This window comes from Schistocerca gregaria, chromosome 8 (genome assembly GCF_023897955.1).
Source record: "Schistocerca gregaria isolate iqSchGreg1 chromosome 8, iqSchGreg1.2, whole genome shotgun sequence".
Classification (NCBI taxonomy): Eukaryota; Metazoa; Arthropoda; class Insecta; order Orthoptera; family Acrididae; genus Schistocerca; species Schistocerca gregaria.
The window spans coordinates 93,578,764-93,700,659 of record NC_064927.1 but is presented as its reverse complement, the minus strand read 5'-3'; the positions used below and the strand labels follow the sequence as shown (position 1 = coordinate 93,700,659).

At 40.0% G+C, this 121,896-nt stretch overlaps 1 protein-coding gene across 1 annotated transcript; it reads left to right on the top strand.

The window, feature by feature from the left end:
- Nucleotides 1-4,068: 4,068 nt before the first annotated feature.
- On the top strand, nucleotides 4,069-116,288 carry LOC126284121 (glycogen [starch] synthase). The gene is made up of 13 exons (XM_049982811.1): nucleotides 4,069-4,406; nucleotides 5,132-5,290; nucleotides 19,059-19,243; nucleotides 29,026-29,217; nucleotides 41,621-41,818; nucleotides 59,922-60,184; nucleotides 74,623-74,743; nucleotides 74,839-75,005; nucleotides 85,925-86,117; nucleotides 93,625-93,799; nucleotides 100,508-100,719; nucleotides 109,023-109,223; nucleotides 114,321-116,288. The coding sequence occupies exons 2-13, from the start codon at nucleotides 5,152-5,154 to the stop codon at nucleotides 114,357-114,359; spliced, it is 2,085 nt and encodes a 694-aa protein (XP_049838768.1). The 5' UTR covers nucleotides 4,069-4,406; nucleotides 5,132-5,151; the 3' UTR covers nucleotides 114,360-116,288.
- Nucleotides 116,289-121,896: the final 5,608 nt, after the last annotated feature.

Here is a 121,896-nt window from a genome sequence, read left to right as displayed (position 1 = left end):
ATCGTCATTCAGACCTTGCTTAATACAATGTAGCATATGTACAGTAAGACACATTTTCAAATGGCTATGCAAATGACCGCTTCTCCGGGCTAATCCAAAAACATTTTATCCCATATTCCTAGCTCAAATAGGAAGCGAACACTAAGATACTCCTCTCCCAAAACCCCAATTCTATGGGCAGCCTGATCAGATATTTACACACATCCAAAAAGGTTTTGCATCACCCCCGTTCCCAGAACTCCTGAAGACAGATGTTGACTGTGGATATTATATCACAGACACAATCCATTTGACTGTTCAGAGATGTAAACAGCCATGCATGAGCAGCGCCTATTAGACGGAGGGGGTCCGAAAGCCGATCAGTTACAGTCATTTCACCAGGAAGGAGGTATACGGCTCGGGGTTACATCGCTTACGCATTGTTACTTTGTGCCAGGAAGGGCTCTCAACAATGGAAGTGTTGAGGCGTCTCAGAGTGAACGAAATCGATGTTGTTCGGACATGGAGGAGATACAGAGAGACAGGAACTGTCGATGAAATGCCTCGCTCAGGTCGCCCAAGGGCTGCTACTGCAGTGGATGACTGCTACCTAAGGGTTATGGTTTGGAGGAATCCTGACAGCAACACCACCATGTTGAATAATGTTTTTCATGCAGCGAAAGGACGTCGTGTTACGACTCGTGTCGCTGTATGGCGGTACAACATGCAATGTGTGGTTTTCATGAGCAGTAAAAAGGGCGGAAATGATGTTTATGTTGATCTCTATTCCAATTTTCTGTACAGGTTCCGGAACTCTCGGAACCGACGTGATGCAAAACTTTATTTGATGTGTTTATTTGTTACTGCGCTTCCGTGTGGTAACGCTAATGCCCGTGATCAGTCAAGATGGTCCGGAGTTACTGTACGTAAAAATACGAAAGAAAAATTTTAAATTTTTCATTAATCACTATTTTCTTCCTTTTTGTGAAAACAAATCCCATGAATTACTAAATTTTGGACCGGTCACAAAACTTCCATAAAATTGTTAGTTGCATTTCGACGCCTATTTCGAAAATTTTCACTGCCTGTGTTTGGTCCAGGCTAGGGGTGAGAAGTAGTGGCATAAAGTTCCTGATCACGAGACTTTGAGCCAGTAACATGGGGTAGGGATATACACAAATACAGACGGTGGTAGATCTCGCCCGCAGGGTATAAAAGGGGAGTGCGTTGGCGGAGCAATCATTTGTACACAGATAATTCATGTCGAAAGGGTTCCAACGCGGTTATGACCGCACAAAGGGGTTTCAAAGATAGTTCAAATGGCTCTGAGCACTATGCGACTTAACTTCTGAGATCATCAGTCACCTAGAACTTAGAACTAATTAAACCTAACTAACCTAAGGACATCACACACATCCATGCCCGAGGCAGGATTAGAACCAGCGACCGTAGCGGTCGCTCGGTTCCAGGCTGTAGCGCCTAGAACCGCACGGCCACTCCGGCCGGCACAACGGGGTTTAACAGACTTTCAACGTGAAATAGTACTTTGAGGTAGAAGAGTGAGACATTTCGTTTCAGAAACCGTTAGGGAATTCAATATTCTAAGATACACACTGTCAAGTGTGTGCCGAGAATACCAAAGATCAGCCATTACCTCTCACTACGGACAACGCGATGCGGACTGACTTCACTTAACGCCTTAGTGCGGCGGCGTTTGTGTAGACTTGTCAGTGCAACTCTGCATGAAATATAACCTCAGAAATAAACGTGGCACGTGCGGTGAACGTATCCGTTAGGACAGTGCGGTGAATTTTGGCGTTAATGGACTACGGCAGCAGACGAGCGACATCGCTTGCGGCGCCTCTTCTGAAGTCTCGACCCTCTCGGTTGGACCGTAGACTACTGTAAAACCGTGGCTTTGTCAGATGAGTCCCGATTTCAGTTGGCAATAGCTGATGATGGCGTCCAAGTGTGACGCAGACCCAACAGAGCCCTGAGCCCAACCTGTCTACAAGGCACTGTGCGAGCTGGTGATGGCTCAGTAATGGTGTGGGATGTGTTTACATGGAATGAACTGCTTCCTCTGGTCCCAGCTGAGCCAATCATTGACTGGAAATGGTTATGTTCCGTTACTTTGTGATCAACAACGATGGTATTTTTATGGATGACAATGCATCATCTCATCGAGAGACAGGTGCTTGTGACTGATTTGAAGAACATTCTGGACAGTTCGAGCAAATGGTTTGGCCACCCAGATCGCCCGACATGAATCCCATCGAACATTCATGGAACCTGTCTACAAGGCACTATGCGAGCTGGTGATGGCTCAATAATGGTGTGGGATGTGTTTACATGGAATGAACTGCTTCCTCTGGTCCCAGCTGAACCAATCATTGACTGGAAATGGTTATGTTCCGTTACTTTGTGATCAACAACGATGGTATTTTTATAGATGACAATGCATCATCTCATCGAGAGACAGCTGTTTGTGACTGGTTTGAAGAACATTCTGGACAGTTCGAGCAAATGGTTTGGCCACCCAGATCGCCCGACATGAATCCCATCGAACATTCATGGAACCTGTCTACAAGGCACTGTGCGAGCTGGTGATGGCTCAATAATGGTGTGGGATGTGTTTACATGGAATGAACTGCTTCCTCTGGTCCCAGCTGAACCAATCATTGACTGGAAATGGTTATGTTCCGTTACTTTGTGATCAACAACGATGGTATTTTTATGGATGACAATGCATCATCTCATCGAGAGACAGCTGTTTGTGACTGATTTGAAGAACATTCTGGACAGTTCGAGCAAATGGTTTGGCCACTCAGATCGCCCGACATGAATCCCATCGAACATTCATGGAGCATAATGGATAGGTCAGTTAGTGTACAAAATCCTGCACCGACAACGCTTCCGCAACTACTGACTGCTATAAGACAGCCCGCGGCTCAGTGTTCTTGCAGGGGCTTCCGACGACTTGTTGACTGCATGCCACATGGAGCTGCTGCATTACGCCGGGGAAGACGAGGTCTGGCACGACATCGAGGCATCCCATGACCTTCGCCACCTGAGGATATATGCCAAAACTTTCCATAGTGTCTCGAGAAGTCATGTTATATGACTCTATTGGTGATGGTGATATGTCTCTATTGGTGATGGTGATCTATCTCTCGGTCGGATGGGGAGGTTAAGCTCGACAACCCTCACTGCTAATAGAGAGGACTAGGCTTTGTGTCACTTCCAGGCTTCACCCTCTCCCTTCCCATCATCGATGACAACATGCACCCAAACACTACACCGTACAAATACTCACCACAGTCATCCATACGACACACCTGCGGTACATGCTCCACACTTCGTAACAGGTCAGAGGAATGCAACCTTAGACCCATCTCCTCGAGGAACTTGCCTAAAGTGGCGATGTAGGATTACTGTATCCGCTGTCCACCTGCTTAGCTGCAGGTTATGTGCTTGCCTCCCAAGCACTGGGCTGGGGCTCCATTCCCAGCAGGATTGCTCCGCTCGGGGACTGGTTGTTGTATTGTCATCATCATCATTTCACCCTCATCACCGGTTGCAAATCGACCAATGTGGCTCCGACTGAAATAAGACTTGCACTTGGCGGACGAACCCGTCTGGAACATCCCGGCCAACAATGCCACACGATCACTTCACACTGCATCCGCTCCCCTGCACTTACTCTTTGACTATGGAACTAGTTTTGCATATAGAATTTCTTCTGTGTTGACTAACAACAGGAAAAAAATCAACACGATTCGACATAACAAGTCTGGGCTATTCGACTGTGACGCAAAAGAATCGTTATCTGCTGATGGAGCAAAACCTCCGAAACGCATTGTAATTGGTAAGTTAATATTTAGTGATTACGCTATTTTTATTAATTTATAATTTAAACATACTGTCACGGAAACAGCCTAAAAAAATAAGTTTACGTCACGCTATGTGTAACAAATCAAGTGAAAATAAGATTATACTCAAACACTCACACACAAGCTAGTGAGCAACTGAGCGAAAGGAAAACCTAACATTTGGTCCAATGAAAAGTACCCAATGCCACGACTATGTAGCACTGATAATAGCGATCCGTCCCGAAATGCGGTTTGAGGCCACCTCTTTGCCGCTGTCCCGATATTAGCGAGTAGCAGAGTCCTCTGCAGGGGTATGGGAGAACCAAGATCTGTCTAACTCATACGACGACCGGAGCGGGTTTGTTGTTGTGGCCCATGTGACCTTCAGACGAACTCTGTGGTGCGGTAACCTCATGGTACTGTGCGTCGGCGTAGAAATTTAATTTGCGTGATCATTTGCGAATCATTTCGGTAAAGGCCCAGCAGCCACATAATTTATGACTGTTCAAGCGCACGCCGACGTACAGTTGGGCTGAAATACGACTTGTTTTGCAGGTAAGGTAAATAGAAAAGCCGTGGTAGTGAAAACGTGTTGTTACTTCTTCTGTGAGATTGTTGTATTTCACGAATCTGCGCGTGTTGTTTAAGGAAGGTCTGCCCATTACTCTGGGCTTCGTGCCCAAAGCCGGTTGGTTTTACTACACTTTGGCAAGCGTGTATTCGTGCAACACTGATCGCACATATTAAACGTGTTGTATTAAAAACATTTTGTCAGCTGTATGCTGATACGTATTGCCGCCGCCCCCCCCCCCCCCCCCCCTTTCAGGATCCATACGTGCAGTAATTTGACCATGTTCCACCAACTTGCAACTTGCACCCGCCGGTATTTTACACAGCTGGAAGATGTGATGTGTTGATGTCAAGATCGTGAACGAATGCATTTCAAATGGTTACTCTGCATCAGACAAATGTTATTTGCCGACTGAAGAGAGTTGAAACATCCATAGATGAACAATTTTCTGATTTTCGTGCACAGTTGTTTGCAACACGTATGATGGAGAGGAAGGCGGCGAAGGGAGTTGTACGGTAAACTGAAATTGTTTGCAAGCAATGTGCACGGTAGCTTTGGGTACAGTGTTAACAGCATGTGGTGACTAGAATGTTTACTGGTTGACATTGTATGCTTGACATTGTATGCTTGACCAAAAATGGTATCCTGGTACAGTTTTTTTTTTTTTTTTTTTTTTTTTTTTTTTTTTTTTTTTTTTTTTTTTTCACAGGCGGGGTATAACAGATCACCATGTCGAAGGAACGGGCCTCTCGACGGTTTTATCGTATAGAAAGTCAAAACCAACTTCTGTCTTTCCTGGACAGAGGCCACACCGCAGCACTCGAGAATCGGTGGACATTTGAAACAGCATGGGAAGTTGCAAACAAAGGTACATATTCAATTTCTAAAATGTATTGTTTCTATTACGAAGTGTGTTTTTTATTCATATGAAATAGAATTCTAATGCCAAACAAGTGAATATGTAAGCCTCCTCGACTGTCACCATTCCTCTATTAAAATCCCTAACTTAAAATGTACTATGATACTACATAACGGAACACCCTTACACAGGGTCTCTCAAACTTATATTGTACATGGTTTAAATTGTGGCTTTAGTTTCTATTTTCTCACTAGAACATGAGCTTAGAATGTGAAATGGTTATGTAGTAGAAAAGTATGTGAAATGTAGGCCTGTTGTTAAAACTTTAGTGTTTTGCCCATAGCCCAGATTCACATCAGTTGTACTCATTGTCTTGTTCACACACATTTCCTGTTACTTATCATACTGTTGCCATTAACCATAATGTTTAATTCCTAATTGCTGGTCTAATTGTTGTTACATTTCTGTTAAGAAACTGCCATCACTGTTAAATGGAAGGTGTTTTCTGTTCACATCATTGCACTATGTGCAACTGATGAACACCACCAACTATTTTCTATTTTTGTTGGTCTTGTTTTTCTCTGGCAGTGTCTGAGTGACCTTGTTTTTAATATGGCATGACCAGTGGGCTAAATGCCAAGGCCATATTTTGCTGGTTATGTAACTTTTTGTTCTTGACTCCTTTGCACGAAAATTTAAAGCGTTAATGACATCTGCCCCCGTTATAACTGCCTTGGGAATTATTTCATTGTGTGTAATTTTTGCTGGCATGCTAGGGGAGAGGGTGTGAGTAGTCACCCTAACCCTTCCGAAATGCCATTACATTGATGGGTGTCTTTTGTAGTATTCTGTCCAAATGCTACTTCTGAAGATATTTTTTTAACCTCCCAGAAGAATAAGTAGTTCTGTCTGAGTGACTGGAGGACTCAGAATATTTTTAATTTTCTTAGTTTAAAAGTTTAGGAACCAACTTGCAGAATGCAACAAAGTTAAGAAATAAATAAATAAATAAAGACTGCAAGTAAATTTTAAATAGCCATTCATGGAATTTACATTACTCAATGATGCAGTAAGTGCTGCCCAGGCCTAAAATAAATGAGTACAAACATTTAGTTATGAGAGGAGAAACAGAATTTGGGGAGTCTTTTCTTGGAATTTACTGCAGGGGAAGTTAGTTAAATAATTACATTCAAGAATACTGTACAGAAGTCAGTGCTTGCCAGACCCCATCAATTACATACTACCCTCCTACCTCTGTTAGAATACAGTTTTTCATAATAGTTATTTAGTAGTTTTAATATACACATAAGCCTTCTAATACTAATGAAAGAATAACAGTTGCCTACATGATCTAAGAATACAGGCTCATTAACAATAAATGTAATGACTTTTGTCATGGGTTCTTGTCGCACAATTGTACAGGGAACTGCCGCCAAACTATTCACATCTTAGAAAATTTTGCACTGCAGAAAGATTTTAAACTCACTCATCTGCCTCTGTGACAAGTAATTGCCTATGAAGTTTTCATACAGTGCCTGAACATTTGCATTTTCACTTACAGAAGAATATAAAGTTAAAGTGTAAATTATGTTTTCTTTGTATTGGAGGTGACCTTTTGCAGTTATGATAAATGTCATCATTGGTTTATTCAGACCATGTTAGGGGCTGATGCTCAATCAAGCAGTGGATGAAGGCTATTACAGTTTAGACAGTTACTATTTGTTCTCAGATAATTATTTAGTGTTGTACAGGACTACCTTGTTAGTGTCCATACATTCTTGTTAAATCAGTTTCAGAAATATACTTCGTTTCTGATAAAATTGATGTTACAAATATAAACACAGGACTCACAAATACAAGCCACAGATAATTTTTATGAAGACTTGTTCACAATACAGACTGAAGTTATGTACTGTAGTGGTAACTTATTTGATGTCTGTCTGGCATGTAACAAGAAACCACAATCACATCAGTTCTGGCACTTTTATTTTGGCATTTGAGGGGGTGGGGGAGGTGACCTACCAATGAAGGTGAAGGTTTTGGTTTATCAGTGTGACATGAGACTGTATGTGTATTGGTGATAGAAGTCTCAAGTCATTTTTGTTTCCCCCTGCTTGTTGTTCCAATCCCATCTCCCCCTGCTGTGGTTTCCATGCCCTCCCCTCTGGGTGCCACTTCCCCTACCTGGCTGGGGAAGTGTCTGCTTGCCGGTGATGGTGCGCTGTCCTGGGTCCCCTCCCCCTGGCGTCCCCCAGCCCAGAGGCCTGTTGCCACAAGTCACAGCAGGATCCATAGTCCATGTGCCCCAAAGTCTCCTACTCTCTTTCGGTCTCAGATATATCTGAAGACTGCTCCCTCCCTGGGTCCTATCCTGCTCGACCTATGTAAGAGGAGTAGGAGAAAAAACATAATTCTTGCGACAGTCTCTCTTTGATCCCCCTGGAGATGCTGACTTGAGATGCTGACTTCACCCTCTCAACATTACCCTGAGCTCTCATTTGTCGACATCGCCCTGTCCTTGATGATGGGTAGTTACTCAGCGGTGTGTCCAGCTTTGGCCTGTTTTCCTCCAATGTGGTTCCTCATTCTGAGCTTATTCGATGGAATTATAGGGAACACTACCATCACCTTCTGGAGTTGCAAGACCTTATTTCCTTTCACTCCACAGCTTGTGTCATTCTGCAGGAATCATATTTTACTGATACTCACTCACTGACCCTTTGTGGATTCTGTGCTTTGTTGGAATCATGTGAGGTGGAGATTGTGGCGTGTGGTAACAGCAGGTGGCCCTGAGGTGTAGACTACCTCATTATTTCGTGGCTTCCCAGTCTCACGCTCGTGTAATCCTCCAGTGGAATTGCGGCAGTTTTTTCCACCACCTGGCTGAGCTACAGCAGCTGTTATGCCTTACACCTTGCTTTTTACATTGCCCTCCAGGAAACCTGGTTCCCGGCAGTGTGGACCCCTGTCATCCATGGCTATAAGGGATATTACTGGAACTGTAGCGACTATATTTTAATGCCCGTAACACCTTGTGGGGTGGTGCCATGCTTACTGGCTGAGGTGGGGATGTCAAAAATTTACTGTCACAATTCGACCTCTGCCTCTTAAATACAGGTGCCCCCATACATTTTAGTGTGGCACATGGCACATGTTCAGCCATTTATATCGTGGTTTGCAGTCTTGTCCTTCTCCCATCTATCGAATGGAGAGCACATGACGATCTGTGTGGTAGTCACCACTTTCCCATCTTCCTGTCACTCCCCCGGCATCATTTCCACAGATGCCTACCCAGATGGGCTTTAAAGAAGGCAGACTAGGAAGCCTTCACCTCTGCTGTTGCTTCAGAATCTCCCCCTTATGGTGCCACCGATGTTGTCGTTGAGCAGATCACTTCAACAATCATTTCTGTGTCAGAAAACCAGATCTTTTGGGTGCTCAGGCAAAAGACGGTCCCTTGGTGGTCACCGGGAGTCACTGAGGCAATTAAAGAGTGTTGGTGAGCTCTACAGTGACATAAGTCGCACCCTTCCTTGGAGCACCTAATAGCCTTTAAGCGGCTCTGTGGCCAGCTTGTAGAAAGACTGAAACAGAAGTGTTGGGAGGGCTGTGTCGACCGTTGGGTGCCATACGTCACCTTCCCAAGTCTGGATGAAGATCAGACGTGTTTTTGGGTACCAGACCCCAACAGGTGTGCCTGGCATTAACATCAATGGCGTATTATGTACCAACGCGAACACGATTGCCGAGCACTTTGCTGAGCACTATGCTCGAGTCTCGGTGTCCAAGGCTACACGCCAGCCTTTTGCACCCTCAAATGTTAGATGGAAAGGGAAGTCCTCTCATTCACCACATGGCACAGTGAACCCTATAACACCCCATTTACAGAGTGGGAGCTCCTCAGCACCCTTGCACATTGCCCTGTCACAGATCCTGGGCCAGATTGGATCCACAGTCACACGATTAAACATCTCTCATCTGACTACAAGTGACATCTCATCTTCAGCTGGATCTGGTGCGATGGTGTCTTTCCATCACAATGGCGGGAGAGCACCATCATTCTGGTGCTCAAACCCAGTCATAACCCGCTTGATGTGGTTAGCTACCAGCCCATCAGCCTCACCTACTTTCTTTGTACGGTGCTGGAATGTATGATGTGTCGGCAGTTGTGTTGGGTCCTGGATTCGTGTGTCCTACTGGCTACATGTCAGGGTAGATTCTGCCAGGGTCGCTCTACCACTGATAATCTTGTGTCCCATGAGTTTGCCATCTGAACAGCTTTTTCCAGATGCCAACATCTCGTTGCCATCTTTTTTGACTTACGTAAGGCATGTGACACCACCTGGTGACATCATATCATTGCCGCATTGTATGAGTTGGGTCTCCATGGCCCAATCCTGATTTTTATCCAGCACTATGTCACTCCATACTTCCCGTGTCTAAGTTGGTGCCTCCCATACTTCCCCCCTTATTCAGGAGAATGATGTTCCACAGGGCTCCATATTGAGTGTGTCTATATTTTTAGTGGCTATTAACGGTCTAGCAGCAGCTGTAGGGCCTTCGGCCTCACCTTCTCTGAATGCGGATGACTTCTGCATTTCGTACTGCTCTACCAGTACTGGTGTTGCTGAGTGGCAACTGCAGGGAGCCATTCACAAGGTGCAGTTATGGGCTCTAGCCCACGGCTTCTAGTTTTCAGCTGTGAAGTCGTGTGTCACGTATTTCTGTGAACATAGCACCGTTCATCCAGAACCAGAACTTTACCTTAATGATGATCCACTCACTGTAGTGGAGACAAATTGATTCTTAGGACTGGTTTTCTATGCTACCTCACCTTCATCAGCTTAAGCGGAAGTGCTGGCAGCATCTCGGTGCCCTCTGCTGCCTGAGCAACGCCAACTGGCGTGCAGATTGCTCTACACTGCTGCAGGTCTACAGAGCTGTTGTTCAATCCTGCCTTGACAATGGGAGTCTGGTTTATGGTTCAGCGGTGCCCTTAGTGTTGGGTTTACTTGACCCAGTGCACCACTGTGGCATTTATGTAGTGACGGGAGCTTTTAGAACAAGTCCGGTGACCAGCGGCCCTCCATTGAACATTAGGTGTGCACAATTGCTGGCCAGTTATGTTGCACAAGTTAGTAGTTCTCCTGTACATCCGAATTACAGTCTCCTTTTCCCAAACATGGCAGTTCATTTCCTGTATTGGTTGCATGGGTCAGGGCTTCCGATTGTGGTTCGCATTCAGTCCCTTCTGTCTGAGCTGGAATCACCACCCCCTCCTCGAGGTCCATTCATGTATATCTCCATGGTGTATGCATAGGCTGCAGATTCTTCTGGATCTTTCGCATGGCCCTAAGGACTCCGTTAACACTGCTGCTCTCCACCATGACTTTCTCTCGATTCTCGACATGTACCTGGGTGATGGAGTGTTTTACACTGACAAGTTGATGGCTGATGGTCACGAAGGTTTTGTGGATTTTCATGGAGGACATATTGAACAGCACTCCTTGCCAGATGGCTGCAGTGTTTTCACTTCAGTGCTGGCAGCCATATCTCATGGTCTTCAGCACATCCACTTATGCCATGGTGAGTCATTTCTTCTGTGTACTGACTCCTTGAGCAACCTACAAGCTATCGACCAGTGCTACCCTCGCCATCCTTTGATAGTGTCCATTCAGGAGTCCATCTGTGTCCTGGAATGGTCCCATCATTCGGTGGTGTTTGTGTGGACCCCAGGATGCGTCGGAATCCCAGGCAACAAACTGGCCGTCAGGCTGGCCAAACAGGCTACACAGAAACCACTTTTGGAGATTGGAATCTCCGAAACTGACCTGCGTCCTGTCTTATGCCACATGGATTTTCGGCCTTGGGAGACAGAATGGCATAACAGTACGCACAATGAACTGCATGTTGTTTCAGAGACTACAAATGTGTGGAAGTCTTCCATGTGGTCCTCTCTCAGGGAATCAGTTGCCCTCCGCTAGGTTTGCATTGGCCATATGTGGCTAATGCATGGTTACCTCCTCCATCGTGAGGACCCACTTCGGTGTCGCTGTGGCTCACAAATGATGGTTGTCCACCTCTTGTTGGACTGCCCACTTTTAGCCTATCTTCGGCGGACTTTTAACTTTCCCAGCACCCTACCTTTAGTGTTGGGTGACAATGCCTCAACAGCAGCTTTAGTTTTATGTTTCATTTCTGAGGGTGGGTTTTATCATTTGATTTAAGTTTTAGCGCATGTCTTTCGTCCTTTTGTGTCTTCCACCCTAGTGCATTTAGTGTGAAGGTTTTAATGTGTTGCAGAGTGGCTGGTTTTTCCTTTTTATTCTCATGGTCAGCCAGCCATGGTAATCTGCTCTCGTTTTGATCTTTTCTACATGTTTATTGGGTCTCTCTCTGGTTTTCTTGTCTGAATTTGTCAATTTTTAGTGTTTGTTGCCCTTATGTCATTCTTGTGGTTTTCTCCTTTCTTCCAGCTGTGTTTTGTATGTCTCAGTTATTGTACTCCCACCCTCATTGAATTATTTTAATTGGCATGACGGACCGATGACATAGCAGTTTAGTCTCACCCCCTCTTCGAGCTAGATGGGGCAGTGGTTAGCACACTGGACTCTCATTTGGGAGGATGATGGTTCAACCCGCATCCGGCCATCCTGATTTAGGTTTTCCATGATTTCCATAAATCACTCCAGGCAAATGCTGGGAAGGTTCCTTTGAAAGGACACGGCCGACTTCCTTCCCTGATCCCATGAGACTGATGACCTCATTGTCTTGTCCCCTCCCCCAAATAACACAACCCACCTCCCCCTCTTTGAAACAAACAAACAAACCAACCAACCAGCCAACTAATTTGACCTTCATGACCAGATAAACTGCTTATTATGGAGCTGACATCTTTTTCATTAAAGACATGTGGATCTGGGAAGAAATTATCAATCACTGTTGTGCTATGCTTTTCCATTTTTGTTGTGAAGGTTAGTGTTGGGGTGAACCAAAAGATGGACATCATTAACTCCAGGTGCTCTCGATCAGAGCTATCTGAGATGACATCTATATTGAAATCTTCACACGCGTTCACTTACGAGGGGCGTTTGAAAAGTCCGTACAAAAATAAAAGCTACTTATGTGTTTGGGGTAAATCTTTTGTATTTTTTGACATAGTCTCCTTTTAGACTTATACACTTCGTCCAATGCTGTTCTAATTTGTTGATCCCTTCTGAATAATAGGAATTGTCCAAGTCTGCAAAATAGCTATTAGTTGCTGCAATCACCTCCTTGTTTGAATAAAATCTTTGTCCTGCCAGACATTTCTTCAAATTTGGGAACAAATAGTTGTCTGAGGGAGCAAAGTCTGGAGAATATGGGGGATGTGAAATGAGTTGGAATCCTGTTTCAATTAATGTTGTGACCACAACTGCTGAGGTGTGTGCTGGTGCATTGTCGTGATGGAAAATAACATTTTTACGATCCAGTTGCCGGTGTTTTTCTTGCAGCTCGGTTTTCAAACAGTCCAGTAATGATGAATAATATGCACTTGTAATAGTTTTACCCTATTCCAGGTAGTCGATGAAGGTTATCCCTTCTGAATCCCAAAAGACTGCCATAACCTTTTCAGCCGACGGAATGGTCTTTGTCCTTTTTGGTGCAGATTCTCCTTTGGTACCTCATTGTTTAGATTGTCCTTTGGTCTCAGGAGTATAGTAATGTATCCATGTTTCATCCTCAGTGACAAAATGACACTTAGTCCTGTGGATTCATCCTGAACAGCTGCAAACAATCCTTGCAACAATTCCGTTTTTGGCCAGGCGTGAGTAATCTAGGAACCCATCTTGCAGATAGCTTTCTCACGTTGAAATGTTTATGCAAAATGCTATGTACCAATTCATTCAAGATGCCCACAGCACTAGCAATCTCATGTCCATTAACTCTTCTGTCATCCATCACCATATCATGGATTTTATCAATGATTTCTACTTTCAAACTGTTCTAATTGAAGGTGCAGAGTCATCGTAATGTTAGCATTCTTCTCTTTAGTCTCCTGAGGCATTTTGCCTTTCATAAAGTAATATTTAATAACCACACGAAATTGTTTTTGTCCATTTTTTGACAATCACTCAACTTCCTTGATTCACATGAATGCCAAACACAAAAAAATAGACCAATATGGCTGAAACTTCTTTCCAAAGATGCTACTAACCAAACATGACCTTGATACGCACTGGAGGTGCCAGCTCTTGGACTTTGCATGGACTTTTCAAACGCCCCTCATAAGTTATTTACACTAAATATCTGCTCTAACTGGTTAGTGGAATTAAGAATATTTCTGTGGTGGTGGGGCCATGAACTATCAGAACTGCTATTTGTGGCATCACAGTATCTGAATACTGTCACGTGCCTTGAAATCAATTAGCTTTTGATCACTAGTATATACCAGGAAAGTCTGTATTCACACATGCTACGTCGCATGTTTCCAAGTTTGTTACTGAAATTCAGCATTCAAACAGATGTTCAGTGCAATATCCACCGAGTTATATTGTCAGGGACTTTATTTTACATGTTTTGTTGAGCCCCCCCCCCCCTTTCCTCTTATTACGCCTACACCACTATGATACTAACTTAATTCCATCTACCTGCACATGTTCAATTTCTGTGACTTCCAGATTCTGTTACGTATAACACATTTGTAGAAATACCTTTGTTTCTCAGTATCCTGCAGTGTTATGTGTAGTTATTCTTAGGGTTTTGAACCTCAATCTATAAAAATGGATTACACGTAGAATCACTTTGTCTGTCTGTCTGACTGTTAACTCATTTTATCCTCAGAAATGGGTAGACATATCAAGTTGAAATTTAAGTTACATACTGAAGTCGATGTTTCTTGGCGGAGTTAAAAATGTAAGCTTGTATCTCAATGCAATCAAAAGACAGTCATTTAGATCACATATTTGGCACTCTCAAACACTCATGAAAACCTGTAAATCAACCATCTATATACAGGGTGTACATAAAGTCCAGGAACACTTCCAATTATTTATTACACAAGAGAAACACTGAATTCCCCCCCCCCCCCCCCCCCCACACCCAGACCCCCCCCCCCCCCCTTGTATACCACCACAGCGTAGTTTGGTAATTCGGCGATAGTCAGCGCTAGTCGCAAACGTGCTGAGTTCAGGTGCGGAGTGAGCTTTGTGTGTGTTGGAGCTTGACAAAAAGAAGTGTGCTACAGCTGTTCAGTGGATGTTTAGAACCAAGTTCCATAAGAAGCAACTAACAAGGAAGGCCATTTACCACTGGGACAACAAATTTGTTACAATGGTTCGCTTCTGCATGCAAAGAGAAGCACATTCCAGTGTGAGTGAAGTGAACGTGAAGTGCATACAAGAGACATTCATAAGGAGTCTGCCAGGTCACTCATGGTTCGCATATCGGAGGAAAAAAACAAAACAACAAAAGAAACTTTGAATTTCTCTTCAAAATGCAATATTTATGACATCTTTACAGTGTTTAGTTCTTGTGCAATAAATAATTGACAGTGTTCCCGGACTTTATGTACATTCTGTGTATGTTGGACATGGTCATCTAGTGGAGAAGTGTGTGTCTGGAAACAGATGTGGGTGGACCACAAATTTTAGTTGTTGTCTTAACCTAGTTGTCACCTCTCAACAACATAAAGAATTGCCAGAAACATGTGGTTCAGATTCCCCATTAAACTGTAGATCCCCCTTTTCTGGTCTGGATAACTAGAGTAGATTAGGAGAATGTGTGTCACTGAAGCGACGTGCAGTAGAAAGACTTGCCCTCAGCCATTGAACCAAGCAAAATTATTATTATATTAATTATTGTTATTAGTATTATTATATAATCTATGAATATAATTAAGTTTGCCTGTTTTTTCTTTTTGTTGAACATGTTTCTAATATCTTAATGGATAAATCTAAAAGTATTATTGTTAACCTCTGTGCTTTCGAAGCTGCCAGTTTTTTCTTCTCCATTTATTGTTACAGCAGAGTTCATACTCACTCTGCCATTCTTTCCTATGGAATCATGCAAAAAAGACCTAGTGGGAAATATTTGGAATTACAGGGAGTGGGCAAATGCGCTATGATTACACTGAATGCTGGTGGAAATTAGTTGAGGAAGTAACTTCCTTTTGGGTACATTAAGATGTAGACCATGCCACGTGAAGAGTGATATGCCAATCACACCTGTGGGTGATCACCACAGTCTATTGACTCGTGAATCTTTGTGTACATTAAATTAATCCTTGTTCCATTGATTATGAATACGACATTTCGTAATGATGTGAAATGTGTCACTTTAACATAAGTTTTCTTTACACAAAATAATTATTTCCCCCCCCCCCCCCCCCCCTTCATCCAAGGCTTATTGTATTGCTCACAGTGGAGAAACATTCATATTTGTGAGAGGAGCAATCCCACAGATGTGCTCAGTGTCCTCTTTGTGTGGTTGAGGTTACAGTGCAAAACTGTACCAGGCATCCCCAAAAACTACTAAATTATATTATTTACCAAAATCTTTTCCCAGAGAGCCTAAACCACAAGTGACATAACTGAGCCACTGCACTTGACTTAAAAGTATCAGTTACCTTGTATTCACTGCCTATGGAGCTCTGAACTAATTCAGACATTCTCTTTCTGTGACTACATCCCAGCAGAAGGACCTTGTAGGTCTGTCCGAAAGAACAGATACCATCTTCATATAGTTAAGACTAACCAGCCATTGACTTCCTCCTCCTGTGCAGGATGCACACACATTGCCCGAACTCTTATGCCACGAGTAATGAGTGTAATGTGCAGGAGCACTATGAATGTGGGAATGTGGGTCTCATGGGGAGCGTGCAAGGGATAAATCCCAACAGTCGCACTATCCTCTGTGCCCTCCATGGCTCAGATGGATAAAGCATCTGCCATGTAAGCAGGAGATCCCAGGTTTGAGTCCTGGTCGGGCACACATTTTCAACTGTCCCTGTTGATGTATATCAACACCTGTGGACAGCTTAGGGTCTTGATTTAACTATCATTTCAACATAAAAATTGGTTTTTACTGTGCTATAGAAAATACTGGCTATTGTTGCAGCAGTGTTAAAGTACTGTATGGGAACTATAACTTGGCACACAGGTTCTTCAATTCTGATCAATTGCAGTAAGCTGTGGGCCTATGGGGTATCATCTCAGTTGTGCGACTGGATTCGTGATTTCCTGTCAGGAAGGTCGCAGTTCGTAGTAATAGATGGCAAATCATCAAGTAAAACTGAAGTGATATCAGGTGTTACCCAGGGAAGCGTCCTGGGACTTCTGCTGTTCCTGATCTATATAAATGACCTGTGTGACAATCTGAGCAGTTCTTAGGTTTTTCGCAGATGATGCTGTAATTTACCGTCTAGTAAGGTCGTCCGAAGACCAGTATCAGTTGCAAAGCGATTTAGAAAAGATTGCTGTATGGTGTGGCAGGTGGCAGTTGTGAGGTGATCCACAAGAGTTCCAAATTCGATTACTCGATAAATAGTAAAATTCTCAAGGCTGTAAATTCAACTAAGTACCTGGGTGTTAAAATTACGATCAATTTCAGTTAGAAAGACCACATAGATAATATTGTGGGGAAGGCGAGCCAAAGGTTGCGTTTCATTGGCAGAACACTTAGAAGATGCAACAAGTCCACTAAAGAGAAAGCTTACACTACACTCTTTCGTTCTCTGTTAGAATATTGCTGCGCGGTGTGGGATCCTCACCAGGTGGGATTGATGGAGGACATCAAAAGGGTGCAAAAAAGGGCAGCTCATTTTGTATTATCATCTAATAGGGGAGAGAGTGTGGCAAATATGATACGCGAGTTGGGATGGAAGTCATTAACGCAAAGAAGTTTTTCGTCGCGACGAGATCTATTTACGAAATTTCAGTTACCAACTTTCTCTTCCGAATGCGAAAATATTTTTTTGAGCCCAACCTACATAGGTAGGAATGATCATCAAAATAAAATAACAGAAATCAGAGCTTAAACAGAAAGGTTTAGGTGTTCATTTTTCCCGCGCGCTGTTCGGGAGTGGAATGGTAGAGAGATCGAATGATAGTGGTTTGATGAACCCTCTGCCAAGCACTTAAATGTGAATTACAGAGTAGTCATGAAGATGTAGATGTAGATGTGCCGTAGTGAAGGATCTCTTCATTTCTGCCTTTCCTTACTCAGCTCAACTTTGTTGGTTCTACCTGTAGACTGTGCCAGATTTGTCATTGGCAGCATATGTATATAAAATTGTAAATGAATTTACTAAAATATTTACATTTGGTGGATCATAGTTACCCCCACCCCTGTCCTCCCCTGTAGGTGAGTACCTTCACTTCAGACCACACAAATATCAGTCGGCACCCTGAGGGGCGAAGCGAAGTGCTTACCAATGACTCCCACGTCAACCAATCGTACAGGGGGCGGCATGTATATGTCAGATACTGCTTTGTGACCCCAGTGCTGTCAATTGTGATGCAGTGGGTGGGGCTCCTTGTGGTGCTGGGGGCCGGGCCGTGTGATCTCGACTCCCGCCTTTCAGACAAAATGAGGACGGTACCGTTACAGTGAGGAGACAGTGTGCCCTTCCTTTGAGCACATGATATATCTACTATTTTAAGAGTAGTCCTTCACGAAACGTGGTTAGGCGTTTTTATCAAGAACAAGTAACCCAAGTAACCCAAAAGTTGCAGTGTAGATTTAATAGTCTGAAACCTGTCACATAAGCAAGCTACATAATCACATGTGGAAGCTAAAAGTGGTAACCATTCATCATACATAGTTACAGCTACAATAGAAAATAGAAAATAGAAAAAAATGCATAATGCTAGTAAAGATATATCTTGTTTGTCCTTGGGTAAATATATCATTTTACTGGTTTCATTTACTATTGTAACAAGATCTGTAATACAAAAAAAGTTGATAATATTGCCAAAATAGCCACAGAAATTTAAAATTTGGTGCCCAAAACACGAGGGTCAAAATGCAGAAACCTTTGTGTTTATATATGGGTTCACTTATTAGAAATAACAACAAAAACAATCAATTATTAACAAAATTATTTAATTGGATAAAAAATCTAAACACAAAAGTGGCAGCACAACACACACATAATACTGTTGAGGCAGTCCCCAACAATCAGTTTTTCCTTCTCATCCCATATGGTAAGTCTCTCCTGATCCGTGGTTCTGGGAGAGTTTCCCGAAATCTACCCCTTTTCCTAGACCTCTCCAGTCCTTTTCCGTCACTCTTCTTTGCTCCCGTTTAACCTTTCTGCCTGAAGGAGCCACTGGCTCTGAAAGCTTGCCAATTACAACAGTCTTTCATGTGTGTGTTCTGACACCACTTGATAAGTACATTTTTATCTATACACTTATCAGAAATGTTATACATTGTCAGGCTGTAATTTGTAGGAATTTGCACATGAATTGCCTCATAGGGAAAGAATGCTTCAAAATATTTATTAAACAGACAGCTGCCAGAATACTTCTAAGTATTTTATATTGCTGTTGGATCTGCTTTATTCCAGCTCTTATTGGTAGTTAATCATGGTAGGACATATTGTTTGTAAATGACATTTTCTTGGTTACAACTTTAGACCTCTAGTATTTCAATTACATATTGAAATGTTGGAGACACATAATTTAGATAAGTGTATATATTTTAAACTATGTAGTTCACATAACTATTGATTGCTATTGTGTTCAGCATTGAGGAGTTTGATAAAAGAGCAAACATCTGTTGTTTTGTTTTTCAGTGGGTGGCATTTACACTGTTTTGCGATCAAAAGCATATGTCTCAACGGAGGAGATGGGTGACCAGTATGTTATGTTAGGTCCCTATAAAGAGCACTGTGCCCGCACAGAAGTGGAGGAGGCAGAATTCCCAGTCACCAGCCCACTCAGTATTGCTGTCAACAAAATGCGTGATATGGGATTCAAGGTACTAATACTCTGATAAACTATCTTTTTAAGCTCTTACTGTATAACCTGAAGAGCTGTACTTCATTGTGTCAGTGCAATTATATTGTTTGGATGCAAAGTTTTCGGACGTGTCAGTATCATAATTTAGTAACTTTTCCTTTTGTTTTGGACTGTAAAAAGTTTATACTTGACATTCTGGATGCATGTAATATTTGGCAGTTAAATGGTATTATTGTAAGCAGCACAATTACTAGGGTAGAACTAAAGATACACACTTAATTATTTTACAGAATTTTCATTTTGTTATTCAGAACAAAAGTATGTATTGTAAAATGTGTTCACTACTACCATAAGCACATTTTTATAGTATTAATTTAAAACTTAAGCACTTGTCAGCTGTATAAATGGAAATACTAATTTTGTGCTTTAATTTATTTACAAAGTGACAGCTTTTTTTAACATCATAAAATGCATGTTTTACTTAGCTGATTCAGTTACTTAGATTCCAGGAGCTTGGTGCACAAAAGCAAATAATTCTGTTTCAGTTGAAGTAAAAGTTGTTATTAAATTTGCTCAAAAATTCATTGTCGCAATATAGGAGTAACTGCTGAGGCATAGTAAGAGATACTCAACCAGAGGCATACAAATGCTGAGCCATGTGGGTATGGCTGTTATGTTTATGAAGTTTCAGCAATTAATAAATTTCCTTCCATATTAAAAATTGTTTTTATAATTAGTTTCATTTTTAAATAATTTCATAACAAAATTCTCGTGAAAAATCATTTAATGTTTTTGTCTAAATACATTAACATTAGATGCTGTTAGAAATTGGCTTCTCTAAGAGAAATATGAACTTTTTCACATGATTAACATATTGTTTTACTTTTGTGGAATTTCTTGCTTGTGATTTGTTAAATTTCTTCATATATGTAGTAATTATTTGTGAACAATATTAGGAAAATAGTAGTAGCTATTAGGAAAAGGGTAGTTTGCTACTCAGTCTAAAGATGACATGTTAATTTATACACACACACAGACACACACGGCTTTTAACAATGAATATTGTCAGACGTTATTACTTTTGTCAGTTATGATATTTAATTTCAGAATGAAACAAAATACTCAACTATTAACAAAAATGTTAATTTTTATTCAAAATTAGGTTACTGCCAAAACCAGGAATTGACAAGCTACAGAATTAAAATTTAAAATTTATTAAGTTCTCCACTAAACATTTAAATCATTTAATACTTTAGAAACTGTCAATTGCAGTTCCAGTCCAGTATGAATTCTTCATGCCTGTAGCTATTTTTCAATACAGCATGTCATCTTCCAGTACATTCCTTCCATTGAAGCCCAACGTTAAAATTTTCTTGTTTGTAGAATTCCACCACCTGCTCACAACGGCTGTCAGTCCTGTCAGCCTGAGGCTCTTTCAAAGGTCCAGACATGTGCAAATCAATCGCATGTTTGCAGATGCTGAAGCAGTTCTCTCAAGAACTGTATAATCTTGGCAGTATGGTAGCCGCAAAGGCAAATGCACATTTCTGTTGACCTGCCTGATGTTTGTAGTTACCCGTTTTGACACTCATTGCAGAGAGCACGATACAATTTGATGAATGTTGAGATATATTTCAGCATTGATAGTCACCCTTCCTGCATGACATTCCTCAAACGGATGGCCATGTATGTCTCTCTGAGGAGGGGGTAGTGCAAATTGCCTTTGTGGGTGTTGTCACCCTGAATGTCTCCAGTGGCAGAGGACATAGAAGCTCCCAACTCGAGGCGGAACTCCTTTGATTTGGTCATACATGCACCATCACTACCCTTTCTATCACTGCTGCCTGTGTAAGGCTCTAAGTGGTTGAGAAGTGCCTTCCTCTGACATTTTGAGTCATTAGGCTCTCAGAACACCCAGTGGGAACTGATTTTTACCGAGTTATTTTTACCACTTATTGGTGCACAGTACTGTATACTGTTCTACATAAAATAGTCTCCCTATGACGATGACTGGTAGGAAGCCTGCACACACTCAGTGGAATCTTTTTGCTTATCAATGGAACTTGACTACTTCCTCAAACACATTTTTCAGAATATTAAACTTCACATCTGAGCCTTTCAGCTATATTATTATAGTACTGCTACGTAGTGCTTAAATTGATGTGCAGAGTGGTGCATTGATAAACAGAAAACAAGTACTGCAGATGACTTACTTCAGTTAGGACATGGTTTGGATTCTAGGAATTGGTGAAAAACTAAAGGTGCAGATAAAATTTTGTTTTGTGTCACTTCAAAAATTTTTTATGTCTGGAATATTTCCTAACAGCTCATCATCACTCTGAGATATACTGAGCCAAGTGGCCACAGCCACAATCACATCTATAATCTTTCAACAATCAATAAATTCATTACTTATAGGATATGTAATTAGTTCCCTTTTCATTACAGACTTCTTGTGACAAACATGTCTACATCCATAGCTGAGTGGCCAGCACAGCTGACTCCTGTGCAGAGGGCCTGCATTAGTTTCCACACTGTTTCGGAAATTTTATCCTTACGGGGCATGGATGTTGCCACTGTCCTCATTGTTATTTAATCATCATTGACACCCAAGTCACTGAAGTTACATCCACAACAAAAAGACTGTTGGAAAGTTATCTTTTGGTTACAAGGCCAGCGTTAAAAGTAAATGCACACGCACATATGTGCAGCTCACATGTACAGGACCACAGTCCCTGGCAGCTGGAGCCAGAATGAGATCAGCAGTGGATTATGGGAGAGGCAACTGGTTGGGGGTAAGAGTAGGCTGGGGATTATACGGGAAGGGATAGCAGGATAGGGGTGGGGGATGGTAAAGTGCTGCTGGGAGTGTGCAGGGATGTGGTGGAGAGTAGGGCAAGTAGGTACAATTGAGAGGTTAGATGGAGGGCGGGGGAGAGAGGGGGTAGCAGAAAAGGAGAGAAGTAAAAGATGTGGGTGCGTTAGTGGAATGAGGGTTGTGTAGTGCTGAAATGGGGAGAGGGGAGGAGCTAGACAAGAACAATGACTAACGAAGGTTGAGGCCAGGAGGGCTATGGGGACATAGTATAGGGATAGTTCCCACCTGTGCAGTTCAGAGGGGCTGATGTTGATGGGAAGGATCCAAATGACACAGGCTGCAAAGCAATCACTGAAATGAAGTACGTCGTGTTGGGTGGCATGCCCAGCAATAGTCATTAGTTTGTAGGTGGGAATTCATGAGAATAGAAAGCTTGTTTGTTGTCATGCCCATGTACAATGCAGCGCAGTGGTTGCAGCCTAGCTTTTAGATCACTATATAACTGTTCGTTCATGAAGTTTCTTCAGTATCTTCAGATTTGTTAATTTTCTTCAGTAATTATTCTTAAATATAATCACACATACTTCATTTTGTATCATTTGCATTATTTCTATATGAGAAATCGTGGATTTACATCGTTTAAAACAGTGAAGTAGGTGGCATTTGCATGTTTTTATCAGAAATTATTAGCTTCACCAATTATAATACTTAATTTCAGAATGAAAAATAAATAAATAAATAATAAAAAAAAAACGGTCATCAACATTCAGGGATATGACAGGAGTGACTGGTGCAAGCAAAGAAGTCTAGTAAACACGATGTCTAAAATGCATACATAACAGCTATGAACACTTCATCTATGATACTGGGGAACAAATCCATTCTGCTGCAAGCTCTTTGCTTTCCATGTTTTTGGTGGAGGTACTGTGGACGAAAACAATGGAAAAATTGTGAAGTAAACCTAATAATGAGACAGGAATGCGGGTAAGCTACTATGAACAATGTAGTGACTGCATTACCACCGAGTGAAGTGGCGCAGTGACTGCACACTGGACTCTCATTCGGGAGGATGGCGGTTCAACCCGTGTCCAGCCATCCTGATTTAGGTTTTCCGTAGTTTCTCTAAATCACTTCAGGCAAATGCTGGGATGGTTTCTTTCAAGGGGTACGGCTGACTTCCTTCCCCATCTTTCCCTAATCCGATGGAACTGATAACCTCGCTATTTGCCCCCTCCCAAATCAACCAACCAACTGCAGTATCGTAGCAAAGATTTATATGGAGGCCACACCCACCACTGTAAGAGATGAACATTTGTGGTAGGGGACTGGAATTGATAGCAGGAAAAGGAAGAGAAGGAAAAATAGGTGAATGTAGACTGGGGGATGGGAACAAAAGAGAAATCCACCTGGTAGAATTCTGCTCAGAACATAATTTTAGTCATCACTAATACTTGGTTTATGAATCATGAGAGCAGGCTGTACACATCAAAGAGATCTCAAGATAATAAGAGAGATTTTAAACCAGGTTTTAAAATGTAAGTAGTTTTCAGGGGCAGATGTGGAGTCTGATCACAATTTATTGATTATGAACTGTAGATTAAAACTGAAGATATTGCAGAAAGGTAGTAAATGATGGAGATGGGACCTGGACAAGTTGTTGAGAGTTTCAGAGGAAGCATTATGCAATGAGCTACTAGAACAAGGGAAAGGAATACAGGAGAGGGACTGATGACCTCACCTCAGATGTTAAGTCCCATAGTGCTCAGAGCCAAAACAGGAGAGGATCAGTGGGTAGCTTTGACAGATGAAAACTGAAGGCTGCAGTTTATGAAATACATAATCCATAAGAACCCAATTTAACGGTCTCCGTGTTTCTATAAGAGCAGGCATTGTGTGAAGCATAAATTGCAGAACTCAGTCTCTTCCACACACCTGGGATGTGGTTTCACCAGTTTAGTTTGCTATTATTATTATGTAAACCCAGATATTTTTAACTATGCACCAATGCTATTTGCTGTTCATTTAGTTTTTCTCCTATTTCTTCATATTTAGAGGCAATGTGAATATAGTTTGTTTTACTGTAATTAACAGGAGGATTGTTATGTTCAATAAGTTCAGGTCCTTAAAAGCATTATTAGCTGACACATAAAGTTTGTCTTTTGGATTATCAATAAGTAACATACTGTCATCAGCAAAAATGGTGAATTTCCAATATTTTGTACACAGAAGTAGATCATTCATTAAAAAAGGGGCCCCTGAAAGGATCCCTGAGGCACTCCACATGTGGTGGTACTTCACTCCGATGATCCTGTGACACCTTCTTGACTGTTCAGTACAACTTTGCTTTTTGTCTGAAAGATAACAATCAAGCAACTTATCTGCTTCACCACTTATACCTAGATATGTAGCTTTGTGTAAAAGTATTTGATGACTGATGCAGATAAATGCTTTTGATAGATCACAAAATATTCGTCTTCATCTCTTTGTAGATGGACTCTGACATTGGCTGGAAATACAAATATTGCATCTTCTATTGATAATCCCCTTCTGAAATCCAAACAGACTTTTGCCATTGCAGATATTGTGCTGACTGAGGTGCTGTGGGAAAACTTTTCAGCAATGAGACTGGCTGATAGTTCGCAATATCTGCCTTCTCTCTCTTTTTATACAGAGTTTCATAGCTGCATACTTCAGCTTTTCAGGAACTATTCCTTGCTTAAGTGATACATCAGAAATGTGACAAAGGATTTTACTTACTTGGCGGCTGCGGCGGCGGCAGCAGCAGCAGCAGTATTATTTTAATAATTCGCTATACATATTGTCAATTTCAGGATGTTGTTACTTTTCAGGGATTAATGATTTTTCAATTTCCAGAGTAGTGACTGTTATTACTTAGATCTGTTGTGTTGTGCTGGGTACACTGGCTTGAAGGAATTCATCACTTGATTTATGGAGCCTTGAGATCCTATTTGTTCTGTTAAAAATTGTTTGTTGAATATATCAGCATCTGTTTTTTGATCACTAACAGTGCAACCCTCATTTTTATTTGGTTATTTGCATTGCAAACTGGGCTTTTTGCTGTTTCCTTGTTTACAGAATTCCAGACAGTTTTACTGTATTGTTTGAGTGATTAATTTCTGCCTTAAAGAACGCGTTCTTTGGTGCCTATATCATTTTGTTAAGAATCTGCAATGCCTAATCGTATTCAGATCATTTTATCTCTTGGTTGCTACGCAATACTCCCTTTTCGTTCTAAAAGAGATTTTGATGTCGATTAATCCAAGGCCTTCGACCTGATATAACAATTTCCCCTCACTAACTCTGTAGGTAATATTTTTTCAGACAGGTATGTAATTTCATTGATAATTATATTAAATTTGTATTTGACACCAGCGATTGCGTATAAAGGAGTTCAATCTGCAGGCTGTAGTTGATGTTTAAAGTTTCCCATGGTGTGTGTGTTTGTAACATTAGTGATTCAACAAAAGAAATTTATTTTCTTTGTATGTTCATTTGATTTAAGATGGAGAATTGTCCATGATCAGACAGGCAATTTATATTGTTTTTCACAGTTACATGCATCCTTACCTAAAAATATGTTACCAAAGTAATACTATAACTGCCTGTTACTCTAGTTGGACTGTCTACCACTCTAGTTGGACTGGCTCTAAGTTTTAAGAGGACATCAGGTGTTGAAGATCTGTTCTGTTTTCTATTCTGTGTTAAAAAGTCCATGTTAAAGTCACCAATTACAATGAACGGTTTAATTTTTCTAGACAGATAGGACAAGTGATTCAATGTGTGTCAGAAAAGAACATCCAGATATCCAGCAGGTGCCCTGTAAATTGATGAATAATAATTGATAAATTGATAAAATATTTATAAATAATAATTGATAAATAAATGTTGCGCTATCTGCTGTTATCTTGATTGACCATTCCTTCTGGGACACCTTGTATATTATTACAGTCACAGGATCAAAAAATGTGAGAGTATTGGGATCTTCATCAAATTTTCAGATCTTGTAATACATTATAAGCTATGTGTGAAGACTGTTTCTTCAATCATCTGGAATGTTGTTCAGTGGCAAATCAAACATGGGTTGTGGTAAAGAATGTGCACTGTCTGGACAAATTGCTGTTGTTTTACCACCTCCATCCACAGCCTCTAAACATACTACTGTGCATTCCACTTGCGATGAATTCTCAGAGTTAATTGTATCTTCCAAGATTTCATCCATCACCACTGTAAATAATAATGGTGACACCACACTTCCTTGTCTCAACCTTGTAACACCCTTAACCAATCAGTTCTTCTGCTTTAAGTCTGGACGCAGCTGAAACTTTTGTCATACATTTCTCTCTGTAGTTTCCCGTACCAGCCTCCCTTTGTGTCCCATCGTCTGACATTAGTGGGGTTGTTTGTAAGAGGTTTGTGTCATTATGGTGGGATACTTGGTCGTCACATCAAGAAAATAAGCTCCGGGCCATAAAGCTGTTCCCAACAGCTTGGAAAACCACGTCCCGAACATCTTGGTGAGAGGAGGTCATTTTGGTCAGGTTGCGGATTGGGCATTGCCGGTTTAGCCACCGTTACCTGCTGTCTGGTGACCTCGCCCCACAGTGCCCTTGTGGTCATGTGTTGACAGTGCGCCATGTTTTATTGCCATGTCCCCATTTTAATCAATCTCGAGTTGTCCTGTCTCTGCCATCTACCTTACAGGAAATTTTAGCTGATGACGCTCAAGCAGCTGCTCGTGTTCTTTGTTTTATTACTTTGACGGACTTGTCCAAAGACATCTAACTCTTTTAATTATTTTATGTGTCTTTGTAAGAACTTTCTGGTTCCCCCCCCCCCCCCCTCCCCCCTTGAGTTTTACCAGATTATATGTGCACTTACATTTGTGACTGGGTGCTAATGACCTTAGTAGTTGAGCGCTCTAACCACCCCCCCCCCCCCCCCCACCCAAAAAAAAAGAAAAAAAAGGCATGCCAATGGCCATCTCATGGTTGTGAAATGCTACAAGTGCCGCAAACCCCGTTTTTTTCCATCTAGTGAAAGAGCTGCTAAAGGATAGCACTGATGATCTGCTCTCACATGTACACACTGTAATTATGGAAATCCTGATCATATTGCGGGGTCCTGGGAAGTAAGTTTGGTTAGCCACAAAGAAAAAGAAGAGCTGCAATAACTTTAAAATGTGTTTGAGAAGCACTTCGTCCTCTAGTAAACAGCAGTTAAAATAGCAAGGGATTGACAGTTGTTTGGCACCTATTAAGACAAGAGCATGTGAAAGGCGGCCAAACATCTTCCCTTATGTGCCTTATATCATGCTTCCATCCATATATTAAATATGGTTCTTCTCTCTAATAAAAAAATCACTATTGAAGAAAGCTGTACTTACGTTACCCATTTTAAGGACTCGAGAAATGTCTCTAGCACTGTACGTTAACACAGTAACAACACAGAAAAATTATATGTAAAGAAACTTTCACTTGTGTTAATCAGTTTTACACTGCTGTGTGGGTCTTTTGATAATGATTCTAAACTTTACTCTTTCTCATCTGAATAAAGGATCAAGATTCAATACTACCACCATGCAGCCACTTGATCATCTGTGTATTTAAACTTTTGAGGACACAACCATCAGAAATCTCACAAGCACCAAGCTGTGGGCTGAAATCACTTACCCATCATGTTGAGACAGCATGACAGGAGATTGTGATTCTGCCATCATTGTAATAATCGACGTAGTTGGAAATGATACTTGTACACACATTCAAGGTCACTTCATACTCGTACATGTTACTGCATATATTATTTGTAGAATAACCTGTTGCAACTTAGATCCTTTTTCAGACATTTGGAGCAGTGTCCAAAAATGATAGTACTCCTAAAGTATTGTATTACAGCAGGAATGAACATTATTGCTGAGCATTCATCTTTGCAACCTGCCTCTCTGGAAGGCCAAATGGCAACTTCATCTTAAGATTGTGCCAACACCTTACCTGGTGCTCTCGGTACTGAACATATGCTTCTGTGCCATTGAGTTGCAGTAGATGTATCCACTTTTGAAAGTTAATGAAAACGTATGAACTGAAACAGAGGAATCTTATCTATTAGGTATTGTCCTCTATGATGTTCCTTAGAGCACAGTTAAAATAAATATTTCTTAATGTGAAGGGCTAAGAGCTCTTGGGACTATGTTATGTCTTTGTGCTACATGTCGATCTATTGCATAACAGACGAGTATGGGAATTCCCCTTTGGCTTAACTTTTCTGTGTGCTTTTAAGCTGATAAAAAGGTGTACCTATGCATAAGTCCTTCTATAACAATTGAGATGTATTGTGTGCTCTAGTTCAGACGCCACACACACATACAATTCCAGCTACTTCACTCTCGCCTTCCTGCTCTAAGCAACTCACTGCCTTCCATACATAATGTTCAGTTGTCTGCCTGCCTGGTGTTCCTTCAAGTGCTCCCTCTTATGTTAACTGAAATACAAAGTAAATAGATTATTTCATGTTCCCTTATGGGTGGCATGTAAGCCTTCTATTTAAATTTTGTTGAAGCCTTTAGTTATTGGTATTATTATCAGAAGTAAGTAAAAATAAAAATGGAGGAGGCTACATCGATACATTACTATGTAAAGTAGTTGCTAAATTATGTGCTTGGAATCATTATTCTTTTTCCTCATTCTTCAGACTTGTATTTCTGTGTGCTTCTTAGCGATCCATATAACCATTGTAGACCAGTAGATTAAGCCACCTTTATAATCTCCACTCTTATTTCATCTATTCCAGCTGCTTATTCTGTTTTTATCCTGACAGTGTAATACCTATTGTGAGTATATTGTAATAATTTTTAGATACATTTACATAATTCCTTTTGTATATCTCAAATGTAGAGCTATAATGTCAGGCCTTGCTCATGCATCTCATTGTCTTCCAGCAAGGATACAGATTGTTGCTATTGTTTCTAGATACACACGGGAACATGGTTAGTAGACGGAAACCCGCAGCTGATTTTGTTCGACATCGGGTCGGCTGCCTGGAAGATGGACGAGTACAAGCAGGAGCTGTGGGAAAAATGCCACCTCGGTGCACCACACCCCGATGTTGAGTGCAACGATGCCATCATACTCGGTTATCAAGTTGCACAGTTCATTGAAGAGGTTAGTATGGAATTTGCGCATGACAGCTGCATACTGGAACAGTATTTTTGGTAGTTATTGTGTACTTATTTGCTACAAGTAACAGTTACTGCTTTAGTTCAAAATTTATGCACAAATAATTTCAGCAATTTACAACAGGCCTATGTGATAATGAACAAAGCTGTAGTTGTAACACAGTTTCCAGATGAAACATGTAGGTCTATGTATTGTTGGTGAAAGAAAACTGTCAATATTCTTATTTTGTACTTCATTGTTTCTATACCTTTTAGAGATAAGCTTTAGTATTAGTTAATTGCCTGTTCCTGACCTCCTTTTGCAGAGATGACTCACATTCATTGAAGTGGTATGATAGACTGCTGTAACAGAGACATGAAATGTCATTGAGAACACAGCAGGTGGCATAAAGAACATTTTCAAACAATGTATTACAAATGTATAATTTCTGGATAATTGTTTTAAATCTTCTTCTTAATTTACACAGTTGACAAAAGCTCTCCCCCCCGAGTGGCAGTAGTGTCTGAAGCACGTGGGATAATTACTGAAGGCATTTAGCTGAAAGGGCACTTGCTCTTCTACTGGGGCATAACTGTTGCTTCATACATGATTCTCACTGTGGCTTCTTGGCCAGAGTATAAATTCTGTATGATGTAAATGAGGTGACCTGGTGCTCCTATGTTTTTGAGTACCTTCTATAATTTGTGGTAGACATACTTGAAAGTTTTTACATAGTCAGTAAAGCAGAGATACACATCTTTTCAGAATTCTCTTCCCTATAATACATCAAATGGTGGCAGTCTTATGTCTGGTCCCACTTCCTTTACCGCTTGGTCTTTGTGTAGCAAAAATCCATTTTGTAAGAATTTAACATGACTTTGCTATCATGTGAACACTCATTGAACACTCTAGGTTTGTCCACTAGCCTTGTTTTCAGCAATATTTTGTTGGCCCATTTGACTTCATTCTCAAAACTATCTGGCTCTGGTTCTAAAATCACATTAACTTCATTACCAGTATCCAGCACTGTACTATTTAGATCTTTTACATATTCTCCCCTTCTTTTCTTAATGTCCCCTGCTTCCATCAAATCTTTACCATTTCTGTCTTTTATCAGTCCAATTTTTGCCTGGAATTTTCCTTTGATATCTAATTTTCTTGTAAAGCTCCCTCATCTTCCTCATTCTGTTAGTCTCTTAAACTGCTTTGCACTGTTCATTTAAGAAGAATGTCTTTTTTGTCTAGCTAATTTTGAAACTCTCCACTTAAGTTAAACATTGCTCATCCATCCCATCTGATTTCTGTTTTCCATTGTTGTTCTGCAATTTGCAATTGCTTGCTAATAGTCATTTGACCTTCTTGTTAATCTGTCTCTTGGCAATGTGTTTTTTAGCTGCCTCCTTGACAGCTTTTGGTACTTCTACTCACAGCTGTGTGGGTTTTTGTATTGTAACTCGTACACCTTAAATCTGTTCCTGACTTCTATTGTATAATCCAAAGGGATATTTCTAGGTCTGTATCTGCAAAGAGGCACGGCTTTGGCTACTTGTCACTTTCAGCCGGAACTTCACAATATAGAGCTTGTGATCTGATCCACAGTTACACGTCCAGTCAGTTTTGAAGCCACTTTGAAATCTTTTTCTGCCTTTAACTGACTGTCACAAAATGTGCTCTGATTCGTTTTCTGATATACCTGCAGAACAAACATTCATAAAAGTGCAAATCATGAAAATACTAGAAACTTGTGCCACAATTATACTTCAAACAAATCTAGACTTGCCACCATTTCCAGACTGCATGCAGTCTGAATGGTCATAAAGTATATTGTTGTTATTATGTGAACATTTGCAGGGTCTTTAATTTTCTCTAAATGTTTCTTCTCTTAACTGAACATTTTGAACTCAAAATCTACATGAAAGAACACTGATTTGATTTGATTAATGCAGGGAGACAGAAACAGTGTTTTAGCCCACTGTTGTCTACACTGTGAGAGTGTTGTGTGGTTTCACTCCGTCATTGTGGTAAGCCAATCTGTACCTGTAAGGAGGAGTAGGAGACCCTTTATGAGTTCATCACTGTTCAGGCTCTACCAAGTGGAATATTCCATTCATTTTGCACTCCAAAGCTTCGCATGAGAAAATCTGATGTGGTGCAGTTTCAACCTTCTCACCACAATGGTTACACTTGGGGGATTCTTCCACTACAGCCACCGTGTGTCGGTGTTTCTTACAGTTCTCATGGCTAGTTGAGAGTCATGAGTTTAATCTGTCTCCTGTTCAAGTTCTCTCTCAAAACATTGCTTTGACATCATTTGCTTGCCATATTTTTGTTTTTGGATTGTAGTCCAATATTCTATGTTCTGCCTGCTGATCCAGCTATGTAGTTTTGATTTAACCATTGCCTTAGTGATGGTTGGACAGGTTCCGGTCCAATAAATGGAATCATTGTGCTTGCTGTGGCCAGGCTATCAGCTTTTTCATTGGTACTAATTCCTGAGTGATCAGGGATCCACAGCAGGTTTTCCTGTCCCCCCACCCCACACCACCCCCCATTTCCTAAAAAGCTACTGGGTTCTGTATCAAAGTTTTGTCTTCAGATAAGTGTGAGATTGTCTTTCCTACATTACCCCCATCTGTTTCCCAGGGATTACTTATAGGCCGTGGCATATTTAACACTCATTTCAACCTCAAACTTAATATACATCTGAAAGATAAGGATGGTTCCTTCACCACATGCCAGTAATATAACTACCCATTAGAGTGGATCCAAAACTTGTCAATTGCTTCTTCCCTTCTTCAATTCCTGTAAGTAGGTTCCTTACCACTATTAAAGATTTTCAGATTATGTTCTAGTACAAATTCAAGGAGGCACTCACCTTTGTTGCTTGTCACTAGTCATTCTGCAGTCATGAGCTGTGTACTAATCTCGTTGCTTCTTGTAAAGGTGTGCTGTCCTCACAAGGAAGGTAAGCTGAGGCCAAAACCATTTCCATTGTGCTTCCTTCTTCACACTGTTTCATCCTGATTGTCACTAAGTCCCTGGAACAGAAGTCTGCCGTTGGCATAAATGAAATTCCATTCTCAACAAAAATACATGTTCTGGAGATTTTTAGATTTCTGGCATAATTAAACTTTCCTACAGCTTCTCAGAGCCCTGAAACACCGCCTATTGTATCAAGAGGGTTCCTGGATCAAGGCCATGCCCACCTCCTGTCTTCTATAACAAATTAAATTTTGTCATTAATCGTCGAGTGGCACATAGATTTTTGTAGCTAAAGTAGGTATGTGGTTAACTTTGTACACATGTAAAGAACTGCAGTCTTTGTTACCAAGTACTCACACATGAGCACAATCACAGTTTAGTCTCAGTTATTTAAACAACAATAAAATAAACTTAAATTTTCTGAAGCAAATCACTGTTTAAACAATAAAAAAATTTCCATTGTATCACATTGTTGCCACAAGTGTTACCCCAGAGTTATGAAACCCTCAGAGCATAAAACAGTGAAGCTGCATCAGATACCAACAAACTGATTATCTCTTAGACAACTGTCTCATTGTAGGATTGTGCTGCTAGCTCAAAATCTGGGTAATTTTCTTGCACAGGTCATATTTTTTTTCCCTTTAGCTTGCTGTTTATTTAATATTACTGCTTCTCACATGGATGTATAACAGTAAAACTTATCGCTGTGTTAGCTAAATCAGTGGAGAATGAATAAGCACGGGTTCAAAATTGGAAAAAATTAATGGAATGGTACAAGACAATGTTATTTGTGATTAAAGCTCTTTATACCTCAGAGCCCCAGATTGAGAGAAGTAGTATGCTGAGAGATGTGTGTATCATTGAATTTGGTGTGTTAGTCACTGATACAATTGCATTATTCTTTTAAACAAAACAAAGGACGTTCTGTAGAGTGCAACCTGCAATAACCCTAAGTACAGTTTCATGTCCTATTCTCACATTGCCTTCTTCCACTGCAAAGGTTTGGCCATCTGGTACAATCTTGTAATTGATGTCTTGGGGTAGCGTCTTTGATTCATAATCAAAACGTCTTCGGTCACGGGTTCGATCCCCGCTACTGCCTAAATTTTGATAATCAGCATTGGCGGCCGAAGACTTCCAGCATAAGAAGTCAGCCTCATTCTGCCAACGGCCTTGTCAAAGAGGGCGGAGGAGTGGATAGAGGTTCAGGGCACTCTCTTCTCCTAGGGGTGGGAAATTGCCCCTAAAGGCGGAAGAATCAGCAATGATCAACGACATGAGGATGCAGAAGGCAATGGAAACCACTACATTAAAGACACGTAACGTGTATCCACAGGACATGTGGCCTGTAGTTGAAGTGTCATGATGATCTCTCCATTGGCAAAAGATTCTGGAATAGTCCCCCATTCGGATCTCCAGGAGGGGACTGCCAAGGTGGAGGTTACCATGAGAAAAAGATTGAATAATCAACAAAAGGATAATGTTCTACGAGTCGGGGCATGGAATGTCAGAAGCTTGAACGTGGTAGGAAAACTAGAAAATCTGGAAAGGGAAATGCAAAGGCTCAATCTAGATATAATAGGGGTCAGTGAAGTGAAGTGGAAGGAAGACAAGGATTTCTGGTCAGAGGAGTATCGGGTAATATCAACAGCAGCAGAAAATGGTATAACAGGTGTAGGATTCCTTATGAATAGGAAAGTAAGGCAGAGGGTGTGTTACTGTGAACAGTTCAGTGACCACGTTGTTCTAATCAGAATTGACAGCAGACCATCACCGACAATGATAGTTCAGGTATACATGCCGACGTCGCAAGCTGAAGATGAACAGGTAGAGAAAGTGTATGAGGATATTGAAAGGGTAATGCAATACGTAAAGGGGGATGAAAATCTAATAGTCATGGGCGACTGAAATGCAGTTGTAGGGGAAGGAGTAGAAGAAAAGGTTACAAGAGAATATGGGCTTGGGACAAGGAATGAAAGAGGAGAAAGACTAATTGAGTTCTGTAACACGTTTCAGCTACTAATAGCGAATACCCTGTTCAAGAATCACAAGAGGAGGAGGTACACTTGGAAAAGGCCGGGAGATACGGGAAGATTTCAATTAGATTACATCATGGTCAGACAGAGATTCCGAAATCAGATACTGGATTGTAAGGCGTACCCAGGAGCAGATATAGACTCAGATCACAATGTAGTAGTGATGAAGAGTAGGCTGAAGTTCAAGACATTAGTCAGGAAGAATCAATACGCAAAGAAGTGAGATACGGAAGTTCTAAGGAATGACGAGATACGTTTGAAGTTCTCTAACGCTATAGATACAGCAATAAGGAATAGCGCAGTAGGCAGCACAGTTGAAGAGGAATGGACATCTCTGAAAAGGGCCATCACAGAAGTTGGGAAGGAAAACATAGGTACAAAGAAGGTAGCTGCGAAGAAACCATGGGTAACAGAAGAAATACTTCAGTTGATTGATGAAAGGAGGAAGTACAAACATGTTCCAGGAAAATCAGGAATACAGAAATAAAAGTCGCTGTGGAATGAAATAAATAGGAAGTGCAGGGAAGCTAAGACGAAATGGCTGCAGGAAAAATGTGAAGACATCGAAAAAGATATGATTGTCGGAAGGACAGACTCAGCATACAGGAAAGTCAAAACAACCTTTGGTGACTTTAAAAGCAACGGTGGTAACATTAACAGTGCAACGGGAGTTCCACTGTTAAATGCAGAGGAGAGAGCAGATAGGTGGAAAGAATACATTGAAAGCCTCTATGAGGGTGAAGATTTGTCTGATGTGATAGAAGAAAGAACATGAGTCGATTTATAAGAGATAGGGGATCCAGTATTAGAATCGGAATTTAAAAGAGCTTTGGAGGACTTACGCTCAAATAAGGCAGAAGGGATAGATAACATTCCATCAGAATTTCTAAAATCATTAGGGGAAGTGGCAACAAAACGACTATTCACGTTGGTGTGTAGAATATATGAGTCTGGCGACATAATATCCGACTTTCGGAAAAGCATCATCCACACAATTCCGAAGACGGCAAGAGCTGACAAGTGCAAGAATTATCGCACAATCAGCTTAACAGCTCATGCATTGAAGCTGCTTAAAGAATAATATACAGAAGAATGGAAAAGAAAATTGAGAATGCACTAGGTGACAATCAGTTTGGCTTTAGGAAAAGTAAAGGCACGAGAGAGGCAATTCTGACGTTACGGCTAATAATGGAAGCAAGGCTGAAGAAAAATAAAGACACATTCATAGGATTTGTTGATCTGGAAAAAGTGTTTGACAATATAAAATTGTGCAAGCTGTTTGAGATTCTGAAAAAAGTAGGGGTAAGCTATAGGGAGAGACATGTCATATACAATATGTACAACAACCAAGAGGGAATAATAAGAGTGGACGATCAAGAACGAAGTGCTCGTATTAAGAAGGGTGTAAGACAAGGCTGTAGCCTTTCGCCCCTACTCTTCAATCTGTACATCGAGGAAGCAATGATGGAAATAAAAGAAAGGTTCAGGAGTGGACTTAAAATACAAGGTGAAAAGATATCAATGATACGATTCGCAGATGACATTGCTATCCTGAGTGAAAGTGAAGAAGAATTAAATGATCTGCTGAACGGAATGAACAGTCTAATGAGTACACAGTATGGTTTGAGAGTAAATCGGAGAAAGACTAAGGTAATGAGAAGTAGTAGAAATGAGAACAGTGAGAAACTTAACATCAGGATCGATGGTCACGAAGTCAATGAAGTTAAGGAATTCTGCTTTCTAGGCAGTAAAATAACCAATGACGGACGGTGCAAGGAGGACATCAAAAGCAGACTCGTTATGGCAAAAAAGGCATTTCTGGACAAGAGAAGTCTACTAATATCAAATATCGGCCTTAATTTGAGGAAGAAATTTCTGAGGATGTACGTCTGGAGTACAGCATTGTATGGTAGTGAAACATGGACTGTGGGAAAACCAGAACAGAAGAGAATCAAAGCATTTGAGATGTGGTGCTATAGACGAATGTTGAAAATTAGGTGGACTGATAAGGTAAGGAATGAGGATGTTCTACGCAGAATCGGAGAGGAAAGGAATATGTGAAAAACACTGATAAGAAGAAGGGACAGGATGATAGGACATCTGCTAAGACATGAGGGAATGACTTCCATGATACTAGAGGGAGCTGTAGAGGGCAAAAACTGTAGAGGAAGACAGAGATTGGAATACGTCAAGAAAATAATTGAGGATGTAGGTTGCAAGTGCTGCTCTGAAGTGAAGAAGTTAGCACAGGGGAGGAATTCGTGGCAGGCCGCATCAAACCAGTCTGTAGACTGATGACCCCCCCCCCCCCCCCCCCCCAAAAAAAAAAAAAAATAAAATAAATAAATAAATAAATAAATAAATAAATAAATTGATGACCATCCAATCCTCTGTTGAGATCTTCTGGTTGTGCACCATTATTTCTTGAACAGTGTTTTTGAAAAGCTCAGTCACTGTCTTGACCAACAGCTTCACCTCCTCCTATGGAGATATCTTGGGCACCATCTCTTCAAACCCCTTCACTTTTTCCATCCCTTGGAAGACAAAGAGCATCTGTCTATATAGACCCTCCTGAATTTGGGTCCTGCATTTGTGTCCCCCTCCAATGTTCTCAGAGAGCCATCAGGAGAGGCTCCTTCTGCTGTGAAGTGATGTTGACTTGTGGGTGTCCCAGTTGGGTAACCACCATCCTGAAAACAGAGACTGCAGTACTATAGGCCTCTTTCCCTATTACCTGCCTCGGCTTTTTCTGATAAGTGGGACTATTAACACTCTTCCCTTGTTATGTTGTTCTTTGTCTTGGAGACAGCCCATTGACTCTGTGACATTTTTTTTTTTTCGAGTGCTTAGGTTTGAGACCTTTTATTTCATTCCATTTATATTAAGGAAGCCATTCTTTACCTTCTTTTTATTAACTGGGAAGTTTCCTCCTCCGAGACCCAGACAAGGATTTTATCTTGATCTGGCCCAACTTCTCAGTAACAGTTTCCACTTCTTGGACTGGTCTATAGCCAGATTCAATTGTAGAAACAGCTTCCATCAGTCCCAGTTCAGTCTCAATGGTTGGTTGGTTGGTTTGAGGTCTCATCAAGTCCCTGGATATTTTTTCCTTTTTCTCCATTTAGGGCCCACAAGAATTTTAATCTAGTTTCTTGACACACTGGAACTTCACACAGCTTGAAGCTAATTAATCATGGAGGTTGCCCAGTATCCCAGAAGCTCTGTTAGTGACACATCTTCCCATGTACTGTGCACCCCTTGGCAGGATTGTATCACAGCTTGAGTTGGGTATCTGGGGAATTGAAAGGAGTATGAGAGTAGATATGGGAGAGATGTGGCATTATGGGGACAATCTTCATCTGGTTCATCCTCAGAGCCTTGTCTGGAATGGAAGACCCTGCCAGTAGCTGCGCTACAGCCAGCATAGCCTGCAGCTTCATGCGAACATGTGATCCTTTCTGCCTTCACAGAATGTGCTTCTGCTTCTTCAGTAACATTTAATAGCTAGAATTTATCTCCTGTTGCTACCTCAATATTTGTTTTCATGAAGAACAGCAGACAGCTATTTATTATATGGTTATCAAAATTTGCAACAAAGTTTTATTTACAATGAACTTTCCTTCCTTCCTTCCTTCCTTGAATTTATATAAGCAGGTAATATGTGTTTAATATTTCTTTCAGTTGCTTGGATACTCAGTTTTTTGCTTTGTCTTTCTGTTCTGAACTCCAGACAAAGAGAAAAGTCCACTAGAAAATTAATTTCTATCTTGTATTTTGGTTGCCTCTCTCTTCTCAACAAAATAAATCAGAAATACAGGTAATCATGAAAATAGCGCCATTCTGAAAGTCCTGCCAGACGAGATGTGTAAATCAGTTTGGCATATGAAAAAATGGAAAGGCCATCGAGCTGATTATGGTCTTTCAGTAGAAATGGATAAAGCTGAAGGCAAAGTAATGCAAAAGTAACTTGCAAAATTACTTAGCCAAAGTATTTGGTGGGAGATTGTCCCCCAAAACCGAAACACTGCTGTAATTATTCTACAGCACGAGGAAGGGGACAAGAAATTATTGTGCAACTAAAATTGTCGATGATATAAGAGAGGATGAACTGTAATTGCTTTTGAATCGGGCAATGGAGTGAGCTGCTGTAGTGGTAGATATAGAGCAGTAAATCACTGGCAAGTCTTCAGCAGAATTTTAGAACAGTGTGAAGAGTAGCAATTTCTAGTGTACTTGGAATTCATAGATTTTCAGAAGCTTTTGAAGTAATTTTGACAAAATCTGTGCTAACAGCTCTTCAGAAATAAGGCACTGGGTTCAGACTTCGTTAGTATACTGCAGAATGTATGTATATGTTCCTAGATTGGGTTTTAATGATTAGCCTTGGTGGAAGTTTACAATGGTTTTTATTCCTTCAGGGAGATACACCAAGAAAAAAACTATGCAGAAGCTATATTCCTCTCCTTCTGCAGGATGACACATACATTAACAACCTGGACTCTGGCTAGTGCCCAAGAGCCAGACAGAAAATAATCTATACAGATAGCACTATAAACAGAGCTTCACTACAGGTTGTCATCCACTTCGTTGGCACACCGATGAGAGCTATTGAAGGTCTACAGTGCAGCCAGCACATGAGGTGCCAGCTCTGACCGATGGGAACTGCGTGCTGTGGTCACTGCATCTTCTTAAATATTCGTTCTTCCAGAAGAGATGTGCTGCCCTCTCTGCACATGTCACTGGTAGGAGCTGAGTAGGTGGTACTGCAGTGGCCCGTGGCTACAGTTGGTGAGGCTCCTCTCTCTTCGAGTAACTTGCCAGCAACTCAGGCATCTGCTGATGTTGCAGCCATGTCTACGAGCAGTGCTGTCCCTCACTCGTGTGGCATAGTTGTCGTGCGTGTTTCAGACGGTGCTCCCTGGGCACTGTAGCAGGATGTGTCAGTGATACAGCTTCCATCAAGTTTGAGATGAATTGTAGAATCAAAAGAGGAGTTTGTCAAGAAAATTTCAGTAAAACTTAGTCTCAGGAATACCAGAGGGGGATTTCAGATCTTTAAACTGATAAAAATAAGAGGAATACATGTAGATTTTTATAGTTCATACAATCAAAGTCCTTGACAGTCACGGAATAGACTGCTATGGTTCAGCATCATGCAGGTTGAACATGAAATGTAATGTTGGGAACCAACTCTATTCACCCTTAGTGTAGCTACATAGGGGACACTGCTGTAACAATACGGATAAGACTGCAGGCTGGAGCCTAAGGACCAACAAAGAAAAGACAACAATCTACCATAGCCTTAGTTATTAATTTTGAGCCATCACATAGCCATTTGTATCCTGAGATGTCGGTCCATTTCAGGGTATTCCACTGATAACGGAAAATATATGTTGTGATCATTTAGCAGCTGCACCACTAGGCTTCTCCAACATTTAGGGGTAATCAGCTGCGAGGTTTGAAGCAGGTGATTAAGCACAGTTAGACTATATGCAATTACTAGGTCAATTATTCCCAGATGTACCAGTTTATTGTTCCATGTTTAAAAGTATGCTGGGCTTATCGTAGCTGAATTTGTTATTGGAGTTTCCTCTCTTTCCTTTGATCCACGAAATTTATTAATTCCCTCCTATGCTTCATCAGTCAGGAGCTGTTGCTGAGTGTTTTCTGCACTCACCCTTTAGGATTAAGGCTTGCCTGAGAGAAGCCTGTGCAAGAGATTGTACAAAGGACAAAATTGAGGTTGTGTGAGCATGTTAAAAGAATGGGTGGATGCCCATGTTAAAAGAATGGGAGTTGTTAGGATACTGAGGCTGGCTGATAGCTTGATAATAGTTGGCAAATGGTGCTACAATTTTTCATAGATATTCGAAGCTTATCTTATTCAGTCCACTCAGAATAATTTTTGTGAAAATAAATTAACCGAAACAACTACATCAAACCTTTGCATTAGGTATAAGCACAAATTCTTTTGCAAGTGACTTCTTGTATTATAATTCCATGTCATACTTGCCACATTAATTCTCAAATGAACATGACAACTTCACTGAGAATGTTTGATGCTACTTCACATAGTGTTTTAACCCCATATCTCAGACTAGTTCATAGAATGACCAGTTTATAATAGTGTTCCTTTTAGCTCTTTGTTACTATTTAACATCAGTTGACATCTCAGCCGCAAAATTGTTGTTTAGAGAAATTCTTGTGAATGATGATTAAATTTTAGAGTTGAAGATCGGGAGAAATGTTTACAGTTTTGTAACACTGCAGAAAGTAACTCACTGCTGATTAAAAGTTTCTAAGATTGCTACGATAGACATTAAACATGGAAACCCTTCAAGGTACTAGGACATTGTTGTTTAATGTCAACATTTTAACTAATTCTATGACAACATTTAAGTAGGATGCTTATGACGGAATAAGTAAAGACAGCAAAACAACCACCACTTTTCACAGTATAGTTTAGGAATTCATTGTATGTATATTGTCTTTGAAATAATAATAGGTTACGTAATGCCATCTTGGGGAGAGCATTTTCTTAAATATATGTCAACTTTGTGGAATGCCAGAATGCTTCGACTATATACAAATGTCGGTGGTGAAACTGCATAGACAGGATGCATACAGTATAATTGTAGAGTCTTCATGGATGAAATGTATTTTTTACCATTAAATTAATGTTGCTCAAAAGTACTTCACTGTGTCTTGCAAATTTATCACACAATTCTTTGTGATTTGCAGAATATTCATATCACTTCATAAAACCAGTTCTAAACAGTCTTAAACAGAAAAACTGCCTTCAGAATCAGTGGGTTTATTCATTACTGGCGCCTCCAAAATTGTCAATTATGTGACAATGTCGAAGCCATGCATAGGTGTCTTTTGTAGCAACGTAACTGGATAAACACCTCTTATTTTGTAGGGTTGCATGCAGTCGAAAAATTGAGAGGACATCCTTCTTCATCTATAATGTCATTAGAACAACTTCGTATGTAACTACAAATGTATTTCTGATGCCAATCAACCTGGAACTTTGCTCAGCTTATGAATGTGTCTGTCTGCCTCCTACCCCCCCCCCCCCCCCCACCCCCCCCCCCCACCGTGCGCGCACACACACACACACACACACACACACACACACACACACACACACACACACACACACACACACACAGAGAGAGAGAGAGAGAGAGAGAGAGAGAGAGAGAGAGAGAGAGAGAGAGAGGTGTTCATAAGCTGGTATTCCATGCTGCAGTTCTTTTATTTGCGAACCCACTGCACTGCATTTAAACTCTGTTGCTGCCTCTACACAGTCCGCCATGTATCACCAAGGATCTTCTAGCACCATATTAACCTGAATACTGTATGCCTAATTTGTCTTCTCTCCACAGTTCAGGCAAGTTGCTGAGGAGTGTTCAAATACTCCGCCACACATTGTGGCACACTTCCACGAGTGGCAAGCAGGAGTGGGGCTGATAGCTTTGCGAACTCGTCATGTGGACGTGGCCACAGTCTTCACAACACACGCTACATTGTTGGGACGGTTTCTGTGTGCCGGGAACACAGACTTCTACAATAACCTGGAAAAGGTAAGCAGCTCTGAAAGTTTTGGTAGGAACTTCGAGTTTGGATTCCACACCTCTATTTCTTGGCAAGTAAAGTGATTTTGTATATATTGTACTGATTTTATTTTGTCAAAGACAAATGTATTGTCTTATGTCCACTAAAAGTCAGTTTGACAGAAAAGTATGGTTATCTCACAATTAAATTTCCTTAGGACTAGCACTTGAAACAAAACACAGTGGGCCAGAAATATTTATTGAAGTGAATTGTATATAGCAATTTTTGAGGTACTTATCAATATGTTAACCATCTAACGAGGCATATTGTCGTCCGTGGTCTCGGGTACAAATATGACTTGTCTGCATTTATTGCTGTACTGTTGTTCACTAGAGTGTAACTTCAAGGACAAGGCGGGCTCCCAACCACTGGGATTGTGATGAGTACTATTGGATCAGTGTTTTAACACATTGGAGCTTAATGACTTCAAAAATCAATTAAATAAATAAATATAAATTGATGAATGAGGATTATATAAAAACAAAGATGATGTGACTTACCAAACAAAAGTGCTGGCAGGTCAATAGACACACAAAATTCAAGCTTTCACAACCCCAACGGTTGCTTCATCAGGAAAGAGGAAAGGAGAGGGAAAGACGAAAGAACGTGGGTTTTAAGGGAGAGGGTAAGGAGTCATTCCAATCCCATGAGCGGAAAGGCTTACCTTAGGGGGAAAAAGGGACAGGTACACACACACACACACACACACACACACACATATATATATATATATATATATATATATATATATATATATATATATATATATATATATATATCCGCACATACACGGACACAAGCAGACATTTGTAAAGGCTACCATTCAATTTTATCCCGCCTATATACTCTTTGCCTTTACAAATGTCTGCTTGTGTATGTGTGCGTGTGCGTGTGTGTGTGTGTGTGTGTGTGTGTGTGTGTGTGTGTGTGTGTGTACCTGTCATTTTTTTCCCCCTAAGGTAAGTCTTTCCGCTCCCGGGATTGGAATGACTCCTTACCCTCTCCCTTAAAACCCACATCCTTTCGTCTTTCCCTCTTTCCTGATGAAGCAACCGTTGGTTGCGAAAGCTTGAATCTTGTGTTTGTTTGTTTGTGTGTGTCTGTCGACCTGCCAGCACTTTCGTTTGGTAAGTCACATCATCTTTGTTTTTAGATATATTTTTCCCACGTGGAATGTTTCCCTCTATTTTAATCATTTTATTCACTTTAAAAACTCATCAGTCTGTAATATGATATGCTTACATTTTGTTTTTGGGTCTGGATAAAAAAACAGTTTGTACTGTATGCTAGTATGCATATTTCCCAGGCATTCTTGCATTTGGTGCTGTTATTTCTGGCCTAGTTTGTAGCACTGTATCTTTTTTGACGTAAAACACAATTAAATATTGCACCCCTGTTTACATTCATTTGATTAAACTGGGGGTGGTCAACATTCTGTGCCTACTGCCCCCTCTTGTATCTCTGTTACGGGAAAAAAATTCTTGTTAATCACAGGCTCCACAGTAATAATGGTTTTATAAAAGAGAGAAGTAACTTTTCTTCAATAAATTCACAAAGCAGTTGTACTGCTAACTAAAGCATATAATAATAGTTGATGAATTCTTTGTCAAAAATTTATGGAAACATTAGGAAAAAGTTTTTAAAACCATTACAACTTAACACTCACCATGAATGCTGGAACACGCATTAGTGAAAGTCAGGGACTAGGTTGCTGACCACTGGACTAAACGGTGTGTGTGTGTGTGTGTGTGTGTGTGTGTGTGTGTCTGTGTGTGTGTGTAAAAAAGAACATTATTTTGGTTTGTGGTTTCTTGTGTATGTATTGTTTATGTTCATGTGTATTTTAGTAATGAAGTTGTTGGCAGGACATGTAACTCTAAATTAGTGAAGGGATTCAGTTGTAAATCACTAAAAAGAAGGTATATTGATAGTATCTGCAGGTACAATAATTACCCCCCCCCCCCCAAAAAAAAAAATTAAGCAATAGATTTAAAAAAAACTAAGCTCGTATATAGTAAAGTTAATTGCTTTTAAATAATAAGTGATTGCATTAGAAAAGTGAATGCTCTATATATTGACCACTAATTATCTAACAGTAAAGTAAGATATACTTCTGCTTATTTGCTCACAATATGCTAAGTTTATTTTATGAGTCAACTGCCAGTCTGTGCACCAAATTTCAATGCTTGACGGGTTTTCCTGTATTTCACTACAATTTCTGGGATTTCAAATTCCCTAAACACAACAGCACTTCCTTGCCTACTACCGTACAGAGCTTCCAATACTATCTACCAAAATAAGCATTGTAAATACTTCAGAGGTGCTGCAAAGAATTTGCCAAAACTAGTGTCAGTAATTTTCAGTAACTTGTGAGAGAAGTAATGAAAGAATTGAATGATAAAATTATTTTTGAAATAGAGGAATTCACATTTTTCTGCTAGTATAAATAACTGACAACCATTTCTCCAGCAGGTTGATGCTGGAAAGGACTGACTGAACAGAAGACATATTGCTCCAAGTCCTTGCACAGCTCCAGGAAACCTTGTTGAAGGTGACTACTCCTCTTCAATATCCTCACCATCACTGTGACTGCAACCACCACCACCACCACCACCATTTAATTTAGCTTGTTCCTTCACAAGAGCATGTAACAGCTTGTTTACAGCCATTCACACTGTGATAGCGAGGATGCCATGACTTCCAGTCTTCTTCGAGAAAGCATCTTCTGCAATGATGAGAACTGTCCTACAGTGCATTTGAAAGACAGCTCAAGGCACACTGTTGAGCCAAAGCATTCCAGGCAACTACATACTTTCTTCATCTTCTTCTATTCCACTTCAAGGAATAGGCATCACACCCATTGAGCTCTCAGTTTAGCCCTTTTTCCTGTGGTTTTCCAGTATCTCATTTTCATTACATCTGCTTAGCCTGTAAAAAAATATTTATTTTCTTTACTCCCTTTCTCTACAGAAATGTAATACCCCTCCTGCACAATGGGCACTCCTCATTTCGCTTTCAGAGTGAACTTTCGCAGTTCCAGAGGTGCTGGTGGTGCATGTTTAATGTATGGGTGAGGGGGGATGGGGGAGACCATTCTTGCCAAGAAATGAAGTCAGTACTCAGTCTATTCACCATTGACCACTTACAGCAGAATAGGTCTGAACATTAAATATACAATTAACAATAACTTTACAGTAAAGTTTTTACAATTTAATTCCTTTTCTTTTGGGAATATTCTTATATACTAATGTCAATGATTATGTCAAAATATTCTGTTATCTTATAAAATGGGTGTTTGAGTAACCAGTCATAAACCTTATGTTTGAAAATATTACTGGTCAGTGACCGAGCAGATGCTGGAAGTTTATTGAAGAGTTTTAAACTCATTATTTTGTGTGAGTTTGCAGTCTTTGAGAGTCTGTGTCTTGGTATGTCGAAGTCCAGTTTGCCTCTGGTGTTGTGGGGCTGTATGTTCTTTCCGGTCTCGAACTCATTTAAGTTGCTTTTGACATAAAGCAGTGCTGTGTAGATGTATAGATTCACAACAGTTAATATCATGTGCTTGATAAAGAGGGGGCGGCAGTGTTCCTTGGGCTTAGCTTTGCTTATTATTCTGATTACTTTTTTTTTTTGAATTTTCAGGATTTCACTGACAAAGCAAGAATGTCCCCATAACAATATGCCATAGGAAATGCGTGACTGAAAGAGGCCAAAATATACCACCTTTAGATACTCATCAGTGACTACATCTGTCAGTCTCCAGATGAGATAACACACTCTTGCTATTCTCTTGCAGATATGGCTAATGTGTTCCTCCCAGTTTAATTTTGAATCAATGTGTAATCCTAACAATTTTATTGATTTCCTTTCAACAGCTGTAGTTAAACCCAGAATTAGTTCTTGTGTTTTATCAGGATTACACAGGAGTTCATTAGGAGAAAACCAATCTATTACTAGTTACAGTTTTTCCTATGTTGCCTGATGCATTTCTGTTGTCATGGTGTGTATTGAGCAATGTTGTATCATCTGCATAACACACAATTGAATTTGCTCCTACATGGTAAGGTAAGTCATTAATTGCAGTGATGAACAGGAAAGGACCTAGGACCGAACCCTGAGGCACTTCAGTCTGAACTTCCTTCAGTGAGGAGCATCTATTTTTAATTGATACAAACTGTCTCCTTTTACTTAAGTATGATTCGATTACATCCAAAGATGGTTTGTGCATGCCATAAAATTCCAGTTTTGCAAGTAGGGTGTTTGATGGTATGCAGTCGAAGGCCGTGCTAAGATCACAAAGTACGACTGATACTAGATCCTTATTTTCGAATGCAGTTAACATCTGGTTAACAACTTCAGTGACAGCAGTAGTGGTGTTTTTATCATGTTGGTGTGCAAACTGACTGACTGGAGAGGAGATCATGCTTATCAAAATAGTTATTTAGTTGAATGTGCATTACATATTCTAAAACTTAAGAGAAAATTGGGATAATAGAAACTGGTAGATAGTTTTGGGGCAGATGCTTATCTCCCTTTTTAAAGACTGGTATCACTTTAGCAGTTTTGAGTGCATCTGGGAATACTCCAGATTCTAAACACACATTAAAAATGAAAGAAAGAGGTTGACAGATAAGGTGTATTATTTGTTTCATTACATAGTTAGAAAACCAATAACAGTCCATACTTTTGGAGTTGGTGAACCTTGCCACAGCTTTAACAATATCCTCTGGGGTGACAACATTCCAGTGGAAAGTATATATGCTATGAGGCGCAGCACCAAGATGATCTAGTGCACAAGTGCCATTTTGCTTGATTTTGTTTTTCAGTTTGCTCACTGAGATTAGGAAGTAATTTACTTCTTCTGGGACCAGCATTGCATCTTGTGTATGGGTTTGTGAATTATATTGGTTGATGATATCCCATGCTGCTTTCCATTTGTTGGGAGCCCTTTCAATGTAATGTTCACATGCTTGTTTTTTTGGCCAAGGATAGTTTGTGTTTGTAGATTTTTTTTTTTACATTTTAGATAAGCTCTATAAGAAGTATTATCTAGCTCAGGTCCTTGTTTACAAGAATTTTTATATATTCTGTACAGTCTGAGCATCTCCTCCCTAGTGAGAGCTAGCTCATCTGTATACCCACTCCATGGCTATGGTGCAGCAATGTAGGTGATATATTTTCGGTAATAGTGCCTAGGTTGCAAAGAACATCAGAAACTTTATTTTTGCATTTAGCCTTTTTGAGGCATCTTATTTATTTCTACATGGGAAAAATAAATAGAAATAGATTAGAGGTGTTGTCATATCTAGCATGAGAAAGTGGTAAAATACTGTACAAAAATCCAGTAAGAAGGGGTACTGAAGTTTGGAAAAGTGGGTAATTCTTCTTCTTCTTCTTCTTCTTCTTCTAGATTATCTATATCTGGCACCACTTCCCTGCCCCCAGTGGGTAAAGCAGTAGTCTAAATAGACAAAATTTTGGCGTGCACCTGAAATGCAAAAGTAAAATTTTTTTAAAGTGTTGCTCAGAACTAGCAGAGGAAACATAGTAGTCATCATGGAACTGTATGAATGATGACGATATTTAGACATGAAACATAAATAAGGTAACACAAATTACAGTATTTGTGAATGCGTAACAACATTTGTGTGTGCTACATAAGACAGACAGAAAGCTGCTGATACAGTAGATGGAAGTTCAGTGTTTGTGTTTGGAAGTACAATAAATAATAATAAAGTAAAACATATACTGGTAAGTAAAGGCAATCAAAATTAAAACCACATTTCAAATAGGTGATAGAAGTGAAATAGATGAATAAGTTACAAAAGGAATAAAATATCTAGTACATGGTGCCATCTGTCAGCATCGAGAGTGAAGACAAGATGTATGCAAGAAACGTGTAAACATTAAAATTCTTATACAAAATAGGCATAAATTATGTAAGACTTTCAAAAAGTAAAGTTCAAAATGTAAGATGCATATGTGAATTATCATCTTGAAATGGAGAGTTCTGTCAGTGCTCAGCTATGCTTTGAAAAACTGTCATCATTGAACCATAAAACATCTGAGTATTAACAGTTAGCTGGTTGGTTAAGTCTTCAATCTTTAGCTATGTGAGAGCAAGCTGGTAAGAAATGCTTCACAAGAACAGTAGGACAACAAACTTCTCTTTTGGAATTACAGTATTAGCTTCTGTTAGACTACTACTTTTCTCCAGTTTTTGTTTGTACAGTTTATTGACAACCTTAGAGTTTTTACATTACTAGTAGCAGCAAACTCTAAGTTGGCTAGTTCAAAGTCAACAGCAGCTGGGGTTAAAGTAATTTCACATACACGGTCTATCGTATCTCTGAAAAAAACTTGTTTTATATTGGTATGTGTGGAACTGTATGGATGATGATGATGATGATGATGATGATGATGATGATGATACTTACCTTTGGTGAAGACAGGCATCAATGCTAAACAGAGCCACACTTATAATGTTGAAACATACATATGGTAACACAAATGACAGTAGTTGTGAATGCATATGGATTACTGAGTCGCTAGTAACTGGTATGCAAAAAATGTCAAAATTAATTTTGTTTTTGCAAGCTGGAGTTCTACATCCACATTATCCAGACCTTAGTCTGGACCCATTACTTCATAAGTGGAAAACATTTTTGAAAACAAAATGTTAAATTCATCTTTCACTAAAGATATATCGCCCAAAGGGCCATAAATACAATGAATATGTCATTGAAATGTGGCAGTAAAATTTGCCTGTAGAAAGCATTTACATTCTAAGCCGTTCACAGAAGTGTCTGCCAGGCACCAGCAGGACAGTTGCCTATAGCCCATCCATCAGCTTGCTCCTAGCAACAATTATTATTATTATTTTTTTTTAAAAAAAAGTAGTGATAGGAAGTTACCAATTTAAGAAGTGAAGATAATTCTCTAATCTCATCAATACTGAACTGATCACTGGAAGACAGATTTTCTTGGATAATACTGATTGTTTCGTCAATAGGAATGTTAGTGTACAAATTCTTTGTATTGAGAAAAACTAGGCAATAGACTGATGTAAAGACCTTTCCATGCAGTTTTTGAATTGTTTCTTTCCTGTTTGAAACAGAAAAGTTTGTTCTGTATCCAAATGCTTTGCATATTATTTGCAGCAAAAACTTCAGTCAGTTCATGTGGATTTCCTGTTCCATTCACGAATGGGTGGATCAAAAATCCTGTTTGTGCATCTTAACTTGTCCACAATGTGCTGGCACTCTTTGGTTCATTACTTTCATTCTGAACAAATTCCCAGGACTAATAATATTGCTACACTCAAGAAGAGGTGTCCTAAGTTTGGTACTGTATGCATAAGTTGGGCTATTGAACAACCAGGATAACTGGGGAGGAATTAGCAAGCACAGAAATAACTGCAGCATTTAAAGGATGATTAATCTGGATGATGACGATCTCTTAAAAAATTTTCATAGGAAGATAATCTTTTCTATAGATGACAACAACAGTGTTACCTTTGTCTGCTGTAACATTCAGAGCTTTGTTATATTTAAGTTTTTCTATTAGCTGAATTCATCACAGACACATATCTGTTCGACGATGTATTATAAGGTCACTAGCTTTAAAACCCAATTTAAGTCATGTTGTCAAACACAGTATCAGGTGCTGTTTTAAAAGTCAGTTACAAGAAATGAGATTACTTTCTTATGTGGAGGGCATCTGCCCATAAAAAAATGAATCTTTCTTTCTCTGTTCCACACTTGTCATATAAACAACCTTTTAAAATAATTCTGCAGCTGTCCATACATGAAGTTGTAAATGTAGGGTAGTGTTTTTATCATCTTAAATATGTAGTTGAAAGTTTCAAATTATAGCTCGTAGCAACCTTGCATTTCTATTAGCCATCATGGTTTCTTCTCTCTCTCTCTCTCTCTCTCTCTCTCTCTCTCTCTCTCTCTCTCTCTCTCTCTATCTCTATCATTCCTGTTCATTTATTTTTTCCTTTTTAACACAGTACTTTTGTTACAAAAATAAACAGCAAAAGAGAGCAAAAATGTTTTTGGGCATGTGTCCTGGTCTCAGCTATGGAAAAATATTGTTCTCCCAGTATTCTACTGGGTCACTTCTTCCATGTCTGACTTTTTGAGCCAATATAAGCTAACAAGCAATGTTCTGAACCTTCAGTCCCATTTATGTCTTCTATCACAGTACATTTCTGTCCAAACACATGTTCCCAGTCTTCAAACATCTTCCTTAAAACAGCTCCAAGGACTAATAAGCCACTGAATGATGAGGTATGATGGTTTATATTTTGACATGCATCCACCTTTTATGTCAGTATTTGGATATTCCTCTTACATAAAAAAACTCTATGTAAAAAGACTGCACCAAATCGTATTTCTCTGCAGTGCCAGACAGTCCAACATTATTATAGTATTAGACATCACAAATAATCATTGGATTCTTCTTCTTCTTCTTCTTCTTCTTTTTCTTTCCTATGGATCATCTAAGGACTACAGTATTCAACTTTTCAGCCTGGAGAGGGACTTGATGTTTGTCCAGTAATGCCACATTCTCTGGCTATGTTTCTCCTTTCTCTCCTTTGTCCAAAGGGTACAAAGGATGCCAGTCATTTTACCGGGTGATCTGTCCTTAAACCTCTTTTCTCTTATCCTTCTGGGAAGTGCTCGGTTTCTAATGTCTCTGTTATGTCCAGCTCCTGGATGTCCTCCTTGACATCTGTCAGCCATGGTGTCATGGTCTTTCTGCTCTTCCAGTAGCTGAAAAATCAATTGATCAGTCTTGTTTCGCCCAACCTTGTGAAATGTCCATAGAATGTGAGACATCTCTTCCTGTATACATCTGTGATTTTCTGAGTAAGATCCTATATCACCGGGTTTGATTATCTCCTGTATTCACCATTTGTTTTGACTGGTCCCAGAATTTCTCAGGATCTTCCTCTCCCGAATCTCTAATTTATCTGTCAAGCCTTTCCTGGTCAGAATCAAACATTCTGAGGCATATAGGGCTTCAGGGTGGACAACAGTTTGGTAGTGTTTTAGTTTAGAATTATGAGATAGGCATTTATTATTATAGATGTTCTTGGTTAATCACTATGCTAATTGTAACTTATTAATCCAAGTTGTTTTGCTGTTCCTTCTGATAGATTGGGTTCCAACCACTCTCCTAGGTATTTGAATCTGTCAACTTTCTCAATTTGACCTTGTTCCAGCTGTAGTTCACTGGTAGTATCACTGATGTTGGTGAGTGTTTTTTTTTTTTTTTTTAGTGGCAGTTGAAGTCTTACCTTATCAGCCTGGAGTTTGAGCATATTGAGCTACTTTACTGATGCTTCTACTGAGCCTGCTATAAGTGCCAGATCACTTGTGAAAGCTAAACCGTCTAATACTAGTCCCTTCCATTTGTGTCCCAGGTAAATACCGCTAGGTATATTTTGCACTTTCATTTCTTTTCTCCACTCTCTGATCACCTTGTCCAGAGCACAGTTAAAGAGAGGTGAAATTTCATCTCCTTGTCTAGCTCTTGTCTTTATCTCAAAGCTTTCTGAAAGTGTCTCCCTGAACTTTACTCTAGTGTTGCTCAGGGTCTGGATTCTGTTTTAAATAATACGTTCTTTTTGTGTGTATGCTGACCATAATGGCATGAAACACACTCACCTGCACAGCTCAACAATTTGATAAATAATAGGATGTGCTGATGGCTTCATTTTTATCATCAGAATGTTTGCTATGATCAGTTATGATCTTTCTTTAATTAATCTTGTACAAATGCATTTTAGGAGCACATACCCACTGCGAAGTGATTTTTTTAAATTACACTGTGGTGTGTTATGCTGCTGCATTATTCTACAGGCACATGTAAATTTGGTTGCTACTATCACTTAGTGTTCTACAGATCCTCAGAGGTATGAATGAAACTATCGCTCTTTTGACTAAGGAGCACCAGTGACGATGACTTTTGGCATGTTTGCATTACAGTGAAGTTTCCAGAAACGTTGTAATTCACACAAAGTGGGCATGATATTAACTCTTCTGGTATAGTAAAATACACTTTTCTGAGGAGTAAGAATACTTATAGGGATAAGTGCATAGAATTTGATGTGGATTGTAAGAAAAAATTATATTGATTTAAAACCAGTTTTGTTATGCAGCTATTTGTCTCTAAGTATTGAAGGACTTCTGTAAATGTCACTACCACTTTCCTGATCAGGTACATGTTTTTGTAAGAGCTTATTGTATGCAAAGGAAGTCCAATGTCATTTTCACATCCTTTCATAAATTTCACACTCCTCACAGGCCAGGAAATTATTTCAGATCTCAGTGAACTGGTGATGGTCTTTGGAATAGCAAAGTTCAGGAGATGGAGATTACTAGTTTGAAATAAATGAATGTGATGTAGATGCCAATGCAGTTACTTCAAGCGAGTAATCTGAATACACAGGGTTACGCACAATGTGGAGTATATGACAAAAAAAGGACTCCCTCTCAAATGTTAATCTAACTACAAATGACTTCGCCCATGTAATAAAAGTGGAGGAATCCTAATGTGTCTCCCTTGATACCCCACGTGTCTCTCAGTTTGGAGGTACTTTAAACCAAGAATATTTACCATTTCTCAGGATTAAAGTACTTCACTATTGGGATCACACTGGCTGTTTGTCATTGGCTGCTGCTTGCTTGTTTAGTGACGGACCGTGCACATCATGTGTATTTTCCCAATATATGATGACAATCCACATGAAATTCAGAAAATAACTCACAAAACAACATAAATATTTATTCATAGGCAATAAGGTGAATAAACAGTAAAGTATGATGGCTTTGGTATGACAAATAATACACTCTCCAGTCACATTATTGTGACAACCTGTCAAAATCCTGAATAACATCATTTTGCAGCACAGGAAGGGTGTCGGTGAGATTTTGGAAGGGACAGATAGGGATGTGGAGCTGTACCGACTCAAGTGCCATGACCAGCTGCACTAGCTTTCTCGGTTGACGTTCCATGGCACGAACAGTCAGATTGAGGTGGTCCCATAGATTTTCAATTGGGTTTAGATCAGAGGAGTTTATTGGTCAGGGGAGTGTGGTAAACTCATGCCTTTGCTCTTTGAGCTATGCATGTATACTGTGAGTTGTGACACTTTCCTTATGTTGCTGGTAGGTGCCATTGTCTCAAGAAAAACAAACTGCATATCAAGGTGGACATGGTCCCTAGATGTAGATGCATACTTGTATTGATCCATTGTGCCTTCCAGAATGACACGATCACCCAGGGAGTGCCATGAAAAAACATTTCCCCCATCATAACACTCCCTACTCTGGAATGGACCTTTCTGATGATTGTTGCAAACTGTTTGCTTAGAGCCATTTCGTGCAGATGCAGTATAAAACATGAATAATCTGAAAAGGCCACCTGTTGTCCCTGTAGATATTTGGTTGTGGTATTGGCATGCAAATTCCAGCCTTAATTGCCAGTGAATGGCAGTCGGCACGGGTGCACGAACCAGGTGCCTGCTGCGGAGACTAGTACGTAGCAATATTCGCTAAACTGTTGGTAGCCCCGTGCTTCAACTGGATGGTTAGTTACTCAACAGTTGCATGTATCATTGTACACATCTCCCCAGCTGTTGTTCAGTCCTGTCATATAAGGCCGATTTCGGATAGCGCCATTTTTGCCGCGCCCTGTATGCTTTAACTGTGGTGGCACACGAATAGTTTACACACTTGGAAGTTTTGGAAATGATTCTGCCTGTGGCCCAAAAATCACTGATCAAGGCCTTTTGGCAGCAGATAAATTGCACCATTTTGGCATTATGACAACCACTGTACTGTTTCCTGTGTTTCTCATACACACTTGATGTATATCCTATACTCCTAGTGCTACCAGCTGCTGTATGTGAGTGGTTATGGGATGTTGATGTTGAACATAAGTGGTGCTCACATTAGTGTGACTGGACCATACTTTACTAATCTGCAAATATAATGGTGGTGTTAAAAGGTAATGGTGTTAGAAACAGTCAGTTTGATGGGGACTTCAGTTACTAGGAAGATGGTGTCAATGAGATTAATAAAGCTTAGAAAAAACAACTTTATTACCAAATGTTTTCCAGTAATAGCTCATGAGTGCTGAGCCTTTTTAACATTTGCAAGCTCTACACTTAGCTGGTGCCTCATACTAATTCTCTTGATCATATCCTCCCATTTGTGGATATAGTGGTAACACATGATATTTGTAGAACCCTCTCAATTAGTGTGCCCACAAGTGGCGACACGAGTAAATTGTACTTCATTTGATCGACAAATTACGTATCCTGATGTCGTAACATTTCTTAGCCATTTGTAATCTGCTTCAGAATTTATTGTTCCTCATTTGATTGTGACTTGGAACATTTCAAAATACCACAATCCCCAATAGTAATATGCATTAATATATCTGTAATTTGATTTAACAGTTGCGATATCCGCAAAACAGTGCATACTGTTCACAATAGTTACTATATGCTTACTAGAGATGGGCAAAACTGTTCATCGATCAGATGAGGAGTAATCATTCACTGGAAAGAACTAGCTCTTTTTGTGACTGAGCACTCACCATTCACTCACAAAAATAAGTAAAAGAAAGGTACATTGCCTTTTTAATTCAGATTACTAAACCTGTATTTTTATCTGATTTGGTCCTATTTTGAAGGAAGGAGAAATAATTGTGTGTTATGTCACTAGTAATTTTCGGATACAAAAGCCTTAAATTTTGTCTGCTGTAAAAATGATAAATATTAAAACAAAGTCCTAAATATTTTTATCAAGTAAAAAAAATTTAAGAATGAAGACAGATTCTTTTATATCTTGATACTTTCATTGGAAAAGGAATATAAAAATTATAACCACTGTAATTGAAGTGTATTTGCAGTTGGTGTTACCATATACGTTCCCAACAAGGAAAAATTAATCAGTTTGTCATTTATAAATAAAACTTGACACAATTTAGTCGATGCGCATCTCGTTAGTTTCTTAGTGTCCATTTGTCCTGCTTTTGAAAATATTCGTTCACACACCACTGATTTTGCTGTGATACACAATACTTTTAGAACCGAATGATACAGCACTGGTCACAACAATTTTCTTGTTTTCCACCAGTTTAAGAGATTGCTGTCTCTGGGCAAACATCCCTCCACTAAATTTTTGTCCACTTCGACAACCACCACACTATACGGGTCGTGACTTGGTTGAAGCTGACTAATAGTTTCATTGAACTCCTCTGAGACTGAAGGAATCTCTTGTCACAGTGAGAAATGAGTTCTGTTTTTTCTTGATGGACAATCAATGCTTTCATGTTTGTAGTAGCCATCATGTAGCTGTTCTGAAATGGTTTGTCATCTGAAAATACTTGCCTTTGAGTTGGGGGTCCAGTAATGTTGTCTGTTGAATCAGTTTGTATTCTTCTAAATGAAGGCAATGTGTAAGATATATTTTTGTACAGCACTGAAAAGTACACTGCTAAAATTCAAATATATACAACTAAACATAGTGATTTCAAATTGTAAAAGCTTAAAGCGAGAAAAAATATATATGCAACATTTTCTGTTATCAGAAGTTACCTGAAATCCACAGTCGTGAAATTTGTATCTTATATGAAAAGGTCTGAAACAATCATAATGATTGTGAATTTCTCAAAGACAAGCCAGATAATATGTGAGGATTACACTGCTGAAAGATAAAATTTTTGAATAATGTTACATCTGAATTTGGGCTACATGGCATTGATCAAGAAATAATGGTACAGATAAAGGCTGGAAAAAATGAACTCTAAAGACTGTGCTTTAGGAGCTATGGCAACTCTTGCATCGAATAGTTCCAGTGTTTCTGTATTGGTACTATAGAACATAGTTGGCCATCACTTTCAACTCATTTCAATGAACTCTGCAATATATTTCAGAATATTGACATACAGGTCTTCTGGCTCAAGCCAAGCATGCTCTCCAGTTTGCTAATACAGATTCCACTGACCTAAGACACCACAGAAGCAACCGATGAACACGTATAGTAGTGACTTACAAACACTCTGACTTATTACTGACTGTGTTACTCACACCCATTAGTAATTAAAACAAACAAGTCAGGTCAAATATATGTTCATAAATATCAAAGAAAACTTGCCTAATGTGTGTCCTCCACAGACCTCCAAAAGTAGGTGGAATAGCCTTTTTCAAAACTGATTTTTGACTTGGAACACTTACATAAATATCTGTGATTCTCTCCCCTGTTTCTTGATAATAAAAAACGTGCTGCTTCTGTTTAAATTTTCTCAATGTACTCCATTAATCCTACCTGATAAGGATCCCAGATTGCACAGCAGTACTCCAAAAGAGGATGCACAAGTATAGTGTAAGCAGTCTCTTTAGTAGACCCGTTAAATTTTCTAAGTGTTCTGCTAATAAACTGCAGTCTCTGATTTGCCTGCCTCACAATGTTTTCTATGTATTCTTTCCAACTTAAGTTGTTTGTAATTGTAATTTGTAGGTGATTAGCTGAATTTATTAGCTTTACATTTGACTTATATATTGTGTAACTGAAGTTTGATTCCTTTTAGTACTCGTGTGGATGACCTCACACTTTCTGTTGTTTAGAGTCAATTGCCAAATTTTGCACCATTCATATGTATTTCCTAAATCATTTTGCAATTTATTTATATCTTTTGTGACTTTACTAGACAATAAATGATAGCATCATCTGCAAACAACCTGAGACAACTGCTCAGATTCTCCTAAATTGTTTATGTAATTAAGAAATACCTTATAGCGTTATTCATCAACTTCATGATAAACTGGTTATTATTTCAATAATTGTTATAGTTATTGTTGTATATCAAAATTAAGTACTGCAAGGAAGTTGAATGATTTGCATGCTGCATACCAAATTTGACTAACATGTTGAACTACTCTATAAATTTAGGATGGGCTGTATAACTGACTCCATTCTTTATATCATGGATTGTGTATAGTGCACTCTGTTCCACTCATCCACCCAGACGATAAATTGAGTATGAAATATTCATAACATTCTTGTACCTTGTAAACGGTTTGAGTTGTTGAAATGAGATTTTGGGAACTGATAGCAGACAAAAGAGTAGTATGCTGTCATGTTGTTACTGTGCATAGCTTCCTTATCTAGCATGATATGCTAGTAAATACAATTTTTTTCAATGGAATAATGTAACTTTTTATGGATTATTCAACAGCTGGTGAGAAGAGAATTGTTACAGCATCCTAGAAACCAGATGTAGTTTTCAAGATTTGGCTTTTGATGTTAACAAAGGGATTCAAAACCACTTTGAGTTCTGGAGTCAACTATCAATGTGTGTTGTGGGATTGCCTCCAGCCAGTCTGATTCAGTGTGCCTTTGGAATATGATTTCATAAATGCTGTAAATCACATGTAACATACAGAACATTCCAAATGCAGTCAGTGATGTTGAGGGGAAAAAGAGATTCATCTAAAATGCACAGAAAATCTGGTACAGTATTTTCTAGTTATAAACATTTTCAACCAGTCATACTACAAGCAGCAGCAGACGCTCGTGGAAGTTCATTATAATTGATGTTGGGGGGATTTGGGGAGGAAATCAAAGCATGGTAGATTTCATTCTTCTAGTGTAATTCAATTGCTGCTAGAAGGGGAGCTTAATGTACTGCCAGACTCTCCACTAACAAACACATCAGCTGTATTGACTTTTTATTCATTGGCGGTGAGATGTATCCATTGTTAATGTTTTATCTTGCATTCAATGAGTTTTAGATCTAGGGAAAGAATATTTAAACAAACACAAAGTAAAACAGTTGCAATCAAGGTTTCCACTCGTGCCATTTTCTGAACAGTACAACTACTGAAACAGAAGCACTGGCAACAGCAGTGACTCCGCTTCCTGCAGCAGCAACAGCTGCCAGCATTGCCCAAATGAAGCTCTGGTAACCACACTGTGAAACACACATGCTTCATTCACAAGGCACTGCTCTGCTTGCAACAGCACTGTAATCACACACACTGGGGAGCACTGGTTTGTTCCACCAGTGTTGCTCCGGTCGTGTCATGCTGCTGCGCTATAACTGCAACCTCATTAATTTTATGGTGGTGCTAAGTGCTAATCTTACTACCGTTTGCTGTCTTTTGGATTTAATTTGCAGTTGGGTAGATGTGAATGGAATCCTTGGAATAAATGCTTTTTTCACTTTATATTTTCCTAATGTTTTTGCTTCAGTTTTATTACAAACAATCCTGTTGACAGAACATCTGCAACTCAGCATTATAGCAGAGGTTGAAAATACCGCTTCAGTTGTAAATTGCTTTATTTTCACATAACTGGTTTCGGACTGTTATAAGCCCATCCTCAGATGTCATACTGGATATAGCAAAAGACAGAAGATAATTTCCACACATCGCAACACACACAAAAAATAAATGTTTTCTAAAAAGTTTTAAAAGCTTTTAAAAAACATTTTGAATCTGCCGGTCGGGCTAGGTGCTATAAAACCTATGTCAATGCGAAAGTGGCACCAGACGGTACTACGGATGACTGTCCGGGTGGGGAATATATACAAGTATCACGACACTTAGGTTGTGCTGTGGTCCCTGAGTGCCGTGTGTACCAGGCGCTGTGTGCTGCCTGTGAACACAGAACGGGGAGTAGTGGATGTGAACAAGGAAGCAAATTTGTGATTTGTTTTTTGTGTGTGTTGTGGTGTGTGAAAATTCTCCCATCTTTTCTATTTCCAGTACGACACCTGAGGATGGGCTTATAACAGTCCAAAACCGGTATGTGATAATAAAGTAATTTACAACTGAAGCGGTATTTTCAACCTCTGCTTCAGTTTTATTGTTTGATAACTGTTACTTGTTTTGAATTTTTAAATTAATATTGTCAGCTACTGTCTTACTGCAAAAATAGCTCTTTCAAATAACTAGCTTAAGTAATTTTGGGCAATGTTTGAGTAAACTTTGTGAATTCATTTTCGTCATTACATTAGACATTTCGATATTCATTTTGACCAGTTACACAATTAGTGAGTGCCTTCACTAAGACAGAATGGTTTGCTGTTTCATCATCGGAAAGTTAAGCTTTTGTATTTATTCTTAATTGTACTTTCCTCACTCAAAACCAAAGAAATGGTTTCTTCAAACATGCATTAATTTCATCTGCTGGTGGTGTTTTTGAAATAACTGGAAGTATTTGCCAAAAGTGTCCAGAATGTGCAAGCAACGCACTTCCCATTAATTCGGGATTACATTGGAGATCTAGAACAGTCTAGAATCTTCTGGAAGATTCTATAAAACTTTGGAACATTCTAAAACATTCTCCAACATCTTGGAAGGAACATTTTAGTCAGTCTTGGCTCCTTCAGCTCCCGATTCCAAGCTACTTGACTGTCTTCCCATAAGAAGTCCATTGGTGTAATGCCCTCTTTTGACACCCATATCTTAGAACCCAATCCCTCCAGTTCCAAACCACCCACGTGGACGGGAGAGGGGTGGAGGGCTGTCATAGCACGCAACATCCTTGTGGCTGCAGGACTGTGTGGCAGAGTTATAACGACATGCACAGACAAAGCACACTTACATTTATGATGTCGACATATACAAATGTCCTCTTTAGACAGCCACATCTTCATAACTAATTCCTAAAGTTGCAAAACGAAACCTTTATGGATGGGGGATGGAGGGTTGTCACAATATAGCCACCATGATGCTGAAAAATTCACTTGCAAAGTTTTGACAGGGATTTATCACTTTGAAAGTATCAGTGTTTCTTCCATGTTTTGTTTTAATTTTTAGTATTTTTTCTTTCTGACATTATGTACACAACAAATTGTTTATTTTGAATTTTATTTAAGCTCTGTACACAATTTTAATGCTATCTTACACATCTTAGCTTAAAATTTTTTACAGAAAAACCATTTAGCAGCTTAATATTGAAAGATATAGACTCTGAGAGAGAGAACTTAGATACTGTATCTGTTGTTTCTTATAGCGGACAATAATAGGTTGTTTGCTTTGAATAGTTCAACATTGATGAAGAAGCTGGGAAGCGAAATATTTATCACCGGTACTGTTTGGAACGAGCAGCTACTCACCTTGCGCATGTCTTTACTACTGTGTCCGAAATCACGGGACTTGAAGCTGAGCACCTCTTAAAGCGAAAACCTGATGTAATTACTCCAAATGGTCTTAATGTCAAAAAGTTCCTCGCTCTCCATGAATTCCAGAACTTGCATGCTCTGTCAAAAGAGAAAATACACGAGTTCGTAAGAGGACACTTTTATGGGTGAGTTGAACTTCTTCATTCTCTCACATGTTGTGTGTGTGTGTGTGTGTGTGTGTGTGTGTGTGTGTGTGTGTGTGGTGTGTTGTGACATTGTCCTTATTTATTAATTGTATATATTTTCCAGAATATTTCCTTCTTTATTCATTGTGTGTGTTTTCCTACACATTTCAGTGGTTTGATGTAGTGAAAAATGACATTTTGGAGATGAAAGCTGATATCCCGTGTCCGTAGTTTCTTGTATCGTGCATAGTTCCTTTTCAAGTAGCTTTGCTACAGATCCATAACACTAGATAAAAATGTTTGTGCATGTAGCTTGCAGTCTGTACATTCTCTTAATGCCTTGTGCATATGTATAAACTGGCTGTTTTCTTATAACTTTTCATAAGCATGCTATGCTAAAATTAACCATTTATCTGTCTAAATCATTTTAGTGAAATAATCCAAACAAATTGATAATGGCACACAATCCAATATTGTACATTAGTTCTTAAAAAAAATCATGCTTCAAGATGTTAGCTGTATTTCATTTTTAATAACTTGGTCACATACCTAACATTTTTTATAACTAAAAAATATGACTACGGTGGACATAATTTCATACCAAACAAGTGCCCTTTTTTCTTGTTTGATGGTTATTTGTTCAAAGTGTAATGTAAATATAGTCATTATCTTGTCTTTTGATCATACAGATTATTCATATTTCATGTGAAGTTGGAGTGATTCTTCGTCTTAATACATACTCCATGGAAAGGATGTATTTGTGCCCTCATCAAACACCACTCTCAGATCACTAACAAAGAGATAGAGGGACTGGCCAGTACTTACCTCAGCTCAGTACAGCCGATAGAAACACAAAAAAACAACAGAAAATTTAAGTTCCTAGCTTTTGGAATAAATGTTCTTTCATCAGGGAGGAGAGAGGGGAAAGAAAGGGAAGAAGGGAAAGTGGATTTAGTTACTCACAACCCAGGTTATGAAGCAACAGGGAAAGGCTTCATAACCTGGGTTGTGAGTAACTAAATCCACTTTCCCTTCTTCCCTTTCTTTCCCCTCTCTCCTCCCTGATGAAGGAACATTTATTCCGAAAGCTAGAAACTTAAATTTTCGGTTGTTTTTTGTGTTTTTATCGGCTGTACTGAGCTGAGGTAAGTACTGGCCAGCCCCTCTATCTCTTTGTTAGTAATTGTTTCACATCTTTATATGAGATTTTCCATTAATTAGTTACAAATCTCAGATCCTCAGATGAAGACCAGCATGCACTCATATTCTCATCTGCACAGCCAATCAGTCCATCTGTGTCATCCATTCATTATTTGCAAAGATTGTACTTCACTGGATGAGGTGGAAGCCTGAGGATCATTGTGGTACACTGTATGGAAACCACAGACCAGCCTAATTCACTTCTGTTGCCAAAAAGGTGTACAGTTGCCTCAAGGTCCTTGGTTACTCCTTGTCCTAACGGTTGCCTGAAGTGTCCCAATGTACAGATTGCTGTGTAATGAGTTTAGCATGTCAGAAAATAACGGACAATGACATTCTTAAGAAAAAGTTACCATAATAGTATGTGCTGCTAATGAGATTTTAAAGATGATAGGACTGGAGGCAGTGTGACATCCTTTCAAGGAGCTATTCATTGAAGCATGCAATTTGTGATATAATTAAGAGGTGTGTGTGAAAATTCTCGCCATGTTAAAGAGGGAGGTGAAAATGAAGTCAAAGGAATTGTTTTACATAGGTTTGTGTTTTTGAATCGTGCAAATGCATCATCAAATAATGAAAAATCCTAAACGGAGTGATGACAAAACTACTGACCATACGGAGGACGCATTGAGTCGCAGATAGGCACAACAAAAACAGTACTACACATTTAAGCTTTTGGCCATAAGGCCTTTTTCTAAAGTAGAAAACACTCACACTCTGTCTCTGGCTGCTGTAACCAGGCTGTGCACAGCAACTGCACCTCATGGGAGAAGCAGTCTATGAATGGTGGGGGTATGGAGGAGGCTGGGGTGGGAAGGAGAAGAGAGAGAGAGAGAGAGAGAGAGAGAGAGAGAGAGAGAGAGAGAGAGGGATAGCAGGGTAGGGGTGGGAGAAGGTGCAGTGCTGCTTGTGCAAGCATGTAGGGATGCAGTGGAGACAGGGTAAGGCAGCTAGTTTGATTCGGAGTGGGGGGGGGGGGGGGGGAGGGTAGAAGTAGAGGAGAGGAAAAATACTAAAGAGTGTGGTGATGAAATAGAGGGGGCAGGAAATGTCACAGGTGGATGAAAGGCAGGGACATACGGTTGAGGCCAGGGGCCTGTGGGAATGTAGGATACATTGCTGGAAGAGTTCCCAACATCTCCTGTGTATGGTAAGTAGCATTCTATTCCTTTCATAATATTGTTGTTACTCCAGCCTGAATTTGTCATTGTTTGATTTTGCTTAGTGGCTTTTCTTCCATCCCACAACTCAGTGCTGTCTTCCTTTATACGCTCTCTAATGCATTGCTTTACTCAGTGTCTGTGATTTTCCTTCTCTTCTTTCCTGTGTCTTATTTGTCACCTTCCAAACCACACACACTGTGTATCAACCTTCTTGTTTGTGCACAACACAGTTATGTGACTGCTCTGATTACTGATCCAGCATTGTGTGTTCCACATGATTAGTGCCAATATAATTAATCCTAGACCTTCAAATTGATCACTATTCTTGCCTCACCCTCTCATATTTTCATATGGTACTTTCTGTACCTTCCTGTGCTGCATGAATCTGTTGACCTTGACCAACCAACCCCATCCCCTTCATACATTTCTACCCGTCTCTCCCATTTTAGATTCATTGATGTCTTTGTGATCTGGACAGTGAGTGAGGACATCCTATCTACTTATCTCCAGATCCTCAACACCACCTCTCCATTTCACTTTGCCTGGTTCTTGTCAACCCAACAAGCCACTTTCCTCGGTGGTGACCTCCACTCCAAAGATGGCTACGTAAGTACCTCCATCCGTATCAAACCTACCAACCATCAGCAATACCTCCAATTTGACAGCTGCCAACCTTTCCATCCCAAGAAGTCCCTTCCATACAGCTTAGAGGCCTGTGGCCATCACATCTGTAGTGATGAGCAGTCCTTCCCCATATCTTCTGCCTTGTCTCTTCTAATGACTCAGTATGATCCAGGACTATAGCATCTGAATCACATTCTTTGCCTGGGTTTTGACTGTCTTGTCATGCCCTGAATGAGGAATATCCTTTCAAATCATCCCACGATGGCATTCTTAGGCCCATCACACCTATGCAATATCATTGTCCATTCCTACTCCAACCCGGCTCCCATCCACTAGCCTCATGGCTCATATCACTGTAATAGACATAGATGGAAGACCTGTCCAATACATCCTACCACCACCCTGTACTCCGTTCCGGTCAAGGGCATTATCTATCCCATGAAAGGCCAGACCACCTGTGAAATTAGTCATGCGATATAAAAATTAAGCTCCAACCAATGTGCTGCTTTCTACATGGAGATGACAACCAACAAGCTGTCTGTCTGCAGGAATGATCAATGACAATCTGTGGCAGGCACGCAACTGGTCCATTCAGTTGCTGAACATGATGTTCAGTGTGCTAAACTTCAATCAGTGCTTCATAACCTGCTCCATCTGGATCCTTTATATAAACGCCATGTACCAATACCAACTTTTCCGAATTGCACAGTGAAGGAGGCGGGGGGGGGGGGGGAGGGGGGGGGGCAGAACTCTGCGCAATATAGCCAAAGTTTCTGAAACACCCTGGCCTCAACCTTCATTAGTCCCTGTCCTTCACCCATGTATCCCCTTCCCTGTTCCCGCCCCACTACTACACAGCCATCTATTCCACCATCACACCCACAATCTTACACTTTCCCTCATCCGTGCCCTGCTATCCCTCCCCTTCCCTATCACAATCTTCTTCTTACCCCACACCACCCATGGATTGCTTCTGCCAAGAAGTGCAGTTGCTGTGCACGTCTGGCCTCAGTGGCACGAGACAGTGGTTGTTTTGTGTGTGTGTGTGTGTGTGTGTGTGTGTGTGTGTGTGTGTTTTATATACTTTAAATGTTAGCTGTGCAGAATAGTTTTGTTTATGACTTTTTAAAGTGGTAATGTTGCATGAATTTCTGCTGCCAATTAGCAGTCCAAAACAGACATAATAAAGAAATAATGTAGGGGAGGGGGGAGTGGGGCCGCAGTCAGAAGGAGCACACCATCGGAGACTCTATCAGACATTGGGGATTTTCTCACGATGAGCCAATCACCATCTCAGTCTATGTCTAATAAACATAAACAGAATGAGGCTAAAAATTCAAACAATCTCCCAACTGCACTTCGCTTCCTCTTGGTATCGTATACTGCAGGGTGTCAGGCCTTTGCTGCAGTTAATCCACTTATTATTCACAAAGGTGTTGCAATCCTTGTGAAATCCTGCTCTTGTTTATGTAATGGAACTTTACCCTTGGAGACCAATTGTGATTTTCAGGCCGAACAATTGCTTGCAACTTTTCTCGTCCATAGTTATGCTGTTCGTGTAGAGGCCATCGAATGCTGAGTTTGTTGTGCGGTGTTGTTTACACTGGGCTCCTCAATGGTCTTACTGGAGGAGAAATCCAAACTTCTCTCTCTGGTCAGGGTGTCTGCAGTCCGTCGGGTAATGAAAAAGGTTGATGCAGGCTCAGTGCCTACACGTATCTTCCTCTAGTTTGATAGAGCAGTGCTTCCACCAAAGATCAAAGCACGCTATAAAGTCATCTCAGTCTGACTATACATTCCAAACAGATTCTTTGCTACCATTGTCAGTGTTACAATTATATTCATGTGTCCCGCAAAACGTGGCTAAGTGTGTAACCTATGGTAGAGATGCCCACTAGGGTGATTGGTCACCACCTCCTCTCTGCTGTCTCAATTGCAGTGGTGACCATGCAGCTTCATCATTAGTATGTCCTATGTATCTTTATGAGCAGGCTATCCAGGAGATCTGGGTGGAGGAAAAAGTATGTTACCCTGTCACTCACAAGTTGTTGGTTAGTCAAAAGACCTGCATTTTACCACCTGGCACTTACATTAATGTTCTTGCTATGCCTCACTCCATGGAGGACATGGGCACATGGATTTGTAACCCCAAATTCAGCACTGCAATTGTAAAATCGCCCAGAGTCACAGTAGCATTCTTATCTTGTCCTCCAGCTGTGCAACAAGCCATAAAATCTTTGCCCCCAGCAGCAAAATCACCTGCTTCACACCTGCAGGCCAGAAAGGGCAGAAAGAACACTCCCTCACACTAACAGATATCAGTCATCATCTGCCAAATGCAAAGATTCTAAGAAATCAAATGAATGGTCTTCTCCTTCCTGACTCGAAGAGCTCTTCAGTGTTGTTGCCGCATGATACCGTCACCTGGCCGGCCTCCATTTCACTGGTGCATACCGCCTACCATTTTTTTGTTCTGGTCTCCACAGGTCGACCCAGAGAGAATGCTGACACCTGTAGATCTCAAGAAACAGGATCCTCCAGCCTCTACGCTCTGTAGCAGTGAGTCTTCAATGGTTGGCACTCAGCAGCTGCTGAGGTGACAATTTTTCATTGGTTCCGTCATAGTCAGCTTTCCCTGTCAACACTATCATCCGGTGGAACATTCGTGGCATTAGATCCAACAGGGAAGAATTAAGACTACTGGTGGAATCACAGTGTTGTTTTCTGGCTCCAAGAAACAAAATTGCATCCTCACGACTGCTTTGACCCCGCTGTGCATGGCATTCTATATCACAGGGGATTCGTGCTGCTCATTTGGGAGGACATCCACAGCCAAACCATCTCACTAAGCACCCAGCTGCAAGCTGTTGCAGTCCACATTTTCCTTCCTCGCTTCGGCTTTTGTCTTTGTAACATCTACATCCTTCCTTCATTTGGTGTCACCAGGGTAGATGTCCTCCAGCTTACTGGTCAACTCCCTCACCCCACTTTGCTGCTTGGTATCTTTAATGCACACAGTCGTCTTTGGGACTCTTCCAGCTATCTGTCTTAGAGGTTACCTCCTAGCTGACCTTCTCAGTCAATTCAACCTCATTTGTCCTAACACTGGAGCACCCAAGTTGTTTTCAGACTCCACTCACACCTATTCACGTTTGGACTTCTTGTTCTGCAATGTCCAACTTGGCCATCATCTTCAAGTGGTTGATTCTGCGACACATACTTGTGTGACCATTTCCCTTGTGCTATCCGTTTGCCGACTACCTGTTACATCCTGGAGTTCACTTCCATTCTTGCTCCGGCAGCTGAACTTCACGCTACCTGCAACTTTCCCAGTGGGTGTGAACCCTTCACCACCTTGGCGGGTGGTGGCCTGTGTTCACCTTGGCCTTCATTCGCTTTCCAAGGATGCTACTCCAGCCTTGCACTATCGCTTTCAGTTTCATGACCTTTGCACAAAACTTTGCAATAGTCCTTTGTGTACATGGCTGTTTGTCTGTTTGACAACAGTGTTGGGTGTACCTTCACCATTGACAAAAATTTTTCAGTATTGGCTTCCAGAACGCTGCTCATTATTTACAGCAGAGCTCTTCACCCTGTATCAGGCCTTGCAGTACATCTGGCAACACAGGCTTTCCAATTGCTTCATCTGCTCTGACTCTCACAGTGCTCTTTAAAGCCTCTGCGTGCTGTACACTGTCCCTGCCTTAGTGCAGTGCGTCCAGGCTCACTTGCTCCCTCTTGATGGAGCCACTGTTATGTTTCTGTGGGTCCCTGGTCATGTCAACCTGCCAGGAAATGAGGCTGCTGACACTGCTACCAAGCCTGCAGTCCTCATACCTCAGCACAATATCTCTTACATTCCCTCCGATGATCTGTGTTGTCTGTCAGCATGTGGTGTCACTTTGGCATCATCACTGGTCATCTCTTCATGAGAACAAGCTCCAGATTATTAAGCCTCTCCCAGCAGGTTGAAAAACCCCCTCTCGGCCCTCTCACCATGAGATCATTTTAGGTAGGGTGTATATCACGCACTGTCTTTTTAGCCATCGCCATTTAAGTACTGCTCCCCCACCACGTTGTGCTCATTGCACTCAACCTTTGACAGTCTGCCAGTTCCTGATAGAATGCCCTTTTTTTTAACCACCTACGTTCTCGTTTGTTTTTGCCGTCTGAGTTATAGGCCATTTTAATGAAAGACACGTGGACTGTTGACCATGTTTTACTTTTTATCTGTCATAGCAGTATGGCAAACACCATTTAATTTTTGGTTCAGGACCTCCATTTCTGTATGGAATATTTTCTAGACGTTTCTCCACATCCCTGTTTTTTAGCCGTCTTCTCTTCCATCAATTGGGATTAATGTGTAGTCATTTTTAACTCCTTTCCTTGGCTTCATGTTCTACACTTCTGACATGGGTGTGTATGATCCTAGTTGTATTTGTGCTATATATATAATATATATCCCTCGGATGATGCAGCACCTTCCTATTGCAGGCAAGCACTTTCTCCTTGATATATACAATCAAATTTGGGCAGATGACACATTTCTCAGACACTAACGTGAAGCTACTGTCATACCCCTACCTAAGTCTGTTAAGTACAAACACTTCCCTTCTATCTAGCACCCCTTTTCTCTCACCAGCTGTGTTTGCAGTGTGATGGAACGTATGATTCATGGCCGGTTGGTATGGTGGCGTGAATCTTGCAGTCTACTAACAACTGCAGAATGTGCATTTCGAGTGCCATTCTGCAGTTGACCATCTTGTCACTTTGTCAATCCATGTTAAGAATGGTTTTCTACAGAAATATGAGACTGTGGCCACGTTTTCTTATTTGGAGAAAGCCTACAACACCTGCTGGAGGACTGATATCCTCAAACTCTATACACAGGGGGCTTCTGACGCCGCCTGCACTTTTTCCTTCAGGAATTTTTAAAAAACTGTTTTTGGGGTATGTGTTGGTTCAGCCTTGTTGGACACCTTTATCCAGGAAAACGGGGTGCCTCAGGACTTTGTCCTGAGTGACGTCCTCTTTGCTATAAGCGTTAACCCCATTATGACCTGTCTCCCTTTTTGTCGATGACTTTGCTGTGTATTGCAGACTCCACAGACTTGTCTTCTTCAGCAGTGTCTTCCGTGATGTCTAGATCATTTTTACTTGTGGAGCATTGACAGTGGCTTTTGCTGTTCCACTGTCAAACTCCTTTACATTTTGGGCCTGTTGCTCTTCCATTTGCTGAAACTAGGAAATTCCTGGAGCTCATGCTTGATAGAAAACTGTCTTATCTGGCCACATGCTGTACACAGATTCTCAATGTCTTATATGTCCTAAGCAGTACTTCCTGGGTAGCCAATTGGATAGCCCTCCCCTATTTGAACCCATCATAGTCCATTCAAAACTACACAATGAATGTTTTGCTTACGTGTCTGCATGTCCATCCATCTTACGCCATGTTAATACCATCCACCACCATGGAATCTGTTTGGCCACTGGCAGCTTCTACACTAATGTGGTTGTGAGGGTCTCTGTACAGAAACAGATGAACAACTGCTGTCATACTGCTGTGATGTTCTTCTCAGTGGATACTCATGCCATTTGTCTGCCATGCCCGGTCATCCATCCTATGCCGCTTCCTTCGATGACTCCCTTGACTGGCAGTGTGGAGCGTGTCCCCTATTACCTCCCAGAGTTCGCTTTTGGCTATTGCTCTGGCAGCTTAACTCCACACTACCTGCCATGTAAAATAAATTAATTTACATCTGCTAGTCATGTGAGTGAGAAAAGATATGGGCTAAAATGTCTTTCTGGTTATTTGAGAAAATATTCTGCTATAAATTCTATTAAAAGCTAATGCATAATATTTTGTGATAGCCAGAACATTTCATTATTATTGCATGCTAACAAAACTTTATTTTTATATTTTTACAACTTGATATATATTATTATATACACTAGTTTGCAATAGGCATGTGATATTTTGTTCATAAAAAGTTAATTACCATAGAGCCTAAAAAATGATTGAAATATACCACAAGAACACTATATAACAAGAGTAAAGACTTCTATAGTCTATGAAGCCTTAATAATGGCTATACTTCACAAAAAGGTCTCAGAATGTCTGCAATTATTTTGTGCAGTTATGTTCGTAAGCAGACATTAGATATGTAACAAACTACTTAACACGTATTGTACCCAGAAAAATTCAACAGCAAGGCCAGTATTGTCAGCCAGAACACATTCATCTGGGACATCAGGCCATTCAAAGATGACACCTCAATTTTGTTTTCTTTTAAATTTCTTGTGTGTGTGTGTGTGTGTGTGTGTGTGTGTGTGTGTGTGTGTGTGTAAATCATTGATGTTGGTGATCTGACAAATATTATTTTTTGTGCAGAAATTGACTACAACCCAAGTACCAGTTTTCATAGAAAATTAGTATCCTCTATTTCATCCACATTTGGAATAACAACTTATATATTAGGTAGACCTCTATTAAATTCAAATTTGATATTTCCATACATACAGTGATATACATATGTGGTGCTGTCTCGTGTAGCTGGTGAATTTGAACTAATGCACATGTGCTATGGTACTTCACTGTGCTTCATGTACTGCAAGGATAACATTCTTTGCACTTTCTGAACCTTTTTCCATTTTTCCTCAAGACCAAAAAGTAAGGCAAGCAATTTATTCTGTAGGAACATACGAAATGCATGGTTTCCTCCCAACCCTTCATACAACTGCTGCAGATGTTTGTGCACTAGTAACATGTTCCTTCCTGTGCAATGCACTCAGCCATACGATCCTTACCATCCTCTTGACATCACCTCCAACTCCATCAACGGCACCCTTTCTGTGAGCTGTTGCAAAGAAGCTTGAGTCAGTGGGAAATCCAAAGCCTCCTTAATGGTGCAAAATATTATCAAAAATTTATCTATTTTTGAACTGAGGTCCTGCTCCACCCATCCAATAATGATAGAAAGTGACTTCATGGCCCTGTTGTTGTAAATCTGTTAAAATAGCATTATGAAAGGCAACAACAGTGTACTTGTCTCAGTTTATAGAGTCAGAAACAGCACTATGATAGAACGAGGGTCGTCCACGAAGTAAGTTCCATTTCTGTTTCTATCTCCGGCAGCACTACGATCGCAGTTCTGAGCTTGCGCAGCAGTTACTCTGACTCAAGGAGAAGGCATGTACGCCATTTTCAGATATCTGCTGCCAACGTGCCATTTGTAGTGCCTCTTTATAATGTCAGCCACAATGGAAAATGCCACCACATGTGAAATCAGATCTGTGATTCGTTTTCTAAATGCAAAGAAAGTTAAATCGAAAGTAATTCACCAGCAAATCTGCGAGGTTTATGGACAAAATGCTATGAGTGATTCGGTGGTTAGAAGATGGATCAGACTGTTAAATGAAGGACGTGATCAAGTGAACGATGAAGAATGAAGTGGACACCCTTCTGTGGTTACTGATGAACTGGTTCACAAACTTGAAGAGAAGATTAATGAAAAGAAGTCGTAGTGACTTTCATCTCATCTTACACCAAAAATCTGCCATTGATGGTTAACACTTCAACGATGACTACGAAGAAAGAACATGTTACAACATGATTGAATACACATGTGACAAGCTTCTATGAAGAAGGTCTTATGTTGTGCATGTTGCTGGACATTGGGTACACTGGAGCAGGTGGAAGGTCGTCTGCATTGCTCCACACTCACAGAGTGGCGGCTCCTCTAGGAAACCCCATTTGGTCAGATTGCTCTTACATTTCGTGACACCCGAGCGTAGTCTGTTGAGGGATCTCCATGTACTCCAACTCTCTGTGTAGCCGGGTGGTAGTCTTTCGCTTGGTGTAATCCATCCCACAGTACTGGTAAGCCTTGCACGCCATAGTTCGATTCGGCATTGCTGTGGTGCCCCAACTAGAGCCTCGGTAGATCTGAGGAAGCTCTTTCTGGATTTTAGTCGTGGGTTTGCTGGCTGATAGCCATATAGGGGGTGAGCTGCAGAAGTTTCTGATTTTTCCTTCTCGCTTTTTGCTGCTACCTCCCGACGGATGTCAGGGGGTGCAATTCCCGCGAGGCTGTACAGTTTATCCAGAGGAGTAGGCTTCAGGCACCTGGTGATGATACGACAAGTATCATTAAGAGCAACATATACTGTTTTGGCATGGCAAGAATTGAACGACACTGGGCTTGCGTATTTTCCGGCAGAGTAACACAACGCAAGGGAAGAGGTTCTCACAGTGTTGGCATGTGCTCCCCACGTTGTGCCTGTTAGCTTTCTGATGATATTGTTCCTGGCTGCCACTTTTTGCTTGGTATTTAGGCAGTGCCTCTTGTATGTTAATGCACTGTCAAGGGTGACCCCTAGGTATTTGGGATACGTACAGTGTTCTAGTGATGTTTTTTCCCAGGTGATTTTGAGGGGTCTAGCTGCCTGTCGGTTTTTAAGATGGAAAGCGCAAGTCTGTGTTTTTCCAGGATTTGGTCTCAGCTAGTTTTCCCTGTAGTAAGCTGACAGTTCTCTCAATGCATTGGACAGATTCTCTTCAACAGTTTCAAGGCAGCGTGCTTGGGCGGTGATAGCACAATCATCTGCATAGATGAAGCTCTATGTTCCTTCAGGTAGTGGTTGATCATTTATGTAGATGTTAAAAAAGCTGGAGCAAGCACACTTCCCTGGGGTAATCCGTTTTTCTGTGATCTCCATCTGCTTCTCTTGCCCTGGAATTCAACAAAAAATCTTCTATTTTCAAGGAGATTCCTTATGAAACAGGTTAGCTGGTAGTCTCTAATGGCATTGTTCAGCTTCATTAGAAGTCTTCTATGATTAACTGTGTCATAAGCTGCTCTTAGATCTATAAATACAGCTCCTGTGATCTCTTCCCTTTCAAAACCATCTTCGATGTGCTGTGTTAGTTTCAACACTTGAGATGTGTAGCTTTTTCCTGTCTAAATCCAGCCTGCTGTGGGATGTATATTGTCTCTAGCTTCTCCGTTAGTCGGTGTAGTAAGAGTCTTTCAAGGAGTTTATACAGATGATATAGGAGAGATACAGGGCGGTAGCTTTTAGGATCATTTTGGTCCTTGCCTGGCTTGCGGATAGCTACAACTTTGGCTTTCCTCCAGATTTTAGGAATCTTGCAGGATTTGACACAGTTGTTCATTAGGTCTCTCAGCCATGCTTTTGTTATTGGCCCAAAGTTCTTTATCTGCTCAACTCTTATATCAACGAGGCCTGCCGCTCTCCCATTTTTGCACTTACTCAGAGCGAGATCCACCTCAGTCTGGGTAAATGGTTGAAGCAGAGTACTGGTTTCTTGGTCAGGTCATCTCTCACACGTCTTCTTACCAGGCCTGGCTGAATAAGGTGGATTCCCATTTTGTACGAGTTGGTGTGCAATTTGATCAGCTCGGACATTCACATGCATATTCGCCAGTGAAAGGTCATTATTCAAGCATTTTAGAAGCCTCCAGGCCTCTTGACTATTTCTACTCATATCACAGTCTTCCATCAGTTTCTCCCACTGTCTTCTCTGCCTCGGAGATTGAGGAGAGGACAGATCTAGCTATTTGGGAGGTTTCCTCACTGAATGGGTTTTCATAGTATTGGGTATAATACTCCTCGAGCAGTGTAGCTGTTTCTGAAGTTACGCCCTGCAGGTAGTTTGTCTTGCAGCCTCTTGCGATACATGCTCGCAATCAGAATTTAACAAGCTCAACAAAGTGTTCATACTCTTCAGGCACAGGCTTAATTGTTTGAACTTTATTGTCCAGCATTTTAGAAAGTTTTGGCCAATCTGCCTTCTTAATATTATACCTTCGTCTAAAACCAATTTCTCGGGGTCTTACGATGGAAAGAAATCGGCACATTATTGGTCTATGTTGTGTGTTAGGTATGGGATGACACACTGATTTGTGGCACTGTTGCACTGCATTTTCACTCACAAATAAGAGGTCAGGGTTGTACCCTTGTTGCCACCTTCCACTGTCAAAGGAAGGAGGAAGTTTACTATCATGAATGAGGGAGAGGGAGTTAGTTTCCGCCCAAGAAATAACGGCTACTCCATTTTCATCTTCTCGGGTGTATCCCCAGGTATGGCTGTGGCTATTAAAATTCCCTATTACCACAGATATCTTTATCTGGAGGAACAAAGGAGAACTTTTTGGAAGGAGGCTTGTATACTGACGTTATCACACAGTTGCTGAGTTCCAAGGTGATGATCTCGATGTTATTGTCATGTGTACAATAGGCACTCAAGACTTAGATTTCAGGCTTGACGAAAATAGCACTTCCATATTTAGCATGAGGTGTTTCTGCAGCTAGCTGCAAACCAGGTATTTTCGGTCGTCTTTGCTGGGTATCTGTGAGTTTCTTGTATGCACAGTACATCACACTTCTGTTCACGGCACAGTTCTTGAAGCAGCTGTTGCTTAGGTCATGACATTTTGAAAGTAAGAACAGGCCAGTCACACGTGTAACATAGTGAAACTTACAGATTGGTACTCCTCATATTTCAGAAATAAACATAATTAAATGAGAACTGAATCTTCAGTTAGGCTTACTAGATGACAGAAATTACAGCATAAAAGGTTTCAGTCCGGAAGGCACTATTTATGGCGTTAACACAGAAAAATTACCTCTGATTGTTGGGCATGTGATTAGAGTCGCATGTTCAAATAGATTGTTGGCAGCCAGTTTGAATAATTTGAGTATACTACATATGATTGACAGATGCTGGATACAACTATCAGACACCAGCTTTCAAAAATATTTTCCTCTAGATCTGAAAAGAAACAAATTTGTCACAAACCTTACAGAAATCTTACAATTTTCATGTCTATCGTTGCACGAGTGGGAGTTGATTTGTGTGTGTGTGTGTGTGTGTGTGTGTGTGTGTGTGTGTGTGTGTGTGTGTGTGTTGCGTCTAATGCAGGTGGTGACCTTTTGATCAGTAGCAATCTATCCTTTTTGTAATATAGACATAAAAAAATAATTTTGTGGGTGAAGGGCGTGTGACTGAACATAAAGCACAATCACTGTTTTATAAAAATTTCTTAAGCAAAGGAGTTGAAAATGATCAGACTGAACCATGTCATGAAAATGATAAAATGAAATTATACATACTGCGTTGTGGCAATGAATGATAAGACTTGATACTCAATGGCATGAAATCCCATACTCCTGTAACTGGTAAAAGTCATGGTTGCTTTGTATAAAAAATTTCAGAATTAATCCTATTTTTGTTAATATGTATTACTCTCTTTACTGGACATGAGTGCAGATTATATTGAAAACTTAAAAAAAATCTTTCACATTTTGTTTGATCTATTGATATTCTAGAGCGTTGTTGTCTAGTAATTAATGTTTTTCCTACATAGCGTTTTTTCTCTGTTGTTTCCAGTATTGGTCTCAACTGTAAAATATTTCGTTCTGTTTCAGACACTATGACTTTGATTTGGATAAAACATTGTATTTTTTCATAGCTGGAAGATATGAATTTGGAAACAAAGGTGCTGATGTATTCATTGAGGCATTAGCACGGTTAAATCATTTTTTAAAGGTAACATTAATCATTGTTTTATTTAACTAAAAGTGAGTTAAATTTATAGAAGTGTTATACATTTCTGTAGTTTCTCATAAAGTTTTTATTTTCAGACATCTTACCCAGAAATCACAGTAGTTGCATTCCTGATATTCCCTACCAAAACGAACAACTTCAACGTAGAGAGCTTACGTGGCCATGCCGTGACAAAGAGCTTGCGCGACACAATCAGTGACATTCAGCAAAAAATTGGAAAGAGGATGTATGAGGTTTGTCTGAGGTATGGATTATACACAGAGTTTTACTGAGATATTTCCTTGATGTTCATTGAAAACATCAGGCAGTTGTTTACTTTTTTGTTTGCAACAGTCTGATATGTTGAAGTAATTTGTTAGCATGTCTTCACTAAGTTAAAGTTGGACCAGTGTTAACATCTATGTGCCCAAAATAGAAACAATAGAAAATTTAAATTCCACATCACCAATTTATACAAGTTGGTATGGTGAGTTGTTTTTTGTAAATTTGTACTAAGAGCTCTTCATTAGAACTTCCTGTTGGAAGTGTCTTGTACAGACACCTGTTTTGGCTCTGGTGGTGCCACAACAAAGCAAGTGAATGAATTCAATGAAAAGTTTAACTCTGAAATTGATCAACAAGATTTATCAATTTTCAGTACCACAATGCTGTTGTTTTGTAACAAAATGTTTACTATCAACTACTTTTTTGTCCCTTACACTACGATTCATTAATTTTGTTTTTTGTTGCTATATTTTGACTAACTACATAATTGTAATGGCTTCCATCACTATTTTTCATTTTGATTTTCAGTATATGTAATAATTACAAAATCCCTCAGGTAACATTTTACTCTACAAAACAATTATACCATTCCTTTCATTGCCAGATAACAAAACTAATATTTCAAATGCTTTTTTAGGCTTTCACTTAAGAAATAGTAATGTAATTTGTATTTACAGTAAATAAATTATAACTAAACAAAAGTCAATTTGCAGTACAGGTCTCAATCATTGTGTATAGATTACATTTTTACCTCATGCGATCCCTACAACGAGTGTCAGAACACTTGACACTTCTAGTTCTATACCTGATGCACTGTGGCATGGCATTCTTTAGTAAGCCACCTGACTCAGTGTGGTTCATTACAAATACCAGGGAAAAAACCAAAAAAACCCTAATTTCCTTTGGCCACATATTTGGCATGACTGGAAGCATACTAATAAAAATGTCTGACAGAGATTTAGGAGGTGAAAGGGCAGGTGTCGCAAACATGATTTAATGCTGAGAGAAGTAACAAAGTAAGTTGCACTAGTTAGAAATATTTTTAAACGTGTGGTCATGAACAGGAGATGATTATAAGATATCAAGATTACTCTACTGATAACCATGGACGGAAGAAATACTTGATTCATGCCTCAAGAGAATGAAGGACTTTGGGACAAGGATAAGTAAACTTGGTTCAAAACTGAAGTAAATATGTCTCCAAAGGAAGCACTAGGATAATAAAAGATGCTTTTCAGCTCAAAGATTCCAAGACTTACCAAGCGGGAAAGTGCCGGTAGACAGGCACAATAAAATAACACACAAACACACACACACAAAATTTATAGCTTTCGCAACAGACGGTTGCTTCTTCAGAAAAGAGGGAAGGAGATGTAAAGACGAAAGGATACGGGTTTTAAGGGAGAGGGTAAGGAGTCATTCCAATCCCGGGAGTGGAAAGACCTACCCTAAAAGGAAAAAAGGACAGGTGTACACTCGCGCGCACACACGCACATATCCATCCGCACATACACAGTCACAAGCAGACATTTGTAAAGGCAAAGAGTTTGGGCGGAGATGTCAGTCGAGGCGGAAGTACAGAGGCAAAGAAGTTGTTGAAAGACAGGTAAGGTATGAGCGGCGGCAACTTGAAATTAACGGAGGTTGAGGCCTGGCAGATATCGAGAAGAGAGGATATACTGAAGGGCAAGTTCCCATCTCCGGAGTTCGGATGGGTTGGTGTTGGTGGGAAGTATCCAGATAACCCGGACGGTGTAACACTGTGTCAAGATGTGCTGGCCGTGCACCAAGGCATGTTTAGCCACAGGGCGATCCTCATTACCAACAAACACTGTCTGCCTGTGTCCATTCATGCGAATGGACAGTTTGTTGCTGGTCATTCCCACATAGACAGCGTCACAGTGTAGGCAGCTCAGTTGGTAAATCACGTGGGTGCTTTCACACGTGGCTCTGCCTTTGATCGTGTAACCTTCCGGGTTACAGGACTGGATTAGGTGGTGATGGGAGGATGCATAGGACAGGTTTTACACCGGGAGCGGTTGCAAGGGTAGGAGCCAGAGGGTAGGGAAGGTGGTTTGGGGATTTCATAGGAATGAACCAAGAGGTCACGAAGGTTAGGTGGACGGCGGAAAGACACTCTTGGTGGAGTGGGGAGGATTTCATGAAGGATGGATCTCATTTCGGAGCAGGATTTTAGGAAGTTGTATCCCTGCTGGAGAGCCACATTCAGAGTCTGATCCAGTCCCGGGAAGTATCCTGTCACAAGTAGGGCACTTTTGGGGTTCTTCTGTGAGAGGTTCTGGGCTTGAGGGGATGAGGAAGTGGCTCTGGTTATTTGCTTCTGTACCAGGTCAGGAGGTTAGTTGCGGGATGCGAAAGCTAATTTCAAGTTGCCGCCGCTCATACCTCACCAGTCTTTCAACAACTTCTTTGCCTCTGTAATTCCGCCTTGACTGACATCTCTGCACAAACTCTTTGTCTTTACAAATGTCTGCTTGTGTGTGTGTGTGTGTGTGTGTGTGTGTGTGTGTGTGTGTGTGTGTGTGTGTGTGTGCGCGCGAGTGTACACCTGTCCTTTTTTCCCCCTAGGGTAGGTCTTTCCGCTCCCAGGATTGGAATGACTCCTTACCCTCTCCCTTAAAACCCACATCCTTTCGTCTTTCCCTCTCCTTCCCTCTTTCCTGAAGAAGCAACCGTCGGTTGCGAAAGCTAGAAATTTTGTGTGTGTGTGTGTGTGTGTGTGTGTGTGTGTGTGTGTGTGTGTGTGTGTGTGTGTGTGTGTGTTTTATTTTATTGTGCCTGTCTACCGGCGCTTTCCCACTTGGTAAGTCTTGGAATCTTTGTTTTTAATATATTTTTCCCAGAGAGAGAGAGAGAGAGGGGGGGGGGGGGGTTGAATGAAATACATTAATAAACCTTGAAAACTGTCAAACCTCAATTGTTAATAGGCATTTCTTCGTATTCTATATGTCCTTTTATCTTAAAATGCAGCAATACATGTCACATTTGTAGCATCATTCTGGAAGCTGCTACTCAGTAACGGAATTAAAGTTTGGGGGACCTTCAAATCACTAGCAGGGAATGGGTCGGTGCAGCCAGTCCACTTGCTATTGGCAGTAATTGACAGTAATTGACCTTGCTTAACCAGGCCCTGTAAAAATATCACTGCAAAGAGCTAGCAGAGCTTATGTAATTGACAATGCTGCTCTGTCGCCATTCTGTATTCATCAGTATACTCATTTCCATGTGTCAAAAGCAAGCCACAAATTTGCACCCCTGTCTTACACTTGCCGCTGAAAATTAGTATTTCTTAATTTTAGCTATAGTGGCTACAGTTGGCACCATACTGATCTAAATTTTTAAAATATCAAGTAAAATTTGCATATATTCCGCAGTCAGACTTTTCATAAGAAAAATATGCCACCATTGAGTGTTTCTATCTTGATTGATCAGTCAGTCCATAAAACTGGTTGTTTGAAATACGTAGTAATGAGACACTACATAAATAACTAAAATATCAGCAAGAAAAAGTGTTCAACATCATCAAGTGTCACAAACTAAAATACCTTGGCCACTTCATGAGGAATCAAAAAAGATATGTTTCACATTGCAACTGATAAAGACAGAATAGCCATGTAGTAGTAGTAGTAGTAGTAGTAGTAGTTGTTGTTGTTGTTGTTGTTGTTGTTGTTGTTGTTGTTCCAACACCTCATTACGTTGAACTGAACTAAATAACACTGTATGGAAGCTGACTAAGGCCGGCTCCTCACAGAGCACTTTGCAGTGCTGCCCAGTGGGTTGCAAGCAGTGCTTGCATTTTGCTGCCTACCACGAGTGGTGCTCCAAATGATGTTAGTGGCACTGCAAGCTCTGCTCAACTTCTGTAGAGTACTGAGCAATAAGTGGAGTATATTTCATTAAATGTTCAACAAGATTTGCCAGAAATTACAGTTGAGACTTGCTGCCTTCTGCAAAATTTCATCAGGGAAAGAGATGAGTATAAATTTGAGGTCCACTATGTTTTGCTAGACTAGCGCGTAAGACACCAGTAGACAGTTCTCTACCTGGAGGTGCTGCTAAATGCGTCTGAACAGAATTAAGTTTGCTTCATGAATGAAGGGGCATGGAAATGTCTTAAAGGTACATCAAATTTGAATTCAGGATTAATGTGCAGCTGGAATATTTGCTTGAAGAACTTTGTATGCACTGAATTTGTGAAGTATTTTAGCTACTGCAGTATTTCCTGTATTATTGATATTTACTGAAAATAATCATTACTTTACTTACTGATTAACTTTTTCTCTTTTGTGGACATGCAAGTGAAATTTGTTTTGAATTTCTCTACGATGGACTACCACGCATTCTTCATTGTGGTCTCATTGCTGTAATTGTCATGTTTCAGAGCCCACCTAACAAACCATTTTCCAAAGTCAGTGGCAAAATCTCTGTACTGATGTGGTCTTTTTTCCAATGCCTTTGCCTAAGACAGTGCAAATGAATCAGTTCCTCTCTGCAGCAGCTGCTGTGCTGGAGATATACGCTGTAGCAGCACTGTCCTCATATTTTTGAAATAGTGCTGTGGCACAGTCAGAAAACTACCATTATGTTCCTTCCACAGTCTTGATCAGAGCCACTTTCGGTGTGGTCACCCTTCACAACGAATCAGACCACTGAGATGGCCAGTAGTGTCACCATTCAGTGACTGTGGCTGCAGTTGAAACCACTCGTATACCTACAGCACTCACCTTTGGCAGCACTGCTGAGTGCTGAGGTGACAAAGGTCTGTAACAAGGTAAAAAAAGGCAGTGAATTGGAGCAGCTCAGGTGATTAACATGAAAAGGTTTCCAATCTGATTGTGGTCTCACAATGGAAATTAACAGACTTGGAATGCATATTGGTAGTTGCAGTTAGACGCATGGGACATTACATTTTGGAAAGTTTTAGACAATTCAATATTAATAGATCCACAGTCTCGAGTGTGCTGAGAACACCAAATTTCAGGCATTACCTCTCATCACGGACAACACAGTGGCCTAAGGCACTTATAGAATTGTCAGTGCTAATAGACAAGCAACACTGTGTGAAACAACCACAGAAATCAATGTGCAATGTATGGCAAATGTATCTGTTAGAACCGTGTGGCAGGATTTGGTGTTAATGGGCTATGGCACCAGGCAACTAACGCGAGTGCTTTTGCTGACAGTAACACCTCTCCTGGGCTTGTGACTATATTGGTTGGACTGTAGACCACTAGAAAACTGCGGGCTTGGCATATGAGTTCCAATTTCAGTTGGTAAGAGCTGATGGTAGAGTTAGTGTGTGGCACAGACCCCATAATGCCGAGGATCCGAGTTATGAACGGGTCACTGCGAAAGCTTGTGGTGGGTTCATAATGGTGTGGGCTGTGTTTACACGGAATAGACTGGGTCCTCTGCTCCAACTAAACCTATCATTGACTGGAAATGCTGATGTTTGGCCACTTGGAGATCATTTGCAACCATTCTTGGACTTCACGCCTCCAAACATGTCACCAGACCACAATTGTTCACGATCGGTTTGAAAAACATTCTGGTCAGTTCGAGCGATTGACTCTGCTACACATATTGCCCAACACGAATCCCATAGAACATTTGTGGGATGTAATCGAGAGGTCAGTTCGTGCACAAAATCCTGGAACAAAAACACTTTCACAACTATGGTTGGCTTTAGAGGTAGCACAGCTTAATATTTCTGCAGGGGACTTCCAAAAACTTGCCTCTTCAGATCGCTGTGCATCGCTGTGCATTGCTGGGCAAAAGGAGGTCCAAAATGATATTAGGAGCTATCATGCTTGAGCCTCTGCATCGGAGAATTACCCCCCAGCCTTTCGCACACTCAAACGGCGGCTGGAAGGGAACGTCCTCTAATTCACTACACACTGCAGTGAATCCTATAACGCCCCATTTAGAGTGTGGAAGCTCCTCAGTGCCCTTGCACATTGCCCTGACACAGCTCCTGGGCCTGATTGCATCCACAGCCAGTTGATTTGACATCTCTCATCTGACTACAAGTGACATCTTCTTATTATATTCAACCAGCTCTGGCGTGATGGCGTCTTTCCATTGCAATGGTGGGAGAGTACCATCATTCTGGTGCTCAAACCCATTAAAAACACGCTTGATGTGGGTAGCTATCAGCCTCACCAACATTCTGTGCAAGCACATGGAACGTATGGTATGTCGGCGGTTGGGTTGGGTCCTGGAATTATGTGGCTTGCTGGCTGCGTGTCGCGGCAGCTTCCGCCAGGGTCCCTCTACCACTGATAATCTTCTGTCCATCAAGTCTGAACAGCCTTTTCCAGATGGCAACACCTGATGGCATCTTTTTTGACTTACGTAAAGCATACGACACGACTTGGCGACATAATATTCTTGTCACATTGTATGAGTGGCGTCTCTGGGGACCAGATTATTATCCAAAACTTCCTGTCATTTTGTACTTTTGTGTCCAAGTTGGTGACTCCCATAGTTCCATCCATATCCAGGAGAATGGAGTCCCGCAGGGCACTGTATTGAGTGTCTCTCTATTTTTAGTAGCCATTGACGGTCTATCAGCAGCTGTCGGGCTCTCCGTCTCACCTTCTCTGTATGCAGATGACTTGTGCATTTTGTAGTGCTGTTCCAGTACTGGTGTTGCTGAGCGGTGCCTCCAGGGAGCCATTCACAAGGTGCAGTCATGGGCTCTAGCCCACGGCTTCTAGTTTTCAACTGCAAAGTCGTGTGCCATGCACTTCTGTCAGCACTGTACCGTTCATCTGGAACCCACACTTTACCTCGATCCATTCACTGTAATGGAGACATATCAATTCCCAGGACTGGTTTTTGGTGCTCGATTGACTTAGCTCTCTCATCTTCGTCAGCTTAAGCAGAAGTGCTGGCAGCACCTCAGTGTCCTCCATTGCCTGAGCAACACCAATTGGTGTGCAGATCGCTCTACTCTGCTGCTGCTGCTGCTGCTGCTGCTGCTGCTGCTGCTGCTGCTCTACAGAGCCCTTGTCCAATCCTGAATTGACTATGGGAGTGTGGTTTATGGTTTGGCAGCACCTACAGCATTGCATTTACTTGATCCTGTGCACCACTGTGGGGTTCGATTAGTGACAGGAGCTTTTAGGACAAGTCCAGTGACCAGTGTACTGGTGGAGGCTGGTGTCCCTCCGCTGCAGATCAGACATGAACACCTGCTCACCAGTTACACAGCACACATTCATAGTGCCCCTCAGCATCCAAATTATGGTGTTCTTTTCCCACCTGCAGTCTATCTCCTGCATCGGTGGCCCAGATCTGGGTCAACAATTGCGGTATGCGTGCGGTCCCTTCTCTCCGAACTGGAGTCCTTCCCTTTACCACCTCTCCTTGTGGACCTTTCATGTACACCTCCATGGTGTATGCCTCGGCCGCAGCTTTGTCTGGACCTATTGCATGGCCCTAAGGTCTCAGTTAACCCCGTCGCTCTCCGCTGTCATTTCCTCTCGATTCTTGATGTGTTCCGGGGCTCTGAAGTGATTTACACCTACTGCTCAATGGCTGATGGTCATGTAGGCCGTCGCATATGTTCGTGGAGGTCATATTGAGCAGCACTCCTTGCCAGTTGGGTGCAATGTTTTCACTGAAGAGCTGGCGGCCGTATCTCACGCTCTTGAGTACATCCGCTTGTGCCGTGGCGAATCATTTCTCCTGTGTACTGACTCATTGAGCAGCCTACAAGCCATCGACCAGTGCTACTGTTGCCACCATCTGGTAGTGTCCATTCAGGAGTCCATCTATGTCCTGGAACAGTCCCACCGTTCCGTGGTGTTTGCCCAGGACACGTCGGAATCCCCGGCAACAAATTTGCTGACAGGCTGGCCACAGAGGTGACGCAGAAACCGCTTCTGGAGATAGGCATCTCCAAAGCTGACCTGCATTCTGTTTTACACTGCAGGGTTTTCTGGCTTTGGGAGATGGAATGGCATTACAGCACGCACAACAAACTACGTGTCATTAAGGAGACTATGAATGTGTCTTCCATGCAGGCCCCTCGCAGGAAATCAGCTGTTCTGGGCCGGCTCCGCATTGGCGATCTGTGGCTAACACACGGTTACCTACTCTGTCATGAGTTCCCACCTCAGTGTCGCTGTGGCTCCCAAATGACAGTCGTCCACCTCTTGCTGGACTGCCCACTTTTAGCTGCTCTGCAGCAGACTTTTAACTTTCCCAGCACCCTGCCTTCAATGTTGGGCGACAGTGCATCCACAGCAGCTTTAGTTTTACGTTTTATCTGTGAGAGAGAGTTTTATACGTCTATGCAGGTTCTAGCACGCCTTCTTACCCCCTCAATGTGTGGTCCATAGGTAAAGCGTTGATCAAGGTGACACCCCAGGAACAGGCAGCATTTTGTTTTTCTTCGGTTTTTATTACACACACACACACACACACACACACACACACACACACACACACAGTGAAACCCCCTTTAACACTTTTCAAGGGACTTCAAGAAATTGGTGTAAAATGTGGGGAAAATGTGAGATTTAGGAAATAACATGTTAAGCTGTAAAAGATATGTACAAGATACCCCATTACATTTTTGCACTTTGTGTGATATATGTACATAACAGGCATCAAAAGACTTGTCAAGGACTTACTATTATATAATGAAAACTGCTGCTGTAACTGAAACAGATAACTGTCTGGGAAGTAGGAACATTGACTTAATTTCATGTATCATAATCAGTGTTTCTGACAGCCTGCAGCTGTCGTTCATTATTTAAATAATGAAATACTGCACAAGGTATGTATTTTTTCATTCTTAGCACAATGTGTTTTGAGAATTTTTTCGTATTGTCAAGTGCAAATATGTTCATAAGTATTTTGTGTGGTGTTTGAATATGTGTCATTCTGCTTCTCTTGCACCATAGTCGTCTTTTTGAGGTTATCAAGTACCTCATTTATGTGGAAAACCACACGCACGCACTATCACTCACATTGTTTGTTTATGTAACATCACAACAAATACATGCACTTAACAATGAGAATAAATTCTCCTAATATGATTTGCTTAGTATGGAAAAACATGTAACTGGCACTGTTTAAACCAAATACATTTGAGCAATACAAAGTGAATGATTGTGTCAACTAGTGCTACAATTGGTCAACCACCGAAACACGCTACATATGGTTTGATGATGATATCACGATCACAACAATCACAAAACTGCATTTGCACAGTAGACAGTTTCGAAATGGTTGTGATTGGTCATAATATCTTTATTCAAACAAACCTAGGTACTCTCATCAGCCATCATGCTGAGTAGAGAGCTTGGCAGCAGCAGGAGATATGGCATGAATTGTCCCAACTTTTACACATTTACGGGTTCAAATCCGTGGAGTAGAGTGCCCTGGTGTCAAGAAACTTAACCATGTTATATTTGTAAACACTACTGCATGGCCGATAATATGCCAGTGTAATTTTTTTCTCCACAAACATTTTTTCGTAATGTGTAAATCATGAGAAAGTTATATAAATATTTAACGCAAAGTCGGGTGCAAATTAACGTTGTCAACATGGTAAATTTGACGGGTATGATAAAAAATGTTGTAAGCAGCGGGAAAATGTTAACTCCACGAGCATAATGCGGGGTTATACTGTATATATTCTGGGTGATAATTCAGTTTCCCTTCCAGAAATATGTATGTGGACCTTAAGCATCACCATTAATTTTGTGTTTGTCCACTACATTTTAAGTATCTAGGATCTCTCCTCATGTTTTATTGAGTTGACCTGTACTGGCAAGAGATCCTCATAGGCCACAGCCACAAGATGACTACTTCTTGCTGCAAGTTTTTGGCAGTGGCTGCATTGTAATGTCCCAAAATACTGGGCTACATGTGGAACCACGAAGGCACCCTCTCTGACACACACATTTCAGGGGATGTGACTTTTGTAGATCTATCCTTGAAGTAGCTCTCCAAGCAACTCATAGCCAGCGATACTAAATTTATTAAAATTCCCGTGACTGCTATGCCGTGGCCAAATGGCTTTCCTTAGTAAACAAAATATTTCATACTTGTATGCAGAGAACATCTTCGGTGGCGCAAGATGGAGTTTTGGGATGACTTCAATTACAGCAAAGCTATCACTAATTTGTTACTTCCTCAGAAATCGGCAAACCACTAATTAAAATGACAGTGCAGATTTGACTTAATTTGTGTGTGTGTGTGTGTGTGTGTGTGTGTGTGTGTGTGTGTGTGTGTGTTAGGGGGAGGGGGGGGGGGTCATGGATAACATTATTCTAAAAATTCTTAGAGCCCAAACTCGAGTAAGAATCTAGATGTTAAAATTTTGCATAATGATTGCCTTAGAATTAAAATAAAAAGTCCTTTTACAGAGAAATACCAAGTCATTCTTTGCACATACCACACACAATTGTAGTAGAGAGAGGGTGTGGAAAATTATTCTACTGCATGGTGTACCATGCAACACTTGGTGTACAATGGCTTGTGGACTAAAATTGAAGATGTAATGGCTGCTTAAGAGCTTCTAACTTTTTGACGGTTTGTATCTGGATCTGAAATGATGAAACATTGTTCCCTTATTATGATGGAAGTTGCTCTCCTGATTCAGACCACAAAAAACCATATTCCATGTGTCACTTGCAATTTGCTAGAAACATGTCTTGTGATGGCAGTGTCCACGGTTCAGTCAAATGTAACAAAAGATAAGGATATTATATTACAATAGAACAACAAAGCATCATATAGAAAAGCTAAAACCAGTAACAGACAACTTTTTGGACTAATATTTGTGAGGTATCTCTAAGATATTATTGTTTTATCCTATCTATGAGCTATGTTCTAAAACTGAATTGTCCTGCTTACCAGTGGGCGGCTGCCCAATCCAGCAGACCTGCTACTGAAAGAAGACATGGTGAAGATTAAGAGATGTATATATTCTCTGCAGAGAAATGGCTTGCCACCTGTAACAACGCACAACGTAGCTGATGACTGGAACGATCCTGTTCTGAATGCTGTCAGAAGGTGCCAGTTGTTCAACACGAGTAACGACCGTGTCAAGGTAAATGTTTGCTGCCAAGTAATTAAAAATACTCCTCTCAGACGCTCTGGATTATTAGAGTTTGCAGTGTTGCTTCTTAACTTATTCAGTTGTTCACCTTTCCACTGCCTGCTGCTTTCCAGAGCCATATAATACACAATGTGAGGCTATTGCTGAGGCCCAACTGTTCCCCATGTGCACACATGTGCACTAGGGTGTCCCAAGATATAATGGGGATTTTTTTCATGAAATTGAAAATTCATCCCCTCTATTTTTTCTATTTGACCTTAATAACTCACATACTACATATTATTACAATGAAATTATTATAACACGTACCAACTTGATGCTAAACATGAGAGTTGAAAACTTTTCCTACTTGAGAATGTAGGGATTCTGGAACTTAATGACTGTTTGGTAAATAAAACACCAAATTGCCCAAATCATGTTTATTCACTATTTAACATATAAAAACATTAGTCTCTAAATTTTTATTTCAAAGTTTGTTTTCTGCAGTCAGGATAAATCTTTCGGTGTTCTTGTACGCAATGTAACAAAATTTGCTTTTGTTCCTCCTGAATCAAGAGTAAACAAAGTCTTGCATCAACTTTACCAATCTTTCAGGTGTGTCATTCACTGCTCTCATTGCTGAAACCTCCTTCCTGGTTTCTTGAAAGGAAGCATTGTTTGATCACATGGCAGGACATTTCTGGAGAAAACTGTTATCAGTTTTAAGACAATGGAACAATGACTTGCTTCTGACTGAAATAAAGTCGTAGATGTTTTTCTCTGTAAGTGAGAGAGAGTTAACCAGTTAACAGAATTGTGATGTAAACAGAGAACTAAAGAAACAATGTCTCTCTTCACTTATTTAACTCACCATACAATGGACTAGAAAGTTCTTCCTTCGAAGGGATGTAACGTTTAGCATGAGCTGACAAGTTATCTTTGGTTAAATTTTCAACCATTCTTACTTTTGTTTCTAGATCCACATCATCAAAAAACAGTGACAAATCAGAAACTTCATCAGTCAAAAACCATATATGCTGGCTTATCTTCTGTAGAGCCACTTTTGAGACATCTTTATCTAATTTTTTGTGTGCCTTCATTGACTTCAAAAAACAAAAATCTTGGTAGGGTACCTTTACTGCCAAAATACACTGAAGCCATGGCTTGAAATAGGATGTCATGATGAACAGGCAAATGTCACAATGCTACCTTCTTCTTGCTCAGAATTTTTAACTGACCACAAAGTAATGATATTTTTAGGGAATTTATAGCTGTCGCCATCCATCAAGCTTGGTATATGGCACCTGGAAGCCATATCTCGAATTTTCTGTCTGTATCTCCACCTAAAAATATAACAGAAAGCTCTATCAACTCTGTTATCATCTCTGATTATTTCTTTCGTCAGATCATTGTGGTAAAACTCAAGCAGATTGTCCTCTTTAACAATGGTTAAGGCAGATTACAACAGGTACTATATACAGCAGCAATAGTGTCGTTAATATATGATACTAATCAGTGGTTAAAATGTGTATCAATATGAGACCTGGTCATAACTATAGATGAACATTATAAAAGTACAAAGTGTTATATACTTCAACCAAAAAAATGTGCTATGTACTCTTACATAAGTCTGATATTGGGATATTTCATTGTCAGAGTTCTTATCAATCCAGTAGCATCTCAATATCTTGATTACTTGTTTATTATTGCTTTTACACACAGTGCAAGGAATTCTGTTAAATTTTATTTATTTATTTATTTATTGTGTGATACTGATTTCAACTATTGCCTGTCTAAATGCTAGTGTGTTGTTTAGGTAGCATTTAAAGTTTGATCTTGCAGTTTTGTCTGGTAGACAGCTATAAGATCTACCAACTAACACTTGGATGAGCATCATGGGCAATTTTGCAATGATATAGTTCTAGTGATTTTATTGCACCAACTGACAGAAACTGAGGAGGAAGCATTTTAATCAGAAATATAGCTAGTGACACTTCATAAAAATCACTGTCAAATCCATGAGTGGAATGTAACGAATTAGTGTGAAAATAGGCACCCACTCTGTGGCCTGTAACTGCACTTAACAAGGTTATTAAATAAATATGCCGGTTAGATAGTATTTGTAATAAATGTGGAACAGCATGGAATATACTGTATTTATCCACCTGTATGATGACATTTTTACCAAATTTATCGCTGGCCGTGGTGGTCTCTAGCGGTTCTAGGTTCGCAGTCCGGAACCGCGCGACTGCTACGGTCGCAGGTTCGAATCCTGCCTCGGGCATGGATGTGTGTGTTGTCCTTAGGTTAGTTAGGTTTAAGTAGTTCTAAGTTCTAGGGGACTGATGACCACAGCTGTTAAGTCCCATAGTGCTCAGAGCCACCAAATTTATCATTCGAAAAATACAAGCTTGTGTTACATTCAGAGGTAAAGTTTCGGTTGCTGAGGCCAATGTGTTTTTACGTTGTGTAATACATTAATAAAGGGACTTTCTAACATTTTCAGATGATGCCTTGGTTGTTGTGGTCATAAACAGATTTGACCATTTTATAAGTATAGAAGAGGGGGTGGAGGGGAGGACCTTGGAGTGGGGGCCTTGGGGGGGGGGGGTGTCATATGGGGCGGGGGGGATAGAACAAGAGTGGGCAGCAAATTCCTTTGTGGTGCCAGCCATGGGGGTGCATTCCACACACCTTGCTTTTTATGACCTCTACCATGTTTAAATTGCAGTTTGCCAGAATCTAAATTTAGTTAGAAGTGAACTGACTTTACAAGTGGACAAATACTAATCAGTAGTACATGTTTCTATAGGAGACATTGTTTCTAATGTAGACTTATTCACATAGACTCTAGAGGGCACTCACATCTCTTTTGTGAGTACATACTTGGCAACCAAGGGCCCTCAGTCTTTCCAGAACTACTTCCCTTTACATGCTGCAAATCTATCATTGTACTATTCTCTTTTCCTCTCTACCTTTCCAGTGGACAACCTTCTTGATGCCAATTATGCTTGGATCTCGCTTGGGTTTTGGACATTTATTTACTTACCTTCCAGCCTTCAACAGGTTTTCATTATTATTTGTTATCTGCTTGTTGAATTTGACTTGCCATTTCTTTTCTAAATTTTACAGATGTGCAAATCATGCAGGGAAGGTTTCAACTTTGTGCTTTTCTTCATTTGCACCATTCTCGCTTGCGATAGTACTACCCTGAAAATTCAGAACTGTAACCATATAACGGGTGATCAAAAATTCAGTATAAATTTGAAAGCATAATAAACCACAGAATAATGTACACAGAGAGGTAAAAATTGACACACATGCTTGGAAAGACATGGGGTTTTATTATAACAAAAAAAATTAACAAAATGTTGTCATATGGCGCTGGACAGCAAAACGTCTGTGACTGCGAATGACAATCGTGTGTAAAAGGAGCTGTAATGAGAGAGAGAATCAGATGCGCCAGCAGTCGCAACATGTTGACGTTATCTGAAAAGGCGCTTTTAGTGAAGTTGTATTATCAGAATGGAGAATGTGCTAGTTCAGCGTTAAGATTCTATCGCCATAGGAAGGGGATTCGAGCGGGTAAAGGTCCATTGACAAATGCAGCTGTGGCGAGAATGATTTCGAAAGTCGAAGCCATGGGTTGTTTAGACGATAGACCCCGTAGTGGCCGACCGAGCACAAGGCGTAATGCTGCTGAGACAGTTCAGGAAGAAATTGAGACTGTAGCGGGTTCGTCTATGCACGGGGAAGTCAGCGCTCGTGCAGTCGCACGTCACACTGGCATTCCATTCACTACTGTTTGGTTGGCACTTTGCCGTACCCTCCGATGCTATCCATACAAAATCCATCGTCATCATGAATTGTTACCTGGCAATTTGGTGAAGTGGAGGGCATTTGCGGTGTGGGCATTTCAAAAGATGGCGGAAGATGACGATTGGTTGAGTAACGTGTTGTGGACTGACGTAGCTCATTTCACACTCAGAGGGCCTGTCAAAGCCCACAACTACAGAATTTGGGCTACCTAAAATCCTAGAACTGTCTTGGAAACTCCATTGCACGACGAGAAAGTCACGGTATGGGTTGGATTTTCCACATCTACCGTTACCGGGCCTTTTTTCTTCGAGGAAATGCATGATTCTGGTTTTGTAACTGCTACCATGACGGGTGAAAGGTATGCCGATATGTTACAGAATCGCATCATCCCTAGCCTGGCTGATAAACACCTGCTGGAACTTACGATGTTTATGCAGGATGGCACTCCACCCCATATCCACCCCATTTGCTTCTTGTGCTCGTCATTTGGTGATCATCGTGTGCTCAATCCGTGCGAGTATTGGCTTTGGGGTTACCTGAAGTCGGAAGTGTATCGTGATCGACCGACATCTCTAGGGATGCTGAAAGACAACATCCGACGCCAATGCTTCACCATAACTCCGGACATGCTTTACAGTGCTGTTCGCAACATTATTCCTCAACTACAGCTATTGTTGAGGAATATGAGAGATTCTGATATCCCTCGTGCAACCTCTGCAGGCAAGACAGCATTCCTGGTGGCCTCTGTGGCCCTGAACCTTCCACATACCCTGATTTGGAACAAATATGTATTGATAGGGTACCTTTGGCTGAGCTCTGATATCTTTTGCGCGCTTCCCATTTTCTTGTATTCACCCTCCAGAAAACTTGTTTCCCAGCCAAGTGGTCCTCATCCTCCATGGCTATTGTGGTTATGTTAAGAATTACACTGACTATGAAAGAGCATTGGGTGGTGTTTGCACATACGTTCTGGCTTCTGTTTGAACATACTTACAGACATGTATCTTTGCCTCTTGAGTACTGATGTTCCCACACACTTCAGTGTGGCATATAGGTCTTATTTGGCTACTGACCTTGCCATTTGCTGCCTAGGTCTTTTATCATCCATCCACAACCACCTGTGCAACAGTAGTCATTTTGACCCTCCCTTGGTGTCACTTCCCTGGGTGTCCACCCAAATGGGCTCCCTTCAAAGATGATTGGGATGCTTTCACCCCTAGCACATAGCAGTGTGGAGGTATCAGTGCGGATCTTCGGAGCAGGGCTGGAACAATTCTATCGGCAGCTGATTCAGCGATCACCTATTCCTCGGCATCACACCCTTGGAAGACAGTACCTTGGTGGACTCCTACAATTGCCATTAGAGATCGCAGGTGGGCCATAAGACACAACTATTGACAGAACACCTCACTGCCTTTAAGTGGCTCCATGCCCAGGGCCATTCCTCATAAAATGATACAAAGAAGACTGCTGGTAGCAGTATGGTGCTACTGTTGGGCTGTGTACCCCTCCTTCACAGTTTCAGGAAAAGATTCAATGCCTCTGTGGGCACCAGTGCACCACTGCTGTAATGGTATCTCTGTGAATAGTGACATCTACACTGGTGCAGACGCTGTTGCTGGACACTTTGCTTTTCATTATGTTCGAGCCTCTGTGTCTGAGAATTACCAGCCTGCATTTAGTGTCCTCAGACAGCAGGTAGAGCAACTTCCTTTACCATTTACTGTATGTCACCTGGAAACATGGCACTGGCAATGTCATCATTCAGCACTGTACTTTAAACCTAAGTTTAAGTTCTATAATATAGACAGTTTAATCTGTAGAGCTGTCAGTCAACTTTAAACTGTATATTCTGATGGTGCTCTTGTTCGTTTGAAGAGCAAAACTTGGTCAAAAACAGGAGGGTCATCCACAGAGTAAGTTCTGTTTTTATTTCTATCTGCGGCTGTGCTATGATCGCAGTTCCATGCATGTGTGACAGTTACTCTGAATCAAGGAGAAGACGTACGCCATTTTGGATCCCTGCTGCTGACGTGTGCTTTGTAGTGCTTCTTTATAATGTCAGACGTAATTGAAAATGCTGCCGTGGATGAAATCATGTCTATTATTCATTTTCTAAATGCAAAGAAAGTTAAACCAAAGGAAATTCATTGGAAAATCTGCAAGGTTTACAGACAAATTGCTATGAGTGATTCAATGGTTAGAAAATGGGTCAGACTGTTCAATAATGGATGTGATAAAGTGCACGATGAAGAACAAAGTGGATGCCCATTTATGGTTGCTGATGAACTGGTTCACACAATTGAAGAGAAAACTGAACACAACTGTAAGTTTACACTTGGTGCTCTTACTATGGAAGTTCTGCAAATCTCACAATCACTAATTCATGAAATTGTTACTGAAAAACTGATATTTTGGAAACTTTGCTCACATTGGGTACCCAAAATTCTTACTGAACAACACAAAAATAAACAATGGATGGACAGTGCACTTCAGTTTTTGATATTCTACAGTAAAGGTGGTGACAGTTTTCTTTCTCAGATGGTCATGTGAGGTATCATACAACACCCCTGAAACGAAATGGCAATCAATGGAATGGAGGCATACTTCAACCCCAATGAAGGTTAAACCTAAGCAAATCTTGACACCTTGAAAAGCCCTGTGCATCATTTTTTTGGGGACAGAAAAAGCATTTGCTCATTGATTTCTTACCATGTGGCCAAACAATCAATGCACGTGGTTACTGCAAGAGCATTAAGAAATTACGCCACGCAATACAGAAAAAGTGGCAAGGATTACTGTCAAAAGGTGCTGTTTTTTCCCATGATAATGCCTGGCCTCACATGGCAAATGTGACCAAAATACTCCTATGGGAATTTCACTGGGATGCGTTTAATCATCCTTCATACAACCCAGACCTTTCTCCTAGCAACTTTCATCTCTTCTTACACATAAAATCTGTCCTTGATGGTCAACACTTCAAGGATGATGACGAGCTGAAAGAACATGTTACTACATGGTTGAATATACAGGAAGCAATCTTCTATGAAGAAGGCATATAAAAACTTATGCCACACTATGACGAGTGCCTAAAAAATTTCGGAAGCTATGTAGAAAAGTAGTTTAACAGTTGTAGATTTTTGTACAATAAATATTTTTTCTGTATCTGTACACATTTGTTTTATATAACCAAATGGAACTTACTTAGTGGATATACTTCATAAATACAAAGTGTGACTTCTGGCTGTTTTCAAAAACTTAGTTTTAACAGTTGGTCCCCCTGCAGGCAATGCCTGCTCTTGATGAAGGAATTTTATTGCCGAGGAGAGTGACAGTGAGTAACGTTACAGGGTGTCAGTGTGGTATACTGTTTGGAAAAGTGTAAAACTTATGTTTTGGAATTTTATAGCTTTTTACAGATCATTTTTATTTTGTTTTATATTATTCTTGTAATCCCCATTTTTATGTAAAAATATTAAGGTTACTTGTCTTCTGTTATGACAACATTCTCTCTTGCCTGCTCAATTTCCTGATCCCGATACATCCCTTACTATCTAATATTTGTGAAAGCAGCACAGTGTTGTGATTAAGATTCCACTATTTTCATTTCATCATATTGTCATATGAAGCCTATTTAAGCAGAAGTAAGTATTGAGAGAAGCTGCAACAGTGTGAGTAAGAGCATTGTGTTTCTCTGCAGATTGTTTTTCATCCAGAGTTTATGTCCTCCACCAATCCACTGTTTGGTCTCGATTATGAAGAATTTGTGCGTGGTTGTCACCTCGGAGTGTTTCCAAGCTACTACGAGCCGTGGGGTTACACCCCAGCTGAGTGTACAGTTATGGGAATACCATCTATTACCACAAATCTCTCAGGTAATGACATCAAAATAAGTCTCACAATTTCTAAGTTATTAATAGTTTATTAATTTGTAATGGTAGTGGTGAGTATTACTTAGTTTGAAGAGAGTAATTACATGGACCAGATTTAGGAAAAATTTATGTAGTAATCTTGAGGATCATTACCGCAAACAATTTGACACATTGGATAATTATATGAGTGTAGTTAATTTGACAAGATTTTTGTAGCAGATGGTGACTAAAGCAATTTTCTTGCAATGTATACATGTGTGTGGACTAATGAAGACTTCGGGAAACGTGGCACAAAGGTGATATTTTCACTACTACAAAGAATGTGTGGCCTTGTGCACATTACTTGTTACTTTGTAATTCAGTTAGTATGTATGTTCTGAAGAAATGTTATACTAAAGCATTACTGGGCAAGAGAGGATGTTGCACTGTATGTTGAAATTTATACATTGATTGATTGAAGGGAGCAAGTAGTAAATTGAGGCATATAGCTGATGAAGTATTCTGGGCAAAATGAGTGAGGGAATTAAACAATTACGACACCATATAAATTTCTTTCAGGGGTTTATGAAAAATTCTCATAAATGTGAGTGCCAACTCCTTTGTGTTCATTCTGTTTATTAGATGATTATACCACCTTTCTAAGAAATGGCAGTACATTCACGTCATCTAAGTTATGAAACACAGAACTTTCCTGTTTGGTTGTTTATTGAGCTCTCCATGCCTTGGTGACCATCCTTGCTACTGATGCCCAGTGAACACTGTATGCGGGTTCCATCACTGGTGTTTGAGTGTTCTTGTCACCGATAAATCTAATCCCAACTGCTATGTGTAACACTGTAATTTACCAATTTTACTGACAGTGACTGATTAGAGAGCCTGTGGCTCAAATAAAGGAAATAGTTGATTCAGCCCTCAAATTTCATAACATGTTGTGACAATGTAACACCTATAGTCATTTTGGTGAATGTAGTAAAAAAAGTACTGAAATACAGTAGACAGGATCCAGAAAAGAAAGAGGAAAAATTTGTTTCGATGCTCTACATAGTGTTGTCCACTAAATCTTGTGTGGTTGTGTGTGGTTACTATCAACAATGTAAAGGGAAGAGATAAATTGCTAATCACCATAAAGATGACACATTAATTTTTAGACAGGCCAGTCCAAACTGCGCAATCATGTGCATGAGGTGTGCTTGCTTTTAGGAATGAATGTATGTGCGTTTTTTTTTTCCGAAGAAGGCTTTGGCCAAATGTAAATCATAAGCCTTTTTATTGTGTCTGCCAGCAAATCAGTGTGTCATCTTCACACTGAATAGCAGTCTGTCCTTCCTCTTATATTGTTAGTATGTGAACCTGGAGTTTTTATTGTTTGAGGTTACTGTAAAGTATGTTATACTTGTAAGTAAAGAATACACTTGACTGTATTTCCCAATTTAGGACTACACAGAACACTTGGAAACATTGGGTGGCCTTTCTGTGCACCCATATCTTTAATTCTTTTGCTGTGAGTTATTACCCCACTTCAAGGTTGTCCTGGCCTTCATTTTGGGTTTTCCCTCCTGCTAATCGTGCTATTGTTAAAATTTTGATTGAAAAATTTCCTTGTTCTGGGTATCTTCTCATGTGATGCCTGTCAATTTCAGATGGTTTCTGTTTGTGCATTTAGCTGCCTCTTTTACAAAATTAAACTATTTGTCTTATACTTCTGTTTGATTTAATTATTTTGTGGATTTCTGCTCCTGATTTGATGATGATAAACTCACGAAACCAACAGAACATTTAGATACACATTTTTATTGATAGCAACAGACAGTATCAAGCTACATGCAACTAATAGTGGAACAGAACTGCCCTAGTCAAAGAACTTAATCTCACAAAGCATTAAATCCACTTTCCTGGATCGATAGTAGCCACAATTTTGTTGTGAACGTAAACTTTTAATGTGTTTTCTTGTCACTGATGTATGCAGGTTGTGAAACTCTACATAGTGTTTGATTTCAAGGTTGCTTCCTAATAAGTGATCAGCTATGCATTTTGGTGTAAAGACTTTTCCTCTAATTTTTGTTCCCTTTTTCCAGTGTTTTGACACCACCACCACAATCTTTATTTTCACAACATATTACCTAATCTGCTTCATTTCATAATGACTTCAAGTTGCTTCTAGTTTCTTTAATAAAGTCATGTTGATTTGTGCGAATTTAATAGTACTTTCTGTAGCTTGCTTTCAATTGCCATGTTATCCCACCATTTACTGCATCCTCAAACATATGCCAGCAATGACATATGATGTGTAATGTTAATTCCAGGATGCCATTTCTGATGGGGATGACCTGTTTCAACCCACCACATAGGATTATTGTCTGTGATCAGGTTCCAGTAATTCTGAACTCTGTTGTTGCTACTGCTGCTGCTGCTGCTGCTTTTTTTTAGTTATATTTCTCCAGTAGTGGCAGTGCAAGCCATGACTTCTTCATTAACACTACCAAGACAATATATATTCTATTATTCAGTTTAAATGTCTTAAAGCTGATCTAAGTTCTTCAAATATTTTAGGCATGTTAAGTATATTGCAATATACAACACCATTCTAGTTATCAGCTATTCTTCTAATATTAAATATAAAGCTCGAACAAAATAGCTGTCTACATTCAACACAAGTGACAAATTTCGTATGGAAAGTTCTGGCAGAATGCGAATACCTTAAGGGTAAGGGTAACATCTTTCTGGATAGTAGAGGTGTTGAGTTGTCAGCAGACACAAGCCAGACTGCAAACTTTTCTAGCTTTCAGAAAAATACTTATTCAAGGCATGCACATTAAGTGACTACTGTTGGATCGTGCACTACACTTCAGAATTGACACAGATATGGAACACTACTTTCTCGACATAGAAAGTCTCTGTTAACAATGGTCAGAATATCGTACCAATATTTCAGGTCCTCAGTGATAAAAATCTGCAATTAGAAAGTGATTGGAAAACTGGTGCGTGAATGTCCTCACCATTGGAAAATCTGTAATTGCTGTGACTGGGTTCCTAAAACGCGTAGACATTGTTGTTTGTGATTGATATCCACGTCTTTCCTTCCCGATAAGTTTCATCTGCATCTGAGCAGCCTCGATCAAATCGTCAGCACCATTTTGCTATGGCTGGATGTGACCTTTTTTTTTTTTTTTAACTATGTAGCATCAGAATTTCACTGTGAATCTGTTTGCAGCTTAGACTTTTTGTCCACAAGAATTGTACTGTCCCACGTACTTCAACTTTGTAGTGGGTTTCTTATTGCATGGCCATTTCCCTCCCACACACTGACGCACCTCTCATCCGTGCGACAGCAGAACTGTCTGTGCAGGAAGTGCAGAATGTGTGGGCAGCATGTATAAATTACCTCTGAAGCCCTTCATAATTATTCCTTGGCTCAAGAAAGGATCTGTCTGAAAGCTAGTAAAGTTTACAGTCTAGCTTGTGTGCCTGTCAATGACTCAGAGCCTCTAGTATTTGGTGAACAGTTGCCTTTACCTCTAAACTGCTTGAGTGACAAATTGTAATTCATAGTTTCTCTTTCTTATCTTCTCTGGATCACGGTGTCCCGGGTTTGATTCCTGGCCAGGTTGGGAATTTTCTCTGACTGGAGACTGAATGTTTGTGTTGTCATAATCATCATCATTCATGTCAGTGGCTTAACTGGACTGAGTAAACTAATTGGACAGTGTGAAAAATTGGGACTGTTGGGGTGCTGATGAGCGTGCTGTTGAGTGCCCAACAAAATCAAACATCATCACTATCTTTCTTATCTATATAGTGGGATAGCATCTGGTGTGACGTTTTTCACATCAGATCATTAAACAGTTACAATGTCAGTTTTCAAATAATTGAATAAGAACCTCTTCCACATGCATTTTGTTTCTGAAATATCAGTATAACTAGTGGAACAAAACACGATTTGCTTCTCATTCCTACATGTAATGCTTCTACCAGAATGTGATGGAAGAATTCATTACCAAACTATTATTTTATACCTATCCTAGATCCACCATGACCTCTTTCTGTAAAGTTGTCCACATCATATATTTGTCCTCTTATTACCTGAGAAGCAGGGAGGGGAGGTAACAACAACGGGCACTCCTGTAACCTTAAAAGTAAGCACTGTGACATACGTACTACATAACTGTAAGTGCCACTGAATGAAGCACCTATTCAGAACAACAACACACAACAGTATAGTATATCTCATCTCAGTTGCTCACAACATTGAGGTGGTATACCTAAAACCACCTTCTTCAGTGATGTCACTTTTTCCTTAGCTGTGTTTGTCGATTTGTTATCTCCTGTTTCAGTTGCAGATGACAGCGTCAGTTTCAAATCTATCCCAACAGATTTTATTATATTTTGTTTTCTTGTCAAAGTATCTCTCCTCCAGTGATCTTCACATATTTGTTTGACATGACATACAACCTTCATAGTCGTGTGAAGTTACAGTAGCAAAAGTGGTGACTGCACGGTCTTGTGCTTAGTTTGTTTGGCAAGTAACATGGAGGTTCTGGGTTTTATTCCCAGTGTAATTTTTACCTGGTGAAAATATCTTTAGAAGATCCAGGCAGCCTTTTGTGGTTAAATGAAAAGCTGCTCGAATATGGAAGCAGTGAAACTGCGGCACAAGTTGCAGAACTGATGTCACTTTGAGGGGCTTGTGCTGCATAGGATTAAACAAGATGTTTATTTATTAACAAAAGTATTGGCTGTTATTTTTTCAAGTGGGCTAGTGAGGTGCTGTAAGATTTCAGATGAGTTTTATATGATTTATGTCTAGGTGGAACAGCATCAGTAGGAGGAAACCATTTTCTTGCAAAATTTTGTCTGTGGAACAAACAGAACGGAGTTGTTGCTCTCTGATGAATGCTAGAAGCTTCTCTCTAAATATTTTAATTTCTTTATATCCATTTCAAAGCATTGTTGTTGTAGTCATTTAGAAGTAGTGAACACAGAACTCTCATAACAGCCTGCATTTACAAAAGTGAAACATTGACTGGGAGCTATTGTTTGACAATACTCTTCACACCAGTCCCTTTTCCATCATTTATTCATAGTATAACATGTATGACTACATGGTTTTTCTCACTTTAATTCTGAAGTTCATTTTTTCATAAAAAAATCTAATGTGATGTGCTTTTTATGTGAGTACATTATCTCATCTGCACATAATGTCTTTGTAATTCTGGAACTTTTTAAAACCAAAACCAATACACAGAGCAGTTTTTTTGTTCTGTTGCTAACCTGAAAGTGCAGCTCTGTGAGAGGAAGGGTATGAAGTTTTTGCAAAGATGATAATTCCTTATATTGTTAATAATATTCCATAAATTGCTGCCTAATAATATATTTATATGTATCTTCAATTAAATATTTATTGTGTGTGTTTTGCTTCTTCTTTGAGGCAGATACTAAATCCTACTTCCCTCAACATTGCCCTCTCCCCCCCTGCCCTTACTCCCCCCCCCCCCCCCCCCCCCCACACACACACCCTCCCCCCGCCCTCCTCTCCTTTCACTGACTTTACTTTCACCTGTCAACATTTTCTTCCAGCTGCAATCACTCGTTGTTTGTAAAATTAATTTTTGCTTCATAATGAATATATGCCTACTTCCGTAGCTGAGTGGTCACTGTGTCTGACTGCAGGGCAGTACAATCAGGGATTTTTCTACAGTGGTAGGACTGCAGTGGGGAGAATTCAGTCTCTTGAGGCTATCAAGCAGCTGTTTGAGTGAGGAGCAGCAGCTCCGAGGTCTATAAAAACTGTTGGCAGTCAGGAGTGTGGGGTGCTCACCCTACATCCCTCCATACTGCATCCAAATGGCACTGTATAGCAGAGGATGACACCACAGGCAGTCAGCATCGTCTGTCCTCTGGGAACGATTGTCTAGTTAACTACTTTTTGTAATCAGTTTATCTGTTGTAGACTTCCCACATAATCTCTAGTTCTATTATTCACTTCTTTTATATGATCTCTGCTTTTCCTCCACTGCTGTTTCATTTCCACATTCTTTTTCTGTATTTTCAAAATAATTGTGTGAAAAATATGACTCAATGATAAATTACTGTATATTTAAGACAGTAGTTCTACAAAAATTATGCACCATGATATATCTTAATAAAGTAAGCTGGGTGAAAGGACCTGTTTACTAACATATTTAATTTCAACCTGATTGACATGTACCTTACCTCCACTGTGGATTAAGTAATTTATTTTTTAGAATTTCTCTTTTCATTCAGTGCTGAAACTTTTTCTTTTTCAGTTGTATCTTACTGAATCCAAATTCAGTTCGTCTGGGGCAAATACTGGTTACTACAGTTCATAACATCTATTAATTGTGAACATTTGCCACACAGTTTCTCTGCACAATAATAATCACTGCAGAATGATGATCGCTGCAATACATCTCGCGTTGTCGAACATAACAGAATCCGTGCCGTCTGTTGAATTGCTGATAAAGTTGCACATGATGCTGTAAAATATAGGAACTGTAGAGGTAAATCAAATACCTCGAGAAGTTCTTAGACTCACTGACTTAGACACACACTATTGTTATGGAACTGACCGTAGCTGATTTTTTCCACCTTCCAATGTGAAGAGTATAGTTGTTTCCTTGATCTTCTTCTCTAGTGATTTTTGTGTTTAAAAAAATTGTACAGGTGTTTTACAGCTTCCATTTTTCATTCCAGGTTTTGGCTGCTTCATGCAGGAACACATCGCAGACCCCATGAGCTACGGTATTTATGTTGTAGATAGGCGTTATATATCTCTTGAAGGCTCCGTGCAGCAACTGGCAAGCTACATGTATGATTTTGCACGACTGAATCGAAGACAGCGAATCATTCAGCGAAACCGAACAGAACGACTGAGTGATCTACTTGACTGGAGAAATCTCGGAATAGTGAGTATTCTAAATCAAACACTGATATAGTGGACAATTTCATACTACAAAATTCCCCACTATGGAACAATGATCAAATACAGATAAAAAGCACTTGTGGTAGTAGGTGTCAGCATGGAATGTAGTGGCACAATTATTAAGGTATTAAGTAGGAAAGGTGGTAAGTTAATTCCATGCTGCATGTAGTAGGGGAGACTGGGAGTGTATTTCCCCCACAGAATTTTGAGCATCTACATCTACATGCCCATTGGCACTAAACGACATACTGTTATGGATGGAGAACAGAAGGTGGCCCAGTTTTGTGGCTTCCATATTCTCTGGATCAGAACACAAGGCTTATATTTGTGGGGCATGTGGAAGCTCATGCGCATCAAACCTAGGTATGAGATCCAGTGTGTTCTAGAGCCGTAGTTCTGGAACGCTGCAAAACTGTACACAATACTAAGAGGATGATTTAATGTGGCAAGTTGACGTACGTACCAGTGACAAGTCTGACTCGAACTTTCTGCCTCTGTCAGCAGTGATATGGAACAGCCAGCTGGTCATTGCCAGTCAGCTCGACGTGAAAGCGGTAACTAGTGTTTCTGCAGAGGTGATATCTGTAGGTACTGACTCAGGCCATTACATATATCCCTCAGTTATTGTGAATATAGAACGCTGGCATCTAACAGAGGAAATGGTCCTGCCACATCAGTGTAAATGTTTGTGAAGTGTGAAGTAGTGTCTGGGAACTCTCCAATCAGGGATAAATGTGACAAGCTGGTAATGCTGGCAAGTTCTTGTCCATTCGTGGCAGTCTCTCTATATCCTGGATGCACGAACCATTAAGATTCCACCTTGAATGTTGACCGGACTCCGGAGTGACGACGATTGTTTAAAGCCACGAACGTCAGCCTGCAAAATGCAACAGGGACAAAAGGAAGTGATCTGCCATGTGACACCTCACAATACAATTTAATGTTCTTGCCAGGCATTTTGATTAGCTGTATCTTAGGTGCCGCATTGTCATCATACAGTATGGCAGGCTTCAGATCTTCTTCTTGTGCCTTGGCAAGTGCCATCATGTCCCAGGCCACGAGACACTCGTCACTTGAGAGTGAATCTGCAACCACATTAGTGATGCCTGATATCTGGCAAATGTCTGTACTGAAATGGCTAATGAATTCCAATTCGCTGTACTGCTGCAGGGAGCAAGTATTGCCATTTTTCTTGAGAGCGCATGTTAAGGGCTTGTGCTTGGTGTATATCATGAATTTTTTGCCTCAACCTGTGGTTGGGAAGTGCCAGTTTGCTTAATATATGGCTAAAAGTTCCCAATTGCATGTTCTCCAACTCTGCTAGGAAGGTGATAGCTTGTGCAAAAAATGCATTGCCCACGAATAAGCCGGCCGGTGTGGCCAAGCGGTTCTAGGCGCTTCAGTTTGGAACAACGCGTCCGCTACGGTCCAGGTTCGAATCCTGCCTTGGGCATGAATGTGTTTGATGTCCTTAAGTTAGTTAGGTTTAAGTAGTTCTAAGTTCTAGGGGACTGATGACCTCAGCTGTTAAGTCGCATAGTGCTCAGAGCCATTTGAACCCACCCACAGATGGAGTTGTTTTGCAGTATGTAGTAAATTAGTAAATGCCATCGGTAGAAATTGAGCATTCCCAAGTACATGGGTAGCTCTTTTACTGTAGACAGCTTAGGCAGCTGCAATGTGGATTCAACCTTCTCAGTGACTCGTCATGAGCCTGCTCAAGATATTCAGTGACTTAGGAATTAAAATTCAGGTTGTCTAAATACACATTTCTGTGTGTTCAATGCCATGCTGTACTTTCTAAAATGCTCAAAACTTCTCTCAGGTGCTGGCGATGTTGATCCTTGGGCTAGGAATGTGCTAAGGTGTTGTCCAAAGAGGCTAAACAAAAGGTCAGCTCGAACAAGACAGTCAATGAACTACTGCCAGTTTTATGCAGCATTACGTAGCCCATGGGTTGTAAACACAAATAGCATAATAGTTACAGTCTTGAGAGTGTCCTCTGTTGGCATGAGAATCTAGGTATATGCCTTGGCACACTCTGCAATACTGAATATGGTGGCTGTATGCAGCATGTGGCTCTAAATAGTGGCAGTGGGTAGAGACTAGGCATGGTTCACAAGTTGAGCACTCTGTAATCACTCGCGTGACGGGCTCCTCCCTTTTTGGGTATAAATGTAGCGCAGACACCCGTGGGCTTCTGGAAGGTCAGATAATGGCTTCTTGCAATACTGTGTCAAATTCCGCTTCAGCAATGGCGAATTGTCTTTGAGACAACCTTCTCGCCTCGTAGGACACAGGCAGTCTGCGTGCGGTTTTTATGTAGGGGACCGTATTGTGCAAAACTTGCTGCAGCATGCCTGGAGGTCTTATTAAAGTTGGGAAGTGGTGCTGCAGTATGCAGTACTCCTCATGTGCAATATGTATGGCCTTGATTGTCATTGTTCCACTGAGGTGCCTGTATATTTAATCCATTAGGAAGCTTGACTGTTATTCTGAATAAGTTGTGGATTACTACTCCATGGAACAGAATAACCTCCTTGCTTAGAGTTTTTCCATTTTGGATTCTTATTTGCGCTAGTGATTCCTATCCTCATGTCATCATTTTCCTATTAAATGACTGGTTGTTGCCATTATTACTATATATATTACTTGATCTATTATTATTATTATTGTAATCATTTTTCATTTACAATTGCCATTGTTATGTGGCGAATGGTTCCTTTTGTCATGCTTAGATAGTGACAAATTGCCATTATTATGCTTGCTACTGTGCTTTAAATCCTCTCCTGTTAAGTCTGTAGAATTGAACAGACATAAACTGGTCTGTCTCACTTTGACATGTTTATCAATTTCTCCTTTATATTGTGAGATAGTCTTGCCTTCGAAAATGTATTAACATCTCTATTGGAGATTGGCTCATTCCAATAAGTCTTATTGATATATCATTGAAAGTAATTTCTGAGTCCCCTTGTTTATAATCCTAAAGTTTTGGTGAATAGGATTGTTCTAGTAAGTGCTCCTGAATCCTGTTTGACCAAAATTTGGCCAACAATGCCTTCTCAAACTTTTCTTGAATTTCACAAGTTTAAGAAATTTGTGTTTCCCACAATGCAGGTTCTCCCTGGATTGAAATGTATTCGTTTCCTCTCACTCCATATCTTGGACAGGATATTTTTGAAACTATATATGAAAACTACAGACTGTACAAATTTTTTGTCATGTATAAATAGATGAAATTTAATCCTCTTTATCAATGCTGATGTTGGAGGCACTGCCCTCGCAAACGAAGTGTTGCATTGGACAGTGACTACTTAATTGTTTGAATGAAAGGCATTTTGTAGCATCTGCCCACACAGAAAGTTGGAAGCATTTTACTGCATTTGTCCACATGGATTGTTGCATACGTTTTGTTGTCAGTTTGCTCGGGAAAGTTTATGTATTACCATATCTGTCTGTGCATGCCGAACAAATGTTTGCATTCTGCCTATTACCGTTCACAGCACAATATCTATGTCTGCACCCTCTGAAGCAGTCCACTGTCAAACTGTTGCATTAATTCTGTTTCTTAACATTGTGTCATCTGACACAGGCATTGCACAACTGAGATTGGCATTGTAATTATGTCTATTTTTACCTGTTACGCATTGGTTCACATTTTTGATTTGGCTTTCAACATGATCAATTATTTAGTTATCTTTAGTCTGCAACTATTGGTTAAAGCTATTGTCACATTTCTCAACTTCTTTCTCACATTACATTCTGCACTTTTATTACCTTCAGTAGCTTTATCAAACCTTTTGGTGACTTCTGCTACATTCTCTTTTACCTTTAATTGCTCAGTCCGCACTGCAGTTATTTTTACAGGCAAAAATTACACAAGCTGTGGCAAATCTTTATATGCTTCTAATTCCTTTAATTTCCTCTGAGATTTTATTTTTGCTTTTTCCCAGTCAACAGTCATGTTTTTTCTCTCTTTCAGCTTGCAACCATTTGCATTCTTGATCTCTCTTGTAATTTACATAAGAGCTCAGTGAAAGGATTAGCTATGCATGAGCCAATAGCCATATCTGGTAATCTATCAGTTTCCCTATGATAATTTTGCTTTGTATCATACTGCCACGGATTCTGCCCAATTATTGGAGCCTGTAAAATGTACTAAATTCATAAATTCATAAATTTATGCTCTGTTGGTGGCGCAGTTTCAATGTCAGATAATCCTTTGCTAGCTTGCTATTATACTTGTTTTCCCTGTCTAACCATTTTAGTCACACAAGTCACAGCAAGTCTTCACAATACATACACACAGAAAATTCAATAAAATCCTACACAAAAAAGTCACAGAAAAAACACACTTATAAATGGTTCAGTGCTATTGACTGAAATGTCACTACTCTTACCATAGTTTTGCTGTGCATCCATAGTTATTTATTTCTCAATGGTGGGAAATTAAACTCTGCTGACCTTACCTTTACCTTGAACTTTTTGTTTGTGGTATACAGTCATAGACTTCCACCTAATTTTTTCCTCATATTAGGCATGATCTCTCAGGTGTAACATACAACAAATGCATACAAATACAATTACTGCACTGAAATAATTGGTTGTAGAAAAATATGAAATTGTGTATTATAACAATTGAAAAAACAATGCTCCTAAATGTGGCACCACTTTTGTAATGTCTTAATGGAAAATATTACTACTTTTTTGTTAGTTATTTAGTGTATTTTGGAATGAGAAATTATTATTATGGACACAGAATGTTTTTGCAAGTGGTGTTATAAACATTTAAAGGCTGTACACTCTTTAAGATCAGAAAGTTTCATACCTTATCCATAAACATGAAAGTAATTGTGTGGGTTCTTGTTTGTGCACTTTTGCCTTGCATGTAGGGCCTACAAATAATGTCCACTTTTTTACTCTGTGCTTTGTATATTGAAAGTAATTGGAGATTAATATTTTAAATTATTCTGGTACAAGTGAAAATAATTTAGGCTGTCTATTCAAGGAAAACAATCTCACAATATTAAGTGTCTGTGCTTACATGCACATAAATGTATGAATTAGACACCAAAATCACAGTTTCATTACTGCAAAAAGTGTCAATATCTTTCATGTTTACACAAGTATAAACTGAGAATTGATTATTTTACCTTAAACCTTGGGCTAAGCCATTATTGCGTCTGGACTTTTTACTTACATCACTTCTATGCCTTTTGTAGGGCAATATTTGTGGTAGCCAGTTCTCAGAATTCCTGGGGAATGGTAATGCAGCTGTCTGTGCACTTTACGTTCTGTTTCATAAATACTGAAAATTGAAATTTCCCTGTAATGGTGGACAACACACGGTAGTCGGATGGTCCCGATGGGCCACTTGCGGCCTGAAGACGGAGTACTAGACTTGACTAGATATGTTCGTTTCTACAGCAGCTTGTGCTAAAAATGCTAAAAACTCAAGAATGCGGCAAATGGAATTACATTTTGATAAATAAAAGCATATAACCACATTTACTGCTAAGTCTGTATTTCAGAATAAATCAAATTTAACAGACTAACAGACCTGAGTACACCAATTCGCTGTTACTCACATTGAGTATATCAGATTAATAATGACAAGCAAAGGAAAATGACCAGACAACAGCAAGAGATAGCAAAATGAACAGAAGAAAGTGCCATAATCTTATTGCACAATTATATATAGTAAATTATAGCAGCCAATGATTACATGTTGGCTTTTTCTATACATATCCTTGTAATAGTCTTTAGCAATCATAAACAAAATATTTGCTAAATGTGCATAATTAAAGATTTCATCACTGTTTCTAGTACCACAATATCATCACACTTTCAAGTGTGTGTGTGTGTGTGTGTGTGTGTGTGTGTGTGTGTGTGTGTGTGTTTGTTTATATTTAGTTGTGTCAAAAGTATCCATGGGGATAGGTCTGCTACTACATTGTTAGCTTACTCTCTGAAAACACCTGTGCCTACTTACCTTTAATACTGTTTTCAGTGCTGTCATCACTATGCACATTCTAGAGGCTTATGCTGCTTCTGTTTGGAATCCATTATCAACTTTCAAGGAACAAAAAATAAGAGAATTGATTTGTCTTCTATACATCAGCAATAGGGACTATTTAAGCTTCCGGAATGAAATCTTCATTCTGCAGTGGAGAGTGTGCTGATATGAATCTGCCAGGAAGTTACAATATAAGTTATTTAGTAATTTTGCATTGCTTTCGGTACAGCCAGTGCAACGAATTATAGTTCTGATCGGGTGTCCTAGCGAGTGGCTGCTGACACTTCAGACCATGAGTTATGGAACAGATCAATATAATTACATTTGTACCATGAAATTTTGATTTGAGCTATGTCAGTCATACCGTTGTGGAAGTAATGTAAGTGTACGTTATTTGAATTTCAAATCATTTTAAAAGCATTGTCATTAAATTCCTTATTTGTGGTACAGTGTGTAAAATTGTTACAGACGCTGCTAGGTATTATATGAAGTGCAAATATACGTAAATCAGTAACAAAAATGCACATCATGGTAAAAAATATAACTATTGGAATTTCAGGCCAATTAGCTCACCGCCAAAAGTTGATAATTGGTGTATACAACATATTCTGAATACAGTGGTAATAGCTATAAGGTAACTGAAACCTAGATCTTCAATAAAACTGGATTACTATGTGAGTCATTGCTGTAAATACCTACCTTATTTTCCAAGTCATTGTACAGTCACTGTGCACACCAGTCTCCTATGAAATCCAATCTGATATAAATCTGTTCTGCTTGTGAATGGATACAATATCATTTGTTTACAATACAAAAGTTGATATTATAACTACTCAGTAAATTTAGACAAAAGTGTAAAATGTTTCACATGTCCCAGCTATCATCCTCATCATCACATTTTTATGATGTGTAGTCTTCTCCACTGCTTTCATCGTCTGCAGTTGATGAGTTGTCATTGCAGTTGATGATTAAGGCTCGATTGCAGTGTCTTTGATTTCTTTCTCAACATTCCTGTCATTGTTCAATTGTGTTATTTTCCGAGGCCACTTGCAGTGAGTGTTCAACATCTGTGGTTTTAAACCTGTTGTTTCTTGTGGCTACTTGGTGGACCCTTTCATTTGTCAGTACCTTTACCTTTAAACATATCTTATCCAACATTTCAACTCTTGTGTCTGTAGGTGAGAAAACAGTATTTTTCATGGTTAGCCAAGTGGCAGTGTCAGCCTTCTGTATTTTGATTGTGGGAGCTCAGTTCATGACAACCGAATGATACTTAGTGATGTCTATGACAGTGGTGGAACCTATGTGCAATAGAGTAAAGAAAGAAAGAAGGGGGGAAAACTGGCCCTGAGCCCTTTCCCAACACCCAACAAGTACCTCAAGACTCCCACTTAGACTGGAATTCTGGCAGATGTACTTCAGTAAATGGTTTTAAGTAAAAAGGTTTCATCCAGAACCAGTATGTCATCGCATTCAAGTAAAAAATTGTTCACCGTCATTTAGGTTCTTGTATTTAAATCCTGTATTATTTAATAGGTGTCTTGTAGATTTAGCAGATTCAGTAACATATATTTTTTGAATTAACATTTTTCTCAATTTTTGCAATGTCATTGCCATAAAATTCAGAGTGTGACCACCTGACAATAACTTTTGTAAAAGTCATTTTGTATAGCTAAAGAGCTGTATTGTTTAATATTTTCTCTGACAGAATTGAATGTCAGGGGATTTTCCAAGATGCACACGCACACTGGATTGTTCTTAAACCAATGCCCCAAGCTGCAGCACAGATAGTCTGTATATTAGCAACTTTGTTTCTCTTACAGTGGTTTTTTTCCCAGTCAGTGACATCACTGTATTTCTCAGTATCATAACTATTGATCATCTGCCTTCTGCAAATATTACCTAATGAGCATCATTGTCTACAACTTTTAAAACAGCTGCTATGGACAGATTTGTGATAAGAACATACTGCTTTGTAATATTTGCTGTGCCTGTCTTACTGATGATAGTCATCTCAGAGCTGTCAGAAATAAGAAGAGAGTTCTTGGAATTGATGGAATACAAAGCACACTAGTGCTGCTTGAGATATGTGTGTTTGAGTAATGTTACATTTCTACGAAACTGATGCTATTTATCATTTTTACTGTGTGTGAATTACCAGCTCTGCATAATGCACTTAATTTCAATTTGTTGTGAATAGTATTCACTTACTTTACCATATTCCACCTTTACAGGCCTCACTAAATTATAGCAAGTTCTTTTTTTATCAGTTCTACAGACAAGCACGGCAGAAGGCCCTACTGAGAACGTTCCCAGACATGGCATCTGAGGAAGACGAAGGTGCCTTGGGCAAGTTCAGGTACCCTCGCCCTCTTTCCGAACCACCGTCTCCCGCCAGTTCGCGACCGACGACGCCTGCGACGTCATTGCCGGGTAGTGACGAAGAGGATGAAGTTGATGAAGAGAAAGAGGTATGTAGTAATTTATTTGCATATAACTTCAGTAGCAGATTACATCTTTCTGCTTGGAATGTGTCACTGAGAAAGCACACAAGAAGAACCTTTTTTTCAGTCATGTAGTCTGTGATTCTTTGACCATTGTTCACCTGACAACTTGTCTGTAAGTAAATAAGAAACTGGTTATCATCCATATCAAGTGCGACATTTGTGGTGATCGTATCAACTGAATGACACAGAATGTATGATCACAAAAGGCTGTCTAACCTAAAATATGCCACCATTTGCAACAGATAAATCAGTAGTCGTCCATATTGTGTGACACTTAAATCTACATTAGAGGGGAAACTTAGCAAGAAGTCTACAATACGGACAACATGAATGACAAATATAAAACATTTTTTTTCTAACATATATCATTTTCTTTTATAGCTCTGTACTATTAAAAAATGCAGGCAGATATGCAGCACTGATAAGGATGTGATTTGCACAACTAGTAGCACTCATATGTTATGTAGGAGGAAATGGGACCTGTATTGTAATATGTAGGGTAATCACAGCCCAGTAACAGAACTTCACTACAGACTATATTGCAAAGAGCTGAGGAACATCATCAGACAGGCTAAAACAGTTCAATATATGAAGAGAATAGGAAGGTTTTGGAACAAAATTGAAATTGTATGTCAAAGAGGTAACAGGGCAGAATGTGGTTAATCAACATATTACACTTCTGTGGTGAATAACTAACAGTTCCATTGACATACAGGAGCTGTGCAAAATATTTAATAAACATTCCATGTCAACAGTCAGCAAGTTAATTGAAAATATTACTGGTATTGATAAATCTGCATAACTCCTTAGATCTGAGAGCTGGTGTTCAGAGAAAAACATACCATATGCATCTACAGCAAATGGGCAATGTTGTTGAATCATCATTAAAAAGGAAAGTGTGAAAGGTGTATGAGGGAGTTTCCTACAGGATTATAAAGATTGATGGACCATATACACTGACCAAGAAAAAGTGTTGCATTTTCAAAACCCTGTAACTGTCTCCCATTGTGATGGAGCAGTTTGCAATTTGTCTCAAAGGTACCTTCAATTTTCCTCTGTAATAGTGCAAAAGAGTGGTGCACTGTAACTTCACCCTCGGGCTCAGTGATCCTTCAAAGAGCAAGGTTTCTGCATGTGTGGAAAAAGGCCAGGCTCAGTAGTTCATGTGAGGTGGAAGGTGGGTTAATGGCGCCACATTAGCACTAAATTTCGCCACAATTCTATCCAACATCATTGTGGATGTGTCACATGATGAGTGGGTCATCACATTCCCACTTACCTACATTTCAATCCTGTGGCACCTCTGCACTGGATGTCAGAACTGGTATACCCAGTGTTAAAATCAATTGCTGTGCTTATGAGTGGCTGAGGAAATCTCACACATTACTGCCTGGGATTGATATGGAAAGCCCTGAGGAGGAGCATGAATGAATTAGTGAAACCACCACTTCAGTTGGGGCACTGATTCCCACATGTTTTGTGGTCAAAAATTACAGTTTGCTGTGCGATGAGCAATAAAATGATCTTGACAATGTTTGACACTGCTGACAACTTCTGGATGATTTAATGCTATTATACGGACATTTTTGGATCTGCAACCGCCGACTGAACATGACCTGTAACTCTTTGGAGCGTAGAGTGACCACAATTTTTGTTCTGGTATGCAGGGTGTAACCACTAGGGACCGTTTAAAGCAATTTGACGCAATTTGAAAGTGATACGAAGCACCATAAGCTGTTTATACTTTTTCAGCCTGTTGTGTAACGCTCTCCTGCGGTGTCCATGGAGGCGTGCAACATTGACAACTAAATGGTGCCAGAGGGATTTCCTGTCCTCAGGTGCCATAGCAACTGCGAGGCACCATTCGGTGAATGGGCATCAAAGTCTCAGACATGTATTTTTTTATGTATATATGCAGACTGGAGCGACAGACTACACTAATATGCTTCTTCCCTCAATCCAAATTCCTGTTCATGCCTAATGACCTGGAGACCCAGGTTCAACTCCCAGCCTGAGTACAAATTTTCATTCTTATTGCAGTCTGAAAATGTACATTACTGATGTTTGAGTTTTGAAAATATCTCTGGAACCATTTACTATCATTGGAACTTAAATAGTGGCAACTATTTATTTACAGTTTGTACAAAATAGATACGTGTTTCAAACTTTTACTGACCTTCAAAGTAGTCACCAGCATTTTGTATAACTCACTGCCACTGCCACTGATGTGGAAGTCGTAGGACACTCTTTCAGTTTAGAAATAGAATTGAACTCATAAGGGTTTAAGTCAGGGGAGTGCAGTAGGTGGTATAGGACTCAGCAGATCCAGCAGTCAAACAAATCAGTAACCCCTTGCACTGTACGTGCTTGAGCATTATCCTGCTAAATGATGGTCAGGTCCTGCAGAAAGTGTCATCACTTCTGTCTCTAAGCTGGTCATAGGTGGTGTTCCAAAAACGAACAGCATAGAGACAGAAGTGATGACGTTTTCTGCAGGACCTGACCATCATTTTGCAGGACAATGCTCAAGCACGTACAGTGCAAGCTGTTACTGATTTGTTTGACTGATGGAGCTGCTAAGTGCTATATCACCTACTGCACTCCCCTGACTTACACCCTTGTGAGTTCAATCCGATTTCTAAACTGAAGGAAACACTTCACGGCATTTGATTCAGAACTGCTACAAATTTGTCAAGCAATAAATTGCACTGCTCTGTCAGCACAACTAGCACTGCTAAGAGTATCCTAAGACTTCCACATCACTGGCAGTGGGTGATGCACTATGCTGATGACTACTCTGAAGTTCAGTAAAACTGTGAAACACGTATCTATTTTGTATGACCTGTAAATAAGTAGTTGCCACTATTAAAGTTTCAACCCTTGTAGTTCCACTTGATTAGTCACAATGCCTGGGTTTCAGGCAGGATCCCCAGTTTGAGTGTCTATGCAGTGCTGTTAAGTGTTCATGGGGAATACCAAGGAGGTTGAGGTGCGAATTGGGAATTTGTATTGAAGAGGGAGGTATGCTAGAGTAGACCATGTAGCTGTACAAAGCCACTGTGCCAGGATGGCATAGTTGTCTTCACATCTGCCTGGTGAGCAGGAGACTTGGGTACGAATCTCAGCCTTGATACATAATTTCATGTCTCTTCAGTGTGCACATACAACTGCGTGAGTCTCCTAACATTACCACAGGAAAACCCTCCCAAACTACGACCACCACTGAATAACCAATTCCACAGACCGAAAGTGCGGGGAGGGGCTCGTGGAATTGGTTAATACAAACCACTGAGAAATGCACGGCAGTATGATTTTCAACACATTCTTATGCTAGAGGGAAACATTCCACGTGGGAAAATATATCTAAAAACAAAGATGATGTGACTTACCAAACAAAAGCACTGGCAGGTCGATAGACACACAAAATCCAAGCTTTCGCAACCAACAGTTGCTTCTTCAGGAAAGAGGGAAGGAGAGGGAAAGACGAAAGGATGTGGGTTTTAAGGGAGAGGGTAATGAGTCATTCCAATCCCGGGAGCGGAGAGACTTACCCTAAGGGGAAAAAAGGACAGGTGTACACACACACACACACACACACACACACACACACACACACACACACACACACACACACATGTGACAAATGTCTGCTTTTGTGTGTGTGTGTGTGTGTGTGTGTGTGTGTGTGTGTGTGTGTGTACCTGTCCTCAGCAACACCCTTCATGAGATGTGCAATCTTATCTTCCTCCTTCATTCTGGGGTTCACTATTTTACACAGCTCCAAGAGGTCTTGAATGTAGTATACTGTAGTTTTTCTTCGATGCTGTGCCCTGCACTTTAATTTATCTTCAGCCTTGCATTTCTGTCATTGTGTGTCGCCAAAATACTTGCAGCTTTGCCTGGAATACTTCCCACCTTGTGAACTTCTCCTCGTTCTCATACGATTGCTTGGCAGTGCCCTCCAAGTAGAAAAATACATTAGCCAAACATACGGTGTCATCCCATTTGTTATATTTGGCTATATGCTTATATACCTTCAGCTACTTGTTTGGATCTTGGCCATCGTCACCAGAGAGAGGATGTCTCATGTGGTGGCACACAGTTGCTGTCACTGTAACGTCGTCTTCTTCTCTCTCTGATAGATTCGAATCTGTTGAATATGGCTCGAACCCGGGTTTCTCGCCACGTAAACAGCGGCTCTGTCGTGACCTGATGGGAGCCACTGTGTTTTATAGAAATTATATAGCTTTGTGATGTCGTAGGCACAGATTCACATCAGTCGTCTCACGTTTACACTGAAAAGGAGCAGTAGTTTTTTGATTATTTGTACCTCCTAATTTTTAAAACTAAATACCCTGAGTTTTTGGTTTTTAAAGTTTGGTAGGTATGTTTGTATCATTTCCAGGTCAAAGGTAATGGATTCAGGGACAGAACTGCACTTGACTATGGCAGGAACAGTAGTATGCACTCCCTTTCAGGGTGCAAAATGTGTAGTTCTGAAGTATTACAGTGAGAGAGAATTAACAGTGGCCATAATTCATACTCTCACCAGCTATGCAACCAAATTTGACCTGCAATCAGGAGGAAACTACTTCCGACTGGAGGTGTTCCATTGCAATATGGCGATGTTCATTCCCACACTGCCTGTTCAACCATAGTAACAATACAGAGTATGAAATTTTAACATCTTAAACAACTTTCTTATGCACCAGATTGCACCCTAAGTGACTTCTACATATTCAGACATCTCAAAAAAGCACTGAGAGCATGCATTTCAGAAACTATAAAGATGAAAACTGTAGTGCACTAGTGGCCACACCCACAAACAAAAATTCTTCTCAAGAGGTATGCATACACTTCCAAAGAAGAGGAATGCATGTACTATGCATCATGTAAAATACACCAAAAAATTTATAAGAACTCATGTCAATGGATTATGAGGTATTGACCGACATAAAGTTTTTTAATTCAGTCTCAAACTCCACCACATTATCAACATGACATTTAATGTGCTCTGGCAAGTAACACTGTATCTCATGTAAGTATTGTTTCTCTTCACAGCTTCAAGAACTCAATGCTGTAAACCATGTTAGCAGATGAAGAACAAAAAAGTCGCTGCATGCAAAGAAGAGAATAACAAATCATTTGTCGTGTGTTCTGTTGTTAGAATCTTAAATGTTTAAACTAGGTGATTAAAAATCAAAATTTAATACTTTTACTTTGCGATAGGTAGGGCTAATTCTATTTTCTTATTGTACCAGATCTTTTAGACAGATTTTTCAGTGAATATATTTTTGTATGTGTGTCTCTTATTCTTATTAATCTGCTCAGTACTATCCAGTGTAATTTATTGCTACATAGTATTCACTTCTTCTCTTTTATAGAGTGTGTTTAGCAACAACGGTAAAAGGAACTGTGCTGCAGTCTTTGGAATATGGCAGCGATGGTTCCAAATTACACTTAAAATTTTCAATATTTGTAATTATGGTACTCAATTTTGGAGGATTCCAAATAACGGCAAAATTCTTTTTGTTCCTTTGTTTAAAGTAATACACATTGTCTTGGCAATTTCAGATATTTTACTTTATAGCATGTTGATCAATTTCAGTAAGCTTTTAGCGCTGTTACACTAAAATGGTAAAAGGAGATCTAAATTTCAACAGTGATATTAGTGTTATTTCAAACTGCTATAGATGCATTCTCCTTGTAATTAGTGTTATGTAGCTCTGCTCCATATATCACTTTAGACTTATGTGCAAAATCCATTTTAAAGGCAGATGATATGTCTTTTCTTTCAACATGTTGTGGATCACACTTAGTCAGGGTATTGTGTTCAGTTTAATGCACATAATCATTAACTACATTACTGGCAAAAATGTGTGTGTTTTTGTTACTGCCATATTGTGCCAAAAGAGGTTATTAGTGTATGGGAGATTTGAGTGCACTATCTTTATGGATGCTTCATGGTTACATGTTGTAATTTAAACTATAAAAATGGAATATGGATGTCAATGTTGAAGATATTTAAGTACATATCATTTGTAAGTGTGCATGTATCTTGAAGGAAATAGTGCATAATTCCTTTGCTTGTGTGAAGTTTAAATGAGTACTTCTTAATTTTAGGGAGCAAAAGTACAATATTAACTGTTTTACTGTGATGGTCTGTTGTTAAATTTTATTTTTAATATTCAGACTTCTTAGTAGCTAAGAAAATCTCCCATTTTAATTTGTGTTTTTTATTAGCAAAATATACTTACTTTTTACCATTTAAGATTGTAGTTTTCTTGTCAACTGGGAGGTTTGAGAAAAAGAAAAGAGATATTCCTACACAATAATAGGATTATCCACAGTATTATGAGGAAGATAGATTGCTTCTTCAGAAAAGAAGATGCACATCTTCACATAAGCACACACAGATGCACATATGTCCAACTGCTATCTTTTTGTGCTGCGACATTTTGGCTGGAGACAGTGGTCATATGTGTGTGTGTTTTGTTTTCTGAAGAACATGTTGGGTGAAGGCTCAATGTGTAACAGTCTTTTCATTGTGCCTCTCTGCAAATCATCTTAATATTGAGTAGCAATCTATTCTTTTCATAATATTGTTGATATTACAACCTGGACTTCCAATTGTTCAATATTAGAATACCTTTTGTAAAGTTAAACATTTGGTAATTCCTGGAATTAGCCTTAGTGTGTGCTGAGAAATAAGTTATATTTTATACTGCTGGTTTGGTGTTTAAAGTGTAATTGTAACATGACAACTGTTAAAAGATCTGAAAATTTAATTTTTGGGCATCTTCATGTATAATCTATCCAGAGTTTATTCAAAGTTGTCGTGAATCACATTTTTGTGTATTTAAAAGAAACTTGATATGTATATTTACAAGAAAATTGTGGCATATTTTCATTAATCATTGTATTTAGCTCATACAGTACAGATGTCCTCACATGCATGAAATATTTGCTTGTTTTTCAGGCTATTATGTGTAATCAGAATGTATTAAATATTCAACTGATCACAGTAAACATTCTTGTAGTATACTAGTCCCTATTATATGCTTCCGTATCATCAGTGATCCTTCTTGTAGGGTTTCAATAACATAGTGGGAATATATCATTATCCCATTCCAGAAACTATGTTGGAAAATGATATTTTTGTCTTGTTGTTTTGTTCAGTCTAAGTATGGTACATGTTTTCTTTGAATGTGTGAGGCAAAGTAAGGTCACTTAGGGATGTCATCAAAAATTGAAGATAGTGGTCAGGGAACCATTATTGCAAAAGTTGTATCAGTGTTCAAACTAACTTGCAGTGTATTTACCACTGCAATTAGAACACGACATACTGTGTCACCAACCTTTACATTAAGTGTCACAGTAAGTCTGCTGAATGGGATCAAAAACATTGTGAGGCAGTCATGATAAACCAGTACAAACGTTAATTATTCTTCATATACAAATACATGACATAACAAAGCAGATTAAGATATTGGCTTATATTTAGGTGAGATCAAAATTCTATTACACAGCAACATTGCAATCTTCAAGGCTACCTTTAAAATAATAACTAATGTTCTCTTACCTCCATATAACAGATATTGGCTGCATAATTCCAACTGTGGGACCAAAAAGAAATGAGAAAATGTGTTAAACCATTCCCAGGGCATTTTCAAAATTTCAGGCAAATCTTCTATCTTCCATAAACTAGTCATATTTACAGACACACGAACAAAATGGATTTGTATGTAGTTATCAACCAAGTGTAGGAAATATACCTAAGTCCATCAGAATTTTATAATGAAATTCAACAGCATGTTGTGCTTGTCGGTACGTTTGCACACTGAACTGCATTGCAATGCTCTGCAACTTTGGCTTTGCCCATTTAGTCCACCAGTTTAAGGCCGTTCGGTGTCCATCTATTGCAGACGCAACTCCCATGCTTTTGCTACTCTTTTTTTCCATGTCTTTGTCATTGAGCAATGAGATGTTTAAGGTCCACTGATTTTTAAAATTATGTGTTGGCTGTTTGGTCAGATCAATGCAGGCAAGTACACTACAATGGACACTGAAATACAATGATACAATTTAACAAAATTCGTCCATGTCTACGGCAAGTGGTTGATCGTGTGTGTGTGTGTGTGTGTGATCTTTTTGATTTCTAATACTATTAAAACAACCACCACCAACTACGATGTTAGTTTCTTAACAAGTAAATAAGCTTTCTTTAAAAAGTGGGGCTTCGTTTGTTCTATGGAAGTTGCCTGATGGGGCATAAACATTAATAAAGGTTACATCCAGAATATTTATGGATATTGCCAATTCTGATTACAGTTATCCAACTTCCTTTAATGATACCCCCTCTTGTATTAAGAAAGCTGTTCATATGTTTGCTTCAGGACACATTTAGAAATTCTACAGATCCAGAAATCTTAATCTTGGTAGTCAGTACTTCTTGCAATAAAGCAATGTGTGCTCCAGATTCATACAAGAAGCCTTTAAATGCAACAAATTTCAAGTGTGATCTACTTTTATTTATATTTGTAGTAGTTACAGAATATGGTTGCATCATATGACCAGTTGTTAAGAGTTATGTACAAGAGAGACCTAAGAATTAGGCGCTTATAAAAATTATTCCATTCCACATTAGTATGGGGGTACAGCAACCTTATGTTGCTCCTGGTTAAAAAACAGTCGTAGGTTGCATAACATTCTGTATTTACTGAAGAATGGTACATTTAACCTGGATAGAGCTTCATCAGGGTATGTTAAAAGATCAATAAATTATCTGCCAAAAAGCATACGTCAAATATGCATGCACTATGTGAATTCAGACCGGCCTCCGGTGCCATTCTACTGTATGGCTGTGTTTACGGTTTGCATGTGAGGAACTGTTCTGTGCTGCTTCATCTGTTGTTGGCTCCCTGAGATGTACTAAAGGCATTTTCATTCAGTATCATACCTTTGCTGACAGATGCTTTTTGGCAGAAATTTTTTTATTTTTTAACATAACTTGATGATGCCTCAGCCAGGCGAAACATGTCATTCTTGAGTTAATAAAGAACATCAGGCAGCCAATAACTTTTTAAATAATTAGGCACTTACTCAGGGAAACAAAGTATTACAGTAAAGAAATTACAAGGAAATGTTTCATCAATGCTATGTAAGAGGGACATCACTGAAATCTTTGTGATCATCATCTTCAGATACTTCTCTGACCATTTCATAGCTTATATTCTTAGATTGTGTCAATTTTCCCTGTTTTTCATTTCCCTTGATTTCAAGGTAGAGAAAGATTGGTGCAAAGAAAGCACATGGCAAATAAGGCCTTTACCAGCAGCAACAACACAGTGTATTTTGCTGTCATGGAGAGCACATGAAATGCACCAGATGAGGATTGAACACGTGACCTTAAGACTGAGAGACACTACCTACTGCAGTGCTGAGCTACTGAGGCACGTGACAGATAATGTCTGGAAAATCAGGAAGAACACTGTCTTAAGTAAGGAAACATTCAAGATATCATTGACATCAGTGGGAGGTTCAAGTCAACTTTGATCCCATCTGTGCAATAAGATCCAGGCTGTGTTGTCTTCAGATGAGTCAACAGCCTTTCTGAAGTGACTGAATAAGAGGACCCCTCTTTGCATTCTTGCATCAAGTACCTTGAGACTGTTCTTTGTTTACGGTGAGATCAGGGTCTGAAAGCTGACCTTGAATATGTTATTCCTCATGACAAACCAGCAGAAGGCCCTCTGCATGCTGGCAGCTACAGGGGGTGGCACAGGATCGATCTGCACCAGGTAACTAAATTTGCTGGCAACTGTAAGTTTGAAATGTTAAACTTTTTGTAGTATACGTCTCTATGTCATGGTGGCCATGAAGACGTGCTGTTGAAGTGCTCCTCACTTTTGATCATGTTTTGGTGGTATTTGCTTTGAATTTTGTAATGAAAGTGATATCAGTGATTGCTGTCCTGGGGTACTGTTCTGAGCATAAAAATTGTGATTGTAACTGTGCAAAATAAGGCATAGGAAGATTTTTCCTCACTGTAGGTTGCTAATCTGTCTTAACTGCTAATAAGTTAATGAATACCTCTCCCAATTAGTGTCTTTCTGAACTTAAATTGGGAAAACACGTTTTACTATTTCCTGTAGTGCTTGGAAAAGTGTTTTGTGTGTAGGTAATGAGACTGAATTGAGCAGAAATTGATGTTAAAAACTATATATGCCAACATATTTTAATTTTGGTTGGATAAACTGGTCTGCCATTGGCTGCTTACGTAGTGACGTCATTTTGGCAGTAACAGTTCTGACAGGTCATCTCACCACTTGTTGGTGATTTGCTGTGCGCTCTTCTACGTCATTACGGAGGGAAGTCCCATGGTTGGTGGTTGCCCGTCTACTATCCTATTCACTGAAAGAGGACTGACTTCATTTCGGCGGGAAATTTTGTATTGGTTGGTTTCTAGTGTGCAAGTCGATTTGTTGAAATCATAACGACGTCATCTTGGCTTAAATATTTTATTTATTGACCAAACAGACATGGTGGGAGAGTATTTTATTTGAAGACGTGCTAATAACAACTCGAAACACGCGTCGTTATTGGACACAAGGAAATTTACGCAGGAGAAACCGCGGTAGGCGCGTGTACTGAACGTGCGCAGATCTATGGGACAGTGGATGTAAAGCGGCGCCAACGGAGTGGCTGTCTACTGAAGGTGCACGGATAAGATGTAAAAAAGCAAGGTACATCACCATGTACATCGAAAAAGAATGAAGAAGCACTTGGAAACAAAATGGCAACTTTTGATACACCGAAACGTGCATCAAATGCCGAGAAAATTACCCCAGTAAAAGAAATAGTTGGCAATTTTGTGGCCAAATTGAAAAGCAAGGTGGTTTCCACCAATGTTTCCCAGCTCATGAGAAATAGAATCTGGGCATTAGTATTGACACGATCGAGACTAGGAGGAGAGATAGACGTATTGAATACAGAAAACACCCAACTTCGACAAATAGAAGTGCTCACTACAACCAGAGCACTACAGGACTCAGTCCACCGAGGCCCTCCAACAGGCGAGGCTCGAAGGCCAAATAGACATGTGAAAAGAGGAGAATGACAGGCTGAGACAACAAGTGGATGAGCTGCTGCGTGAAACTGTACCAGACGCAAAACAAAAAATACAAAGTTTAGAAGATGAACTGGGAAAAGCATGAGAGGAAAACACCCACCTTCAGGCATTGGAATAAAAACGATACAGACTTTCGCATCTGTAGTTGCAGTAGGTAGCCCAAAACAACGTAAAACGAATGCAAAGATGGAAAAAGCCAAGGAAAAGCAGGCAACAACACTATTTTTTAGACCTACAATCAATCAAAACACTGAAGATGTTCAGGACACATTGACGAGAGAAATAGATCGTCAACAAGAAAAATCGAAGATCATGGCCATAAGAACCACACCAACGGTCATGATAGTGGAAACAGCATCCGAAGAAAACTGTAAAAAGTTACAGGCAAGGGCAGAACAACACGTTAGGTGGGAAGAAATCAAAAAACGACGACGATTACTTATAACTCATGGGGTCCCAACTACAGTTATGGAGAGTGAATTTCTCTTACAGCTTTATAGACTAAATATGGAAGGAAATATTAGCAAAGAAGAATTTTCTGAAGGGACGAAGATCAAATTCAAAGCAGGGCAGAAGGGGAAGAGCCCAATTAGCATAGTGTTGGAAGTTACACCAAAGATAAGAACAATTCTTTTGAATCAAGAACTAGTTTTTATACATTTCCTGGCACTGTATATTGAGGACTACGATGCAGTAAGTAAATGTTTTAAATGCTGTGGGTTAGGCCACACAACTAAGTACTGTGATGATGAACAAATAACCTGTGCCAAGTGTGGGGAGAAGGGACATAAAAAAGTTCACTGCTTGTAAAGGGAACCTCCAATAGGATGCATCCCATGCAAAAGAAGAAACAAAGTTTGTAACAAAGGAGGAAGCTCAGACTGCCCGACATACAAGATGCTGCACGACATACAATATGAATAGAGAAGAAAATGTAAATAAACTGAGGATACTACAGTTAAATATGAAGAATAGCATCATAGTGAGCAATGAGCTTCCTAAGGCAATGGAGGAGACATGAATTGATATAGCATGTTTGCAGAACCTTATTCAAGAAACGGCAAACTGACATGTATCCCAAGTAATAGTAGAGTGATAACAGGAGATATACCACCGATAGCAGCATTGGTAGGAAAACCAGCAGATACAACTATTACTAAAATTACTCAGTTAAGTAATACTCATGCAACAGCAGTAGAAATGAAAAGAGGAAATGATACGTGGATAATAGCATCCTTGTACGCCCAATACTCCCATGACGTAGAACCATATGCGGATTGGATTAAGATGGTGGCAGAATATGCAAGAGGAGGAAAATTGCTCATCGCAGCTGATATTAAAGCAAAGTCAACCCTTTGGTATGCAAACACAACAGATGATAGAGGAAGAATCATCAATGAAATACTCGCTGAGCACAATCTATACATTCTAAACAAAGAGGGAGAGCCACCAACGTGCGACAGTGGCAGGTCACAGAGTGAGATAGATATAACTATAGTAAACGAC

What these genes read in the sequence shown, in the direction of transcription:
- LOC126284121 (XM_049982811.1), top strand. Translation starts at nt 5,152, where the DNA reads ATGTCGAAGGAACGGGCCTCTCGACGGTTTTATCGTATAGAAAGTCAA. An exon ending in ATGTATGAGGTTTGTCTGAG is followed by an intron (nt 75,006 to 85,924) that starts GTATGGATTATA and finishes CCTGCTTACCAG; the next exon opens with TGGGCGGCTGCCCAATCCAG. An exon ending in ACTGGAGAAATCTCGGAATA is followed by an intron (nt 100,720 to 109,022) that starts GTGAGTATTCTA and finishes TTTTTTTATCAG; the next exon opens with TTCTACAGACAAGCACGGCA.